Below are 144,179 nucleotides of genomic sequence, written 5' to 3'. Positions count from 1 at the left end.
AAGGTATTTGCTTATTAGCCTCCTCTAGTCATTGTTCCCCAAATATGTGTGTGGTAGAGCAGCTAGGCCTTTAGGGAAGGGCATGACAGAAAACTGATCTCCAAGCACATGGCAGCTGGTGAGCACTGCTCTGTGCAGCAGTGAGGGGCCCAGCTGGTGGGCAGATGCATGGATTTCAGCTCTAACTTTGGCTTCACTGTATGTGACCCTCAGCCTCCTAGGTTTCACGTCTACCCATAAAATAAGGGTAATACCACTTCCTTCTCAGGGCTGTTGTGAGAATAAAAAGAACTCAGTGTGACTATTATTATGTGAAATAATCACTATTTTAATCTGGAAACCATTGAGGAACTGGCCTAGATGAATCACATGCTTTAGCCCAGCATTTGGGTTCAGACAACTTAAGTTTACATTCTAAGCCAATTGCATAGCTGTGAGATTTTAAGGAAGTAATTTCAAATTTTATGATTTCTTTCTACAAATGAGTTCATAGGTGTTTTGTAAACAAGAACTGAAATTTGCATATAAAGTGCTTAATGCAGAACTTCCCACGTGCTACTGGCTGAGGGTAGGGGGAACTGTTCTTGTCATTCACACATGGTCATGACAACCCATGTAACAGTGCTCCTGACAATGTCCCTTAAAGGGCAGAAGTTATGTACAGCTTAAACCAAACACACTAAAATCTTAGGTTATTTTTCTGATCTTGAGAAATAAAAGAAAAACGCATAAGAATCCTAGTGACTATTTTTAACTTTATAATCTAAGATTTAGCTCTCATCAGGTTAAAAAAATCAGAGAGAGAGGGGTGTAAAATCATAGAGCTCAGTGCCATGGTGAATGCTGTGACAGTGAAAGATATTAGTTTGGGAAAGAAGCTCCAGCTAAGTCAGAGATCTACGTTCTGTTGGGGAAAATTACGTAGAGTCAGATTAATATATCTGTTGATACTATATTTAACTTCCTACTGAGTAAAAGTTTAATTTTATTTTACCTATAATTATAAGCTTCATGTAATTGTGTAGAAATTATAGTTTTTAATCTGTAGTAAGAAAATGAAGGTGGGCGCGTGGGGCCGGGCCCTTGGACGGTGTCCAGCTGTGCCCCAGTCTGGCCAGTGCCATCTGTCTCCACCATGCCCCCCAAGAAGAAGGCTCAGGCTTATGGGGGGTGGGGGGCAGCCAGAAAGCAGAGCAGAATAAGAAGGAGACGATTATCGAGGACAAAACTTTTGGTCTAAAGAACAAGAAAGGAGCAAAGCAGCAGAAGTTTATCAAGGCTGTCACTCATCAAGTTAAGTTTGGTCAGCGGAATCCACGGCAGGTAGAACAGAGTGAAGCTGAAAAGAAATTAAAGAAAGATGACAAGAAGAAAGAATTGCAGGAGCTAAATGAGCTGTTCAAGCCTGTAGTTGCTGCTCAAAAAATAAGTAAAGGTGCCGACCCCAAGTCTGTGGTGTGCGCCTTCTTCAAGCAAGGGCAGTGCAGGAAGGGGGACAAGTGCAAGTTCTCCCATGACCTCAGGCTGGAGAGGAAGGGCGAGAAGGCAAGTGTTTACATTGATGCAAGAAATGAAGAACTTGAAAAAGATACTATGGAAAACTGGGATGAGAAGAAACTGAAAGAAGCAGTGAACAAGAAGCACGGTGAGGCGGAAAAGAAAAAGCCAAAAATGCAAATAGTGTGCAAGCATGTCCTTGAAGCTGTTGAAAACAACAAATACGGCTGTTTTGGGGTATGCCCGGGAGGGGGCGATATTTGTATGTATTCTCATGCACTTCTTCCTGGATTTGTATTGAAAAAAGATAAAAAGAAAGAAGAGAAAGAAGATGAAATTTCATCAGAAGATCTCATTGGAAGAGAGCGCTCTGCCCTTGGTCCAAAGGTTACTAAAATCACTCTAGGATCTTTCCTCGCCTGGAAGAAAAGGAAAAGACAAGAAAAGATCGATAAACTGGAGCAAGATACGGAGAGAAGGAAAGCAGACTTCAAGGCGGGGAAAGCATTGGTGGTGATCAGTGGTTGTGAGGTGTTTGAATTCCGTCCTGAATTGGTGGACAATGACGATGAGGAAGCAGACCACACCCGCTACACCCAGGAGCAGGCGGTGATGAGCCTGATGACCCAGCGAGCATAAATGACATAGATTTAAACATGTACATCCCAAGAGATGTGGAGGAGACAGGCAGCGCTGTGGCCAGTCTTGAACGATTCAGCACATACCCTTCAGAAAAAGGTGAAAACAAATTGAGCGAAGAAGCTTCGGGAGGCTGGGCTGAGAACGATGAGAGGAGGGCCTGGGAGGAGGGCCGCGGCGGGGACGCTCCCTGTGGACCGGAACCTCTTCACCGGGAGGATCTGGACGGACTGGGAGAGGAGCGGAACACACTCGACTTAGAGGAATGACACCAAGTCCATGGAGACATTCAGCCCGCTCAGCATGCATCGAAATGGACTGCGTTAATTTCTTCCACCAGGATGCCAATTCCCATGCTGCTTTTGGAGGGCTCGCTGTCCGAAAAGGACTCTTCTCCCTCCGTCTTGTCCTCCGACTTCGGCTCCGTCTCATAGAAAATGCAGGCAGTAAATGAAATACCTCATTGCAGAGACCTCCTCGTAACTGCCCGCTCCGTGCGAGGTGTCCTGCTTCCCCAGCTTCCGGTGCCCCTGGGCATGTGCCACTGCAAGGACATCCATTTATATATAGTGAAGGACCCTTTATGTAATGCCGTTTTAATGGGTGGTTTTATTTCTTTTGTGTTTATATGTTAAAAGACTGCCTAAAACTTGAGCGCTGTACTTCCGAAAGGCAACTGCAATGCAGATTCAGTGTTGTATGGTTTTGGAGACGTAGGTGGGCCTTTAAAACGAAGCTTCTTCAGTCTGACAGATCAACTGCAGTGCCCTGTGGTGAACTGTTTTAATCGTATCCCTCTTCTTTTTTTCCAATAAAGTTGTAAATAAAGATCATCATACATTAAAATTCAAAAAAAAAGGGTGAAGAATACATAAGATGCTTGCTTAGCAACTGTGTTTCAAGAAAAATGAAAAGCAACATTTACATTGTATATGACATATGAATGATGAAAGATATATACAAATCTCAGTTTGTGGGAAAAAATGCTTCTTATTCCTTCTGAATAGGATATCCCACACATTTTCTAAGAAATACCATTTCTTTGAAAATGTAATATTTGTATCATATTTTCCCCAGCTTAGTTCACCTCAAAAAGCCTGAAAATATAAAATTTCAATCCAGTAAAGAATATGTTTATTTTTTATCTTAAGTTATTATGAAAAAGTTATCTTTTTTCATAAATTTAAAAACCAATTATTATCACATAATAACATATCTTATCCTTCAAGAAAGAAAACTCACTGAACAACTGGAATTTCTTCATTTGAAAAAATTAATATTGCACTGTCTTTATTTTGATTAATAATCAGCAATGATTACAAATACCTTAAACTTCAGTATAGCTCAGTGAAAGGGAAATAAAAATGGTTTATTTCTCCTAAGAACTAGATTTAAATATTGCTTTTATTAAAGTGAAATAGCAACATCCTTTAAAATCATATGCATTTGTGAACATATTTGTAAAATGTAGGAATTGACCTTGTTGTTCTGTGAAATATCTTACAATAATTAGTCTAATAGGAAATAGAAATAAATATTAGCCACTTATTATAAGGCCAGTAATTCAAGCTTCCTCTTCTTCATATTCATTTGGTCAAGTAATCAATAGCATTTAAGCAATCATTCACATGTACCAAGCAATCTTATATATTAAAGGGACCTCTCTTTTAATAAGGAAAATAATTTATAACGAAAATATTTTTTAATAATTAAAGTAATTATCTATACGAAATCCGCTTAGTAAAATTCAGTTTTCTAAATTCTTTTTGTCGTGATATGTACAATTTCAATAAAAATATAATTGTTCTCATTAATTTGATTTCCTAGAAAAATTTATTTTTCTCATATTTTATTGCATAATATCTAATTTGCATCATATAATGGTCTATAAAAGGTTGTCACACCAGCATATATGATTCAGGAAGCCATCATTTTTTTTCTAAGAAGATCATAAATAATATGCAAGTTATGTTACAATGATGGCTATATTCGACTCATCATGACACCAAAAAGAACATAGTGAGGAAACTGCTAAGAAGAAATTAACTAAGGCCAAGATCAGATGCTTTAAGTGGATCACATATTATTTAAATACATGTGAGATACTTTATTTTGAGGGTCTCCTACCTGTAGGTAGAACTGAGGCATGTGTTCTTAGGACAGAGTTCTTACAAAAGAGGACATTTTTCAATCATGCCATTCCAAAACTCATCAATGTGCTGGCTTGGGGACTACTGGCTGGGGAAGACAAATAAGAGATTGCATCCTAAGGAAAATTATCTTTAAGACAGAATATTGATGAAGGGTAACAGAGGTAAAAGTGGCTGCACCCAGGTGAAGTTGTATCAGAAGTTTCATAATAGCATTAATCATAATAATAGCTCACACTTATGCACCACCTGTAATATATACTAGACATTTTGTAAGTTCTTTCCTTAAATGAACTCATATAGTATTCATATATAAAACCTTATGAAATAGGTACTATTATTATTTTCATAATGTAGGTAAGGAAGCTAAAGCACAGAGATGTTTCTTAACTTGCCCCAAATCACACAGCTAGCAATTGGTGGAGCCAGGTAATCTGTCTCCTGAGTTTTACTATGGCCATTGTCCCAAGAAGGAAACTTCTCTGGAGTTCCAGGAGAAAAAAGTTTAATTTAGATATGTACATTTCTCCTATCTCATTAAAAGGTGTATTTCAAATATAATTTTGTTTTATGGTATTTATCAAATACTTCATATATTTATATTATTTTGATTATCTCTGTACCATTAATAATTATATAGGATTACACCATTTTAAATTTTATCATATAACATATATTATCTACTAGTATACATAAATATTTACACTTGTGGACAAGTACTAAGGATGTTCAGTTAAATGCTTTCAAAAATAAAAGCAGCCCTAGCCGGGCTCAGTGGATAGAGCGTCTGTCTATGGTCTGAAGGGTCCTAGTTTCGATTCTAGTCAAGGGCACATGCCTGGATTGTGGGCTCAGTCCCCAGTAGGGGATGTGCAGGAGGCAGCCAATCAATGATTCTCTCTCATCAATGATGTTTCTATCTCTCTCTCCCTCTCCCTTCCTCTCTGAAATCAATAAAAATATATTTAAAAAATTTTTTTAAATTAAAAGCATATTGTAAGAGGCTGTGATACTTTGGGAAGATCAAATGCAATTAGGAATTCAAAGACCAAAACACAATGATGTAAAATTTATGACTGTTAAAGAAGAGTTTTTTTGTACATTTTAAATCAGCTCTGGCAGATAATGAATGACATTGGTGTTTGTAATCTATGGCATATATTTAAGTGAGATTCAATAGTTTTAGTGCATAATATCAATATTTACAATATTGCAAATTACATCCTTGTACTTTAACTTATGATGAAAAGCCTAATGTGTCCATTTAAATGTGAAAAGAAATATGTATTTTTCCAAAGAAATTAGGAAATATATTTGGAAATAACTATTCTAGAGAATGGAGAAGTTAGGAGCTTTCTCCATCACTTAGGAACCTGTGCCAAACCTCAGGCAAATGCCAAAATTAGTGAAAGGGGCCTGTTTTCCCTCTAAAACCTGGAATATATTCTTCCTACCTCCTTCCCACCATACCAAAGAAAATGAGATTGCCTCCAGTTTGGCCCCATCCAATACAAGGTCACAAATAACACCCAGAGGGCTTTAGGAAAAATAAAATTTTTGTCAGTTATTAATTATGTTGTTAAGCTACAAGATATCATGAATTAACTCATAATGAGTAAGTCACAACATGTGGATGTCTGTATCTTTGCAGGACATACCAGATGCCTCGTAGATTCTTAGGAACGATGCATGTCTGCTGATGAGACATTTCAGCAAATAATGTTTTAGACAAAAAAGACTCAAGAGACTTGTTCTTTTCATTTTCACTTAAGTTCAACAGTTGTAAGTCACTCATAAAAAGTGTTTGGCACTGTGTCTTCTGAGATAGTTAAGAGCTTTATAATCCCTGTGGCCTGGCAAGCTGCCAGAGCAGTATTTCAAAGTCAGATTAAAATAGGTTATGTGGAAAGAGCTAATCAAGAGTGACTCCATATGCTAATCATTTGAAACCATTTGCTGATGAGTTAAGTGCACTCTACAAGCTACTGTCCATGTCACAGAGCTGTTTAGTTCCCTTTGTAACACAATTCTAGAAAAAAATAATTGTTGCTTTCTGACCTTTGTCTCTGATTCAACCCCACCTCGTGGCAGATAGAGGAGCAAATCTCCAGAAAATGAAAATGGTCCCCAAGCCCACTGCCCTTTTTTCTTTTTCACACATACTAGGTAACCCTAGGTAAAAATAAAAACAAGGATGAAAATTTCCAAGTTCACATTTAAAACTTTTTTTACAGTGTGATTTTATTTTTTTTAAATAAATCTTTATTGTTGAAAGTATTACATATGTCCTCCTTTTTCCCCCATTAACCCCCTCCAGCCTACCCCCACCCCTCACCCCAGGTCTTCAGCACCCTATTATCTGTGACCATGGATTATGCATATATTCATACAAGGTCTTTGGTTGATTACCTCTCACCCACCCACCCTCTCTACCTTCCCTCCAAAATTCCGTATTCTGTTCCATGCTTCCATTCTAAAAGCAGATGTAAGACTCTGGGCCAATATGAAGCCAAAGGGTGCTCTCAAACTGAGGTCCCCACACCAGCGGCATCAGCCTCATATAAAATACATGAATTCTTGGGCCTCAACCCAAACTTACTGAATCAGAATCTGGGGTGTAAAAGCCATCCGCCCCTCCCCCCACAGCGATTGCCATACACATTAAATTTTGGGAACCACTGGCCTGGAGGCATGTTCCTGTTCTTGGGAATGATAGATCCCGAACTCTGACACTCACTGTGTATACGACACATGCTCATTTGCTTATCTTCTCTCAGTTTTAGTTTGTCATTGATGAATCCATGAGTTAAAGACAGTGTTGGCTGAGAGGATGTCCTCATATAGAAAGTGGGAGTAAAACACCTCTCGGAATGAACAGATTGCTTCTAAATCAGCGAAACTGGAAGTACCATGGAATGGGATGATGATAAGAAAATATTTCAAGCCTTAGGACAGAAGACACTCTGTTAGCCAAGCCTGCTGTGTGAGCACCCACATGTTCTGAGACAGACAGCTACTCCTGGTGACTGCTTTTTACAGAATGCCACCAACCCACCTCCCAAGCTGAGGGGTGATATGTTTCCTAAAATTGATTGTGATGAGTCTTTCCCAACCTGTCAGGTACATCCTCTGAAAATAGCTGGAGTGACATGTTCAAGACCCCAAGAGAAAGAGTGTCTATCCAATTTGGGGGCAGGAGAAGGGCCATTCAATTTCATTGTTGTCTTCATCTGATGGGGAGTATGACTTCTGTGTGTGTCTCAGTGAGAAAGGGTTGCTGAGTTCACTTGGACTGGGCTGCTCTTCTCAGATGATGGGTGTCTACAGTGTTGTGAGTGTTTAGCATTCACAACTCTTCACATCCAATAACTGTAAAGAGCACTAATTCAGTGAAATTAATGATGATTTATGATCTGTGAGTTAGTTTGGGAGCTTAACAGATATTTGTACTGTCAATTTTAAGTAAAAGCACATCCCATGTTTGGAACAAGCAGATGATCTTTTCAGAGACAAGACATTCAGGATTAGTGGTCTCTCTTATCCTGATGGGAGCTCATCCCTCATCAGCCTGACATCCTTCAGGAATCTGAACAGTGTCTCATTGGAATAGCTTCCCTGCTAACTCTGGCTAATGTTTAACTTGCCTTCCCTTTCTATTCCTTTCTCCTTCATTTTCTTTATAGTACTGATCAATAGCTGACCTTGTAAACATGTGCAGTTAGACATCTAACCTCCCCAGGGCAAGGATCCTTCCTGTTTGCTCACTGCTATAACCCCAGCACTTAGAAGCATGCCTGAATGTGGCAGTTACTCAATATTTGTTGAATGCATAACTTCTTCTCTTTGTTGTTTTCATCAGTATATATCCACCAATACATATTTTCAATGTACAATTTTCATTAAAAACTAAAAGTCATGCTGCTTAAATTTTATTTTGAACAGCATTAATTCGAAAAAGTTCCCACTATCAGAAAGTTATTCTTCTCAGAGGTGGAAGGATGAGTCCCTTCTTAATTACAATCCAGCCCTGTAGTGTAGCAGATTTTTCTTTTTACTTGGGGCACTGTGAAATGGAACCTAAACATAGAGCTTTGTTTCTAAAGCATCCTTTTATTTTAATATTCAACATTTTATTTATCTATTTGAGGCCCAGTGCACGGATAAGGTCCCTAGGCCTGGCCAGCAATCAGGGCCAATTGGGGTCTCCCGGCTGCAGGCAGGGGCCTCCACTGGTGGTCAGCACATGTCATAGTGAATGATCTAACTCCCCGTCTCCCAGTCAAACTCCAGAGGGGACACATATTAGCCTTTTATATATATAGATTTATTTTTATTTTTCAATTACAGTTGTCACTCATTATTTTATATTTTGCTTTCGGTGTAAAATTTTAAAACAGAAAATAAAAGTACATGACACCACATGAAAATATAGGGCGAGGCAATTGTTTAGCTTTTCACAGTAAATCTCCATTTGGGATTTTTTTAAATGTCAGCAATCCGCAGATCTTGTGGAGGAGAAAAATGACTAGGAGAGAGCGCACAGAAAAGTGTGAGACATCAATATGCTTTTACAGCCGTTGTGACAGGACAGTCAGGAACCCCTACACCGGGAAAGGAAGAACAGGAGAGTGTGGTGGGCAATGCCCAGGAATGAGAAGCCTCCAACAAGGACTGGGAGGGAACCTGTCTTACAGAGACACTGGGGTAAACAGAAATCATTGCCTAATTCAAAAACTTATTCATGATACTTTCCGAAAAAAATAACCAAAGCCTGTCATTGAGTTAAATAATTTTAGAAAGATAAAAGATATCTAAAGAATTAGATTTGTGGCTCCGCAGGTTAAGTAACAGTTACACTATTTTAAAGGAAAGAATTAGAAGAAAATAAAGGCGTGAACTTCCTGAGTTTAGGTCAAGAAAGGACCTAAAGAAACCTAATTCTCATTTCTTCTTCACATGGGTAATGTAGTATGTGACACTTAAGTTTTCTTATTCCTGGCTTTTATTATTTTTCAAAAATGTCATTAGTGTCCATATCTTTAAAATGACCAAAATGGGGGTGGGCAAGGGGTGAGGGACTTCTCTGGGGCCATTGCTCCCAGATCCCTGTATCACCAGGAATCCTACTGTGGAATTTGGAGGACAGGTCAGGCCATCATAGCCAGGGGAGGGGAGGGGCCTCCTGAAATGGAAAGCCAGCCCACTACCTGAGACAGTAGTTTCATAGGCAAGACTATATATCTATATATTATATTTTATTATCTAAGTGTCTTAATTAGGGAGCTCGTCCACTTTGGTTGAACAAAATCTCATGTTTGGTTATGATGTGGCTATATTCCCTATATTGTTCCCTTACATAGGAAACCAATCTAGTTCCCACAGTGTGACTTCTGACCTTCAGGAATGATTCCTTATGTGTATTTTCTTACAGAAACTTTTGTACACCCTACTCATTGATGGGTGTCACAATTAAATTTAAACAGTATTTTGATTTGCAGATGCCTCTAATGTAGCAAGCTTAATTTTCAATATTATTTATTCTCAGTTTCATCTGGTTTGAGAATCCTTATTTGACAGAAAAGTATAATATGAATGTGATATCACATCCTTTCATTCCTAAGCAAATGGCAATCACACTTCATTGAAGGTGCTGAATAAAGTATATTCATACAACATACTTTCCCCAAACTTGTGAAGGTCCTTCAGGCAAGTTATCAGGAGTGAGTGAGCCACTCAATTATAAAGCCAACTTCTGGGGAAAATCAATATAAATAAACATGTAAACACTTGTAAATCTTAATTTATTTCCATTTACATTTTTGAAATTTGTATGAAAGTAGGAAAATCAATTTTTTTCAAAATAGATTTTAAATTAAAACTAGTGTTGCATGTATTACAGGTAGATAATTTACAATGAATTCACACTTGAATTGATACTCAAGAAACAATAATTTAGGCCTTTATTAGTAAAATGGAAATTCAAAGAAACTTTTAGATATTTTGGAAATTTTTACTAAAAGTGAGAATAAAACAAGTAAGACATCAATTTGCTTTTAATAAGACTAGTGTGAGATTTCCTAATGTTTTCTTTCCCCTTTATTTTTATTGTTGACACTATTGCAGATGTCCCTGTCTCCCCTCTACCCAGCCCTGGCCCCTCTTCCCTCTGTCCATCACCACACTGTTCTCTATGTCCTTGGGTTATGCATATATGTTCTTTGGCTAAATACTCAAGAAACATAAGCAAAGGAGGAAAAGATCTGAAGCCATCATCACGTCTCCAGGATCTTTTTCACCACCTTGACATCCTTGGGTCTAGAAGGATTTGAGAGGTCCCTCAGCAAGTTGCACAGTTCACGTTACCTTCATGGAAGAGAGTGATTTAGTCATGAAACATTTTATACTTTGTCGCATAACTGCTGTGAGCTTATGTAACATTTTCAAAGGAACCTCATCATCCCTAAGACTGCAGCTTTTTTATTGTAAGGAATCCTATACAACCAGACATATCCTGCTTAAAGCACATCATCTATGAGAACCCTTGCTAACAAAACCTGGTCTCTTCTTCCCAGACTATCTGGTAATGGGATGTTTACAAGAAAGTAGCTTACAGGCCTTCTCTGTTTCCTGCAGGTCTTCTATTGGAGGAAGAGAATAAATCAGAGAATTTCTTCTTGATCTTCTCTATTCCTGTGGTTCCTGTTTCAATGTACCCAATTGTCTAAAAAATATCCTCCACCATATTCTTTAACTCATGTTTCAGATGTGACATTTGGCTTTCATGTCTCTTTATTTTACCCAACTCACAAGAAGTCCCCTAGGTTTTGCTGTCTTCTATGAGAATAACATTTTTTTGAAGTCCAGATGGCTTATCTTACAGAATCCCCTACGTTCTAGATTTCTCTGCTTTGTTTTTCCCCTCATTTTTAGAGTACAGGTAAAATACAGTTGGCAAGACAACAACATAATACTACATATATTGTTATATACATATTTATTTTTATTCACAAATTATTTATTATTAATATAATGCATGGCAGATGCTATTGACTGACTGACTAATGAGTTCAATTATCAAGTCCATGAAAAAATCAAGGAACATGGCTTTCGCCTGCATCTAAATGCCTTACCAAAAGCACCATTACTTAGATATGCAGCTTTACTCACAACTAAGAATTCTTCTTGCTTCTGGGACTCTAAGCAGATTTTAGATTGATTAACCAATGGGAAAATGACCTACTTATGTGAGTATTGACTGTAGCAGGTGTCATTCAGAGTTTTGACTAGCACCTCTTAACTGTTTCCAAGAAGATAAACAAATGATTGTTTACTTATTTCTTTATCTATTCTATATAGTTCTTTGACTCTAAAGTCTATGTCATGATTTGTATAACCTCTGGCCGAATGTTTTACTGATTCTCTAAGCATGTTAGGGGCTTAGACAGTGTAATGAATTGCCATTTCACCATTTTCTCAGGTTACCAAACAGATAATTTTTTTCATATCTATATCTTCGTTATTCCTCTAGATGTAAAAGTCATTTCTTTGCCTTTTTACTGAGATTCCATTGTACATTCCTAAAGTGATTCCACTGATTTCTGCACTTTTTATTTTTTAGGGAAGTCTGCAGTGTAGAGAGCTGTAATGTCCTCCTATGACTATAATTCTTGTTCACTCTGTTGTCTTTGTACATAATTCCAGTTGGCATGAATTTAATATTGAATGGTTGTTCCCATTTGTAAATGTAACAATATGTTTCTACTAAAAATTGTCAGCATCTTATACATACTTTAGGAGGTTCTTATTCTGAAAATCATCAACCTTTCTAACTTCACAGAAGCATGCATAACATAGTCTTATAGCACTTCATGCTTTCCTGATATGAACCCAATGTTGCAAAGTACTTGATGATACCCACATCAAATCATTTTGGAGTATTAACAATGTGTAACAATAGTATCCTATGTAATAAAAGGCTAATATACAAATCGACCAAATGGCAGAACAACCAGTTGCTATGACATGCATTGACCACCATGGGGCAGATGCTCAATGCAGGAGCTGTCCCCTGGTGGTCAGTGCACTCCCACAGGGGGAGCACCACTCAGCCAGAAGCCAGGCTCATGGCTGGCGAGCGCAGCAGTGATGGCAGGAGCCTCTCCCACCTTTGCAGCAGCGCTAAGCCTAAGCCATCAGTTGGACATCCCCCAAGGTCTTCTAGACTGTGAGTGGGTGCAGGCCGAGCTGAGGGATCCCTTCCCCCCCACCCCGAGTGTACAAATTTTGTGCACCAGGCCTCTAGTATACTATAATGATATTGCTTCTATTTCACATATATAAGTGATATAAGATATTAGATAATAATTAATTCCAGCAATAACATTTACTTGTAACCATGAGAGACTTTGTATAGTTGGAATACCTATTTGGTATCTTTTGATGAAATGCCATCTTTGGGAGGCATATGCATTTTTTAAGTTATAGAAAATGAAATGCTAAAATATCATATTCCAATAGTTTTAGGAGAATGATCCTTATTAGTACAGGTCACTGTCTTAGAATACGTTTTCTTATTGTTTTAAAAGAAATTAGAAAGTGATATGCAATAAAAACATATTTAGACACTAGAGGTCCGATGTACAAAATTCATGCAAGAGTAAGCCTTCCTTTCCCCAGCTGCCAGTACCAGCTTCCCTCTGGCACCTGGGACCTGGGCTTCCCTCGCAGCCCTGGCTTCGTTCAGAAGGTCATCCAGAAGGATGTCCAGTCTAATTAGAATATTACACTTTTATTATTATAGATAAGGGACATCTTGGTTATTTTCACTTAAGTATCCATCGGAGAGGACTTGTAATATAGGCATCTTCCAAGAAAGGAAGAGTCTACCAAAAGGGTATGGTTTTGAGATGGTGGGGATAGGGAAGCATTAGAAACATATGAGTATAATTCATATTTTTGGGATAATACACAGAATGACAAATGATTCTGGGTTAAAGAGTGGAGTACTTTTGGACCTGAAACCAAAGAGAAAGTATTCACTTGAATCTCACTGTCCATGACATTATTACAGGTAATTGTCATAATAAAATATGTGAAGCCAACCCACTCAGGATTATGTGTAGTCACATATACTCTTTAGGGACCAAGTGAATAAAATTATATTAGATTATTTTGTTATTGGAATAACTATCTACATTTATTCTAGTCCATTTCTATGTTTCTAAGACTTATCAATCAATACACATTTTAGCATTTAAAATCCAGGCACTAACATGAAACTTTATTAAAAATAAGAGAGGATATCATAGAAATCACATTTTTAGTTTGATTAATATTCAATTCTGTCTCATATGCTCTTCTGTTTGAATGCAGTTGTCACAGATCAAGCCCATTGCAATAGGTTAAAACTCATTTTTGCTTTATTTTCCCAATATTACTTAAATTGAGTTTGATTTAATTTCTGCTTTTTGAGATCAAATAGCTTATCAGAAAGTATCATGAATCCAAATTTTATTTCAGACCTAAAACCATGTGATTGGTGACAAATGCACTAATTCATCATATTAATAGCCTCTTACATGACACAAGGTTATAATAGCTGATAGAGTGTAGTTAAGTGGCAAATTTCAACATAGCATAAAATGATGACATCAAAAGATGGATGATGGTTAGCATATTTTAGCAGGTTCAATGAATTTCACTGATAGCTTTCTTTGGGAGATTAATGTGTAAAATAAACAAGAGAAGTCAGTTTCTGACATTACAGTTAAAGTATATCAAGAATTTGTACCATGTCATCACTGTCTGACTAAAATAAAGCAACATGTTAAAGCCAGGAGAGAAAATTTTCCCCTAAATAACCTGTTATAATTTTTTTTATTATAACTGAATCACAAAGTACCTTTTTTTTTTTTTACCCTCGTTGCCAGAAAACCTAAATCCACAATAGGTTCACAGGTATTTGCTAATGTAGTCTATGCATTGTATAACTTTTTAAAAGATTTATTTACTTACATATTTGTCATCCAAGTTGTTTCTTTGTGTTTACATTTAATTGATTTATGTTATACTAGAGGCCTGGTACACAAATTTGTGCACGGGTGAGGTCCCTAGGCCTGGCCGGAGATCAGGACCGATCAAGGCCGGGCTGATCAGGGTTGGGCCAATCGGGACCTACTGGCTGGGGGGAGTGACCACGGGAGGTTGGCCGGCCAGCCTGGGGGAGGTGACCAGCCCTGATCGGGGCCAATCAGGGCCAGCTGGATGGAGGGAGGGACTGGCCAAGGGGAGGGACTGTGGGAGGTTGGCCGGCCAGCCAGGGTGGGGGAGACTGGGAGGTTGGCTGCCAGCTGGGCGGAGGGACCATAGGAGGTTGGCCGGCTGGGGGACCACAGGAGGGTGCTGGCCGCGGGGAGTCACCAGGGGAGGTTGGCTGTGGGACTGCACTGATCACCAGGGGGCAGCTCCTGCATTGAGCGTCTGCTCCCTGGTGGTCAGTGCGCATCATAGCGACTGGTCAACCAGTCATTCTGGTCATTGCAGTCATTCAGTTGGAATGGTTGCTTAGGCTTTTATATAGATAGATACTACTTTTTGTCACTTGTGTTCACTATAAATTAATTAAAATCTATTTCTTTCCTAGGACTAAAAGAATGTTTATTGTAAAATAAATCTTGTAATTGGAAACTTATCTTCCTGTTCCCTGGTGGGGCTCCTAAATGAGAGTGCCACTGGCCATCAGAGCCCGGTGATCCTGGGACTTGTCCCTCCAACATCCCTGCAAATACGGGGATGCCCAGGTATGTGCTAGCTCCTTCTTGAAAGATACTGACCATGTGGATGTGGCTCAAGGGAGATGTATAGGGAGGCATCTGCTAGGTCTCCATAAGGGTGGAAGCCAGCCCCTAGAGTTGTGCTAAATTAGAAGCCTGACCCTCACTCCGGCAGCAGCTTTCAAAGAATATGGATGGAACCCTTCTGGGGAGAGACTGGGAGAGGGTGTCTTAACCAGTGGGCATCTTAGCCTTTGTACTGAGGCCTGGGGGCATAGCCATGGTGCATGCTCAAGCTTCCATTCACAACTTTTTCTTGGTTTGCTTTAGTCTTATGGGTCTCTGGCATGCAAGCTCCATTGGCTTTGAGAGCTAGATGTTTGGGGGACCTGTACCTTGGGTGGAAGTTGTAAAAATTATGGTTGTAAAAATTGTGGCCCAGATTCTTCACCCCTCAGGGAGAAAGAGGAGTTGGGAGTTCCCTCCTGATGGCGTGTCACTGTGCTGGGGGTGGGGTGGATGGTAAGAATGTGTCTAGTTCTTCCTATTATTACTGAACCAAAGTCTCCGTGCCGGATGCCTCAGAAGGCCAAAAGTCAAAACGTCAGGGTTAGGAGTAAGGAAAGGTTTATTGATGGAGAACTTGCCCATTGAGAAGATGGAAAAACCTAATGGTCTTATTGGATGGGCCAGGTTAAGGGGCTGGGGGAACAGGCATGCAGAAGTGCTGGTAAGGAGAGTTTTCTCTGGAGAACCGTGGAACATTTATGGTTAAAGGGTAACACCACCCAATCTTCCTGGACAGTGGATTCTTGGCTTCTGAAAGGGTTTCTGTGTTCAAGTTTCAGTTATGCGCCAGTCCTTTGGTTCTATGTGTGTATGGAGTGGGGAAGAGGGGGAGGTTAGGTCAAGACTTTGGTTCTGGGTGAAGCTAGAGGTCACCATTCTCTCCTCTGTGCATGCCCAGGCTACGGGACTTGGGATTTTGGTCTGTTGTCTCTGAAAAGCAGCTCAATGTCTCATGAAACAGGAGATAATTTTGAGCTGGTCCTTCAGTTACTCCATCTGTTTTGATGTGGGTTTTCTCTCATTCTCCTGATGTGTACCAGTCTCCTGGCTAGCTTCCAGAAGCTCTAGATGTAGCTGTACAGTGTGCACACAGTGGGAGGAAGTTCAGGACACACCTTGTCACCATCTGAATAGAACTCTCTGAGTTATTCTCTAAGTCAGAGACCCTGGCTCAGTCTTGTTCTCAATCACGTCTGCATAGCTTGTTTTTTTATTACTGAAGTTTTGTCCTATGGTGGACATATCCTTTTCTCCAACTGACTAAGTTTTTCATTAGAGGATAGGCTACTACTCACTAAAATCCCCTCCACATCAAAGAAGATGCTCTGTGACCCTTATGAAAAACCATGCACCATCAATTTCTGCTTCAGCCTTCGATCAGGAATTTCTCCCAATCACACTGATCGTCTCTCTATGACTGCCTGAGACCCTCTTTCAATTACTGCCACCCTCACTTGCAGTCCATTCCCAGCTCCCCTAAAACCTCTTGCAAAATCCAAATTCTCTCCATTTTCCTGCCTCTTCCCTGCAACAGATCTCAAAGCCTTAGGATCTCTATGTCCTCAATTTGAAATATAATAAATACAGGAACTCAATCATAGTGGAGAGAAGAGTTTGCTAGACAAGCAGGCCTTTTATAAGATTGCTGCTTAATATGTGTGGGCACCAGCCAGATGCCTTCTGTCCTTAACTATTTATTGTGAGATCGTATTATTTACTTGCTAGGATGTAAAATGCCAGTTAAACGGATGTATCAATAGTGTGAAGCTAGGAGGCTGTCATGGAGAATCATGAGAAGGATATTTACAATGGACTTTGAAAATTTACCACGAAAGACCAAAAGAGGAAATAAAAATGTCATAGGAAGAAAATGATCAATCTTGTACACAGGGTGTGTGTTTAAAGGAGGAAATGTTCGAAGATTTAAGAAAGCAGACTTTGAAGTTAGATAGAACTTGGAATCAAATCAACTAAACCTGACTATTTCTTCTTTGACTTTGGTCAAAAGTCATTTGACTTATTTCTTAAGACTCAGTTTTTTCTTTCTTAAATGGGAATGTGGAGGGTTACATGAGATATTAGGCACAGAGCTTAGCATGATCCATAATGCTAGGTAAATATTCCAGAAGTGTTAGTAACTATGAACATCATCATCATTATCATTATATGCGAGAGAGTGAGATTAAAAGCAGTTTCTTTGGAAAAAAAGAAGTTTGGGATGATTGATAGGTCATCATAAGCACCATATAAGTTATCCTATGACTCAGCTGTTCAAAAAGGTATGTCAGTTTTACACAATTATCAGAAAATCATAGCCTCCTCAAAGTTAGTGAGCAACCTCTGTGAGCTAATGGCCCAGTGCTTCTCACATCTAAAGACTCACCTGAGTCACTGGGACTCAATATCAGGTGACTCAAAGGTCAAGACAGCCTGAGAATCTGCATCTCAAGCTCCTAGTTGGCACTGATGCTGTTGGCAGGGACCTTAGCAGGGTCTGGAACAAATCTGGAGTATATGTTTCATACGAGGTGCCATGTTAGAGGACTAATGACCAATTAGACATTATTTTTTTAATTTATTTTTTATTGTCTAAAATTTTACATATGTCTCCTTTTCCCCCAATTGACCCCCCCCCAGTAGATATTATTTTAGAGAAAGCAATAAAGATGTTGAAAGATCAGAACTTGTTCATGTGACAGGAAAAATAATAGAAAGCACTGAGAATAATAGCATAGTTAATTTTTCTTATTTAAGTTACAGGAAAAAAACATTAAAATAATTTATTAAACCTTAAGAAAAATAGTACTTTTTTCTTGTCTTTCAGTTTTTATAAACAGACAACTTATACTTAAAAATACTAACTTGGGCTATTTGCCAAATGTCAGGTATGAAAGTGCCCAAATGATTATTATAAGCTTAGTTTTGCTAATACCATCTTGTTAAAGGTAAAAAATTAATTTAAAAATATTTATTAAAACAACATATGACATATAAGTCATTGTACTTGGACCTGGTTATTGAGTAATATAGTCAGCATTCAAAAAGTCACTCAGAAAGAAGTAGGTGAGACCAATACATAAATATCTACTTACCACATAATAAATAAAACATAAGCAAATGCAAACCATTTTTCAAAAAAGCTTCCATAATAATAAATGGAATGTTCTAGAAAACCAAAGCTATAAAACATATTAAACCTTGTATGAGACAAGGAAACTGACCAAAAGGTCCTTACTATTCTAAGAGTCAGATCAATAGCCAAATACAATGTCATATTTAATTCATTGTTTACTATAATATGTCATGCTTCATTCCTAAAATAATCCTAGATATTTTATCATTATAACTTATTATGATTATCCATCTACAGAATGTGTAACAGGAAGTCATGGTTTATGAGAAAATTACCATCTTATGACCCCGAGTTCTTTTAAATTATTCCAAATGAAACAACATCAAACTTCAAGAGAGTTGGCGTATTCTGATGTTGCCTCATTTTCACATTGGTTTCTGCTTTGCTGCCAGAGTCACTATTAAATAGATTACAAGGAGCATTAATAATTGTATTTTCCTTTAGAGGTTGCTTTCTCAAAGGTACACAATGTATGTATTAATATTAAAATTGGGGACTCAATAATGTACATATTTGTGTGAGAGAGAGGAGCCAGACAGGGTCAGAGACAGAGAGGTTGATTTTCTCAAAATGTTTCCATATCACCAGCATTATTTAGATTTCAAATGTGAGCAGGTAGCATCTTTTTCCACAGTCAGCATTCTCTGTTTTCAAAAACTGTGACCAAAATGAAACCGCTGGAAGAATGCTAAAGGATAAACATTTGAAGAGCTTGAAATATATAGGCATCCTGCAATGAACAATACATTAGAAAAAAATATTTAGATCATTTATGTTAACATTTCAATTTTTCATTAGTTATCACATTAAATACTGGTGAGATAATTACCTAAGAAGACAATTCTAAAATAGCCCCCAAAGACCAAGAGCTCTGATGTTTATCAGGCGTACAAATCTACGTAGTATCATAAGAGCAATGTCTGCATCCTAGACGTTGTTACTGGCTGAGATCAGGTGGTAGCTCTGTGAAAATGGTAGGAATTAGGAAAGTGAGACATGTCCTGTTTAAAATGGAATCTTTCAATTCTGGATTATGCTGAGCCTCTGGGAAAATGTGGCATTTAAGAGAGAATACACATGAAATATGACATCATAACTTCCCACTGACCAAAGGATCCTGTTTTATTGTATCTGTTTTGTTTTCTCTTTTGCCACAAGCTGTAGACAAATGTGTGCTCTTTTCTTGGCCTTTGGAGCTCATTATTCTTGAGTAGGGTGAATCACTGCAATTTGTCTCAGCTTTATTTGGTGGCTTGAAGCCTGAAATGGTAGTTGTGTCAAAGAAAGACTTGTGAGTGCACAGGAAGACCAGAGGCTGAAGAACTAGGCTTATTATGGAATGTTCCTGGTACACTGTGAAGACAGGGATGCACACTTTGAGATAGGTCTGTGCTCCCCGAATCCATACAGTGGTGGCATTAATACAGAGTGGCTCAGGCAGCAGACTTCTACTAACTAGTTTAAAAGAAGCACATTAAAAAAAATAGTGGAGGCCTCCAGGATCTGTGAGAGGTAAAAATAGAAAGTCTCTTGAGTTCCCTGTCCTTTGAAGTAAAACACAACTTAGGTAAGCCTTCCTTTCAAATAATGTCCCTCTTAGGCAAATCTGGAGGTACCAGATAAATGAGGCAAGAGAGCTGAGCACTGGAAATAATTTTAACTCTTTCAGTTTTCCAAAGGAGCAAATGAATAGCAGTGATGATTTGATTGAAATGTATTGTGTGTTATTTGAAGGAAGTAAGTGCAATCCCTTTAAGATCAATATAGCTCACCCTTAAATATGCTATTTTATGCAGAACAAAGGTTCACTAAGTAGATCTTAAAAAGCATCTATATATACATCTGCCTTTCTGATTCTGTTACAACTTAAAGCTGTCCCACTTCCCAATGATATTCGTTCTATTCTAAGACCTTAATTTGTATTTGGCTTTTGCTCAGTGAATTTTAGATGTAGATTTGCTCCATGAAAGGTGAATTCAATGCCTACAAATGCTGAAGTGTTTGGTCCCCTGACTAAGGTCAAGTGCCTTTGCACTTACAAACAGATGTGTTTCTACCTCAGCACTTAACACTTATGTTTTCATCAGACCAAGTTGATCAACTTTTCACTTCTATCTTTAATGAGCAATTGATCCTTTCCATCACCACGAGCATCAGAAATCTCTTAATTCTAACTTGAGGTGGAATTCTGCAGTCAGATTGAATGATGAAGACCCCAATATCAACTTCTGTATAATATCTTAGCCAATTTTATAAAAATATAGACTCACACAAGCTTTTTAAAAGTAGAGAAAGAGCTTCTATTAATATTTTTCAAAAAAGGAAAGCTTAGCTTCAAATATATATGATGTTTGGAATGTATAGCATGAATATGGGGACTTGGGATTAACTGTTGCTCTTTTTGCATATTATAGCTGTGATTATTACTTTTCTGCAGTAGGAAATGCTTTGTATTAAATTGTTGTTTTCAAATATAGTTGTTATTTTGTAGGCTAGAAAACTGAATTTCCCACTGAATTTCTCAGATTTTCAAAAAATCACTTCTCGGAGCTTATATAAAATATATTTAAATACAATTAAGAAGAAAAAATTACTAAATGGGAAATGTCAGGCACATAAGGGCAATGATGAAAATAAAGCTGCTTGAAAGAGGTTTTCAAAATTATGAGAAATTATTTGAAGAATCTTATTCTTTAACGTTTTAATTCATACAGTCTAATACTTCCCTATTTTGTTTTATCTAAAATTCAATATGTTATAATGTTTTTAGGCAATTTTATGAAAAAACAGGCTTTAAACTTGCTTATGGGAATGTATTTACCAAACATCATGATGTTCTAAATGTTATGTGTTGTCCTGAATGTAATCATGGAAGGAAAGATTAAGGGCTTTGAAGGGGGTGGTGGCTGAATTGTAAGTAAAGTGTGGATTTGAGCTAGTAGTGCAGAAGCAATGTCGTTTTCTTAGCTGTGACAAATGCAGCATGGTAATGTAAGATGTTAGGCATAGGGGACACTAGGTGTGAAGTATACAATGACTCTATGATCCTTGCAACTTTCCTGTAACTCTATAATTACTTCAAGGTGAACATTTTATTTTAAAGACCATAATATCTTCATCACATATTTCTATACCTCTATAATGGAAATTGTAGTTATCCATGATGATAACCTACCTATATATTTTTTATAATTTGTAAAAGATAAAATATTAATTGTAATTAAAATTAGTTTGTAATATTGCCCCCAAAAGTAAGTGTTAACAACTGGAGTTTTATGTGTGTTTTTGTTGTTGTTGTTCTGGTCAATTATGCCATTCTGGTGATGGAAATAAGATGAGTTAATAATAATTATTTCTTCCTCTATCTCTTTTTTCAGCATCCTATAATTTTCTGAATACAGGTCCTTTACCTCCTTGGTTTAATTTATTCCTAGGTAGCTTAATTTTTTGTTGCAATGGTAAATGGAATTATTTTCTTAGTATCCCTTTCTGTGAGTTCATTATCCTATATAATAAAAGCCTAATATGTTAAGTGCTTGGTGGACTGGTCGGCCATTCAACCAATCAAAGCATGATATACTTAAATGCTAAGACTGCTCAACCGCTCACTGTGACATGCACTGACCACCAGGGGGCAGACGTTCTGACCAGTAGGTTAGCTTGCTTCTGGGGTCTGGCCAATCGGGACTGAGCGAGCAGAGCTAGACATGCCCTGGAGCCCTCCCCCGGTCCCTTCCCAGCTGGCCAAACTTCTGCGTCCCTCCCTGGTCCTGATCATGCACTGGCCTGGCCTGTGCCCTGTCACAATCCAAGACCCCTCAGGGGATGTCCAAGAACTGGTTTCAGCCTGATCCCACAGGCCAAGCTGAGGGGCCTCTAGTTGGTATATAAAAAGCCATAGATTTCTGGGTGTTAATTTTGTACCCTACTACATTGCCAAATTCATTTATTAGTTATAGTAGTTTTTTGATGGCATCTTTAGGGTTTTCTATGTACAATATCATGTCATCTGCAAATAATGACAGTTTTACTTCTTCTTTTTCCAATTTGGATGCCTTTTATTTCTTCTTCTTGTCTGATCACTATGGCTAGCATTTTCAGTACTATGTCAAACAGGAGTGGTGAAAGTGGGCATCCCTGTCTTGTTCCTGTTCTTAGGGGAAATGGTTTTAGTTTTTGCCCATTGAGTATGATGTTGGCTGTAGGTTTGTCATATAAGGCTTTTATTATGTTGAGGTATGATTCCTCTATTCCCACTTTGCTGAAAGTTTTGCTGTGATTTTTGTCTCTCAGTTTGTTTGTGTAATGTATCACATTTATTGATTTTTAGATATTGCACCAGCCTTGAATCCCTGGAATAAATTCCACTTAGTCATTGTATATGATCTTTCTAATGTAATGTTGGATCCAATTTGCTAGAATTTTGTTGAAAATTTTAGCATCCGTGTTCATCAGGGATATTGGCTTGTAATTCTCTTTCACTGTAGTGTCTTTATCTGGTTTTGGGTTAGGGTAATGCTGGCTTCATAGAAAGAGCTTGGAAATGTGCCTTCCTCTTGAATTTCTTGGAATAAAAGAGATAGAGGAAGACATAAACAAATGGAATAATATACCATGTTCATGGATTGGTGGAATCAATATCATTAAAATGTCCATACTACGCAAAGCAATCTATAGACTCAATGCAATCCCCATTAAAATACCAAAGGTATACTTCAAAGACCTAGAACAAACTCTCCAAAAATTTATCTGGAATAAAAAAAGACCCAAATAGCTGCAGCAATCTTGAGAAAGAAGAACAAAGTTGGAGGGGTCACAATACCAGATATCAAGCTGTACTACAAAGCCACTGTTCTCAAAATTGTCTGGTATTGGCAGAAGAACAGACATATAGACCGGTGGAACGGAACAGACCAGAGAACCCAGAGTTCAACCCAAGCCATTATGCCCAATTAATATTTAACAAAGGAGGAAAGATAACATAATGGAGTCAAGACAGTCTCTTCAATAAATGGTATTGGAAAAATTGGGCAGATACATGGAAAAAAATGAAGCTAGACCCCCAACTTACACCATACACAAAAAATAAAATCAAAATGGATAAAGGACTTAAATGTAAGATGGGAAACCATAAAAATACTAGAAGAAGCCATAGTTAGCAAAATAGCAGACATTTGTCATAGCAATATCTTTACCAATATAGCTCCTAAGGATAGTGTAAACTAAGGAGAAAATAAACAAATGGGACTACATCAAAATATGAAGCTTCTGCACAGCGAAAGAAACCAACAAAACAAGAAAGCCCACTGCACGGGAGAACATATTTGCCAATATTATCTCCAATAAGGGTTTAACCTCCAAAATTTATATGGAACTCATATAACTTAACAAAAGGAAGATAAACAATCCAATCAAAAAATGAGTAAAGGACCTAAATAGACACTTTTAGAAAGAAGACATACATAAGGCTGAAAGACATATGAAAACGTGCTCAGTCACTAATCATCCAAGAGTGCAAATCAAAACAACAATGAGGTACCATCTCACACCTGTCAGAATGGCTGTCATCAACAAGTCAACAAACGACAAGTGCTGGAGAGGATGCAGAGAAAAAGAACCCTCTTGCACTGTTGGTGGGAATGCAGACTGGTGCAGCCACTGTGGAAAACAGTATAGTGATTCCTCAAAAAGTTAAAAATGGACCTTCTATTGGACCCAATAATCCCACTTCTAGGCATATACCCCAAGAAAACAGAAACACCACCAGAAAGGATATATGCACCCCTATGTTCATAGCAACACAATTTGCCATAGCTAAGATCTGGAAACAGCCTAAGTGCCCATCAGCAGATGAATGGATTAGAAAACTGTGGTACATCTACACAATGGAATACTATGCTGCTGTAAAAAAGAAGGAATTCTTACCATTTGCAACAGCATGGATGGAACTGGAGAGCATTATGCTAAGCTAAGTAAGCCAATGAGAGAAAGACAAATATCACATGATTTCACTCATTTGTAGAATAGAATGAACAACATAAACTGAGGAACCAAAATAGAACCAGAGTCATAGAAGCTTCAAACAGACTGTCCAACATATGAGGGAAGGTGGGGAGTGAGGGGGTAAGAGATCAATCAAAGGACTTGTATGCATGCATATGAGCAAATCTAATGGACACAGATGGGGTTGGGAAGAGGTGAGGGTATATGCTGGGGGGTAAGGATGGCTGGGCAGAGGTCAATAGGGGAAAAAAGGAGACTTATGTAATACTTTAAACAATAAAGAATTTAAATTAAAAAATAACAAAATTATCATTATTTTTTAAAATTTATCTCTATTTTTTAAAATTTATCTTTATTACAGATGTCCCCTTTTTTCCTCCATTGAGCCTCTCCACCTTGCACCCCCACCATTGACCCTTCACTATACTATTGTCTGTGTCCATGGGTTATGAATATGAGTTAATACTTATTTTGAGTCATTTCCATTTGTTTAGCAAATTGCATTTTCTATTTAATGCACTTTAGAATATTTTTGGACCCTTAGGACAGTGATGCATTACAAGTCAATAATGGAAAATTATTATTCTAGATAAAAATAGGCTCTCTCAGACCTCAGATTCTGGGATTAGGACCATCAATTTGGATACTGCATCACTCTATGATGTGTCACCAAAACTGTTTCCTTAGATCAAATATTCTTACCACAGGATGAGGTATGTCTACTTCCATATACCAGGCAAATAAAAGATTAGCAATATTTGTTACAAGTAATGCATTCTCTCTACAAGATGTTAAAGAGATACACCCTCTCTGTAGATTCTGAATTGATTATAGTCATCATGCATCAAACTCACTGTCTTACTGGAAAGAGGTAAAGATTTAAAGTCCAGTAACTCTCAGCCAAAACACATATGGGACACATACACTTTCACTGACCTTATTATCCGAATTCCAAGGGTAACTGCCAGGTATCCACTTAAGACAAGGACTTTGGAGTAATCAGATATGAGCTGGACACTTGAGGGACCTTATTATGAATATTTAAACCTGTCCTGAGCCAAAGAATAGTGATGTCACTAGCAAAAAGAGAAACATGTTTGGGATGGGGAGAAAGATGTAGTTTAGTTAACTCGAGATTTGTCAAACACAGTAAAAGCAGAGGAAATAAGATTATATATTTCCTGTCCCATTGTTTAATGGAAACCAGGGTTATTATAATTACACATAAATTATTATAATACAGTGTAGCTGAGAAATGGATGAAGATGTATACATGCATCATAGGAGCCAAGTGAAGGCAAGCTTAAGAGAGGAGTCTATGATCATAAAGACTCTATTACTCACAATAGCCAAGGTATGGAAGCAACCTATAGGGCCATGGACAGATGGATGGATAATGTGGTATATACATACAATGAAATATTACTCAGCTTTTAAATAAGGACATCTGCCATTTGTGACAACATGGATGCTAGGTGAAGTAAGCCAGACACAAAGAGGCAAATACTGTCTGATCTCCTTATATGTGGAATAAAAAGTCTAACTCATAGAAACAGAGAGTAGTATGGTAGGGCTAGGGAAAGTGGGGAGATGTTGGTCAAAGGGTACAAACTTTTAATTATAAGGTGAATAAGTCCTAAGGATCTAAAATCCAGGTTAATGACTGTAGTTTATAATACTGTATGGTATACTTAAAATTTTCTATGAGTGTGGATCTTAAAGTGTTCTCACAACTGAAAGACACACACAAAGGTAACTGTGTGGTGACAGACATATTAATTAGCTTGATTGTGATCAATCATCACAATACATATTTTGCTCAATATGCATTTCTTATTGAGAGATAGATCTTGGTAGTTTCTTTAATAATTTTCTATACTTCTTTTATAATTCCCCAAGACTAATATCATTTATCCTCTGGGCTTATTAGGTCAATTAATTTAAAACAATAACATGCTTTTTAAAATGACTTTCTCCTGACCAGGAGTACTCTTACTTAGTAGGTGCATGGTAGAGAATAGCAATCTTTTAATATTTATAATTTTTTAAATTAAAATAGCACTTTATTCTGAATCTCAGAAGTAATTATTTGTTGTACTGCCCCTCCATTTTATTAGCATAATGTTTGGTGCACAGGGGAAGAATAGACAAAACTTAATGTTATATATTTTAGGTAACTTTAGAATATATTGCATAAATTGAATACTAATTATTATGTACAAGAGCATATTGTGCACTTAAACATAAAAGTCTGAACTAGAAAAAATTGTATACTTGTGTCTAGAATAAACGTGGTATAGAAAGAATGGATAGAAAAATATCTGACCTCACTTAACATTAGCAGTTTATTGATGCTAAATTTTATTCTGACCAGGACTAAAATATCATTGGTTCTCTATTGCAAGTTTGCTTCTGTGGCACTAAGAGCATTCCATCTTCAAACAACTGTCCTTCATGTTATGAAGAATTTACAGTTCAGAGGCAAATGGATGTTTTCTATTCTATCTTAAGAAAAATGTCATTTACTCATCTTTGGCAAATCAATGTCAGAAAAATTCTATAAATACTCTTTGTTACATTTAACTGAATTGCCTGAAAAATAATCTATGGTAATAAACATTCTCAGTGTTTTCACTGATACACTATTCTTTTAAATGTTCAAATCCATTCATAACAATGTAGGCATAAGTAACCTAATTAAAGTTTGCCCTACAGGCTACTAGAAGTCTTATCAATAGACAGAGTAAATGTATTTAGCACTAAATTTAAGGGAAATGCTATTATATATTCTTGATACATTTTAAAATATTTAAGATAGCTCTATCAATTTCAATAATCTTGGTTCTTGTCAAAGTTTTCTTCATGAGTGCATGTCACTGTCTCATGTGCCATGTGTTATAATTTCATAACCAAAGAGATGACTGGATTTAGTTATCAATATTTACATAGTAGCATTTTGACAAATGTGCAGAGTTGTAAAGTGGGTAATGTATTTAAAGATTTAGTATAATATAGATTCACTTTAGTCCTGGCCAGTTTTGCCCAATCGTTAGAGTGTCAGTCGCAGACAAGACTGAAAGGTCATGGATTCAATTTCCAACCAAGGGCATGTACCTTGGTTGCAGGTTCGATCTCTGGCCCCAGTCGGGCACGTGCCTGAGGCAACCAGTCAGTGTCTTTCTCACATGGATGTCTTTCTCATTCTCAACCCTCTCACCTTCTCCCTCCTTTCACTGTCTCTAAACAAACAAACAAAAAAATCAATGGAAAAAGTATCCTCAGTGGGAATGAAAAAAAATAGGTTCACTTCATATTCTGATAATGTTAGCTATTGTTTTTAAAACTATACTGTTTCTATAGTTACAGCATGAAGCTCAAAAATCTTCTCTTCTCTTTGTAACCTGCAAAAGAATAATTTATAGTACTGTAATATGTAAATTGTTCATTGAATCATGTAAATATATAGTATCCCCCCAAAATGTATATACACTCATTTCTGTAGATGCTTTTAAATTTTGAAAATGAACTGTATATTAATAAACACTGACTTTATAATCATTCAAAGTGTATAAATTTTTTGGGAAACCCTATATAGTTTGTGTTTTACTCTCAGACCCACTCTAGCAAATATGCAATTATGAGCAGGAATGTTTGGTATTGGATATGAATAATAATGCTTACCTTTTTAAAGTTCTTATCAAAACAAACTAGAGAAAGAGGAGAGAAATAAAATTATTTTAGCTTAATTGATTTGGTCATATTATTCTAATTATGCAACTTCATTTTCATTCATGGTACTCTAAGACACCATGTGGGTTTTTTTTTCTTTTTCTTTTTCTACATTTTTATTAACTTCAGAGAGGAATGGAGAGAGAGAAAGAGAAACGTCCTCTATAATAAAGAGGTAATATGCAAATTGACTGTCATGCCCTCACACAGCATGGCCACCCCCATGTGGTCACAAGATGGCCACCACAAGATGGCCAGCAGGGGAGGGCAGTTAGGGGCAATCAGGCTGGCAGGGGAGCAGTTAGGTGTTGATCAGGCTGGCAGGGGAGTGGTTAGGGGGTGATCAGGCTGGCAGGCAGAAGCCGTTAGGGGCAGTCAGGCAGGCAGGTGAGCGGTTGGGAGCCTGCAGTCTTGGATTGTGAGAGGGATGTCTGACTAAACCAGCAGTTGGTCCCAGATTGGAGAGGGTGCAGGCTGAGCTGAGGGACAACCCTGCCCCCCGTGCACGAATTTCATGCACTGGGCCTCTACTCTACACTAATAAAAGAGAAACATGGTAATTGGCGTATGACCGCTACCCTTTTCATTGGCTAATCAGCGAGATATACAAATTAACTGTCAGCCATGATGGCGGCCGGCAGCCAGGCAGCTTGAAAATAACATGAGGCTTGCTTGCCTCAGTGACGGAGGATCGTTGGAGGAAACCAACGTTGCCAGCCTGCGGCTGCAGGCCTCTGAGTGGGCAGTTTAAGAAACATTGTAACAAATACTGCCAGACTTCAGCCAGCAGATTTGCAACATTGTAAGCAAAGGCCAGAAACCTACTTTCAGCCGCGGAGGCCTAAGAGCTGGAGCCAACCCTCAAGGTAAAGCTGGCCCAGAATAAAAAAAAAAGAAAAAAAGGAGCGGTTGGGAACTTCAGTCACTCCCAGCCTGAAAACAGCCCTCAGCCCCTCACCCAGACTGGCCAGGCACCCCAGTGGGGACCCCCACCCTGATCCAGGACACCCTTCAGGGCAAACCAGCTGGCCCCACCCATGCACCAGGCCTCTACCCTATATAGTAAAAGGGTAATATGCCTCCCGGCACCAGGATCAGCGTGACAGGGGGCAGCGCCCTAACCCCCTGATTGCCCTGTGGCTCTGTGTGTGACAGGGGGTGGGGCCCCAACCCCCTGAGCAGCCCTGCTCTGTGCCTGATAGGGGGGAGCTCCCCAACCCCCCCCCCCCCACGGGCCCTGCTCTGTGTGTGATAGGGTAGAGCCATAACCTCCCCATTGGCCCTGCCCTGAGTGTGAGAGTGGCGGCGCCCCAACCCCCTGATCAGCACTGCTCTGTGGTGATAGAGGGCGGTGCCCCAAACCCCTAATGGGCCCTGCTCTGTGCGTGACGGGGTGGTGCTGCAACCTCCCCATCGACCCTGCCTTGAGTGTGACAGGGGACGGTGCCCCAACCCCCCAATTGGCCCTACCCTGAGCGTGACTGAGGGTGGCATCACAACCTCCCAATCTGCCCTGCTCTGTGCATGATGGGGCGGCGCCCCAACTCCCCAATCGGCCCTGCTCTGAGCCCGACCAGGGGCTGCACCTAGGGATTGGGCCTGCCCTCTGCCACCCAGGAGCAGGCCTAAGCCAGCAGGTCGTTATCTCCCGAGGGGTCCCAGACTGCGAGAGGGCACAGGCCGGGCTGAGGGACCCCCCCGTCCCCCCCGAGTGCACAAATTTTTGTGCACCGGGCCTCTAGTCAATAATAAGAGAGAATCGTTGATCGGCTGCCTCCTGCACGCCCCACACTGGAGATAGAGCCTGCAAGTGTGGCATGTGCCCTGACTGGGAATTAAACTATGACCTCCTGGTTCATAGGTCAAAACTCAACCTCTGAGCCATCTCTTCAATTAGAGAAGTAAGTATAAAAAAATAGCAAACATATAAAAAAACCTCAGCTCAAACACCAATGGCTGAGGATGTTACTTAAACGTTTTTTATTTCCATTTGGCACGAGCAGCTTCAGAATAAGATGAATGCATCTGTAGTAGTGAAGGGTTTTGTTGAACAACTGAATCAGCCAAGTTCTATAAACCCCCTACTGCCTGTGCCTGCCTGACTCTTCTCCCTGCTCCAGGGGCTGATTGCTGAAACCCACTCTCCTCTGTGGCACTGCAAATCCTCAGGCAGTTTTAACATGATTGTTCTTTAATGAAAAGCAAATTCTGTTTCTATTTACTCCTTTTCCTCTCTTGAGGTAACATCATTTTGTTCTCAACTTAATACCAAATACTATTATCAATATCTCTTGGAAATTCTACTTAATGAAAATGCTCTAGTCATAAAACTGCCACATAAAAACTTGGTTTGGTTTTTCAATTAACTGCACTTAATTAGAATTATATAATATGGAGTAGGTATGCTTGTATAGCTTAGCCTAATCAAAGAGGTTCTGGTTTGGTCAAAGTAAAGAGAACATTAAAAAGTAATGGGTATCAGAGAAGCATCGACAGAGAAGCATCAATCAGACCGTCAAACATCAGAGGGAAGGTAGGGGAGGGAAGGCTTAGGGAGAGAGATCAACCAAAGGACTTGTATGCATGCATATAAGCATAACCAATGGAAACAGATACCAGGAGGGTGAGAGCATGAGTGTGGAGGGGGGGAGCAAAAAGGGGGATAAGGACAGATATGTAATACCTTAAGCAATAAAGAGAGAGAAAAAAGTAATGGATATCAATAGTATTACAGGCTCTTCTTCCCAAATGAATCATCATCTGGCTGACACAGCAAAGCCTCACATTCTGCTTTAGCTTGTAGTCAAGAGCACGTGCCTAGGGCTCCAGGTGAGTTTCCTGTGTACCTGCAGCCGTGTGGCTGTGGCTCTGACCCTGGGCAACTTTGTGTCTATACCCAGCGTAAACCCACGTTCCAGGGCCTTTCTCATGTCCCTGACATACAAAGGAAAAGAAAAAACAACAACACAAAAAACTGGCATATAAGTCACATGACTTCTGAGTTTTATTTTCTTCAGTTCAAAAATGTTCTCTACTAGTGTTGAATTATAATTTCACAAGACCCTACCACAGTCTTTTAAAGGAAATAAAAAAAGAGGTGCCATCAGGAAAATTCTATGAGCAAACTGTATTGTTTGTTCTTCTCCTTGAGTTAATGTCATCATTCCTGACAGTGTTTACCACAGTGAAATATGCACATCATCCCACGTTGACAGCATGGGATCATTATAAATGTGGTGTCCATGCTTTCCATGTAAACTGCATTCATGATGAAACACATGGAAATGAAATGTCCTGAACTCAGCTTGGACACCACACTTGGAACCATAGATTAATATTGATAAATTTGCAATAGGAATCTTCATAAAATTCTGGTTTTCAGGGTAAAGAGCTGTGTTGTTTAACCTAAAGTGGTAGAGTAGGAGTATATATTTTAGATTTGGAGGGTTTGAATCCATGCTTGATCTTACTTCAAGCAACCTGGTGAATCAGGACATTTCCGGGAAAAAGGAAACGCAGTTCAACCAAGCTCATGGCTTTACCCACATCAAAGAGGATGGGAATGTAAACCCTGAGCCAAAAGCAGTGCTTACCACTGTGATTTCACTGCCGCTTGCTTTTGATTTATTGCTGTCACTTCTTCAATAGAAGGAATATATTTTAAGCCATTCCAATAAGGTAATGCTAACTGCTATCTCACAACAATCAGAGCAGAGTTTCAATTATTGCTCCTGTCAAGTCTAATTGGTGACTGTCATCAGTTGTCTTTTCTTCAAGCAGAAGCTGAGACACTGCATGGCATGAGGATCAACAACTGTAGGTACCAGAGAGGAAATAGTAAGACTGGTCAGAGGAAAAAGGCAAGTTGCTGTGAAGGTCCAAGAAGTCTCAGCCAACCCCGTGGGGGTACCTGGAGCACAATCAGCCAGCCAGACCTTTCTGGCTAAGGGCTGAGATGATCCTACCTTTCTCACCTGGCTGTTTTCACTGGATGCAGGCTCACCAGGTGAGGCAGCCAGTGAGGTGCTGAGGTAAACCCTGGAGAAGCTGACATCTGGATATTGTCTACTAACAGCATCCTCTTTCCTGATAACACAGAAAATAATGGATTTGACAAATTACTGGTTGTATAGCTGAGGCTGTATTTATCTGCCATAGCAGCATGGGCCATATTTATCTGCCATAGTGCAAGGCCACCCTCCAGGACCTGTCCTCTTTCTACATGGTCAGAATGGTCCATGGTCATTAAAGAGACATATTTGGGGGCCTTGAGTCGTTAGATCAGGGGGCCAGTTTTTCTGTAAAGGGTTAGATACTATATACTGTAGGCTTGTGAACCACCTGTGATCTCTGTCATGTGTCCTTTGCTTTCAGGATCCTTTTAAAACATAAAAACCATTCTTTAGTTCTGGTCACAATCTGGATTTGGCTCATAGGCTGTGGTTTGCTTATCCCTGAGTTAGATTCCTAAAGGTGGCTCTGATTTCTGTCATTGCTATGACCCTAGTGCAGTGGTCGGCAAACTCATTAGTCAACAGAGCCAAATATCAACAGTACAACGACTGAAATTTCTTTTGAGAGCCAAATTTTTTAAACTTAAACTATATAGGTAGGTATATTGTTATTAACTTGATTAGGGTACTCCTAAGGCTTAGGAAGAGCCACACTCAAAGGGCCAAAGAGCCGCATGTGGCTCGCGAGCCACAGTTTGCCGACCACGGCATAGTGTTGTTTTGATTTGCCATCTTGACCAAGAGATTTTTGTTACCTGGCTCATACATGCCCTTATCCTAATGGGGCTATGCTTCTGCTTGGGATCTTCAGATAATAATGGCAATGTGAAGCTGTATCCAATGGTCCTCCAAATGTTGTGATTTCACCCTTCAGTGTATAGATTAAGTTGTGACCTTTCAGAATTGATATGATGAAATTCTAACCCTCAGAATCTCAAATATAACCTTACTTGTAAATAAAGTTATTGCAGATTAGTTTGAATAAGGTCATATTTATATGAGAGATTAATGGAGAGATTTGGATAGACAGACACACATAATAGACATCATGTGAAGATAAAGGCAGAGAGTGGGGGTTGAGATTGGTCTCTGTTGGTTTAGGGTCCTGTTGTCCCCATTGTCATGACTATGCCTAATTCTACAATAATCTCTCTTACCATAAACTATGGAATAAAGTGGGTCACCAGTAAATATTTAGAGATGCTGGTGCTCCTGTCACTAGTATTTCCTTATTATGATAATTAATATTATATTCTTTGGGCTTCCTTGTGGAGCATACTATCTGCAGGTCTTTGAGTCTCACATATATGCCCACCCCAGCATGCTTATTCACCCAGCCTCTCCATATCTTCTTCCAGATATGCTATGCAATTCTGGCATTTCAACCTCACTTAGTACTAGAGATGCAGGTACAAAGGAGGGTGGACATTTACCAGGGCTGAAAAGAGGAGAATTAACTGAGAATCTGTATATATATATAATTATACACTCTCCAACCCTTCTTCATGCATAGAATTTGCATGCTTGGTACCTGTCCTGCCTCTGATTCCCCAAGTGGTAGATCTAATTTTTCATCTTTTGGAAATTAAAATTTCTTCATAGAAGAACAACCCATGCTTTTGAATTTGGTTATCTCTAAGCATAATTATATCTGGCTTACTTTTAATAATTCTTAACTAAATCTGACAAAGGATAAATCTTATAAATATACACAATTGGCCATTATTTTTTATAACATCATTCTTAAAAATGTAAAACAACGTATGAAGAAATATATGAAGAAACATCTAACTTGAAGTACACACTAAGATTTCTAGTGAGATGAATAAAAACAAAACCAACTAAATTCACCAAGGTGAAAGCTTGAAAAATTTCAGAAAATCAGGAATAATGAGAATGTTATGACTGCTTCCAGAAATAAAAATGCAGTTAAATGGCACAGGAATGGATCTCATAATTTCTTTTTTACTTCTTATTCTCAGTACCAGACTTTATTCTTTTTCTCTTTTATTTTATTGTTTAAAGTATTACAAAGAGTAGTACATATGTCTCCTCCCTCCCCGCCCAGACTTTAAATGCTTTCAAAATATGGAGGTAAAACAATAGACATTTTTATACCTCACAAAACTATCAATTAAATGAAAGTTAAGTAGAATTAAACAAAAATGGTTATCTCTGATATAACAATTAGATCACTTTTAACTCTAAATAACTAAAAACCAATAAAAACTATAATAATAATAATAATCTTACCTAATAATAGACAAACATATAAATTGACCATCCCTCCCTAGGCTCACCAGCCAATCAGAAGAGTATGCAAATTAACCCAACAAAGATGGTGGTTAATTGGCATTCATAGGCGCTAAATGGCAGAGTGAAAACTGAAGGCTCCGGCTGGAGCAGCGAAGACCTGGGTCCCTGGTGCCGGAGGAAAACCTGTGCTGGCAGCCAGGGGAAGGGAAGGCCTATTGCATGAATCTCTTCGTGCAACGGGCCTCTAGTAATTAATAATAGGGTAATAATAGGGTGGTATTCTTTACTCATCTGTGTGATAGTTTAGGGGTATAATTGGTTGTAGTCTCAATGCCATCTATAGTTTATTCTTTTCATCTTTTAGTCCACACTTCCACATATTGACTTAAGTCTATCTTTCTTCTTTTGACTGCAGTGAATGCAACAGATCCAAATACATATTCTTAGCCTTATGTTCATGGGAGAAAAGAAAGATTCTTTCTCACACAAAATAATAAACAATAGTATCGGGCCTGACAACTCTTTTTGGCCAAAACTTGTTACTCACACAAAACTGGAATGTGAGGAATTAGCTGGAGTGAATGGCTTAAAATATACAGAATCCAACTCTTGTTATGAAGGTCAATCCTAATGAAATCACATTATCTGAGAGAGGGATAAGCTGATTCTCCCCAAATATATCTGGTGTAGAGCAAGGGAGGAGAATGGACATTGAGAGAACAACAAATGCCAATGTCCACTACATGTAAGGAATCAGAAAGAGTTGATCTTTTTGAAAAACAAATGGCTGAATGAAAATCTCAGGATTTACAATCTGGAGGGCAACTGGATCAGTCTGGAGCTGAGAGAGAGAACATTCAGATTAGAAATCATCAGGAAAAAAGGATAGTTCCATTAAAACACCAGCTAGGCCAAAAAAATTTTTTTAAACATTTTATCATAGAGAGGAACATAAGAATAAAAAGTCCAAAGCTCCACTGAAAAATCAAAACTGATAATTGAAAGAAATATAATCAGGATACACTCTGACTTTGCAGTGTACACTATTTACGTGATCATATTTTGTAAACACTAAATATTCATTTTTTACTTAAGTACATATACTACATATCTCATTAAAGGATGAAGCAAGGAGGAAGTGTGGGATAAAAGATAGTTAGACCTAACAAGAAGTAAATGACTGTCTAAATTTGAGAACTCCAGATATAGTAGTCTAAGTAACTTTAGCTTTTTATTTAGGTAGTAACAATCATATCTCTAAAGTACGAAAAAATCTATAGCCTTGGAGGGAAAGAGGCAAAGAAAAAAATGAAGATGAAGTGGTTGTTTTCCATTAAAACTCTGTCAGGATCATTTCACTTTTATCTATGTTTATGTATTATTTGGGCAAAATTAACTTTATTTTTAAAAAGTAAGCCCAAGGCCCCTCTGTTGGCCCAATGTCAATTTCAGAACCACACAGTCTTTCAAGGTAAGAATTACCAAGTTTATAGTAATGAGTAAGTTTTTGTTTTGCCTCATCTTTGCTTTTCTAAACAAATTATGGCCAAGAAATAATTTGGAAAGAAAATAGCCCTTTTTCTTCTTGCATCCCATTTATGCTGAGTTCTTACCATGGGTTGGTATTTTCACTGGTCCAAAGTTTGTACAGTTCAAGTTTTGATGTAATTAATAGATCAACAACTGAATATAGAAAATGGAATGGATGGATGAGGATCTGAGCCATTATATCTCTGCAGTCCATGCTAGGCTTTCTCTATTGTCTATGAAATAAAACATTGTCTTAGGATTCACCTTACCAGAAGATATTGTAAATTGCCTTTAGGTAATAGTGGCAGAGAAAATAAAACAAAATCAATCAAAATTAATTTATCTGCTCCTCTTCATTTCTCTACAGTCGAAATACATCTTAAATGAACAAATCCAACAACTTGGAATGAGAAAATAGAGTCATATTATGTTAAAAAAAAAAAGGAGCATACAGCTTGAGAGTGAATATAAAGTAAGGGGAAAGGGAGGGAGAGTCTTACAGCTTGCTTCCATCCCACCTGTGCTTCTCATGCACATACCTATGTGAATACCACAAGCCTGTTTTAGTCCTGACATGTGGGCTCCATCTCCTTCTGCTCCACCTGCTCTGTTTCCCCAGGCACCTGGTTCCTCTCCCAGGAAGTCTTGTAGCACACAAGCTGTGGAAATAACCATTCAAGACAATATTTTGCTATTTGAGAATTCTTGAAACTGATTTAGGAAAATGGGGATGGGATGAAGGATACTCTAAGGTTACTATCTGCAAATTATGCATTTGATGTTTTGGTTTTTTGTTTTTTTTTCTAATACGTAATCCTTTTCTCTGTGCATGTCATGGGATCCTTCTTCAAGGCACCCATAGTCCAAAAATATTTTTTCATCATGAATGTTGAATTTCAATACAGACCAATCTAAACACAACTTTAAAAGCTGTATAATCAGAATCTAAATTTTAGTATGTGTTGTGGAAAATTGTTGTGTGTTTTATTGAACAATAGGACAACTAAATAAAGGTGGTACAGATTACTGAAAATTCTGGAGGTCACATCAACAGTCCAATTATTTCACCAACCAGTTTCTTTCAGTCTTTCTATCCTGCCACCTTCAGTATGTTGATGTTAGCTTAGCTTGTCCCCTTGTGGCCATGGATCCATCTCTTTACACATCCCCAGGAAATAAATCTTCATAAAGAGTTCTATGAGAGCATTTATAATTGCTGCGGGTTTGTCCTTAGCCTTATGTAATTTTTTAAAAAAGGATTATATATCTTATTGCTCAATATTGAGTTTTCCTAAAAAAAAGTACATAATTATCAATAGCCAAATAAGACATAGAGAAGATGCTTTATCGCTTATAATAGGCAAATAATACAAATTCTTTCCTACTTATCTAAGGAATATTTTGGTTAATTCAATTTTCCAAAGTTATGTTTTCCTCCTAGAATAATTCTAAATGGCAATTCTAGTAATTGATTGTCTTAAAAGATGAATGTCATCTCTAAGTCTTACATTTTATTACCATGTCAATACTGTTTATTTATTTAACCAGTAATTCATTCACACAGTAATGCAGTGATTTATTTACTCAATTAAACAAGCAATAACATAGTGGAGAAGCAACAGGGTCTAATGTTTAAATTCATGAATTGTGCTGCAAAACTGCCTGTGTTTGAATCCACTCCTTGGTATATCATTCATTCAATCTCATTGGGCTCAAGTTTTCTATCTGGAAAAAGGGATTAAATGCAAATGCCTCATAGAGTTATCATTTTTATATGAGTTCACATACCCAAAATTTTTAGAAGAGTCTATGGCTCCTAATAATCACTAAATAATTATTCAATGAAAATAAGCAAATAAATATATACTACTGAAGGCAAAGATGTACTATTGAACTGTTTTTATATGATTAAAAAGCACAGGCATCACAAGCAAAAATAGATAAGTGGGGCTACATCGAACTAAAAAGCTTCTGCACAGCAAAGAAAACAATCAACAGAGCAAAAAGGTAAACTTATGGAACGGGAGGAAATATTTGCAAGCCATATATCCAAAATATATATGGAACTCATACAACTCAATAGCAAAGATAAATAATCATCTGATTAAAAATGGGCAAAACACTTGAATAATATTTTTTTCAAAGCAGTCATAAAAATGACCACAGATATTTGAAAAAATGTTCAACATCACTGATTATCAGGATAATGTAAGCCAAAATGAGATATTACCTCATACCTGGTAGGATGGCCATTATGAAAAAGCAAACCAACCAGCAAATAACAAATGTTGATGAGGGGTGTGGAGAAATTAAAATTTGTATATATTATTATTGGGAATGTATAATAGTTCAACCTTTATGGAAAAGAGTGTGGAGTTTCCTCCAAAAAATTTAAAAAGGAACTATCATATGATCCAACAATCCCACTTTTGGGTATAAATCCCTAAAAAAATGAAATCAAGATCTCAAAGAGATACCTGTACCACCATGTTCATTGCAGCATCATTCACAATAACTAATGTCCATCAGTGGATGAATGGATAAAGAAAATGTAGTTTAGACATTCAATGGAATATTAATCCACCTTTAAAAAACATAAATCCTGCCATATGTGACAACATATGTGGATCTTGAGTTTCCTAAAGGATTTCGTTATGCTACTGAAATAAACCAGTCAGAGAAAAACTAACACTACATAAATCAATTTACATGAGGAATCTAAAGTAGTTAACCTTATAAAAACAGATGGAATTCTGGTTGCCAGGGGCTAGGGAGGGAGGAGATGGAAATGGGGAGATGTTGGTCATTGGTATATAGGGTATACAGTTTCCTTTTTATTTGTCTTTGAAAAAATTATTTATTAAATTTATTGGGATGACATTGTTCAATATGAACATAAAGTTTCCAGATGAGGGTTTCTATGTTACAAGATCTGTATATTGTACCCTGTGCCCACCACCCAAAGATATACAGTTTTGATCATGCAAGATGAAAAAGTCCTAGAGACCTACTCTACAGCCATGTGCATATAATGACAATATAGGACTATACACTTAAAACTCAACGAGGGTGGATTTCATGTTATGAAAAAAATAATCAGCTCAATCAATTAAAACCCAGAGAAATTGGGTTTGTTTGAGGTGCTTATATCCTACAATGCAACTATTGTCTGATGACCTGCATTTTCCATTTTCAACTTCTATTCCTAATAGGACAAATCCTAAAGTTTTGGCTATGTGCTGCCCTGCCTGCTCTCCAATCTGACTGGAACAATATTTCATCGGACAAAATTACTTTAAATTGTATTACTATATCAATTAGGACCCCTTTTCTGTGCAAATGACAACAAAGTGATGCAAACTGACTTTTGCAAAACTGGGCTTTATTGACTCATAAAATGGAAAGACCCAGAAGTAGTATTTTAGGCACAGTTTCATCCAGAAGCTTAAATTATTTGGAATCATTCGTTTTGGTTCTGCTTTTCTCTCCATTGGCTGTTTTCTGAGGCTCCTGGCCATCCCCCACTCACACCTTTCTCTCTGGCAGCTCTCCTATTCTGAAAGCACGCATGCTTCTTTCCTAGCTCATCTGTATTGTCTAAAATATAGATATATAGCATATTAGCATAAAATGTCATTGCTGAATAGTCCATTGGGTTCAATAAAACTCAACAGACCATTTAGCCCTATCCGTAGAGCCCTCAAGTAAACATTGACTTGGTTCCTCTTATACGCAGATCCCTGGCTCAATGGACTCTATCTGAATATTTGACAGAAACAGTATCATTATATTTAGTTGCTAGATTTGGTCACATATTCATTCCTGACCAGCCACTTTGGCCGTAGAATTTGATGTATTACTTGGCTGACCATAAATCACTCTGAACCTTTGGAGGCCGGAGTGGAACAATATATTTTTATACTTTATATTGTTTAAGCAAAGTGAAGACTTGTTAGATTTTAATAATCCTTTTAAAATCTTTCATTTCCTGTCTCCCAATTCTGCTTGCAGTGATGGGCTTTCATTTCACTCTCAGCATTCCAGAGGAGTAGACTTTCTGTTCAGGCTCCTCTATCCATATGTATGCAGTTATGAATCCTGAGTTGTGTGCCAAAAATAAAAGAATATGAGTCAAAGGTATATACCAAGAATAAATTATAAAAATTCTTATTACTAAGGGTAACAAGAATAATGTGTTCTATCTTTAGAATAATATGTTTTCTAAGGAAAGACAAACCCTCCACTTCAAAAAGATGGATACATGAAAGTAAATGCTAGATAGTTAAAAATAAGGCACTGAATTTCAACATATGAATATTCATTTTTCCTTGTGTATCTGTCATCTACCTATAAGGTCTATTTTAATTTATCGAATGTGTTTTCTTTATTTGGGGGATCATCATTTAACTTTCATTTTTTTAAAAGAATCTATATATATTAGTAGTATTGCTGCCTAATTAAGTTGGCCTTAGTTGTGCAAAGCATATCCTATGGCTGTGTGAGAAGCGTGATTTTAGTTCAGCACACAGGAACTTCATGAATCAATCTGACCTTCTTCTTGCACCCCCTGCAAATCTACTCTCTGTTTATTCAATACAGAGTCTTCTTGAAAAGGAAAACAAAAATTCAAAGAGAAGAGGCATTATGTAAGAGCTCCGTTCTTCCCTGGAGGGCTTTGTCATTTAAAAAGTAATTTGGGAGAAACTCCATAATTAAGCAAACAAAAGAAGATAAATGTTTCCTCACTAAGATAATTGTCATGACCACAAATTTGCACGAATAATATATTTGGCATTAATTTGACTGTCCCCCAGAGAATTCAGTCAAATAAATATTTCTCATTTTTAGAGTAGCCATATGAATGTCATGACAAATGCCTCATTCAAATTTAGAAATAAACGTGTGGAGTAAATGGAGCCAACTGGGTATAAATCTAATAGGCTATGTCCTTAGTGCACACAGACATGTCTAGCTCTGTGTTCTTATCTATGAACTCAGTCTAACCCTCAAGTTCTAATATTTGCTCAAATACAAGAAAACAATCACTTTCTGAATTAAAGATGATATAATCACTTATGATTTAGAACTCAGTTCTCCACCTTCCTCTGCTGATTCTAGACCAATACCTACGTTCAAGGATCAGCATGGCCCCATTGGGGAAATCCAATTACATACTATTTTGGAAGGAAGAGAATTATTAGCAGTCCTGGGGAATCCATGAGCAGTGGCCAGGCTGGAGATAAAATATAAACATGAGTAAGACAATTTTGACATGGGGGATCTTTCCTGTGACTCTGGATTGAATGATTTGACAAAGACACTTGAAGCAAACCAAAGGAAACCACTCATAATAAACCACTAATAAACTGAATGTCTCCGGGAAGTCTCAAGAAAATAATGGCTTACAGTGAATCATATGGATACTGCTATTAAGGGCAAGTGACACCCTCTGGATCAGGGGTGGGCAAACTTTTTGACTCGAGGGCCACAATGGGTTCTTAAACTGGACCGGAGGGCCGGAACAAAAGCATGGATGGAGTGTTTGTGTGAACTAATATAAATTCAAAGTAAACATCATTACATAAAAGGGTACGGTCTTTTTTTTCAATAGTTTTATTCATTTCAAACGGGCCTGATCCAGCCCACGGCCCGTAGTTTGCCCACGGCTGCTCTGGATCCATCCTCAGATTCTGCTAATCATCTCTTTGACTCAGAACAGCGACAGGACTTTCCAGTTAAGCCAAATGGAGACTTGAACCTAGTAATTTGTCTAGAATTAATGAAGAGAGAGGAGGTCAGAACTTGACAAATGTCTTCCTGTATGGTATTTGCCGTGAAGTAGGGAATTCCAGTGTTGAGGCAAGGAGGCTGCTCTTCTCTAGCAAGTGCATCCGAGACCCTCATGATAGTCCAGAGGGACAAGGGCAACATGAGTGTCCAACCTTCTCAAGCACAGTCACCACAGGTCTCTCTGTCACAGGTCTCAGGGTTCCACTTCCCTACGCAGCTGGACTCCAGTAGAGACAGAAGGGCACAGTCACCACAGGTCTCTCTGTCACAGGTCTCAGGGTTCCACTTCCCTATGCAGCTGGACTCCAATAGAGACAGAAGGGAGACAGTATATTCCAGGGCACCTTGTTCCAACTATTTTCTATCCCAATCTTTTACAGGCAAAAGCCTTAGCAGTTAGGATTTTAAACAATCTGGGTATACCACCGTTCCATTCTCCCTATCCATGGAGTTCTTGTTATCATAGGGCAATTGATTGATGCAAACCCAGAATCCCATCATCCTAAGGATCTGCATCCCAGGAACACTTTGGGATCAACCCATGGGTTTTCTTTGCCTTTCCTCAGAAAGCAAAACAAAACAACCCCTCAGAGAAGAGTCGGAATATGTTGTTATTTCATTTTTCCCCCCAGGAAATACTGAAAGCTGTGACTAGACAGACAACCAGGCAAATGTGCTACCAATAAGCCACCTCTGGGGGCAACTAGTTCTTGATCCTTCTGGGAGGCCTGGGAGCCTGGGTAAAGCATCCACTTGGGATTGTACTACAGGCTAGATGAGGGGCCAACTTCCAGTGGCCACTGTTTGAAGATTATTTGCACTTTTCCTGGTATGAGCCTACTCAGAGCTGCACCCCAACCAGAGAAAGGACAGAGAGAAACATTTGCAGGTGCTGGCAGTGGAGATAAGGCCAGTGTTCACGGACAGGGTAAGGCCCGAGAGGGTGATGCCAGGATACTCCACCAGAGTTCAGCATTCGGGTTTTCTGGTTTTGATGCCAAACTTCTAGTAGTTTCATGACATGAGATTCACAGCTTTTCCTATCTCTCTCTGTTATTTTTTAATTTTCTGAAACACCTTGTATAAAACATGGATTCTCAAGTTTTTAGAAGATCTAGGATTCTGTCAGTTATTATGTTACAAAGAAAGGGAGGGACCTTGTAGATGTCCTTGCACTTCTTTTGACCTGAATTTCTTTGTTTTTGAAATGAGAAGGTGGGATCTGATAAAGAATTGCTAACTCAAATGCATATAGAGGTGAGACAAAGAAGCCCCAGTAATGCTCTAAATAGTCAAAACCAGAGTTATACAAGCGTGGACTGAGATGTGAAACTGTTAGTGTAAAGTGTGTGGACTCGTCCTACCAAGCTTCTGGGAGTAGCTGAGGTGGGTGGAGACTATAGTGAATTGTCAGTTGTTTAAGGGGTTAAAAAAGGTGGCTGACATTTGGGAATGTTGGTTAACTGTGGTTTTTAAGTGAAGCAAGCATTATCCAGAATTGGACTTAAGAAAATGCATTATCCCAAAGCATCAGCTTATCACCTTTGGATTAAAAGAACTCTGTTGTGCTTTTCAATCATGAATTAAAATGATTTTAACTTTGTCATCTTTGATTTTACCTTAAATATCACTCAGTTCTCAAACCCTGACCTGGTGAGAATGTCTAGTTCCTGTGATACAAAAGCATGTCTTCTATACTATAATCTTCAAACAAAACCTAAAAACAAACAAACAAAAACCCACCTTTTAAATAAAATCTTCCAATTTGTATACTGTGCATATAAAATAATTTCCCCCTCATTACTTACCTGTCCGCTTTCTGAACAATGCCAACTCTGCTCAAAGGATTGTTTTAGGACAGCTTTCAGAATGGCCCTTGGAATGCTATTGCTTTATGTCATCCCAACCATCTTTTTTAAAATCCTTTTCACTCCATTAGAAAGCATCAATTTTGAAAGGATGCAATTGTGACAGGAGTCATGTATTATGCATAACCCACTAATAACTATAATAAATCCTTTTATTTCCCAGAGAAATGTATTGAAAAATTAACTGTGTATGTCAATTTGAAAACTATTTTGAAGACTATTTATGTTAAATGATACATTTACTAAAAAAGCATTGATGACATTTCCCCCTTGATTTTTAAAATATCACAACCATAACTGCTTGGCAAAAGTTTTGCCACAGTGTCACTTCTCTCTGAAATAGTAAATTTTTTTATAACTTGGTTTGCCCTAAAACTGAAGGAAATGGCAAAAGGAAATAAAAACATTTGGGACATTTCCTTATACATGATGAGTATAAGGAAGAATGGACAAAGGAAGGAGATTGATAAATAGCTTTGCTATTCTTTAAAAAAGCAGTATTTTCATTCAACATTTATTTTTATGAGCCAAAGTGAGTTTCTCTCTTCAGAATTATTTCACGAGTCAGATATAAGTCCCACCTACCTTAGCATTCAGGGTTAGTTACAACTAGCAAATCTTGAATTTTATTACTTTATAAACCATCCACATAACACCCAATAAATCATTTGCTATTTGATGAAAGCGTAATATGCAAATTGATTGAACGGCAGAACGACTGGCTGCTATGATGTGCACTGACCACCAGGGGGAAGACGCTCAATGCAGGAGCTGCTCCCTGGTGATCAGTGTGTTCCCACAGGTGGAGCACCACTCAGCCAGAAGCCAGGCTCAAGGCTGGCAAGCACAGCAGAGGTGGCAGGAGCCTCTCCCACCTCTGCTACAGGCAGGTGGTAAGGAGTGAGGGGTCTCAGACTGCAAGAGCCCTAGACTGTGAGAGCCCTGGATTGTGAGAGGGATGTCTGACTGCCAGCTGAGGCCTGATTCCCCCCTAAGCCAGCAGGTAGACATCCCCCAATGGGTCCCAGGTGCAAGAGGGCTCAGGCCGGGCTGAGGGCCTCTAGTAATCTTATAATATGCCCGAAAGATAGAAAGTAAGTAAATTTAAGGAATGCTTTGTATTTATGTAATTTAGGATAAAATTTTAAATCTAACCGATTGGTAACATTCATATATTGGATTTAGCAATTTTAAGTAAAGTTTTTGTTTGAGTCAATTAATGGATGTTTTGAAATAGAATATATAGATTCATTCTTCAGCTTCACTTATATTTTTCAAATATGGTTAAATCCATTTTTAAACTAGGGATGGAAACTTGTTTTCTCCCCAGGTAGTCAGTCCAAAGGCAGCCCCTTCACAGAGCAATCCCCTTTCTGTCTCAGGGTATATCTTTATAAATGTTCCTTCATGCCTATTTACCGAGTGCTAGCTATTACTTAAGCTGGTGGTTATAAAAACATATTGATGTTATTTTTATAAACCACTGTCAGTTAAATATTAGTCAGAAGGAAAATAAAGTCTTTCTAAAATTTTAGCAGAGATCAGTGGATAAGAAAATTAGTTGCATTCCCCTGGCATTTCTCCAAACAGAGAAAAGAATTCGTAGTTCCTGGAGCACAAATGTCATTTAATATGAAGCAGCACAGACAGTAACTATGGCTCTGCATGTCCTGGTGGAAAATGGTAGAAGAGACTAGTGCTATGATAGTTCTTGCCCACAAGAGGCTAATATTCTCAAGGCTATCTAACAATACAAGAGCATGTTCATACTTCTCAGAAAACCGGGTGTTATTTCTGCAGTCATGGTCATAAGCAATCCTGTCTGGTTTGAATGAAAGGTTTCAAAGATTTTAACTCTTCTATTTGATGAAGACTTTCTACTCTGTTGTGATGCATTCACAGACTGTGGACTGGAAATAAATGGCCACCCAAATGTTACTTAAAACCGGTGGCCTACTACAGAATTGCAGATCATTTTTAAAATCATTCCAGTGTTTGCCAACAAATGATATATTGGATGAACTGTTATGACTTGTATATTGTTGAGTTCATAAAATACAAAACAAAACTTTACATCTCAAAATTAGGTAAATAAATGAAAACATATTTAGAATTTTTCAAGGAACTAATGTGATATAGAATGTGTCAGAAGCATTATTTTCCTTCAGATGTGTGTGTGTGTGTGTGTGTGTGTGTGTGTGTGTAACATTACCTCGTATAGCCACACAGAAGTAACCTGGGAGAAGAGGCCAATGCTGCAGACCAATTAATAAGAGTCTCAGGAGACCGGGAACTGGATTATTTTCTTGAGGAAACTATGAGTGTGTAGACAAATACTACCTGCCCTTGCATCAGAAGAGCAGTTTCCTGCACCAATTCTTTTTAAGGTTTTGGAAATCCTTCTTACCATTCATCCTTATGAGGTGCAAGCTTAAGGGAAACCAATGGCCCTTTCACTGTGTTTAAGAAGTGTCAGTTCTACTGTAACTTGTGTAAGTAGTGTCTGTTTCGGTGCTGGCCTTGGAGAACCCTGATAAAGCACTTTCTTCTAGATGGTCTATTGGGCTTATTAAGGCCATCAGTTTATATGCTCTCCCATGCAAAATATCACATCCTGATATTTGACCATATGTGTGCTTAACCTTCCTTTGCAGAAGCTGAACTTTCCCATATGTTGATTTTTTCTCAGAAAGAAAGAAAAAAAACACACGTGTGGGCCCCCATTGGGGAGGTAGCATTACTCAGCAAGCGGTGCTTCAGAGCCTCAAAGTGTGAAGAAGGCAGTTTGCCAAGCTAGTAGGATGTGGTGGATGGTTGAAAGTATGTGTGTGTGTGTGTCTGTGTAGGGAAAACAAATGGATTTTTTGAGGAAAATCTACAACCATAGCCTGGTAGGATTAGGGAAGCTGTGTAGAGTCTCAGTAGCTACCTGTCTTGGTCCCTTGGTGAGGGGACACAGTACCTGAGCGTTCCTCTGCCACAGACCACGGGATCCAGGACTGCACAGTCATAACCTCAGCCCTGAGCTTTGAGCAAATGTTCAATCCCATAGCCCCAGGCACCGCACAGGAAACCACTGGGTTCAAAAATCAAAGACACAGTATGTATGAGAGTTTAATTTCAGTCACAGACATACTGGCCACTGGATTATGGGAGGAATGAGGACATGAACAAAAGGTGTGAACCCCATGCCCCTTCATCTTCTCCCTGGGATTTCCTTCCTGAGTTTCCCGGACCCATCTCCATCCCCATTCAAGGACCACTTGTCTAGCAAAATTTCAGAAGCCTGCCACGTACAAGGCCAGGTAACAAAATATGTGTCATGGGAAACTGACCTGGACAAAGAGGAGGAAGAGGTTAGACATACTTGAGTGGATGGATTTAGCAAAGACCCAATTGCCATCCTATCTTCAAACTGCACTTGAGGAATGCAGTAATTTTCCTGAAGATAATTTTCAACTTCATCACTGTTTCATTGAAAGATGTTATCGGTTTTTTTTATAAAGATGTATTTCAGGATGTGAAAAAGGAAATTACCAACCAATCCTAAAGATTTCAACATTACACCATCATTTCCCATCGTTGGCCATTTTTTTTTTTCCAGACTCTCCTCCCTCCCCCATTGGTGACCAGCATCCTTTGCCATCTCCCCAGCAGTACCACCACTCTTTGGCATTTCTGCTTCTGTGCAGTTGGAGCATTTATTCCTCAACTCCTCTGCCCCCGGCCTCTCAATCCCTGAACTGGCAGGACAGTCACACGTGGGTCACAGGAATCCGAGGGGCCTTCTGCCCTGGGTCCTCTTACAAGTACTCCCGTGGGCAGACACACTCGCGCGGGTTCTGAGACGCTCCTCCGGGTCGCGCCCCATCCATCAGCGCAGGAAGCTCTTTTCTGGAGCCTGGAGCTCCTCTCGCCGGCGCAGGCTTCTGGGGGAGTCGGCTCTGCGGGTGCGCAGTCTCTCTGCCCCTCTGTTCTCTCGCTCTAGCTCTCCACTGCATCCTGCCTGCCTGCCTACCCACCTGTCATTAAAAGGAAGGGCACACACACACACACACACACACACACACACACACACACACACACACACACCACTTGCTGACTTTTCTGCGCCTTCAAGGACTTGCAGAAGATGCCTGGAATCAAGGAATCGAAATCTTGGTAGAAGGAGCCTGGGAGGTTGCTTCTGGGGAGCGTGGATCCCCTTAGACTTGGGGTTCACCTCATTATCCTTCGACACCCTCTCCAAAAGCGTCGCTGAGGGGAAGTGAGGGCTGCGCAGCGGCGAGCACCCAGCACATCTGCGCGCGTTTTTGTGGGTGGCCCACCACCTCCGCAGCAGCAGCAGCAGGTGCTGAGCCGCGGGCCTGGCTCTGAGAGGCCTCCGGGCCCCTCTAGCGGCCCCTTCCTCTCTCCTGTGGCTTTGGAGGTGACCCCATCTCTCCACTTCCCACCTTGGTTCTTTCTATGCCATCCCCTCATCGCCACCATCCCCATCCTGGCTTGATCCGGCGGCTGAGCCGGAGGCGCGTGGTCTGGGGCTGAGCACCCCTGGGTGCCGGGTTCGTGGGCCTGTGCGTGGCCCGGTCCGGCAGCCAGCGGGTGTGCGCTGCTCAGCCCGCAGCTGCAGGGAGGCGAGCGGGAGCCCGGTGGGGGAGCCGGGCGGCTGAGCCGGGAGGGACCCCCTCCCCCCCGCCCCCGCACGTCCGAACACTCCCGCGACTCCGTCCTCTGTGGCCACCCTGTTTACAGCTCTTTCCTATTCATTTGTTTGCATTTTAGGAGCCAGGGCTTTTCCGGGCTGTCTCCCAGGCAACCCCCCCCCCCCCGCCGCCCCCCAACCCGAGTTTAACTCCCTGCGCGAGAGCGAGTCCCTGTTGGGTGGGTAGGAGGTAATCTGTGTGTGCCTTGGGGGTGTTCAATTCCTGGGGACGGTGGAGGCAGATAGAGAGAAGCCCGAGTCTTCGCATGAACAGTTTGGTGCGGGCGACCTCCGCACCCAGCCAGGAGATAAACCGGGAAACTTTTCCGGCCAACGTGGCGGCCGAGCGCCCCGCCAGCTTTCCCAGCCCAAGACCCGAGTCCGGGTCAAAGCCGTCACCCCCGAGGAATGTAAGGGGCGGGAGAGAGAGCGACTGCAACTTCCGACCCTTAAAAAGTGAAAAATGAACCCCCAAAGGGGATTTTCACCTGGCGGCCCCTCCCCCTCGCTCGCCTTTTATCCGGCGCTAGGATGCAGCTGGGATTTGCTGGCTGCCTGCTGGCCCCCTTGGCCCGGGTGGCGAGTGACGGATCCCAGTCTGGTCCTCCTCCCCGCCCCCCTCTTCCCTCCCCCAAGGATCCCTGAGGGTGTGCTGTCCTTGCCGCCGCCCCATTCCGCCATGCACCAGCCCGGGGGGCGCCAGCCGAGCTGCTCCGTTTCACCCCGGCCCGGGGCTGCCTGGAGGGTCGCGCAGCCCACGGCGATGACTAACGCTCCCACTTGGTAACTCTGCCATCTTCCTGCTCCTTCCCCGCCCTCCCTTCCCCGCCCCCTGACACCCCCGGGCCCCTCCGCCACCCTCCAGCCCCCCTCCCTGACGCCCACCACTCTCTCCTCCCGCAAGATCACAGAGCTGGTGCGCAGCCGGCGAGCCGATGACAGACCCTTTCCTCCTGCCTCCAATGCCTCAGCGGAAGATCCCCAAGGGCTGGACAGAGGAGGGCTGCCGGTCGTCCTCCCGGCGGGCGAGGCTGCCCCAACCTGCTGCTCGTGGTGGATGAGTCGGGGGACTGAGCACCCCCTCCACCGCCGCCGCCGCCGCCGCCGCCGCCACCACCTTCGCTGCCGTCGGTCCCCGGCCCCCGGCTCCGGGCGCTTCGGGCTCTCCGCCTGCGCCCACCGCCCGTGCCCTCCAGACAGCTGCGGCGGTGGCGATGATGCAAAGGAGGAGGGCGCTGCCGCCGGCGGCGCGGATGGTGGCGAGTGGCGCCCGGGTGTGATGCCAGCGTCATGGTGGGGATGCTGGCTTCGCAGCGGTGACGGCGAGAGCGAGCCAGGGCGGAGGACGCACGGATCCGGATTTTCTGCTGTGTGGGCTCGGCTCTCGTCCTGCCCCTCTCTCGCCCCCCCTTCATTGGGTCCTGGCTTTGCATATTTCACATCTCTCGACTCTGTCCTCTCCCCACCACTGGACGTCTTCCCGTCTCTAAATGGAATTAGTGGAGCTCGGAGCCTCTGGTGTAACGAACAGACATGATCTATGGACGCAGTGTGCTTCACAGTGAGTACCGCTCCCGCCGCGCGGGTCCCTCCCCGGTGGCCGCTGCTCCCGAGAACCCGCAGTCCCCGCGCGTGTGGGGCAGGTGTAAACTTTCTGTATTGCAGCAGAATACCACGGGGCGTGGGGGCAGCGCAATCAGTGGTAGCCGGCTATCAGCGTCCGCCAGGGAAAGCAGCCTTTCTGTGCGCAGGATCATCCGGGGGTGCGGATGGCTAGTAGTTTGGGGATGCGCACGTGCGGCAGCGGCTGGGGAGTGGGCCCCAGGGAAGGCGCAGGAGCAGACAGTTTGCGGGATGGGAGGGAACATTCCTCCTTCTGGGGCTTCAGGAGCTCAGGGGGCCCACATTCCCCCAGTACATAGTTTAGGGCACATCTGAACGCAGCAGTGGAGCGGAGGGCAGAGGACCCTCAACTCTGGCCGGTGGACCGCTAGTGTGGTTTTAGGAGTGTGTGGTTTTAGGAGTGTGTGGTTTTAGGAGTGTGTGGTTTTAGGAGTGTGTGATCTGCACGCAATGATAGGAGAGAAATTGGAGGAAAACAGCAGCAGAAGTCATCAAGTGAGTAGCAAGATGAGAAACGTGTGCTGGAAATTTCACATTATGAAGCAAGGATTAGAGAGTTAATCCCAGGCCACGCAGTTGAAAGGCCGGTTTGGCTGCTATGTTACCAATAGTACCTGTTCCACAATGTGACTCCATCAAAACAGGAGAAACAGAGTAAACAGAACACCAAACATATGTCTTGATATTGATGGCTGTATACCCGTGTGCTTGTGTGTGTACAGAACCCTGGCAAGTTAAAATAAGGTTTGTTCTATTTAAACACACACGATAACAACAACTAATGTTTTAGAATTGATGAGCCGGGTACAGTACAGTCATATAATTGATGCAATTCTCAAATACTAAAATCAAGGCCCAGACACTTTTTTTCTTGGAGAAATCTTTAAGCATAAGATTTATAAGCTCCTGTAGTGAGTTAGGCGTAGGAAATCGTTGTGAATTCTATCCTCCCTTTCCCAAACTCATGTTAAGTGGAAACGTTAGGGAGCTGTACCCCTAATGGAACTTAGAGCTTTCAGTTAATTGAGCAGCAAAATGAAAATAAAGTAGGAGAGGAAAAAGCAGGAATGATGAAGACTAGATTAGTTTAACACATTTCTAGTTTTAGCTTTTGTTGAAATGGTGAGTGAATCAAGAATGATAGATGTGAACAGAAAGTTCAGGTTATAAGGGTCCTTAAGTGACAGATCAGAGTCTCTGAGACTGAAAAGCTGACTCAACAATATGCTTATAAATAATCACCTTTGTGAAATTAATAATCTATCTCTAGAAAATCTTGAATATTAAAGCAAAATTATGTTAGAAGAGATGAATTTTATAGCTTAGAGAATGCTGAGGATGGGCTTACTTGGTAGTACAGCACCTTTTTTATAAGGAACGTTTTTATAGTCCTGCTTAATGCTTCCAATCCACCTTAATTTATTTTTCTCTGTTCCCCTCCCCCTTCCACCATAGGAAGGTGTTTATTTCTAAAACACAATAGCATTGGCAGTGTTAGCATCAGTCCTGGGGTCCCATTGCTTCTCACCCTTTCACCTGCTGCCAAGCTCTCTCCCTGTAGAAGAGGCCCTACCACAGCCCCTTATGAAGCACAGCTTTGAAGCAGGGTGGGTCTGATATCCTTCTGGAATGGGACATTAGTAGGTTATTAATAATACTGCCTCTGAGTGTTGGAGCAGGCATTTGCCTGAGGAGCTTGGGTCGCATCCATTCTTAACTGGCATTTACTTCCTGAAGGGATTCCTAACTTTTCCTGATTTGTGCAATTTGAGTCAGTGTGTGCAAGTTCTGAGTCAACTTGGAATAGTTAACAACAATAAAGTTAATCTGATTTGATATTTTATTGTTAAATGATGTTGTGTTGGTACAGATCTCAATCATTTGGGTGTATATTAATATGATCTCTTTCTAATTTTCCTTTTCTGTTTCAGTTGTAGCAAGTTTAATCATCCTCCATTTGTCTGCGGCAACCAAAAAAGGAACAGGTACGTTTCTTTGGAAAACTGGGTGAGAGGCCTCTACTTATTTACATTTCCCCATCTCCCCCATATTCTTAATATTCCAGGATATATGACCATTTGTTAGTGTTTATAATGGATTGGTTTTCACTAAGACCACATTTAGAAATTAATTTGCTAATGGATATTATAAGAATGTGTTTTCTATTTTTAGCTCTATAGAAATTTGGATGACGGCTCTTTTAAAAAATTTTTTTTTACAGAGAAGCAAGCCACCTCAGAAGCACAGAAGTCAGTGCAGTGTGGAACTTGGACAAAACATGCGGAGGGAGGTGTCTTTACCTCTCCCAACTACCCCAGCAAGTACCCCCCTGACCGAGAATGCATCTACATCATAGAAGGTGAGGAGCATATGGACAGTGTGCATGGACACATTACAGAAATTGGCTTTGGAGCCCCTGCGCATGAACATCTCTCAGTTGATCAAATCACTAAAATCTGGAATTAAGCTAATTATTAAAATTGGTAGTAATAGGTTAAGAACAAGTAAATTCTGAGAATCACAAACACATCAACAACTTAATTGTCATTTGATTTAATTGATTTGGAATTCTAAATTAATAGAATGGATGCAAAGTTGGCCTAATATTACCTAATGTATCACAATTTGGGAAACTAGTATTTTATTAGTTTAACAAGTATGACAAAAACCTGTACATGTGTTATTTTCCTCTTATCTAATATGAAACACACACAAAAAACATGAATGTCAGAAATAAATCTCTAATCACATTTTCCAAACATTAGTCTGAACAGCAGTTGCCTTAGTTTGTACTAACAGGCAACATTATCATACTTTAACACCAAAGTCAAGACTCCACGTTGTGATGCCTCCTTTCATCATTTTTTTCCCCAGCTGGAAACATAAATAGTTCTGAAAAAGATATTTAATTCTCTTTGAACATTTTATTACCATTACCCGAGTAGAGATCTTCATATTCAGTATAATTTTTAGAAATATAGATGAACATTTTGTCTAGTGATTGGTTTTAATATGTGTCAGTAAGTAATAACCCAAAACTTGCAACCTCTTTCCCAACCCGACACAGACAGAGAGACAACAGAGCTTAATGAAAATATATGTATGCTCAGTATTTACTTATACCAGTAAACAAGGGACACATTTATTTGACTTATCTTTTAAAGAAAAAGCCTTTATATTTAACTGATTTCACTTTAGAAATGAGCCTTTTTCTTTCTGTAATTTTGGGGCCGCGTCTTTCCTCTCTTCTGGTTGTACTTGAGGCTGAACTTTCAGCAGAGATGCGCCTCTCTCAGAGGGAGGAAGAATGAGCTGGGCACACTGAGTTCTGGCATGGTTTCTTCCTCTTGTGGCTAATAGGAAAGGGGGTTGAAATATGGAAATTCTGGGTTAAAACTCGTTCTTTTTGTTAAGTTAACGTCACATATCTGTTATGTAGATATATGTTAGGAACTTTAAAATCACATAATAGATTAAAGCATTTAGTTCTAGGAAGTAGGTACGTTGGTTGTGCCTATTTTACAGATAAGTAAACTGAGGTTTAAATTCATGTAATTTGTGTTTTGAAGCAACAATATTTTAACTTTCAAATCATTAAAAATAATAAAATTAACTAGTTTTCTCATTTAAATAATTAATTCAGAAGCAAATCCTTGCATGTTAATGGGCTTTTATGTTTATCATTATTTAGAATTAAAAAGCATTTGATTTTTAACATTTGATTTTAATATCATGCGCATATTTGCATTCATTCCTAGTGACAGGAAGGACAAATCTTAAAGTTGGTCACAAGGATCTCCTGTTACTATTAGTCATATTTCTATAGCCTTTTTGAAATACTTCATACTAGTCATTTTTATTCATACATTTATTTAACAAATCTTTCCTGCAACAACTACCAAGAAACAGCCGTTCTTCTAGGTACAGTTTAGAGGGTGCCAAACAACACAGGCATGACCCTTGACTTGTGGAAGTTATTATATGGTCTAGGGCTATGCTACTTTCAGGAAAGTTCCCAACTAGCACAGCGTGTGGAATAGGGAAGGAAGAGAAGGCTACAGGGAGGAGGAGATCTTCAGGCTCCTTTTTGAAGAACACGTAGGAGACGATCATTCTCTCTATGGAATGAAGTTGAGGTAAGGTGTGCTCAGGACCCACATGTAGTGTCATCGGCTTCTGCAGTGGGTGAGGACAGGAAGCAGCAAGGAAGCTGTCTCAGATACAGGAGAACTTGGGATTCCCCAAGTTTCCCAAAGTTTGAATTATAGACAATGGAGGTACTGCTGAAATAATTTAGAGAATTAAAAAGATGAGATTTTGATGAGATGACTAAAGGAAAAAAAATGTTAACTTGAAACTTATTGTGAAAGAACAAGTAAACATGAATCATAGTAAAAGCCTCAACTACAGAAGTGATGTTGGTGATGGATCAAAGGAAGGAATGAGCTGTATTTAGGAAACTGAACCATGAATGACTGGCAATGGGAATGAGAGAATAGGGGACCCCAGGACCATCCTCAAGTTTTTGACTTGGTGACTTCTTAGATGTAATTGTTGTACCAGACAAGGACTATAGGTAGAGTGTGTGTGTGTGTGTGTGTGTGTGTGTTTAAATATATTTTATTGATTTTTTACAGAGAGGAAAGGAGAGAGATAGAGAGTTAGAAACATCGATGAGAGAGAAACATCGATCAGCTGCCTCCTGCACATCTCCCACTGGGGATGTGCCCGCAACCCAGGTACATACATGCCCTTGACCAGAATCAAACCTGGGACCTTTCAGTTCGCAGGCCGATGCTCTATCCACTGAGCCAAACTGGTTTCAGCGAGAGAGTGCGTTTAAAGGAAAAATAATGTGGTCAATTTTGGTGTTTATGAAGATATCTCATAAGAGATTGGATATATGGATCTTTGAGTGGAGGGTTCTGAGCTGAAAATATATATTTATAGGTCATGAATGTAGAAATTGTTGTTGAGGATATAGAGATTGCTGCTGAAGATACTGAATAAAAGCATCAAGAGAGTACTTGGAACACTGTTTTTCAATTCTTTAAAAAAATATAGATGCCTAGGTCTGTCCCCAGAAGTTTTGATTTAATTGGTTTTAGATAAAGCTGCAGGCATCATTATATTACAATAGCTCTCTGTTGGGACGACAGTGGCACCTAGAGCACTGGTCTCCAGGGAGAGGAAAGAAGACATAGAATTTCATAGAACAATGCGTAAGAGATGGGCAGAGTAAAGAAAAAGAGAAGTCAGAGGGATGGGCTGGAATTCAGGTATAAGATCAAAGCAGCTGAGTGGACTAAGTTTTAAGAAACAGGGAACAGCCAAAAAACCAGTTGCTATATCACAGAGGGGAAAAAAATCAGTTCAAAGCAAATGCTCCTACTGTGTGAGGTAGTTTAGAATCTGTTAGTCATTGAAGGGTGTGTATTCTCATGGACACAGTGGGGGGTGGAGCCAGCTCCCAGTGAATGGAGCCTTGAGGGTACTGATGTCCCCACCATGGAAATTAAGTTTCTTTTTTCCTTTGTCTTCTCTTCTTTTAATGGGGGAAATTGTCATCTTTACTGGTAATTCTGTAAAGGATTTCTGTTCTGTAGGAAGAGGTAAATTAAAAATACAAGACAAAGAGGGATAAAGAATTGGTCAAGTTTCTTTATTTTATTTTATTTTTCTTTATTGATTAAGGTATTACATATGTGTCCTTATCCCCCCATTGCTTCCCCCACCCATCTCCCCACTCATGCCCTTACCCCCCTGGTGTCTGTGTCCATTGGTTAGGCTTATATGCATGCATACAAGTCCTTTGGCTGATCTCTCCTCCTTCCCCCCACACTCCCCTACCTTCTCTCTGAGGTTTAATGGTCTGATAGATGCTTCTCTGTCTCTGGATCTGTTTTTATTCATCAGTTTACGTTGTTCATTATATTCCACAAATGAGTGAGATCATGTGATATTTATCTTTCTCTGACTGGCTTATTTCACTTAGCATAATGCTCTCCAGTTCTATCCATGCTGTTGCAAATGGTAGAAGATAAGTTGTGCCCAGCCAGCTTGGCTCAGTGATTGAATGTTGACCTATGAACCAGGAGGTCATGGTTTGATTCCAGATCTGAGCACCAGCCTGGGTTGCAGGCTTGATCCCCAGTGTGGGGTGTTCGCAAGGCAGCAGATCAATGATTCCCTCTCATCATTGATGTCTCTATTTCTATCTCCCTCTCCCTCTCCCGTCCTCTCTGAAATCAATAAAATATATTTTTTAAAAAGATAAGTTGTAATCAATGCAGGTGGAGTCTCAATCACGGAAGGAAAGGTCTTTTTTATGGATTTCAGGATGTCCTAAAACTCCCTCAAATTGGAGGCAATAGTCTATATAAATGTGTAGTATTTATCATAGTTCTCAACATGTCCAAAGAGGTTAAGACCTCTTGAAAAGGAAGCTATTTCAGATCAAAAATGGCTTATAGGGAGTTTGACTATGAAAGACAGCTGTGACTTGAGAGATTTGAAAGAAAAGAAAATGGAAATGGAAGTTTTTGGAGTTGGATCTAGAGAGTTCCACATGCTTTACATGCACTATAATTGTTAAAATTTTCATCTGCCACAAAACTATATGACACACTTATTTTTTTAAAGTTATGCTACTACTTTCTAAAATTCAATTAGTGGAATTTCAGATGTGTGTGTGTGTGTGTGTGTGTGTGTGTGTGTGTGTGTGTGTAGTTAACTTCAACATTCTGGACCAAAGAAAATGAGTTGTTCATATATGATGTGGTCTACCCAATACTGCATGATAGCATGTTTCCTGAAGGAACATTGAGAGGTTGATTCATCCATGTTGGACAGAAATTAAGCAACAATGAAAATGAAGGTACAAATAAATGCATTCATGTTAGATGACCATGTATTTCCTAATAGGGACAATACGTGGATTTATGTTGATTGGTAAGAGTTTTAGCTAAATTAGCTTCCCCTTTCTCTAAACATATTATTTATTTCTAAAAGAAATATCCTTTATTCTGACAGTTTGTTTCCTCATAAAACTGATACTGGATTATCAAGGAAGAGATAAACAGATACGTTCTATTGGCACTTTGATGCTACTACATGAATAGGCCGTTTCTTAAGCATTTGCTTTTTTGTTATTAGACTTCAGGGGCGAAAACGTGGTTTTCCAGGTAATTCCTTATAATATTTTCCAATTTGCAGATTTAAAAAAAGCATTGATATTTCCTCAAATCTGTTTTGGTAGATACTATATTTGTTGACCTATGTAATACACATTAGTAGTAGAGAGAACTCTTTTTTATTTTACTTGTAAATGTCCAAAGACTCAGAAACAATTTTAGAGGTTAAAAATCATCCACAAAACAGTCTTTTAACATGCATTGACCTTTCTCCAATTAAGCTTGAATTTTATCTTTGGAAAGCATCAAGATCACGTTTTTATTTTATAAGTCTCTAATTTCCAATTCATCATGTATCTCAAGTCTACATAAATTTTTTACATCCATGCATGCAAAGCTTTAATTTTTAAGCCATCAAGGGTGATATTCAATACATATCTAAGAACCAGTGTCGTGTGAACAGCAGTCATTCAGAATGATTTCTGGTCACGTGAGGAGCAGGCCTGGCTGAGCCAGGAGTTAACTTTCGAGTGTCTGGAGGGGCTTGGTCCCTGAAGAGGGCCAAGTGGCTGAGAAGCACTCAGAGGACTCACGTCAACAGCTGTTTACAAACTAAGAAAGATGTGTGTGGCTATTTCAACAACTGTTCTGGCTGTTCTGGGGTATCTTGGCTGAGTATCAGTCGAGAATGCCTGCATTTGGAATTGTGTGGATGTCACAAGGGAAGAATAAAAGGGAACTAGTAAATGCCCCCACTCGGAGGTTTCTAGAGCTGCCCTAGAAGCCTGTTCACTATGCCTTAGAGAGCTGTAAACACATTTATGAAGATTAGAAGCTCATGTACAAATCACCAACAAAGATTTTTTTTGAGAAGTCCTCACTGACAAGCACTGTGTGGAGTGCTGGGAAAAGGTCAATAGATATGGTCTTGTCTTTAGTGAGTAGGTTTAGAGAGATTTCCTTTAAACGAGATTTGCCTGTATAAACGGGAGTTAACAAATTGGAGGTATTTAAATACTCAAGAAAGTGGGAAAATACATTAAAGCCCACAGAGTGTGTTCTCTCAAAAAAAAAAAAAAAAAAAAAAAGGCTTGGCTGAAGAGAACTGAGCTCGGGTTGCACACAAAGTAAGGAGACATAGAAGTGAGGGCTGGAGAGTAACCTTAAGGATCCTATGTCTTGTTTTGATCAGTTTACTGGGAATGTTAAGAAGGTTACTGAGTAAGTTGGAACCTGAGTGATAAGGTAAGATTTGTATTCAAAGAAAGATTGTTCTTCATTGCCTTGTACACTCATGTGGATATTATCAGGGCCATCTGATTGGAACTATTTGAATTGTTGTATAACTCTGTGCCACACCGCCTCAAGTGGCACCTGACCTTAAAACTGGGTAGTGCAGAAAATATGGAAAACGTGACAGAAATCATTCTTTCTAAATCTGAGTTAGCAGCCTTTCACAAAAATACTATGATATTTTTTACTTCTGTGTTGGACATCAAAATGGTCATTTGATATCAGTATAATATTTTGTGTGATGTCTAAGGATAATCTCTTAGACTTCTTTATGGAACTATTACTTTCAAAGCTAAGGATAGCATGCTGGCTTTGTCTTTCCAAGTGTCTCATGCTCAAAGTTTGATAGATGTGCAGACAAAATCTGAAGTAGAATCAGAAAAATCAAATTAAAGGTTTCAGAGGGCCTTCTAGATATAATTTTTCTATTTTTCAGCGGCCCCAAGACAGTGCATTGAACTTTATTTTGATGAAAAGTACTCTATTGAACCATCTTGGGAGTGCAAATTTGATCATATTGAAGTTCGAGATGGACCTTTTGGGTTTTCTCCAATAATTGGACGTTTTTGTGGAAAACAAAATCCACCTACAATAAAATCCAGTGGAAGATTTCTGTGGATTAAATTTTTTACTGATGGCGAGCTGGAATCTATGGGATTTTCAGCTCGATACAATTTCACACCTGGTAAGTAAAATCTTTTTTCCTTATATCTTTTTCTTTCTTAGTTAAATATCTTCCTAGTACAAGAACTTTTGTAAGATAACTTTATAATTTTTCAAGGAATTTTGCAGTTCTACTTAAAATCAAACCTATAATGTTCTCTCTTTTCATTTTATAAATTCTGAAAGGAAAATAAGTGTTCCTTAAGCCTACATCAGAAAGAGTGCAGTGTGATTCAGGGGTCTGGATGGACATCAGCAACATTTTATTAAATGGACTTCCATTATGCTGAAATGTGTAATTTCAGAGACAATCTGTAATAAGGAAACTAACTACACATTAAATCCCAATAAACTCGAAAAGGCAATTGTAGTATTGTAAAATGTATCCATCAAAACGATCACTGGAGAATTTGAATAAAAATTCATTTGTTCTGAAAACTATAATTTTTAAAGCAAATGGATCTTAGTATAAAGCAGTCTAATCTCTTCATAGAAATGCAAATCCCTAAGTGTTGGGATGAAAGGAAAACTGAGACCCAGGGCAGCCAAACGTTCATTTACAAGGCCTGGCAGTCATTATCTGTAATTACGTAATTGTGAATTTTATGTCAATTCTCCTTTTAACCTGCTAATGTTAAAAAGGCTCTGTGATGTTGACTGGCTCACTTTATGATGAGTTATCATTTAGTACAAGAAAAAGCTGGTAATCACATTTTTAAACTTCAAGAACATCAGGCTAAAGCAACTTGAGATTTGATGAACCGAAGGTATTTCTTTTAATAGAAAAATAGATCAAATTACATGAAGCACATTATTTATATATAATTGCATTATTTTTTCAGTTAATACATATTATTTTACCTAGGTTATAACAGACAATAGATGAAATTAGAATATATGTAAACTTTGTTGCAGATTCTGTTCTATGTTATATCAGAATGGGGCTTGGATGCTCAGTTCAAGCACTAAAATTTTAAAAATAATATAAAATTAATGATGACTTTCACTATGATAGTATAATTTATGTTAAATAAGTCAGATATTACCTGTACCATGTATATTTACCTTAAACATTAGGAGTATTTTCATAAGATCACTAGGAGATTGTGGCTTTAATTATGTTTTGCTAATATTATATCATTTACAGAAATCATGGCTATTTTATATGTGGCACTCAAATTATTTTGATGTATTCCAAAGAGGTCCAGAGATTCAGATGATTTTATTCATGCTAGAGTTGTAAATGGAATTATGCATTTCCTTAACTGGTCATTTTGAGTGTAACCAGGGCCTAAAGATAGCTGTGTATGGTATGGTGGCTTTTACCAGTTATACTTTAACCCTGGAATCGGTGGTCCTGGGAATAATGTCAAGGATTTAAAATTGTGGTTTCACAAAGAAGGGAGGCTCAATTCACATAGTCTATCAACATAAGCAACGCAGCCTACCTTTCTGGCTCTCCTGGAGACGCCCATGAAGGGCGCAGCTCAGCCACCTCCCTAGGTTGAGAGCAGCCACGTGGATCCCAGGGTATTGTTCTTCACTCCTTGTTACTTTAGAGGTGCTTCATTTCATCTAGAGAAGGAAATTTCATTACCAGGAACAACTGAATCAGGAGGGAACATGACGAATGGGTTCGTGAAATTAAGGATGCATTAAGGACTGGCCTAGGCTTGATTTTCACTCTCATATACGGAAGCAGACACTGGGCCTATGAGACAAGAGGGGGACTGTCAGGAGGAGGTTTGTAAAACCTCCATGGCAGTGGAAGTTGATGGTCTACAGGCCCAGGCCATTGCCTCATGGCACAATAATCCGCAGTGCATTCCATAAAGAGGCACTATTGAGGAAGCCAATTAGTTAATGAAACAGGGAGGGGCCAGGGATGGATGATAATTGAGACAGCATTTAGGGAATAGGGAGTCAGGCAGGTTCGGTTTAATCTGGCTTAATTTTCTCTTGGTGGTAGGTAGGCTTGAAGTAGGGATTGGGGAAACTGACAGGGAAGATCCTAAAGTCAACTTCATGAATTTATAAGGCATGGATGACATCACTGGGGCACCTGAGTGGCCCCACACACTGGAGGGGAGGGGCTGTGTGTTGGTCACCTGGAGACCTGACACCAGCCTGGCTGTGAGGCTTGGAACCAGTTCTGGCTTCCTGTCCTGCCTCTTTTGTTTCTTGCTTGCTATAAAATTTGCACCTAATCCTTAACATTCTATGCCTCAGTGTTTTTATTTTTAAAGTCAGGGTAATATCAACCACTTCATAGGATTAGTTTGAAGACAAATTGTCAACCAATATGTATTGATGAATTTATTCACTTCCTATAAGATCTCAACCATTGTAGTTATTCATTTCATTAATTTGATCACATGTTCTTTAAAAGCAAAGGAGTTTTGGTAGAGATTATTAAGAGAGCAAGTGTCCCCTGATATGCAAAACTAATTATCTATATGATGTCACTCTTTCTTAAGTTTATTTAATTGGGTCTAGGCCTCCCGTGGGGGTTATAGTTATTTCTGATGGCAGTCATAAAATATGTCAAAGCAGAAATAGCTGTGGGAATGCCAGGTGGTTTTATTAATTTTATTAATTTACTAGAGTCTCAATCTGGACCCTCCTAGCCTTATAGTCTCATGATGTCAGCACACTGAGAATACTCCCACCACAGGGATGAATCACATTAACCAAGCTAATGACACTGACGATATGCTTATACATATATTCACATATACACATACACATCCGTGTACACACCTATAAACATTAAGAATTCTCAGAGTCACAGGGCTCAGTTTTCCTTATGAGCAAACACACATTATAATCAGAAGGTTGATGGTGCATGTGGAATCCAATTGAGGCGTAGATGACACGCTTATTTAGTAGCATCCAGCCACAATGCTTGATTCGTCTCCATAACGTGTGTCATTTTTGTCAATGGTGCTTTGTGTCTCACTCTGCATGGGTTGGTTCCCCTGTCCAGTCTTCAGTGTTTATCTTGCCTATCCAGGACACTAATTTGTATCAGCCATCATCGCAAAAGTTGTTTCTGATTCTTAATATCTTAATAAAGTCAAAGAAAGTCTCTTTGACTTTCCTCTCTACTCAACTTAAAAAACACACAATATCCTTCCATCTCTGGCTCCTGGATTGCTTCCATGGGAAGTAGCCAACTGGGTGTGGAGGGTAGGAGGGCAGAGCCAGCGAGGATGCCATGGAAACACTCTTCCAGGGGCTCTTCCTGTATCTCCTGACTCATTCCAATGATTCCCCATTTATTTCAGGAATTGTGGTGATTTTTGGATAGAGTCATTACCGGGGTCCACAGTGCAGTGATGAATCATCTAGGATTACTGAAGGATAGTGAGATTGCGCGATGGTCAGAAGTCAGCTGGTAGATCCTGGGGTGTGCAGAACTAAAGGACTGGGGTGAGCTTTAAGGAAGGGTCCAGAGGCCCAGAGCCTTGGCAGGAGGCTCCAGGGTGAACGTGTAGGAAAAAGCTTTCTTCTTCCTGTGTAGACAGAGTTGTGTTGAGATGTCTCCTCAACAGTACACTCTCCCACTCCTGAAAACAGACATGAATTCAGGATTACTGAAAATGTTAGAAGTTACATCCTGGAAAATTTGATAACCCACTGGTAACTAAATAAGAAAACATGTAAAAGTGCTCACAGTAATAGAATACAGTTGTTTTCTCATCTTTTTGTTGAAAGTATTGCAGATGTCCCTCCCCTCCCACCCCTTTTACCCACAGCCACCCCTTCCACACCTTCCTCACACCATTGTTTGTGTCCATGGGCTATGCATATATGCATATAAGTTCCCGCTTAATCACTCTCCACCCCCGCCCCCCCTTCCTTCTGAGATTCATCAGTCTTTACCATACTTCTATGTCTCTGGATCTATTTTGTTCATCAGTTTATTTTGTTCATTAGATTCCACATATGAGTGAATCATGTAATACTTATCTTTGACTGACTTATTTCACTTAGCATAATACTCTCCAGATCCCTCCATGCTGTCTCAAAGAGTAAGAGATCCTTCTTTTTTACTGCTGCATAGTATTCCATGGTGTAAATGTACCACAGCTTTTTCATCCACTAATCTACTGATGGGCACTTGGGTTGTTTCCAGAATTTAGCTGTTGTAAATTGCATTGCTATGAACATAGGGGTGCATATATCCTTTCTGATTGGTGTTTCTGGTTTCTTAGGTTATATTCCTAGAAGTGGGATCATTGGGTCAAATGGAAGTTCCATTGTTAATTTTTTGAGGATACCCCATACTGTTTTCCACAGTGGCTGTACCAGTCTGCATTCTTACCAGCAGTGTACAAGGTTTCCCTCTTCTCCACATCCTTGCCAGCACTTGTCATTTGTTGATTTGTTGATGGTAGCCATTCTGACAGATGTGAGGTGGTACCTCATTGTCATTTGAATTTGCATCTCTCTGATGATTAGTGAATGACCTTGAACATTTTTGCACATGTCTCTTAGCCATCTGTATGTCTACTTAGGAGAAGTGTCTATTTAGGTCCTTTGCCCTTTTTTATTGGATTGTTTGTCTTCCTGTTGTTAACTTGTTTGAAGGGACTAAGATAGAGGTAGATTGAAAATTTATCTGCATGATCAATAATGCTTTAATTTTTGAAAAAAAGAGACCATAAATTTGGTATTACTTGTGTAAATAAAATTATTTAGGATAAAAAATAATATAGTAGATAATTTTATTTTTTAATATAGATTTTTTTTAAATATATTTTTATTGATTTTTTACAGAGAGGAAGGGAGAGAGACAGAGAGTCAGAAACATCGATGAGAGAGAAACATTGACCAGCCGCCTCCCGCACATCTCCCACTGAGGATGTGCCCGCAACCCAGGCACACGCCCCTGACCGGAACCGAACCCGGGACCCCCCAGTCCGCAGGCCGACGCTCCATCCACTGAGCCAAACCGGTTCTGGCAATATAGATTTTTATTAATTTCAGAGAGGAAGGGAGAGGGAGAGAGAGATAAAAATATCAACGATGAGAGATAATCATTGATCAGCTGCCTCCTGCATACCCCCTACTGGGGATTGAGCCAATAGGGCAAGTGGGCAAGTGCCCTGACTGGGAATTGAACCCTGACCTCCTAGTTCTTAGGTTGATGCTCAACCACTGAGCCACGCTTGTCAGTGTATGTAATTTTAAGTGAATTTTTAGATGGTGAATACCATTTCTCCATAGTCCACAGTTCTTTTTTTTTTTTTTTTTTACCCAAAGAACAACTTTGAGTTTCCCCTCTAGCCAGCTGCTTCCAAACCTCATTTTTTTTCCAATAGAAAATATAAACTACTGAGAAAACATGAAGCAGTAGCTTCCTCCCCACCCTCAGTCCAGTGGCTATTACCAGGGACTCTGTTCAATATTAAAGAAAAACATCTGGGATGCTGTCCACTCAGGGGGAGAGGAACCCTTTCAATCACTTTAGAAACACATATCATTTGTTCAACTTGTTTTCTACTCCCTAATAGAGAGATTTTTTTTTTTCTTTTTTTTTGCCATGTACAGATATAGCATTGATGTTTATGGAGTCTTCCTTTTTGGATGATATGTCTTCTGAACTAGTTTTAGGAAACACAGTTATAACACCCTTATTGGAGAAACTTAATCTAAGGATTATGCCTCAAAGCACCCAATAGGTGAGGTTGAGTTAGGTCTTGGCATGGAAATGAGTGGGTTGTTAAATTAGTTTAATTTCTGATGCTACTTTGTACTTAAATAGCACCTTTCATCTGAGGAGCTCAAAGTGTTTTAGGAACATTTTGCCCAGTTCCTAGCCTCCTCACAAACTCCGACTGACAGACTTCAAAGCAATGGAGAGAGAACACTGCCGTGCAATGTTTTAAACTGAGAGTTTAAAAAAGATTTCTATGCATATGAAATAAAATCTATTATTTAGGTAAAATAGTGTCATGGATTTGATGCAACTGTAATTATTCAATGCAATACTTTTCCTTTTGACCTAAAATGTAAATGCATGTGTGTTAACCATGCTGAAAGTTCCTAAAAGTTCTTGTCTAGATAATCAGAGTTTTGATATATGCTCTCGTAAATAAGAAAGAATATGCATACGTCTGTATTTCAACAAATGAAGTTTCATTTGGATTTTGCTCTAAAGATGAAAGAATAAAAGGTTTGAGAGGCTAAGGTTAAAAAGACTTTATTTGCTTTTCATATAGAAATATAATATTGAAGAAATTTGGATCAGATAGTTTGTTGTCCTTCTATTATATTTACACTACAGACCCAAAATATTTTAATTTCAGCTCCAGCATCGGCTGACAAAAGGAAAATGTATGAGGCAAAGTCACATGTCTTCTTGAGGAAATTTTCCAAGAAATAAAGTTAAAACATTGAGTCATGGAGGGACAAATTTATCAATGTCTAATAGGAACCACGTGAGGGCAGTTTCATCGATCCCTTACTCTCATTCCGCCAGCCCTTGACTTGGCTGATCTAATGTATCCAATAGAGAGTTCAGGAAGAAAAAAGAGGGAGCAAGGGGGAGAGAGAGAAGAGGAGAGAGAGAGAGAGAGAGAGAGAGAGAGAGAGAGAGAGAGAGAGAGAGAGAGAGAGAAAGAGAATGCTGTTGGTCTAGGTGGGTGTTCAGGAGAGATGAGATGCTGAGAGTGGGAGAGAAAATTTCCAGGATTAGCTCCCATCTGTGCAGAGAATATTGAAAGCAGTAGCAAAGGGGAAGGAAGATTTTTAAGAAGTTCCCTGCACAGAAAGAATGCCTTCCTCATCCGTGTCCTGCAGAGGTGGAGACATGTTTTGATGTGTTTCTATTTATTTAGTGGTTAATTGCTGGACTGCACGTTTTTTAATATGGTGTATCTGGGGCTAGATCACAGAGAGTCTCGGGTGTATTTCCACTGTAGGTGCATATCTTCTTTAGAGCGGAAAGAGACCTTGGAGTTCATCTCCTTCAACCTGTTCACTTTAAAGATAAAAAAATCACAGGTCTAGAGAAGACGAGTAGCCTGGATTCGTGAACGCTGTGTAGAAGTTAAGCTACTCCCTGTGCATCAGTTATGTAACCACTGTGCTGATTTGCCTTCTAGAAAGGGTAGAAATCACGACTTTAATTACATCACATATTGCAAGTACTGTTGGTATAGTTACATCAAGAAGTTTAATTAAGGGATAATACTATATCACCTACATTTTACCATTCACTGGTGTATGAATTTAAAATGTCACCTATTCCATATTGTCTGAAATGTCTCTCAATTCACATAGACCAATCTCCCCTCTCTCCACCTCTAATGTAAAATTCTGCCTTTGCAGTCCCTCTGAGCCTTCATGAACTGTGACTCATTTCCTGTACTTCTCAAATTTCTGCTGTTACTGACATGGTCAGTTGTGCATCATGGTCGCATGACTTGAAACCATGCTAAACACTTAAAGGGAAACAATCATTTCTTCCTCCTAGACCCCTCACAATTTCACACAACTCTCTGACTCTTTTCTGTGATGTTAGTTGCTTCCAGTCACCAACACCATCCCTCTCTCTGGCTCTGCTGTACAGTTGTGTGCATTAAGGACTCTCAGTGGAAGGGGAGAGAAGGGCTGATCCCACTCTCATTCAGAAACCTTGGAACAAATCATATTTGTATCTACAGCCGGAACTGAGTCCTGTTTACTAAATTGCATGGTGTCTTATGAACTAGCCCAGGTCATGCTTCAGTCAATCATAGCATCACCTCTGCACCCAATTACACAGTAGTCCCCATATCAAAGGACCAGAATCCACTCTTCACATAAATTGTTCAAAAGAGAAATAATGCCTATGCTCTACCTTCATTTTTCATTCACTTTTTTATTTCTGTCATTATTCGTTGTCTTGGTAAATCTTTTAGAAAACTCTGAGGTTTAACTTATTGTATATTCAAGAAGTATGCTTTTCAAACTATGCTTTTTGAACTGTAAATATCCTATATATTTTGCCTAAGAAAATATTATCTGGCCTTTTCATTTTTTAGAACATTTTTCTTTCATAGAAATTTACAGATAGCTTGAGGCTTATTATTATTTTATTTATGTGCAAAATAAATCAAGGAATTATTAGGAAAACTACCCACATGGTTATTTCCTTGACTGAAAATGTTTTCCTGTTTTAGAATTTGTATGCCATTATAGCTATGTAACTATTCTTATAAGAATGCACAGAATAACTTAATTTCCACAAGGGTGTATTTGCTGCTTACATTTATTCAACAAATGTTTATTGATATACTAGGCTAACACTGCAGAAATACAGTATGTAAAAGACCCCACCTTCCCTACAATGACTTCATAGACTATAAGAAGAGAGAAACTAGGTATAGTAGACACCAACAACAAAAATATGTCTATGACCTGGAATTTGAATATTTTAGGTTACATGGCAATGGGAAATTAAGACAGTAGTTGGGTTAAGGATGCCAAACAGCTGACTTTAGCATAGGGAGATCAATTTGGATTATCTGGGAGGGCCCAATGTAACCACAAAAGTCCTTCAGTGTGCAAAGGAGGGACAGAAAGTCAGAGTCAGAGTATGTGATCTAAGAAAGATTCCAATGACTATTTCTAGCTCTGAAGGTGGAGGAAGAGTCCAAAAGCCAAGGAATGTGGGGAGCCGGTAGACACTTGAAAAGGCAAGGAATAGGTTTTCATCTAGAGCCTACAGAGGGGAACACAGCCTTACCAACATATTGATTTTAACCCAGTGGGACCCATTTTAGATATCTGACATCAGAACTATAAGATTAAAAAAAAACCAGCATTGTTTAAATCCACTAAGTTCATAGTAATTTGTTACAGCAGCAATAGGAGACAAATACAGATTTTGGTACCTGGAAGTGGAATTTTCCATCTGAATTTCAAAATTTCTTGGGACCTGTAGGTTTATTTTTTCTTTTACTTTCTCTTTTTTTTTTGTACAGAAATATCTGTAAATGTTAGTATTCTATGCCTTCCCATCATCTTGTTTTGGGAACAGCTAAGATATTTCTTGAATTAGCTTCATAGGTAGAGAGAACTTGGCCTTCAGAATGTATTATACCCAATGCCTCATCAGTACCTGATTTAGATACTGTAGACATTGAGATATGGGACTGGTGAGCTGATGGCATTTGGACTTTGAGTTGATGCTGAAATAGGTTGAGGCTTTTGGGAACCTGGAATGGAGTGACTGTATTTTGCTTGTTGGAGGGACTTGAATCTCTATGGGCCCCAGGTTGAACTGTGGTGGGAAGAAAAGTGATCCATGCAGATGTCTCCATCTGAAAGTCTGGAACCTGTGCATATGTTGTGTTATATGGCAAAGGAAAAGGAAGACTGTGGGTTGAATTAAGATTGCTGATCAGCTGACCCTAAGCTACAGAGTTTATTCTGGATGATCAAGGTGTGCTCAATGGTATTACGAGGCTCTTTTAATGTGAAAGATGCAGACAGAAGAGTCAGTGTCAGAATGGTGCACCAAGAGAAAGACTCAAATGGTCACTGTTGCCTTTGAAGATGGAAGGGACCCAGGAGTCAAGGAATGTGGACAGCCTCTAAGTTAGAAAAACCAAGAGATGGATTCTCACCTAGAGCCTCCAAAAAAGAAATAAAATCCTAACAAACCTTGATTTTAACTCAGACCCAAATGCAGGATACCCAGTACACTTAGCTGGACTTTCCTAAACGTAAATTAATACTCTATCTCTATCATATCTCTCTCTCTCTCTCTCTCTCTCTCTCTCTCTCTCTCTCTCTCTCTCCCTCATATACTAGAGGTGTGGTGCATGAAATTTGTGCACTCAGGGGGGTCCCTCAGCCCAGCTTATGCCCTCTCACAGTCTGGGAGCCCTCAGGGGATGTCTGAATGACAGCTTAGGCCCACTCCCCACGGGCCTAAGCCAGCAGTTGGACATCCTTAGTGCTGCTGAGGAGGGGCAAGAGGCTCCAACCACCGTCGCTGCACTTGCCAGCTGTGAACCTGGCTTCTGGCTGAGTGGCGCTCCCCCTGTGGGAGCACACTGACCACCAGGGGACAACTCCTGTGTTGAGTGTCTGCCCGCTGGTGGTCAGTGCATGTCGTAGTGACCAGTTGTTCCACCGTTCGATCTATTTGCATATTAGCCTTTTATTATATAGGATGTGTGTGTGTGTGTGTGTGTGTGTGTGTGTGTGTAAAATTTGGTTTTATTTGAACATTATCTTTATGCATAAATATGTCCACAACCACAACAAAATAACAACATGCTATTCTTTCCAAAGATGTGCATGGGGTGGTGGTATTTTTGTTTGTGGCAACAATAGCTATTTGTAGAACCTGGCATTTTTTAAGCCTCTCCCTCTTCATGGCATATTTGCCTGATGCCTTTGTTTCCAAAGAGCTCTGCTGTGGGTTCTTGCTTGCTCAGTTGGCTAGCTTCCCACCATTCCATAGCTATGCTGACTTGCTTGAAATTCTGCTTCAGTACATCCTTATGGCATTTTCCCTCTCCGAATACTTTCAGACACTTCACTTTGACTAGACAACCACGAGAATCACTGAGTGATTATAATGTAACAGGACTCTCCACAATCAGCAGGGCAGTTACCCACAAAAGACTTAAACTTGACTTGTTTCAGCAGGAGAATATATTAGTCATAAATATGTCACTTCTATTTTGTTCCCTATCGATCATAGCCCGAATCAGAAGACTTCTAATCCCTGGAAACTTTTCTTCTGAAATTTTCACTTCAAAGCCCCAAGGAGTTTCGCTGAGTGATTCAGAGAGAAATCAATGCTACCTTAAAACATCCCCAGACTCTATTATGCTTGCTGGTGCCCTCGGAAAGGAAAGTGTATTTCCTTTAGGAGATCTGGTGGCAGACAGAGGAGAATTTGTAGAATGGTCAGTGCTGTGCTGATGAACTAGCAAAGGGTTGTCATGGCAATGATAAGTGAAGTCTGAAATAGAGGGTTTCCAAGGACTTGAAATGAATCATACTGGTAGAGAGACCTGCTGGTGTAGATAATTAGTTAACTGGTAACATTACGTCTAGCTTTTTTGCACATGTATATTACTTTCTCTTAATAATCATTTTTGTTGAATTTATTGGCGTGACATTGGTTAATAAAATTACATAGGCTTCAGGGGTACAATTCTATAGTACATCATCTGTATATTGTATTATGTGTTCACTACCCCAAATCAAGTCTCCTTCCAGCCCCATTTATCCCCCCTTTTCCTCCTACTACCTCATTTTGAAATAATATTTGTATCCAATTCCAAAGAAAGATCATTTAAAATATATACAACCATACTTACTTTTCTTTTAACTACTTTTCCTTTTATATACTAGTAATTTCCATTTTTGTCCATTCTGTTCATTATCCTCTTGGATTCTTGCTGTTTTCTGCCTGCCACCCTTCCCTTCCTAGCTCCTTTCACTCACTGAAGCAAGGGTTGTGTATCTCATTCCTTGATTACTCTCAGGCTGTGTGCCTCTACTACCTGCCACTCACTACTTCTCCAGGCTGCTGAATCTCCAGGCTCTACATTGCACCTGTTGACTCTGACAGCCTCTGTTTTTGTTTCTTACATTCTTCCATTTTCCAGAAAAAAAATCCAGATAGTTTTTTCATCTGAACTATTTGTGAGCCCTTAATCTAGGAGACATGTAGCAATTATATGAAAAACAGGGTATTTAGTGTCCTGCATAAAATGTCCAAAGTTGACATTTAGTTCATTGTGCTGATCTTTTCACTATCTAGCTTGAATAGGATACAATTTTTTTCTCCTAACAACAATTTATATGTTCTGTTCTAGATTATAAAGCAGTCCACAATTAAGCTCAACTTTCTGTTAACCTAAGCTAAGGTAAAATTATTCTAAGAATGTGATTCTGTGTGGCCTTCTCATTATCTGTGGCTGAAATATTCTTTTATGCCTATGACGTACCCATGTTCTAGAAAAGTTTTTCAGTGGTTTCAAATTATGTTAAGTGTAACCTGTATTTCTTCATCAGAAAAAAAAAAATCACTAACCATTTGAGGCCATAATTTATAATGCACATTTGATTAAAAGAGTGTAATTTAGGCCTTTCCTTTAAAATATACTGGCAGACACTCAGTTCCCTTCAGGGAATATTGGCAATCAATATGCCTGATCATTGCTTTGGTCTATTTGGATAGGTCTTCAGTTTTTTGTTTTTGTCTCTGCATAAACCTATTTTTTTCATACTTTTATAGTTTCATGTAAGGTGTGTGTGTGTGTGTGTGTGTGTGTGTGTGTGTGTGTGTGAAAATGCATAGTTTCATGAAACATGATGAAGCATTGGCCATAGTGCCAGATTGTCTAAATACAAATTCTGACTTTGAAACATTCTTATTGTATGACTTTTGGCAACAGATATTTACTTACTCTCTTCGAGTTTTCAGAATCCTCTTGCGATCAGCACTTCACAAATATCAATATGAATTTTTCTACATGAAGATACAGTCAAAATACTGGTATTACTTCACACATGAGATTATATTCCCTGATATCAGTCTAAATCTTTGATTCATTATTTCATAGGTTTACTCAATACCCATAAATGATTTTTGACCTGCAATTATTTCAGATTCTACCTTGCATGCTGAAATATGAAAATAATTGAGATGCAGAATCTGTTCTGGCAGAGCTTCCTGTATATTTGATTCCTGCTTTCTACAATCTCATAATAAGATAGTCATCTCATTAAAAACAATGAATTATTGAGTTCTTATTACATGCCAGACATTGTTCAGAGCACTTAGCAAGCATTATCTAATTTGATGTTACAGCTCACCCATGAGCTATATCATTGCCAATCTTATTTTGGGTTTTCAAAAAATAGACAAACTGTTTAAATGCTGTGCTCAACATCATCTCCGTAGCAAAGCTGAGATTTGAACACAGGAAGTATATATATTTAGCATTATGCTACACTGTCAACAAGTCATTACCTATTTTATTGAGGGCTTTATTCTGCCCTTTGTGATTTTATTGTTGAGCTTTGAGATATTTTCAGTAATCCTAGAATTTAATGCTATAACATTTTATGTCATCATTAAGCCAAAAAAAATTCCTCTGGATTTTTAAGATCTTAATTACAATATTTTACTTTCATCATTAGCATCATCACCATCATCTTAGTCATCAATATTAGTAATCAATAATAATGATGATAATATCATTGCTTATAACTTACATCTTATGAATCAACTTTAAACCTATAAAATAATATTCATATTTAAAGTACATAATATGCATTTGCCATAGAAAATGATTAATTCATATAATCTGTATGTTATCAACCAGTTAAAAAAATGAATGACAATTTCAAATGCTCAAGTAATAGTGGGCCCTCAGCATCTTCATTTTGAATATATCCACCTATAGATATTACTTTATGTTTCTGTGGACTTTTTAAAAATTAATTTCAGAAATAATTTCAAACTTAGAGCAAATTTGCAAGTGCAATAAAAATACCTTCCTTCCCACCTTGGAAAGTTTGCTATATATGTTTTAATCATTTCACTAAGCAGAAAAAATAGCATCAATCGAGCTTTACCTTCTCCTTAAATTTTAAAAGAGCTCAAGGTCTTTTCTCTTAACCACATGTTCTTGACCTTGAATGTCAAAGTGCTTTGGCCCCTCGTTTTAGCTGGTGTTACAGGTGAGAGGGCCATGAGACAGCGTGAAATGAACACAGCGTTAGAGCAGCCAGCTGAAGCTAAGCCTTTAGGTTTGGGAAGCATGGAAGCCCCTTTGCTGAAAGAACACAGATTTGGGAAGTAAAGTGAGCCTATCTTTTAGCTGTATTTTTAGGACACTGTCCAGCTATTAATTAAAACAAAACCTTTTACCATTCTGAGTTCTAGACTTCTGGTTTGCCAAGTGCTTGCTGTATTAACTGTTCAGTCCAGTTTTGCAAGGATGAAGGAAGATAATGTGTGTAACCTGTTTTCTTAGGATCCTTTGCAGCATCTTTTTTTCAGTTTGGGCCCATGTATAGACTGATCTCAGAAACCATTGCATCCCACCACACCAACACACAAATATAGCAGCAACATCATTGATACAAATGTAGATTTGCTGAAGGATTCTCCAGGAGCTGGATTAGGTAATTATTTCAAAAAGCAAACTTCCAAGATGTTTTTTTTTAAATATTTTCTATCCCTCCAGATATTGTGTTCCTCTCCATTACCTCAAACTCTTCTAAGCCCTTCTGTAAACAAACCCAGCTTTAGCCCTCACCTCCCACACCCTCCACTCCATCCCCTGGATGACCAGCTAGAAGAGCTGTCACCAAAATACAAGCTTGCCGATAGTTACATATCAAACAGCAGTGGTCCCCCAAATTTATGTTGTGAGGAAGGGGCTCCATCCTTCGGAAAATAGTTGATACAGAACCTGGAACTATGTGGCTAGTGGGCATTCCAGGAGAGGTAGCCAACAGCCTGATACCCACCTGTTTGGGTACTCACCATGCATCTGCTCTACCTGGTGCCCACAGAGCTTGTCAGTACTATGTTTGTGATTCTATCTAGTGTCAGTCATTCAACTTTGAATTCCCAAAGCAAACACTGACCTCACTAGGAAGATTACCTTCCTTAATTTAAATTAGCCACAATCTTCTATCTATATTATTGGTTTAATGCCAGAGTAGAATTTTTAAGAAACTTTCTTTTTTCTTCCTCCCTCCCCCCTTTACTTCTGAATTTGCTGTTGGAACAAACTCAAACTTCTTTTGGGGTTATATAATGCATATTTGTGGAAAATTTCTCTAGGTTACTATCAGACTTTCTGATATCTTTCTTAATTTTTCTCAATAATCCTACTCCTAATGCTCAGATTATTGGAAGGCTGATTCTTGAAATGTGAAATGTTTGACTGACACTCAAAGATTTGTTTCTTGGGGTGTTTGTGTATCTTTAATTAGCACGCTGATCATATGTGTGATGGTTTCTGAGTTTTGGTCCAATAACTGCCTACATGTAGCAATTGAATATTGCTATACCAAGAATGCATACATGAAAATAAGAGGCAAACTAGTGTAGGCAGACATGGAGGGAGCTATATGTATTGCCTACTAATATCTTCCATGCTTGCACCTTCCCACTCCCATCCACCATGTTTCTCTCCCTCCTCCATCTTCAGCACTCACCTTAGAGTCCTTTCATGCAGATGTTTATTCTGAGCCAGTGTCTTGGCTGGAGAATGATCCTATAATCCAATCTCTACTGAGGAGGAATTTTAGCTGATGAGGAATGTTGTTCCCCTCAGCTAAGGCAATCTGCATTTTTAATGATGAATCTTAAGAACTGAAAAGCCTGCTCATCTTAAAAGAATAAGATATCGAGGTTAAACTTCTAGGCAATGGGATAAATGATGGAGAGATAGAGACTTCTGAATACAAGAACTTTGCAAAATCCTTCACTCATAGGCTCCATGCCTTCATTAACTGGATGCTCATTGTGCACCTGCTATATGTTAGGCACTGGAGCTAACAGAACAGAGACTGTCTATCCTGCAGGAGTAGGAGACAAATAGACACATATAATCACCATGGTGAATTCAAAGAGCTGTGGTTGAATGAAAAACAATAATACTTTTCTTAATTGTGCTGGAATGTTGGAGTCTCAGAAAAATTAGCCTTTTCCCCTTTTCTATTTCTTTGATGTGAATATCTTTGCAGTTCCATTCTCTCTGTATACCTTAGGGAGAATCTATCCTTTTTTATGACAAGAAATAAAAGTAGGCATTTTAAAGACATTTGAGGTGTTCTGCTGCAATGAAAGTTATCTCACCTTCAAGGCACTTACAGAACAGTGTGGTGCGATGGGCCCTGAATTAAGAACTGGCCATGTGACCTTGGGCAAGTCCTTCACCCATTTAGGCCTCCACTTGGACTAAGCAGAGCTTGATGTCACCCAAGGCTAAAATTGTAGAATCACTCACTATTCCATTAAAACAAAAAAATCTATAAAAACATGGATCACTTGATTTTTCAACACAAAATTGAATTGTTTTCCCTGTTGCCTGGTTTTATAGGAGTGATTTGAACTTTGGAGCATGTCTTAGTTTGTTTGGGCTACTATAACAAAATAACATAGGCTAAGTGGCTTACTGACAACAGGAATCTATGTCTCACAGTTCTGGAGGAGGGGTGGCCCAAGGTCAAGGCACTGGAAGGCTCAGTGTCAGGTGAGGGTCATCTTCCTGGATCACAGATGATGTCTCCTCCCTCTGACTTCACATAGTGGGAGAGGAAGGCAGCGCCCTGGGGCTTCTTTTATAAGGACACTAGTCTCTTTTATGAGGGCTCTGCCTTCATGATCTAATCACCTCCTAAATACTGCACCTCCAAATACCAGTACCTAGGGGATTAGGTTGTCAACTTACGAATTTGGGGAGACACATGCACTCAGTCTAGAGCAGAGCAAAGTGCTTTATACACGTTGATGTGACTAATACCTGAAGCAGCTAATAACTACACCTACTCTTTCTCTAAATTCTACATGGCTGCTTCTTATTCAAATTGGGGGAGGACAGATTCAGAATCTTAACCTTTGTACACTCAGCAGACCTTTCCCTTAATTTTCAGTTCTTTACATAGCTCTGCAATAAAAATGATCATTTCTTGTATTTACTTTCTTTTGACATATTATAATAATGGAAGTTTAAATTTGTTAAAGGTCATGTGGTCATCAGTGCTTTGTGGAACTGTAGAAAAATAACAATAAGCAACATCAATTTAGGTCCTTCATGCACTATTGCCTTTAACCTCTACAACATCCCTAAAATCTTAAGCATTTCTATGAATATAATAGGATGTAATTTTGCCTACCAACTGGAAATCTAGTAGAATAAGCTACAATTGAGACAAATAGGTAAAAGTAATCCTAAAGTATAAAGACAGCAGTTAGGTATAGTCATATTGAACTTCAGGGATTAAGCTTGTACTTCAAATTTCACCGTCAGCTTCCCAACAGCCTTTATTAAATAAAAACTGAAAATTCACAAAGTCTTCAGGTAGGAGCATTTTTCTCCTGGCTAGGGATTCTCCAGAAAACCAGTCTTGAAAAAATGTGGGTTTCTGCTGACAGTGGAGCCAGACCATCTCCTACCCAGAAGCCCCGGAGCAGTGCAACCAGACGATTCTTGGCTCATCTATGCCCTGGGGTTCAGAAGCATAAGCAAGCAAGAGGAATGCTGAATGCTTCTTACTTAAAGAATTTCGTGGCCTAGAGTCTAGATGGGGTGGCCTGTGAGGGCAGTGGAGTATGTGGGAAGAGCCCGGCAAGCCTGCACTCCTATATTTTGGGGCAGCAAGAATGAATATGTTTTCTGTGGGTCTAGTGATCACTGCACAGCCAGGTGGACTACCAAGGAGCTAAAACCTAGTGGTCCCAGGAATTGTCTCAAGATGTCAGTCAAAGAGAATGGGTCAGGGAAGAAGAGTCCGAACTGCTCATAGAACTTTGTGTGAGAACCATTATTTAAATGCCTGCCACTCAGGTGGTGATTCAGCAATAGTCAAGCGGTAAATACAAATATCATCCGCTAAACATACAACAGTTTGTTTCTTTCCCTTTAATCTGTTCTTCAAACAGGTGGTTACAAAAGATGAGACAGATAAGGGGACTAGGAAGAAAGATCGGCTTGTCTCCCTTGTCCCTCCACAGGGTCCCATAGAGACACTGACAGGGATGGAGATGAGGGAGGGAGATGTTTGGTGATGTGAAACTATCAGATTTCAAACAGCAGAAATATCTGACAGTAAGTCTTAATGGTCATAATAAGAAATTGAAACGCTACTGGATCCTCCGAAGCTCTCATCCAAGGACAGAGAAAGGAGATTCTCCATCAGTCAAACCTGCAGTTGGGAGTAAAGTAAGATTATTTCTGTTTGAAACCCATAGAGATAAGCCTAGTGAACCATTTAGGTGTAAAACTGTTTTCTATATTAGAAAGAAAAAATAGGAGCTTAGAAAAGTTAAAAACTTACCTAAGGTCACCCAGTTTGCAAATTACGGCAGAAAAATTTAAATCCTATGCAGTCTGACCCTAAACTCTTGCTCTTACCTCCTCTGCAGTATTTTCTATGAAAATTAAAATGATAAATTTAGTCACAGCTATATTCATAAGGAAGAACAATACTTTGACTCAGTTTTTACTTTGCTGACTACTGCAATGAGCATTTATTAACCACTTGGTGTTTTCTCCTTCATCTTACTCTATCTCCACTGGAAATCTAGTTCTGTATTCAGAGCTACTTACTAGGAATCTCCAAGATGCACTCTAGACATGTTTATGATGCCCGACCTTGAACTCATGGGCTCCATATCCCCAGGTGAACACCACATACTGAAATGTTTCCCAAGCCCAAGTCTTTTCCTATGTTCTATTTGTTATTGATGGATAGCACCATTGTTCACCCAGAAATTCAAGTCCACATCTTATATATGATTTTCTCTTTCTTATTCACTGTGTCTTCATCACTCACTAAATCATCATGAACCAACATCCTTAAAACTTCTCCTATTCTTCTCCTTTTCTCCATTCTTATTCACATTATGCTCCTTCCGATCCTCAATATGTCTCATCCAGTCAAGTGTAATAGCCTGTCTCCTCTCAGGCAGACACCTGTTGCCCATTTATCTAACCCATTGTAGCCGGTTATATGGAACAAAAGTCAAATTGTATGCATTCCCCAAAGAAAGCATTCAGTAGCTCAGTATACCATTAGTTATCATGGCAATTAGGGCCTTACCGATCTGATTCCTGTCTGTGTTTTCAGCCGTCCTCCACCACTCTCCTTTTGACACAAGTCTTCCATTCATATAAAACTATCTGCAATTATAATATTCTGTGTTTTTTCATATGTTTCTCCTGCCTGGAATGTCTTTCTCAACACACACATTGATTTGTGCCTTCATTAATCAAGCAAGTGTTGCACTCTTGCTCTGAGCTTCCACTGTGCTAGGCACTGGGGGTCCAGTGGTAACTCAGACAAATATGAACTTTAGTGTTAAAGACCTTAACTGTCTAGTTCCAGGTCTGAAATAACACATCGTAAATGTTAATGAGTGGCAACAAGTAAGTAGGATAAAGGAGAGGAATATGATGTTATCAAAAGTATATGACAAGTGGACCTGACCTCATTTATGAAATGACTTTCCTGAAAAAGAAGCTTTGAGTTGAGGTTGACAGCTCAACTATGCAAAAAGGAAGGTGAATCATGGGCTGGCCACGAAAAAGGAGCATTCTAGCCAGTGATGAAGCCTGTGCAAGTCTCAGAGGTGAAGAAGCAGCATGACACATTTGAGATCCAGGGATGGCTGAGGATGAGGAAATGAGGGAGCAGAACCAAACCGTGCATGACATTGTATGATGTAAGCAATATTAATTTCAATCTTCACAAAATAGTAAGGTTTTGTTGAAAGGTTAGAAATGTGAGAGGGCCATAATGCTATCTGATATTTATGAAGATCATTCTGGCTCCCTGGTCAATTTGATAAACATTTGTGTACTTATTTATTTACTTCTTATTTTTATTGAGATATGTAACATTGTGTAAGTTTAAGGTGTGCCACATATTAACTTAATATACATATGTTGAGAAGCAATTACTTCGGTAATGTTACCTAACACCTTCATCCTCACATCCTTACTATTTCTGCATTTCTAAATACTGCCCCCTAGGTTATTTCTCTCCTTTTATATGTTCCCTCTTCTTCTCTCCAGGCCAAGAAGAACCTTTTCCTCTAAGTGTTATCCCTGTTTGTGTGTGTGTGACCTGTTGCCCTTTCTCATTGTATCATAATTATCTGTTTACATAACTTTTTCTCCCACTAAACTGTGAGATTCAAAAGGAAGTAACTGTGAGTCATATTTGTGTCCCAAACATGAGCCACAGTGTCAACATAAGGATGCAAATACTTCAAGGATTACCTCCTTCTCACCCATTTATTTCTCAACCTACTGCTGTTTTCACTTGCATGTCTCATTTCCCCTTCAAGTTCAAGAATATCAGTATTTCCTTCCTATGAAATGATGTTTTCCTTCTGTATTTCATTGTTCACTCTCAACCCATACATCCTTCAGAAGTGCCTTCAATTATTTCTTGAATCTCTGCCTTATTTTTTTCTACCTCAGCACTAACTTCAGCCCCTCCTAATGTCTTACCTGAGTTAGTAAACAGATTTTTAACTTGTGTTCTTACTTTAGAATTGCCCCTCCCATAATAGCCAAACATCTACTAGAGTGGGCTTCCTAAAATCCACACCTGATCATGATGCTAGCATAATCAAACTAATCTACTGGTGGCTCTTTGCTTCCAGCATAGAAATCTAAGATCTTTAGCAGGATGTGCTGAGCATTTCGGAATCTCCCTCATTCAGCCTCATTTCTGGATGCTCCAGTGCCCAGCACTTTGATCTCAAGTACCTTGACATGTACTAACAACACCTAATCCACCATTTGTGCCACTGAAAATGCTGTATGCTCCACCAAGAAAGTTCTTCCAGTTAGCAAGTTCCAACTCCTGACTTAAAACTCAGGTGCAGACAACCCTCCTCTGTGAGGCAGTTCTTGAGATTATTCCTACTCCAGCCTTCATGATCTTTCTATTATAATGTTAGTGGTAACTTCACCCCATCCCCACCCAGCATACTGTAGTTTCTTTAGCCCAGAAATTATGCCCAATTTTTTCCTTATCACCATGCCTAGCAATTACCATATGTGGGTCATATTTTTGCCCAAATAATATGCCAGTAAAAATGCAAGATAGTATTTTATTTCTCTAATCAATGAGAAATTTGGAGATGATTTCAGGACCAAACATAAATACATAATGAGTTACAACACAACAGTTTCCTCTAGCTCCAACTTCATGATGATCTGAACAACAGTGTTATGGGTTTGAAACTAAATTATTTTCACTACGTCTATATTAATCCCAAATAAATGAATGTTAGGAATAGTTGATCAGCTTTTTAATATAACATGTAACTTAAAAATGAAGTTGGAGCTTGGGCTCAAATATATTTTTCTGTGTTATATTGTGTAGCATAGACTGTACTTATGTGGACACAGTTAGTATTAAATGCTAAAAATCTGGTATAAAGTTAACAACATATTCAGATCCTTTAGGCTGGTTTTCTGAAGACTTTGCTGCAGCAAAATATACCCTGTAGTTCAGGGAAATGTATCTGACCTCAGAGGGTTTGGTCATAATCCTGCTCCATCCCTGTGTCCACATGTGGCCTTTGGTGACCTTCAGATCTCTCACCTATAAAGTGGGGATGACAGTATCAAACATATTGGGTTACTGTGACAATTTAAAATGTAAGACATAGAAAATTTTGGTACATTGTTTATTGTAACCATTATTCTTCTCTAGATTCAATGTAAATACTTGAGTCTTTAGTGGACATTTTAGCATCAAGCATAGCGAGATCTGTCTCCTGGGCAGAAAAATATTTCTAGTAGGCATTTTCATCATGAACTAAATACAATCTGCAAATTCCCTGTTTTGATTGAACCAATTATTCAATTAAATGATTATTTTTGCCTTATTTTTCCCTCTCTTGATTTTATATATCAAAACTTACTTGGTGGTTTCCATAGCCATCAGAGGGGCAAAATTAGGGGAGGAAAGTGATAAAATAATAAAATTTTTTTCTCTGCAAAAATTGTTACCACCATTTACCATATTTTTGTCAGATTCATTACCACTAATCATCAAAAGTACAGTTCTCCCTGCATTTTACCTTATTGAGAGAAAATGTTCCTCATGTCTTCCCACCTTGGGATTTTGCTTGAAATTCCTATAGCCTTCCCCCTAGATCTGGCAGTAGTTATTAGCATTATACTTCATTTTGTACAGTTTCCTGTGGATGTGCTAAATATTCGTAGGCTTTACTTCCTTGATCTGAGGCTGTATCTTACATAGCATCTACCATGGGTCTTTTAGAATCAATATGATTATAAGTCAGTGGTTCTCAACCTTCCTAATGCCACGACCCTTTAATACAGCTCCTCATATTGTGGTGACCCCCAATTTCATTGTTACAAATTGAACATAATTAAAGCATAGTGATTAATCACAAAAACAATATGTAATTATATGTGTTTTCTGATGGTCTTAGGCGACCCCTGTGAAAGGGTCATTCAACCTCTAAAGGGGTCGCGACCCACAGGTTGAGAACCGCTGTTGATGATCAGAGAAAATAAAGCAGAATCAATATTTTTAAAATCTTTAAATTAGTAACAATTATTTCCATTAAATGATATTCTAAGTATCCAAGAGCATTTGTAACTTTTGTTCATTTTATTTAAGTTTCAAGTAACCAGGATTATAAATTACACATAACAAATAGAATGAGCCCTAGCTGGTTTGGCTGAGTGGATAGAACGTTAGCCTGTGGACTGAAGGGTCCTGAGTTCAATTCTGGCCAAGGGCATGTACCTCCGTTGCAGGCTCCCGGACCTGGTCTGGGGAATGCTAGAGGCAACCTATCGATCTGTCTCTCTCATATCGGTGTTTCTCTCTGTCTCTCCCTCTCCCTTCCACTCTCTTTAAAAATCAATGGGAAAAATATCCTCAGGTGAAGATTTAAAAAAAAAAAGAATGAAATGATATCACTTGTTAGTAAAAATACAGCACTAATAAAACAGGTTTTTATTACTCTGCTATATAAGAGCAAAATATGTATGCAAACACCAAAACTATAAATTTTTAAATAAAAAACTGAATTATAATAAACAGTATGTTAGCTGTGAAGCACTAACAGCCTGTATAAGTGTGTGCAGCCAGCAGAATACATAAGGCTCGTCTGGTCACATTTCAATTCCTTACATGATGCTAAGAAGCCAGAAGATGTTGTATAACAAGACTTAGACACATCAGCTGCCAGATGTTTCCAGAAGCTCAAGAGACAGTTATAAGACCTGCTTATTGTAGTGTATGGGTTAATAAAAGCCCCCCAAAAACTATTTGACTATTTCCTAATTCCTTTGCAATATAATTAATGGGCACTTGTATAATAATAGAAGTGGCTCTTCCTGAATAGTAAATGTAAATGAATAAAATACGAGGTATTTATATTGTCCTGAAAGAAATTTGATCTTTATGGCAGTGATACAAATTACTCTAATTTCAAACCTGACAGGTCTTAATAATTGCAAACAATAATGTTCTTTCTAGAAATATTTTGAGTCACACTGAGATTTCTAGGATATTGCAAAATAATTTTAAAAATAAAGTTTAGGGATTACATTTTAACTTAATTTTCTAAAAATGACAACATACTAGTATTTGACAGTGCATCAAAATTTAACAATAAGCACATGGGGCAGCCAGCAGGAATTTTAAAGCTGTTACCTAGCTCATCAGTCATGTATTTATTTATTTATGTGCTAGGCACTGAAGATAAATAAAAGTCAGACCCGCTCGCAGCCTACCTGCAGAGAACAAAGTAGTGAATCAACTTGAGCAGCTGGAGCCCATACGTGCCGAATAATCATTCAGGAACCTTGTCTGTAAAATGAATAATGTGACTGAGGATAAAGAGGATAGGTGCTGGAATGTGAGGGGCAGAGCCGAGTCCTGGTGGGTCGGGGTTAACATTGGTATTGTGTCACTTCTTCATGTAAGATTTGGCTCCACGAGGCATCAGACTTAAGACTGGTTTTCTTATGCCTTGTTTCTACCTGGAGAAATCCACCTCCTCCCCACCCATCCTGAAGTCTGTCACGGAAAGCAATGTTCTATCTGCTTGTGGAGAGCTGCAAGCATTTTTGTCATTGTTTTTGTCATTTTTCTAATTCTGGCTTTGGATCCTGGTTTAGAGGTCCCCAGTCCCCTCCTGTGCCTAATCATGGTGAGAGGACAGTGGTTTCTGAAGACACAGGTAGAGCTGCTGATGTTGCTGAAGTTCACACCTGGCTGCCAATCTAGTTCCGGGTGTGTGAATACTGTCCAGGATGCTGAGCATGTGGAAATGTACCAAACCAGCAGCCCTGTTTCCCTTCTCACCCCCTCCCATACAGCACTGCTGATCCTGTCTCCTGGGGGGCTGCTTCCTCACCCATGTGGTAGCTGCTTCAATTCTGTGCATGAGTTCATCCACCATAGGAGGAAATGACAAAGCTATACTACATCTTTCATTACTTTCTCCTTAACTTCTATCGAGTATGAAGAACCAGGGGCTGGACTGATCTCTGAAACTTGCACTCTGATCTCTTACAAATCACCCATCTTTCTTTGTACCGCAAGTCTCACTTTCCTTGGAGTGAGGCTTATTTTATTCCCTCGTGGATACACTCCAAATATATTCAGAAGCATCTTAACCTGCCTGAGTCAATCCTAGGTAATGCAATTTAGTGTCAAGAATAAGAGGATGGTCACTATTGCACAGGGCCATGCTGCCTTCAGAGCTGCTGGGATGGCATAGAACCCAACAGAAGAGCAGGGCTACCTTACACTCCTGACTACCCGACACCTGGACAGGGGCTGGCCCAACACTGTTCTCTTCCCTAGGACTCCTATTCTGTCCTCATTATTCCATTTACTTTTCAATCTATTCTTTGGCAAAGGAGAAAATTACTTGCTTGTATTCCCAAAAGTAAGTATGTTAGGTTAAAACAAACATAGATCTATTTGAACAGCCGAAGTAGAAGCTGGATGTTAAAATACACATTTAAATTTTACATCAGGTATGTTGAGAATGTGCTATGAATAATGATGATAACAAATGGTATTGTAATAAGATTTAATGACTGGTTGGAGTATCTTTGATATTTTTGACCCTTTATTCTTCCACAGAGTCAGCCTGTCATATTCCTTAAAGGAAAGCACTCTTGGGATGGTGGTTGATAGGTTGGTTAGATTGATGAGGAGAGCGACTATTTCCAATAAGTTGAGTTTATACTTCATGAACATTGTGTGGCTCCCCTCCTCTTTAGGTCTTATCTAATGTCTTTCATTTCCATTTTGTTCTAAATCTTTTAAAATTTCTTTTTTGTCCCATTTTTTAAAAGTGCAGTTTTCAATTTCTCAATAAAATTTATATGCTTTTATGAGCTTCTAATGGAAGTTGTATTTGATTGGAAATGTGGACCATTTTTTGTCACTTTTTTGTGTTTTTTACTGATTTTTCTTGCATTCGAGAATGTTCTCAGATAATTTTTCTTTTGAAACTGCACCCTCAAATTTTCTTTTAGAACAGATCTCATGCAGATAAAATTTCTCAGTGTTTACTTATTCTCTAACTGTTTTCATTTCCCCTTCAACCTTGAGAGATCCTTTTGCTGGGTTGAGGTGTTTGGGTTGACAGGTGTTTTCTCCCAGGTCTGAGTAGATATTATTGGACTGTTGGCTTGTGTTCTTGCCATTGAACTGTCTGCAATCATTCTGTCATTTTCTTTAATTGACATGGCCTTCTTTTGCTGGCCTTTCAAGGTTTTATCTTCACCTTCTGTGTTTACCAATTCCATTACCATGTACCTTGGCTGGAATTTTCTGTAGAAGATGCTATACTTTCTAGATTAGTGGCTTCATATTTTCATCAATCCTGAAAAAATTGTGGTTATATTTCTTTAAATATTGTTAACTTTCAATTCTGTCCTTTACCAAATTTAGATATAGAAATTCATTTTCAACCTCTTTGTTTCTTTTTTTTAATTTTTAATTTTTTTATTGATTAAGTTATTACATATGTGTCCTTATCCCCCCATTGTCCCCCCACCACCCCCACTCATGCCCTCACCCCCCTGTTGTCTGTATCCATTGATTAGGCCTATATGCTTGCATATAAGTCCTTTGGTTGATCTCTCCCCCTTACCCCCACCCTCCTCTACCTTCCCTCTGAGGTTTGACGGTCTGATAGATGGTTCTCTGTCTCTGATCTGTTTTTGTTCATCAGTTTATGTTGTTCATTATGTTCCACAAATGAGTGAGATCATGTGATATTTATCTTTCTCTGACTGGCTTATTTCACTTAGCATAATGCTCTCCAGTTCCATCCATGCTGTTGCAAATGATAAGAATTAACCTCTTTGTTTCTTATAATTTCTTACTGAGTAATTATTTTTGTAAATGCCTCTTTTCAAAACATTGCACGTATAACTACAGAATGTAGATTCCTTGGTTGACAATTCCAAACTCTAGGATCTGTGGTGTGTTGTTTCTGCTGGTTTTTATAGAGGGTAACTCACCTTCTCTTTTCTGCCAGCTCTTTATTTTTATTTTTTATTGTTGACAATATGATAGATGTCCCACATTCCTACCCTCTTAGCCCCACTATTCCCAGCCCCTGACCCACCCCAGGCCTTCACACATTATCATCTGTGTTCATGTGCTAATATGCACATATGTTCTTTGATTAATGTCAGCTTCTGACTTGCCCTTTTAATCTATTGATATCTGCTCACTTTGGGAAGCATTCCTCCAAAGACGACTTGTCATCCGACTGCTTTGTTGCTGCCACCTGAGTGACACCACCTGAGTGACACCACCGCAGCACCCTCCCAAGTGTGGCTGCCCAAAAGGTCCCTGGCCCAGCTTCCCTATGTGTCTTCCCAGAGTTCAGAATCCCCACAGAAGTTTTGCTGCAGGAATCACGCATGTGGGTACCCTCCCTTGCAGGCTGCCAGACAATTAGACATGCAGACTAATTTTCAGCACTCTGAATACCCAATTCCCTCCTCCCCTGGGCCTGTCCACTTGCTCTGGATTCCAGCTGTTTCTGACCCAGCTATAGTAGGTCACTCCAGCCCAAGACCCATCTGCACAGCAGGGGTTCAACCTAGGGTCATGGAATTGTCTGAGCTTGAGAATCATCCTGTGGTGTAGAGACCAGTGAGGCCTCCATGAATGTGATTGTCAAGGGACTGTTATTGGGGAATTACGGATATACTAGAGGCCTGGTGCATGAAATTCATGCACGGGGGTGGCAGCAGCTGTCCCTCAGCCCAAACTGCACCCTCTCCAATCTGGGACCCCTTGGGGGATGTCCAACTGCCAGTTTAGGCCCAATCCCTCTCACAATCTGGAACTGCTGGCTCCCAACTGCTCGCCTGCCTGCCTGATTGCCCCTAACCACTTCTGCCTGCCAGCCTGATCACCCCCTAACCACTCCCCTGCCAGGCTGGTCGACACCTAACTGCTACCCTGCCGGTGATTGCCCATAACTGCCCTCCCCTGCCAGCCTGGTTACCCCCAACTGCCCTCCCCTGCATGTTCCTTCTTCATTAGATAGGGTTTTTTCTTTAACATATTGGACACTATACCTGCCACGGTCTTGAAAAAAAAAGTAAAAATGTAAACCCAAACTAAAAGTGTTATAATATAAACTCCTTAAACAGGAATCTCATGAGACCTTGGAAAGGTGATATCATGTGGTTGTTTCCTCCTTTTTTCCTTCTCTTTCTTTTTCTTGATATTTCATCTTTTGTCCTTCCTTTCTTTTCTCCTTTTATCCCTTTTCTGTCCTCTCTTTCTCTTAACTTTTCCATTGTAGAATAGTCAGTACTTGAATCTGTCTCACTTTCAGAAGACAAAGAAGAGGGAAACACACCGTCATCTGAAGAAAAAGATGATCTATGGATCGGTGGTGTTTCTGGATTTGCTCTTTTCCTCATTTGTCATTTCTGCCGGCTCCGGCATCTTCAGGACTTGTGCGTGGGCACTTCTTATTCACGACTACAAAACCTGCCTGCCTTGGTGAAAACTGTAGGGGAAAAGGCCTTCCTGGGTGGGCTCACACCCGGCCCAAGGGGCTGAGGAACCAGGGTGGGGAGTGCCAGCCACCACCGCTGCAGAGCCCGACCTCCGGACCATGGGGTACTCTCTAGTAATATAACTGCAATGTAGCAATTTGCCTTCAGAAATTAGTTGTAAGTTACTTCCAATGTGAAACCTGTTCTCAGACATTTCCTTTGCGGTGTGTAAAGATTTTAAAGAAAACCCATTTACCTCCCTAACCTGGTCACAAGTTTCTGCCCAATGGGAGAGGTTTTCTGGTAGCGTCGCCCAGATACCCCCACTCTCCCCCCCCCCCCCGTTACTTGGCTGGGGGCGAGGGAAGTTCCGAGGCTGACTCTTTAGGCTGCAGGTGGGGCAGGATCACTTGCCGGGGGCATGACGCTTCCGAGGCTTCAGACCTTGAGGCTGCAGGTGTGTGTGCGTGGGATCACTCGCTGGGGATGCACAAGGTTCCGAGGATGAGACCCGGAGGCTGCTGCTGGGAGGGGATAGTTCTGTGGGGGCATGGGCACTTCCGAGGCTGAGGCCCTAAGGCTGCAGGTGTGTGTTGGGGGGATCACTCCGTGGGGAGTGAATTTGTTTTTTTTTTTTGTAAAGGGTCAGGAGGGCCTCTGGGCAGCATTCCACCAGGGCATTCAAGCTGCCTACTCTCAGCGGCCGCCCCCCCCCCCCCCCCGGGACTGGGGGAGTCTGGCAGGGCTGAGAGGACTCAGCGCCGCCATCTTGTGGCTATGAATGCCGTCATCTTTGTTGCGGAGTGATGGTTAATTTGCATATTACTCTTTTATTAGATAGGATTGTGTGCCTGAATATGTGCGTGCAAGTGTGTGTGGGTGCTGCACAGGTGCATGCATGTTTGCACATCGTTGTGCATATGTATGTGTGTGCATGTGTTTGTGTCAGTGTGCATGTGTCTGTGCATGTTTGTGTGTATGTGTGGTGGCTCTCAGAACTTCTAGTCATTCATATGACAAGAAACAGAAGTCTTCAAGAGTTATTTTCTTTTTTAAAAAAAATATATTTTATTGATTTTTTACAGAGAGGAAGGGAGAGAGATAGAGAGTTAGAAACATCGATGGGAGAGAAACATCAATCAGCTGCCTCCTGCACACCTCCCACTGGGGATGTGCCCGCAACCAAGGCACACGCCCCTGACCAGAATCAAACCCGGGACCTTTCAGTCCACAGGCCGACGCTCTATCCAGTAAGCCAAACTGGTTAGGGCTTCAAGAGTTATTTTCAAATAGTTATTTTACAAAGAATATGTTAAACATCAAATAAACATATAAGGAATCTAAAGTTCTGCAAATCTACTGCTGAGCTTTTACAAATATTGGAAGGTTACCACTAAATAGGTAACTTACAAACTTGAGAATAGCACTAGATATATAGGAATACAGTCAATAGTTTCCAAGCCATTGAAGAATTAATAGGGAATACAGAAATTTTATAAATCAAATGGGAGGCAGGAACATAGGGAATAGAACATGTGAACAAAAAGGGACATCAAGGAAACACAAAATATGATGGTAAAAAAAACCCAGATATGTTACTAATAAATATAAAATAAAAATAGAGAACTTCACTAATTAAAGAACTGTCAGCAGAGAATCAAACTAAGGGGAAAAATCCAGCAACATGACACGTATAGGATACACAGCTGAAATTAAACTATGCACATGCAGGATGATTGACTATTAAGGAATATAGAAAGACAGTGAGGCATTAAGCACATGAAAGCCACTCATTTCTGATCTCTCCCTATGTCTGTTATGGTTGGCTAATGAGTCCACAGCTGGAGGTGTCTCACTTTATTAGAACTACCACGAGAACATTTGACAACTGTTCTTGCCTTATTATTCTAAAATGAAAATGTTAATTGTATATTTAATCCCACACCTCTTTTAGGGTAAATGAAGCAGCTTCTTTAGTCTCAAGTAATCAAATAAATATTTGGGAACTATTCTTTTAGGGGGATGTCCTCAGTCGTTAATGAGCGTTTCCCAGGATATTTCTTAGTGTTCAGAAGGGACATCGAATCCCTCTGTACCAAGCATGCAGAGCCAAGTGATCGTAAATTCAATCTGAGACCATAATTCTAAGATTGCGACTTACAAATATTTTATGAGAAGAAAAACATAGTTGTAGTTGAATGCCATGGAAATATAATTTGAACTAACTTGATCGCCTGCCAAGGCCCAGCATGTGAGTTGAGTGTATTCTTTCTTTAACAATTATTTCATGAGTTCCTACTGAATGTTAGGAATTTTGAGAACTCCCATTTACTGAGATGAGAACCACAAAACTCTACCTGCATTCAAAGTGCCTATCGAATCCGTTAGGTGTTTCGGAGGAGTAAACATTATTACTGAAGCACGAAATGCTACACATAATATTGTGTAGTAAAGTCAAGCCCTTGTTCCCAACAAATATTTTCCACAAAGCAGCCAGAAGATATAGTCTAAAGGTATAGTCAAAGCCAGTCCCTCCACAGAGCCACCCACTTGTTCTTTTTGATCAGTCCTTCCATTGCCTAGCTTCTCTTGGGTAAAGGGCTAGAGAGTAGATATTGGGACCATATCATCTCTGTGGCATTAGCTCAGCTCTGCTTTTTGATGGGAAAGAAGCCTCTGGCCACACACAAATGAGCTGGCTTGGATGGGTGTGCTTTGGAATATTTTTTTTTTTCCTGAGGAAGGGATAAAGGGAGGTTGGGGAATTTATTGCTACTGCTGCTTTCATTGCCCATCTTTTTCCAGAAATCATATTGTATATGCAACTTTAATAATTCAGAAAAATCTTACAGTGTCTGCCAGGAGTTGAGTTTTCAACTTTTATTCCTATGACAATCTATGTTGTTCTGATAATAGCAGCACAATTATTATTTATTTCACAGCTACAAGATGCACAAAATGCAGGCATAGAAAAATGTCACTCCCAAAACTAAAATAATTTTCTTGAGTCTCAGCTCATAGTTTTGCTTGGCAATAGACAACTTCATTTGATCCAGTGAATTTCTTTTTTTTTTTTAAGTCATATTCTCGATTAAACTCAGTTCCACTTGATGCCCTTTCTATAAATGATTCCTGCTCCCTGCTCCCTGCTCCCTGCTCCCTGCTCCCTGCTCACTGCTCACTGCTCACTGCTCACTGCCCCAAGACCTGCAAGGGGGAAGGAGGACAGTAGTGCCCTGACCCCATTTTCTTTCTTTTTTTTAAAAAAAAAATATTTTTATTGATTTCAGAGAGGAAGGAAGAGGGAGAGAGAGATAGAAATATCAATGAGAGAGAATCATTGATTGGCTGCCTCCTGCATGCCCCCCACTGGGGATTCAGCCCACAACCCGGGCATGTGCTCTTGATCGGAATCGAACCTGGGACCATTCAGTCTACAGGTCAACACTCTATTCACTGAGCCAAACCAGCTAGGACCCCATTTTTTTTGTTATCTGTGCCACCTTTGCAGTCTTGTCGGTGGCATGGGTTGTGTCCTGTGCTCCCCCCCCCCCCTACATGGCAAATTGGATAGTTTGTAGCTTTCTGGCATTGTGAGCCCATGGGAGTCAGCAGTCCCACCCAGCCCACCTCAAGACCAGCATCTCTCTGGCGATCACCTCTCCCTGCCCCTCTAGCTTGGAGCCCCAGTTACTTCCTGGATACCTAGGTTATTAGGTCAATGTGTTGGTATCACCATGCTGTGTTCGAGTAACACTTATTTTATTGTTAGAACTGTTCTATTTTATCATTGGTTACTAGAGGCCCCGTGCATGAGATTTGTGCACTCAGAGGTGGTCCCTCAGCCCGGCCTGCACCCTCTCACAGTCTGGGAGCCCTGTGGGGATGTCAAATTGATGGCTTAGGCCCATTCTTAGTGCTCCTGTGGAGGCGGGAGAGGCTCCCGCCACCTCCACTGTGCTTGCCAGTCTTGAGCCCAGCTTCTGGCTGAGCAGCGCTCCCCGTGTGGGAGCACACTGACCACCAGGGGACAGCTCCTGCATTGAGCATCTGCCCCCTGGTGGTCAGTGCACATCATAGCAACTGGCCATTTCGCCTTTCGGTCTATTTGCATATTAGCCTTTTATTATATAGGATAGTTGTTAACTTGGTATTATGCCTGATTTTTAAATTAAACTTTATCATAGGTATATATGTCTAGGAAAAAAACATAGTTTGTATAGGATTTACTACCATCCTTGGTTTCAGGCATCCACAGTGGGTCTTGGAACGTATGGCCTACAGATAAGGGGGGCGGGAACTCTACCTATTATTAGAATTCCAGCTTTGCCCAATGTGTGCTGTATGATCATTATCAATTTTCTTACTCCAGTCTTGCTTTAAAATGTAGGATCATAACCACCTTAATGAATTAAGTATTACTTTGAGGATTAATGAAACCATCAATGGTAAAGTTTCTACACAGGGTCTGACACCTTGTAAAGGCTGGCTGCACACTATATTGATTCTTCTGAGGTTGATTCCCACACTTGTATTTACTTATATAAAGAGAAGGACATAAAGAGCACAGAAGGCTCAGCTTCAGGAGACAACAAACTGAGAGGTAAGGGATTGAGAAGATATAGGGTGTCAAGCAGGGCTGCTGTTTCCAGGGGATTTAGGTCTATTTCCTGGGCAGGCAATGGGCAAGAGAGATAGACAGGGAGAGGTCATGAAGGGCCTTGTGTCATCCCTATTGGTAATGGTTCTTCAGAGAAACAGAATCATCTATATATGCATATATGTAAGACTTGTGATCAGAAATTGGATCACATGATCTGGAGGCTGAGAAGTCCATGTATCCACAGTTGAAGACCCAGGAGAGCTGATGGTGTAGTTTCAGCCCAAATTCAAAGGCCTGAGGACCAAGAGAGCCAGTCAGAAGCAGGCAGGCTCTAGACTCAACAAGAGCCCATTTTTTAGTCAAAGTCCAAAGGCAGGAAAAGGCTGATGTCTCGGGTCAATATTAGGGCAGGAGGACTTCCCTCTTATTTTGTTTCCTTTGGTTCTCTTCAAGTTCTCTACTAACCCATTGATGAGGCTTACCCACACCTGGGAGGGCAATCTTCTTTACTCTATGATTCAAAATCAATGTCATTCGGAAACACCCTCATGGACACACCTAGAATAATGTTGGGCCAAATGTCTGGGCACCCAATGCCCAGCCAGATTGACCCATGAACCATCACACAATCCTTGAAGTTCTCAAAGCTGCAGCAAGGAGAGAAAAAGTCTGTTGGGCAAACAGAACTAGCAGTAGGACAGTCAATGAGCTGGCGGAGAGGAACAGGGTTCTATTGTGTAGTTAGGTAAAGATAGCAAAGGAGAATGCAGGCTGCCCACTCTGTAATTGATATCCCTTTCCAAGTATATGGTTTCCAACATGTCAATCTCTTTGTTTAATTCCACATTGAGGTCCATTGCAATGAGTTTAAATTTTAGAAACAAGCTTGTAAAATTTGATCCTAGCACATTTACTGCTGGGCTTTCCTGAAACATGAAAAGTACAAATCATTTATTCTCCTCTTAGTTTCTGTATGTAAATTAAATGAACATTAATGAAGTATCCATATGTCAAAAGGCCTCTCTAAGGTACCTTATAGATTTTATATTTTTCACTTATTTAGCTTTAATGGAAAACATATTCTTTACTTCCTAGTAGTGCAAAAGCAAAACCAGAAACCTTTTCACCTTTCTGGTGCCAGAATCACAACAGCTACATGTTTAAGTTTTTATTGTGTGCATCTCTCGCCAAGAAAATAAGTTTTAAAATGGAGACCAGAATGGTTTCTTTAACTAAAATAAGCTAAGAAAAAATAGGTCTTGAAATATTTAAATTTAGCATCAAGAAATCATGATCTTTTTCACATAAAATATAATTCAAATTTAATGTTATGTACTTAAAGAAAAAGTATACATTTTTGCTTTCATTGTATTTTATTTAGTAGTTTCTCTACCTTTAACATTGCCTTTTATGCTTAATATTATTTTATTTTTATTGCATCTTTCATGTGGAAATTTTCATGGTAGTTGACAATAAGCAATTTTAATGTTTAAGGAAAGGAGTTTTAACATGAAAATTAACAAAGTAAATTACAATGATATTATGCCTCAATGTTTTTAAATATTTTAAGTCAGTTTCCTCAATTCCAGGTTTCATTATGTATTTTGGTGTTGGCATCCTTAAGTTTAATTAAAGGCTTTATTATGAGGGAAACATAAATCCAGCATTGATATAAAATATTTTTGAAATCATAACATTGCTTAATCAGTTCTCAACATCTCAGCATTTATATAGCTTTTTATAAGCTCTTCATTTTCTGTAAAGCCAATAATATCAAATAAATAAGTAAACTAAGGTTTGTTGTCATTGTATGCACATCTTTGGAATGAAATGTGGCACAGTTTTTCTGTGGCATGATTTTTTTTACATGGCAGACCTCTGTTATTCTTGCTGAGCAGGACATGATTGCCACATGATTGCTGGGGCCTTGCATCTGAGTTCTCCAGAGTAATTCTCACCAGAAATTGGGAAGAAAGTATAGAAACACAGCAAAAAAGAGAAAGTAAGCAGAAAAAAAGATGAGAGAGAGGAGGGAGAAAATGGAGAAGTAATTTAGATTCATCAGGGCTTAAGTCAATGGCAGATAAAAAATAAAAAGAAGAAAGGACATTTCTATATAAATCAGTGGAAAATAGAATTTATTATAGAGATATGTCTGTGTGTTTTAGGAATAGAATATCCTATCTAATAATAAACAAACATGGTAATTGACCATACCTTCGCTATGCCTCCCATTGGCTAATCAGCACTATATGCAAATTAACTGGCAACAAAGATGGTGGCTAATTTGCATATTGCAGGCAGGGTGGAACAGAGCCATCCTGCCTGCCTTGCCACCATCCTGGCCTGCTATCTGCAACCTGGGGCAGAGGGCATCCGTGTGCGACCCGACCCAGGGCAGCCGGGCGGGGCAGCAGCAATCGGCTGGCCTGCCCAGGCGTCCTGTGTGCGACCCGCCCAGTGTGTCCCATGTGTGACCCGACCTGGGGCGGTGCCCCAACCCCTGGATCGGCCCTGCCATGTGCACGACCTGGGGCAGCGCCCCAACCCCTGTATCGGCCCTGCCATATGCGCCACCCAGGGAGGAGGGGCAGGCACCAAGGGATTGGGCCTGCCATCTGCCACCTGGGGAGCGGGCCTAAGCCAGCAGGTGGTTATCTCCCGAGGGGTCCCAGACTGTGAGAGGGCACAAGTGGGGCTGAAGGACACCTTCCCCACCTCCCCTCCCCTGCCAGTGCACAAATTTTTGTGCACCGGGCCTCTAGTATATGTATACATGCACACTCATATATAGGTATGTGATATATTTGTTCTCCTGTTTTTTCTTTTAGCTACTTTTTAGAGATTTTTTTGTGCTGTTAATATTGGAAAATTGAACATGTAATAAATTTTCAATGACTATCAGAAATTTCAAAAGAATGCATTGCTTGTTTGCTCTATTTGACTAATAGATAAAGAAGAAATTTTTATAAATTATAATATTTTATACTATACTTTTTCCTAAGGAACTATCATAATATTAATAATAATACTATAATGTAAACATTGTAATCATTAAGTTGAACATAATATCTCAATCAGTGATGGATCCTCTGGACTAAAAATTGCCTCATGTTTAACTTGAAATGAAATTGCATTTTCAGAATAGAATATTCATTTGAGGAAGAAGTACATGCATGTGATGAGATGATGAGCATGGGGATGGTCCAATACCCCCATTCCCATACTTGGCAGTTGGTGTTGGCCACAGTCTTATAGGTCAGCTTAGGTCAAACATTATCTGCAAAGTTCTGGAGGAAGGAAGGACTAAGGTGAAGAGGCTGGTCAGGATTCAGATGCTCTAAGGCAGTGGTTCTCAACCTTCCTAATGCCGCGACCCTTTAATACAGTTCCTCATGTTGTGGTGACCCCCAACCATAAAATTATTTTTGTTGCTACTTCATTACTGTAATTTTGCTACTGTTATGAATGGTAATGTAAATATCTGATATGCAGGATGTATTTTCATTGTTACAAATTGAACATAATTAAAGCATAGTGATTAATCACAAAAACAATATGTAATTATATATGTGTTTTCCGATGGTCTTAGGCGACCCCTGTGAAAGTGTCATTCGACCCCCAAAGGGGTCGCAACCCACAGGTTGAGAACCGCTGCTCTAAGGTGATGAGGCTGGTACTAAGATGACCATAGTAGATGGAAAAGGAGGTTTGTAGTGAGCAATTTTACAAAGAATAATTGAAAACTCTTGGTGTCTTTTTGATTGAAAGAAAGTGTAAAGTCAAGTTAATTTTATTTTTGAACTTTCAGCTCAGGTAATCAGGAGAAGGCTAACGACTGATAAAAATGAAAAGTCTAAGGGAATATAACTGATGCGAGCTCATCAATCATACTCTGACTAAACAGGAGAGACCTAATTCTCCCGTCCAAACTAAAAATTACGATATTGATTTATACTATTTTAGACCATTACTTTGGGGAAGACTTGGATTATTTTCAGACTTCTTAATGAAATAACTTTAGGTGCTCTTATATTTGAGTGATAGAAAATTGAGCAAAGGGAGTCCAGATTTAGCCAATGTCTTAATAAACAGCTTGGTATTCAACTGCAGCTCAAGGGCACCTGAATCACTCAAGGTTTTCATAATGCAACATGATTTTTATAATTATACAAATTTTTGTAAAAGCCAATGGAAAGAAATGTTAGTATAGCACCACTAAAAATTCTAAGATACATTTCAGAGAACTGTCTGAGTTGTATGTATGTGATAGGGGCTGGAAATGTGCTTAATTTTTACAATCCTCAGATGGTAAATTTGGGGTCCAAGTGAACCCCAGCAGTCTAGCTCTGTCTAAAGCTCTAGCATCTACACTTCTATCCAGTTCACCAAGAGGGGGGTTACATTTCTAAAAAGGAATTCTTTCTGAGAGGCAGAAGAGTTTGAGGAGCTTTGGTCTTTCTTAACATATGGTTCAACACTGGAGACCTGACCCTGATCACTTGTATTCTCAAGTGGCATACTCATTATTCAGAGACCCACTGATACTTCCTGAGTCACTGTAATATTAGGGAAATGAGTACCAGGGGGTCCAAAGAGATGCAACAAATAGAGATGAAAGGATTTTGAAAAATTTTTAAAATATTAATTCCCCTATACTTAAAACGGGCCAAGGTTACTTGCTAGAGGAGAATAAAAGTAAGTGATGATTCTTTCAGATAGTTGCCTGCATCTAAGGACCTGGAATTTCCAGCTGTGACATTATACACAATGCTTTTGTAGTAGTGCCTTCATACCCATTTAGATTAGCTCAATTTTAACATTATCTAAAATGTAGGTGTAATTTCTAAGCTAAAATGTCTTTTTGGACCTAGTACATGTTGTTATGTATTAAGGAAAAAGTAGATATTTGGGCACTTATGAGTATCTGGCATTATTTGGCTATTTGTAAACATGCAGTAGAAACTATATCAGACTTTTCGGCAGGAATTCTTCAGCTGATCATTTGGGGAAGTGAGGTGAACTCCTTATTAACCCCAAAGTTAAATGCTGTCTAGTGGAAATAAGTGCAGTGTGCAGAGTAAACAGTGAGGCTACAATGGTATTTGATTTTGCAAATAATCACTTTGGAGCAGCAGTAATATTTTAAATATATTTTAAAAATAATATGTTAGGTATTTTTTACCCATTTATCACCCCGGACCTAAAATTCCGAATTGTATTTGCATGGGATAACTCATATTTCTAGAGCACTGCATACTTGAAGAAATCTATATTATTATCTGTTATCTAGTCAATATTCCCAAGTTCCCCCCCCCCCTTTCCACATCAAGCCCAGTTGATATTTTTATCTAATATTTTAGAAAGAAGGAAATTGATGCCCGAGAAGGTAGGATTCTGTCAATAATTGTTGTTACATAATATAGGCTCAACATCATTAAATCTTTCTGCTGAATTCTTTTCAAAATAAATATCCAACCTACTTTTTGGTTGTATGTTTTGGTTTTGCTTTTAAGCTCATTCTGTTTACCATAAAATTCTTATATAAGCTTCTTTAAACTACTTGCTGGGTATATCATTTTGTATCCTTTAAGTCTCAGTTTTTCTATATCATTACTCATTGCACGTGGCTTTTATAAAAAAAAGTGTGTCGCAGCATTTTGTTGATTAAGAGCAGACGGATGGTTAGAACTCAAAGACTCCAACCTTGGCGAAAAGAGATGAGCCTTGTGACTTAGAAATGAGGACACACTTACGTTTAATAACAGAATATGGTAACTCCTGCCCTTTCTCCAGACAAGCAGAAAGTGTCCTCTTCCATTCACTCCATGGCGTTCTCCAGGATTTGTCAAGAGGGGCTCCTGTGTGCTTTCACTCCAATCTATGGGAGGGCAGCACTTGGCTTTTCACATTTGCTTCCCCCCAGTCCTGCCCTGGCTCCCTTGGCCCTTCTGTACTGCTGGTGCCTGGCACATCCATTCTGGTGTCCTTGCCAAGGCCACCAGCAGAGAATGCCCCCAATGCTGCCAATTAAAGGTCTTTCCAGCTGTATGTAGAAGGGGTGAGGCTCACCAAATTCAGGAAGCACAATAGATCTTGACTTGAGGCTCCATTTGCACGGCTTATACAGGTTTATTGTGTCCACACTATATTTATTTAGCTGTAACTTTAAGGCTTTCCTGTGATACTTGCGTTTGTATTTTTTTAAATGAAATGGAGAAAATCTTCCTTTTCTTATCAAATGTTTTACTGTTTTTATTTTTATGTGACATTGTTTATTGGCACACAGTGACAGAGTGGGATGAAAGGGGCTGATGTGAAGATAAGCCACCCCCACACCACACACGTGTACACACACACACCACTTGTGCTGTCACGCCACGTTCAGGTTTTGGCCGCTGCATGCTATCCCGCTGCAGCCTTGTGCACGCTCGCTAGCCCTGTCCCCAAGCAATGGAGTTATTTGCTCCCAAACTCTCACATGGCATCATGAAAAGTCATTTCTGCTCTCACTCTTCTGGGCATAAAAGTTCAGACCCCACTCCTTACTACCGCTGTGTATTAGCTCTCACCTCTTCTGTGGTCAACATCTTCTCCCTGATTTCAAATCAACACAGTTGTGCATATCAATAAACATGAATGAATAATGGGAAAGGAGTGAATGGGAAGTAGTAGAAAGAGGAGGGCTTCAGAAGTGTTTTATAACTAAGTGTTAGCACCACCATTGTGCAAAGTGCTCTACTAACCCAGCTCTAGTGAAAAGGGTGGTTCAAAGGGCGGGGGGGGGGGTGTTCATTTTGGGTTTCATGTGATTTAGGATGGACTAACTTGGGTGAGTGAATGACAGTGTTCTGAGAGAATTGGGGGAGTGAAGTTTGCTAATTATCCATCAAGAACTTCCCTGGTTTATCTTGGATAGGAAAAAAAAATTGTTCTATGATAGCTAATTCAAATATGCAAACACCAAACACCAGTTTTGAACAATCTGTTTTTCTTTAAATCTTATTTATTTCTTGTCATTCCAATGAGTTCTTCCCTCCTTCCATTAAGCTGTTTTTTATTCTATAAAGTAAATTCATATTTCCCCCACAAAACAATATTATTGCCTTGTGACTATCAAAAAAATAAATAAAATAAAAACAAACAAACATAGTAAAAACCTACTTAATGTGAACATAAGCAAAATCCAGCGTCTGTGCACTCATTTGTAAGAGTTGTTCTCCCAATTTATTTAATAATATAAATACAAGCATCATGAGGCACCTTCATATTTTACTGCTAAATAAATAAAATAAGGAAGCAAGAAAGCCATGAAAATATTAACTAACATTTTAAAGGACTTGAAAATTTCCTTCCTGAAATTCTTGTAAAGTTTGATTTCCTAAAATTCATATATGAGTAAATTAGATGTTACACTATGAAAAAAGAAGGCAAGGTGTGTGAACTCGATCTCTGTGCTGCCATTAAGACTGAAAGGCAAACTCCATGTGAAGCTATAATTGCCAAGCCAATATTTCGAGGTAACAGTAGACCTTTAAAAAAGGTTTAAAATGTTCTGCTATGATTTTATACTGGAGTGATGTTGCTTCTAGACAAGATAGAAATAAATCAGATTCTTAAGATTTGATGGAGCAAACTATTTTAATACTGTGCTGTCAAGATTCTTTTGCAAATAATTTTAAAACAGCATCTTAAATTCAGTTAACTGATTTCAAGATTTCAAAAACTATAAACACAGTGCTTTTCTATGTTGAGTAGGAAGCAAGGGATTAACAGTGGGGTGGGTTGCAGAAAAGCGAAGAAGGATGGAAATGGGAAAGTGGCCATTGACATGGACAGTTATCGATGCCATGTCTGGTTTAATACAGATATGCCCACAGACATCACAGGGCTTTCAAAAGTCAGTAAAGATGAGAAGTGGAGACATTATGGAGCTAATGACATAATTCGAGATGTATGAGGTTGTGAAAGATTGAGAAGAATATTGATTAACTTTCTCTAAGACAGCTGTCAGGTAGTTGAGTTATGCAAAGCAAACATATCAAAGGATCAAAGTTGATTTCTATAATCAGAAGGTTTTGTAAATATAATTACATGGACAAGTCAGGCAATTACTTTTCCTCATAATTGCTGTTCTGGGAATGTCACTGTGTCCTGTGGTAATGAAATACTTGAACTGTATACAAACAACATCCTCATTATAGCTAAAAAACAAAATTTAGAAATATTTTGGGATTTGAGATATACAGATAGCTACTAAGTTATTTAGGTTATAAGTTAAAACAAGTTGCATATTTCTAAAGTTGTTGAACTCCCATTTTATTCATTTGTAAAATGAAGATGCTTCTGATTTGATTCAGTCATATTCTCATCAGATAAACAATGATTCACTGAAAATCCATCTATAGCATGGCTGGTATTGTGGAAATTCCTTTGGGATATGAAATAAAGGCATTGTACAAGCCTGAGTTAAATTGTAACTTAGAGTTTTGTTGGGAGAAGGCATTTATCTCTGATGCCAAGATGGGTTATGTTAGAGCAGAAATTCTGAAATATTGGAGTTTCAAAAGCCTTATGCTCTTTTAAAAAATACTGAAGACCTCAAAGTGCTTTCGTTTATGTAGCTATATCATTCAATATTTATCATATTATACACTTAGGATAAAATTTTAATTAGCTATTTATTAATATATAGAAAAATTACATTAATAAACCAATGATGTGTTAACATAAAAACATTTTAAACATTTTGCTAATATTGAAATATTAATTAATAAATATTAAAATAAAAACTAGATAATTACATTGTTTCACATTTTTGTAAATCTACTTAATATCTTGCTTATTAGAAGGCAACTAGATTCTCACATCTGCTTCAGCATTAAATCTGTTGCAATGTGTCTTCATGGGTAAAATATATGAGGAAACTTTAGCCTCACAGAGATATATAATTAGAAAAAAAATATTTTTGTAGTCTTTTCAGATGGATACTACTTCAAACCTCAAAAAGCAATAGTTTCTTAAAGGTTAGTTGCAATGAAGAATGTGAAACTCTATCAATGAATTTTTATATTCTGTTACATTAAAATCTATCAATGTATTTTGTTCTTTGAATGCCTCTTTAACCCCCGTGTGGTTAACATCATGCCTTACTAGTTGACAGTTATTGGATCACAGTTATACATATCTTTCAAATGTTGACACATTTTATTATTTAAGGCAAAAAATAATATTTGTTCAGATCAACAGTCACACTTAAAAATTCTTAAGGTTTGAGAAACTGTCAAATATACATTGATTGCTTGAAGCTTGAATTTTATCATTTGCAGCCAACATTGTCAATTGTTCCCCTTAAAATCAACAAATTTACTATGTTCAGCCTGAAGCAAAGATGTGCACTCAAAATTTTAAATTAAGAAAAGTAATTTTTAGTGCTTCATCAAGGATACTTTTTTTAATGATTTGAGAGAGAAAGAGATAGATAGATGATAGATAGATAGATAGATAGATAGATAGATAGATAGATAGATATTGATTTGTTATTCCACTTATTTATGCATTCATTGGTTGCTTCCTGTATGTGCACTCACCAGGGATTGAACCTGCAACCTTGGATGAAGGTCTAACAAACTGAATTACCCGGCCAGGCCTCATTAAGGAGACTTTCAAGTAAAATAGTTCTTTGCCCACAAATACATAGGGATAAGTTATACAGGCAATGCTAACCATGAAGATTGGTGCTGTTGTCTCATGTTAGGGCATCAGCAGTTTCATTCACCATTGACATTGCTCCATCAACACAGATGTTCTCCTACAAGTCATAAGATTCCAGTTATCCAATGTTTTGAATACTTCATCACTCCATTTTGCTGCCAAGCAGCCACATGAAAGCAGCCTTCGATGATTACCCCATGCTGAAACTGGACAAATTCAAGCAAAATAAGCCAGCTCAACCATGTCTGCACATTTGTCTATTTGTTACACAAACAAGATATTAACTCTGTCTTCTTGCTTCACCTAAAATTGAAAATCAGAGTGCTACTGTATGGTTAGAAAGCAGCTGTGTCCTAGGATTTTTTTCCCACTGACTTTTTTCCAGTAGCCATTCAGCAGTGGCAGCTGTTTGATTAGTTTCCTGAGAATCTGTGTGGGCTTCTCCAGTCAATGCAACACAGTAACCTATTTTGTAAGCTATTCCAGCAACTTTGTCATTTTTAGTTTCAGAGTGGTGACAAACAAGTTTAAGCTTTTATTCTTTTTGTTTTGAAATACTACTTTTTCAAAAAACTTCCTCCATACAAAAAATAATATAGAATAACTATCCTATATAATGAAACTCTAATATGTAAATTGAGCAAACGGCAGAACGACTGGTTGCTATAATGTGCACTGACCACCAGGGAGCAGATGGTCAACACAGGAGCTGCCCCTGGTGGTCAGGGCACTCCCGCAGGGAGAGCGTCGCTCAGCCAGAAGCTGGGCTCATGGCTGACGAGTGGAGCAGTGGTGGCAGGAGCCTCTCCCACTTCCGGGGCAGCACTAAGGACCCCTCAGGGGATGTCCAACTGCCAGCTTAGGCCTGCTCCCCTAAGCTGGCAGTCAGACATCTCCTGAGGGGTCCCGGACTGTGAGAGGGTGCAGGCGGGGCTGAGGAATGCCCCCACCCCCAGTGCATGAATGTTGTGCACCAGGCCTCTAGTTTTCTTTAATATGAAACATGTTATTATATATTTATACAATTATTATATTAACATTTATTATTTAATTATAAAACAAATGAAAAATTATGTGGTTTCTTTAATGTGAAAAGATGCATTGCAGACTTTTGAAGGGAAAAGTAGATTATTTTCTTTCTTGACTCAATGCTACCATGTCACATCTAAAAATGCTGAAAAGAAATTTGCAAAACAGAGTTCTTTGACTCAAGGATGTGAAGAATCTACACCAAAGCAAATGCCAAAATTCTAAATAAGAAACTAAAGTATAAGACAATCTTTTCTTCTCCAGGCTTTCTGGATATTAAAATTTAACTTATTGTGTGTGATGCAACACAACATTTTTGAATCAACTGATTGCAAGAACTAGCTCCATTGTAGCCTCAATTTGAGATCAATCATTTAAGAAAAAGAACCAAATTTTTCAAACATAAATATGATGAGCTCTTTGAAATTCAACAAATATTTGTTATAGCTTCAAACTGGCAGTGAACAACACTGCCAACGCATCTTCATGGATGAGTTATCATATCAGTTGGAGAAGTACGCACAGTAGCTGAGATATTCCGCTTTTCAAGAGCTAATTATGTCTACATTTGAAATACTCAATACTTTTCAAGCAATTCTTTGTTTCCAAATAATGTTGCAATCAAACTGTCACAATAAAATTACTAGAAAATATTTTTTCTGCCGGAATCACAATAAGGCAAATTACTGACATTTATAAAGCTGAAGGACTGATAGCTTTTGTCATTTGTTTGTTCCTCATGCAGAGCTTTCCCATTTCGTTTGGAGTAGATTTCTCCTTTCCATAGGTAGGAGGCCTCTTTGAAATGCTCTGTGTGATCCTTCTCACCACCTTTAGACATGGACAGTGCAATGGTGGTGGAGAAAGTGTCTGTCAGTCCAGTGGGAGAATATGGTCAACAATACAAGTAGCAAAATAACAGTCAACTATAGTAACAAAAGAAACAATACCACTGTAAACAGGGTCGCCCCAGGAAGACCTTTCTAAGAATATCATATTTGATTTAAGAACTGAAAAATGAGAAAGATCCAGCTCTGCAAGGACCTGAGAGAAAACCATTGCAGATGGGAAAGGGTTTAAGTTCAAAGTCCTGAGAATAAGAACAGCCTGGGGTCCTGGGAAGCTGCAGAAAAGAGAAAGGGTCAATGTTCTTGAGAGGAGAGAGCAGAGGTGAGCAGTGGGGGTTATTTGGGGTCAGGTGGTCAGGGGCAAGAACACAGGGCTTTATAGTCCATGAAAAAGAGTTCTGGTTTTATTCCAACAGCAATGGAAAGCCAGAGTGTATCATGGTTAGATTTAAATTTATATTTTAAAAAATGTATTCCAGTTGCATAGTGGAAAGTAGATTCGGGGGTGGGGGGGGGGTCTAGAATGGGAGATAACTTAGTCAACTTCATTGCACTTCTGCATAACAATTTGTCATTATCCTTGAACAACCTGAGCAATTAGTCCGTCTTAGTATTCTTAAATTCAGTGTCCATTGTTTTTAAAAATCATTGTATTGTTTATATTTGTTTGTTTTCACAGATTTTATGGGCCATTAGTTATGGTGATGATGATATGACTGGTGGCTAATTCAAATGGAATTGCAGAGACAATTTTTCCTAACTTTTTTTAAAACTATCAGTGCATTATACAAAGACAAAAATAAATTTTCAATTGCAAGAACTGGCATTTCTCTCAACATTGCCTGGCATGAGTTATAAAAATGACAAATGTTAGCCTTCAACTAGAAAATAGTATACCAGCCACATTTCCACATGATCATAGGAACAGCCGTGCAAGGCTGAAATATACTAATCCAAAAGGAGGTAGTGACTAATAATGACTATTAAGCATTATTCAAAATAGTGAAAAGGTTATAATGAATAATAAAAAATCTAAATAACTGAGGTGAGCAAACTGGATGTCAAAACAAGAGAAAATGTGGATGGTCTCTTCAATATCAACAAAACTGCCTTGTGGTGACAACACATCTGAGTAACTGTACACAAAGCATGGCTCTGCTCTTATATACAGTAGGTATTAAATATACATCATTTGAAAGAATAACCAAATGCCTATTGAGTTAGATGAAGGGAAAAGCTTGCTAGGGGTGTCCTAATCCTGGGTAACTATGTTGCTGTCATGTCTACTTTCATGGAAATTGCACTCAGGTACTTCTTTCTTTTTTTTCCAGGAAGGTAAAAGAATAAAGGAATTTGTATCTTGATGCAAAATGTATGACCACTTCTAATAATGTCCCATAGTAAACTGAGTCTAAATAGCAGGTGATATGACTAAATTGTAGCATGGCTGACCCACGCCTTCCATTTCAACAGATCAGTGAATGCTATGGTTTAACAGGCGTACAAACAACAACCTATGACGAGTACTGTGGGTCTGCAGTTGTGGGTTTAACCCATCCACAGAGACACACGGATGTACATACACACACAGTCTTAACATCCAGAACTAACTCCCTCCAGAAAGAGCACTCCCCTTTCATATTTCAATCCTAGACTATTGCTGAGCAGTACCTTGAAAAATACTGTGTGGGGCAAAAGTAGGTTTACAGTTGTTTATATAGAAATAATGCAATCATGAATAAATAACAATACAAGCATAAGCTCTGTATTTCGAATACTCACAACTAAACCAACTTTTGCCCCACCCTGTATATTTAACTTTACAAGATTTTAAATTTATAACAAATATCCTAGTAGTAAAATAAAATTAAATTTCAGAGTCATCTTTTAAATTGGACATGATGTGTCTCCAAGATAAATTATAGGCTTTGAAGCCTTTGCCCATAAATAAAAGAAAATCCAATTCGAAGGAACTGAGAGTAGAAGGACTCATATTGTTTTTAAAGCAAAGACCCTCAGGGGGTGACTGCAGGTTACTACCAAGCCCAGTGAACAGATAAGGACTCACTTCTCCAGCTCTCCATTCTGCTCATCATGAGCTCACTGTCAATATACCTGCCTTGTCATTATTATTATTATTGAGGAAAACTTTCTCAGCAGCCCTCCCGTGGGCTGACCTTTATATCATAATACCTTTAAATTATATCATGGACTAATTGGGAGATTCCCCTGGTCAGTGTAACTTTCATCATCATAAGCCTATCTCAAAATCAATTCCCAGGCATAGAAGGGAGACCATCATTTTGGGTTTTTATCATCTACGGACTTTTCGGAGACTCATGAGAAAGTAAGCTTCTCTGGCATTTATGTGAAGACTATGAGCAGATACCTGGACCTGCTGTAGGTTGAGAGGAAGCTGAGGAGAATGGGTGATGAGTAGATACAACATGGAATGAAAACTCAGTGAAAAGAATAGAGGAAAAAGAGATTGTGCAGTCCACCACGTGTGCAGAGCCTTGGGTTTTACATCTTAACTCTGTGCTTCCAATATTTCAGTTGAAATATTGTGTTTCAACAATTTACAGAATCTTTCAAATCAGACAAAATAGTTGTATCTAGAATAAATGGCAGTTTACCCAGACTTTGAATTATTTAAGCATATATTTTACCAATATATCAATTGTCCAATTATGGAGTTAGAGATAATGAGTAAGATTCATATCTGATGATCTGAGGACAGAATGGCATTGGAAGGCGTTTTTGTGTGTGTGTGTTTTTTTTAAACAACAACAACACACAACTTATTTTATATTGATAAAAACTCTATAGTAATAACAATACGTTACATAAATTAACATTTCAGTCAATATTATCATGCAGTTCTGATTTAAGCATTAAATTACCCCTAATGTGGATTTTTAGGCAGATTTCTGAATCATTTAATGGTATGTTACACAACACCATGTAACGGTATGTTACTCAACATTTATTATTCTGTAATAAAGGCAGAATAACATTAATTGTCTTTTTCTCAATTTTTAAGATCCTGACTTTAAGGACCTTGGAGTTTTGAAACCATTACCAGGTTGGTAAAATAGATATTTAATAATGTTCAGAGGACTTTGTTTTCTGCTATGAAATATACTTTTGGTTTATTATTCAAGCTCCATTTTTGTGTTTGTTTGGCATTTTGTTATTTAGTGTGTGAGTTTGAAATGGGCGGTCCAGAAGGAATTGTGGAATCTATACAGATTATGAAGGAAGGCAAAGCTTCTGCTAGCGAGGCCGTTGATTGCAAGTGGTACATCCGAGCTCCTCCACGATCCAAGGTCAGTCTCAAGGTCAAACCCAGACTGCACAGTTGACTTGGGGAGTGTCTACAGCCTGAACAACCTTCCAGCAAATGAGATGTGCTCAGTGCATTTCAGAACACCACAATTATTTGGGTTTTGAAATGCAACTTGTCTTCCCCTGTTCAGTGTAACTTTCACATCATAAGAAATATGCAGATGGTGCCAAAGATCATTTTATAATCTGAACAATAGACACTACCATAGCTCCACTCCTGTGAAAAATGGATTGAAATGTTATCCCTAAGCAATGGTTCTAAGTATAATTAAACTTATGCTTTTTAACCTAAAATCACATTGAGGAAAGAAATAATCCAGGGTTTACAAATCCACAGATCTCTGGCAGATAAAATAGACCTGTAAAAAGGTCCATGGCAAACAGGACCTAGGAGAGTGTTAGTGATACCTGGAAATGTGAGGGGCAGGAGAATGATGTGATCAGATCGATATTAGGGAAAACAGTTTCCCCTGTGACAGAGGGGTTAACAGTAAGTAGTAATCCCCATCATGGAGACCAGCTTATGATGGTAGACAGATGAAGGGAACTGTACCTGTAGATACCACAGAATTTGGTGGCTGGATATTAAGACAAGGGGAAGAAGAGTCATCTTTGAGGGAGTCCATATTGCAGGATATATTTTTGTCTTTCTTCACTTGGTTTCTCCTGCTAGGACTCTGGGATCTGCATATAATTTGGAAGTGTGACACCCTTTCCCCACTTTCAGTATGGAGATTTAGAGACCATGGTCCACCTCCCAGCTTTGTCACTTGCAGGTCACTTTGCATCTAAACAAATCTTTGAAAAAATTAATTGCATAGCAAAGAAAGGCAGTGGTTCCTCCTTAAAAAAATATAAAAGGCTATTGGTGCCATAAAACTCAACTCACTTCATCTATTTACAAAAGAGCTGGGTTGCTCTTTTATGTTCTTTGACATAATCTGTGGTTTCATGTGCACGTGCTACATTTTTCTTAAACTCTATGAATGAAAGATTTTTTTAAAGTATTTTTTTCCAGCTGGACACATATGAGTACCACCTTATTGTCACAGCCAGCATCTTTGTCACTGTCACTGTTACAGAGAGGGTTTTAATGGAAGTATAAACACACACCTTTTCCCAGCTGGTAAATAGGCTGTCTTTTGTACAATCTCAGAACAATACCCAATGAACCTGTCTGTTACAGAATTTGACATTCTACTACCCAAATGGGAAGCCACCTGCAGAGCAGGACAAAGATGGCTCAATTGTGACAGACTTTCTCTGTTAAATTAAAGGTTACAGTATAGGAAATGGCTTTGAATAACTGGATACAAGCAAGAACTGGTGGTGACTGCCTATGTGGGTTTTCTATTTTTATGGAGTTCCGAGCAGCTTATGAGAAAAGACGATCAAAGTAAAAATTAAACTCGAACTGGCTCTGGGTGAATATTTGAATGATAACTGGTGATTGAAACATCTTGCTTTTTTGGGTTCTATTAAAATGTATGTGAAGTATATAAATTAAGAATACAATAGATGATATCTGCTTTGTTTGAGAATAGTAACACAGATGGTCACCTTTAATGAGAATGTGATTAATTCAGTTTCTTAGAATTTGGAATACCAGTCAGGGAGAACTTTGGGAATCTATTACTCATTAGCTCATTTGACAGGTGGATAAGCTGAGTCAGGGGGATGAAGTTTTATAAGGGTTAACAATGGGATGAGAGAAAATGCCTTTGTAAGCAAGTCTTTGGTATTCATATAGCTTCTAGGGCAAGGATGGTGGAAGGGGGTCATGCTGTCTTGTTCTGGGTCTGGTACAGAAACAAATGTTGGTTGAAATCAAGTCATGTTAACTACTTGAATGTTAATTTCATGAAATTTGGCTTACTTATTAGTGCCAAGCAAAATGTCTGTCATCCAGTTAAAACTCATGGAAAAAATAAACTGATATCTATCTAGAGAAATGGATGTGGTAGCAATCTTCCAAATTTTGAAGGCTGTCATCTGACAGGAATCATAGGATTAGGCTAGTCTGCTGGGGTTTCGTACTGCAATGTATTTGAATGTTTGAAACTGGAGAAATATAGCTTCTGATTCAACATAGATACGGTTTTTGCTTTTGTTTGAATAATGGAGCTTCCCAAAGATCAAATGAGATTCTATAGGAGGAATCCAAGTAGAGTTTGGCAGGAATTTTGTATAATAATTTAAAATATCAAGTAAATTTTGGGCGCAGATAATATTAAACTCCTTTCAAGGCCAAAACTTGATGAGTCTGTAATGGATGACTGCCCAAATATTTGGCTAGTTAGTAACAGTGCTGAAAGAGATTTTCATCTCCTAATTCCCAGTACAGTCCACAAAAGCACACTATGCGGGGACATGGTCAAATTTGTAAGTCAGGAAAAGAAATTGGTCAAAGGCATATAAAAATGTGTAAATGGAGATAATTTAATGACTTTAGGTATTGGGAGAATAAAACTCTAGCTTTTAGTAATTACCCAACATTTAAAACTTCAAATTAATTTTGAGTACATTGCTCCTTATTTCAAAAATATTTTGAATAAAATTAGGATAAAGTAATCAGAAACCTTGACAAATATAATAAGTCAATTTCATAGTGATGTTGTGTTAATTATATAATGAGCTTAATTGCTGTAGGCAGAATCTTAAAGATGACCCCTGAGATTTCCAGCCTAGTCCCTAGGACAGTGAGTGAGATAAAATATCACACACTTGATTATGTTAAATTCCTGGCAAAAGGGATTTTGCTGATGCAATTAAGGTTCCCAATCGGTTCACTCTGAGTTAATTAAAAGAGAGTTTATCCAGGTGAGCCTAATGTAATCACGGGAGCTTTTTAAACATCAGAGTTTTCTCTTGCTGTGGACAAAGGGCAAGTCAGAGTGAAGAGCTAAGACTGACTTCTAGGAGCTAAAACAGACCCCTGGCAAATGGTTAAGAAAACGAGCTATAAAGACTTGGGGTTTCTGCCTCATATACTAGTATATGCTCTTAACAGAGACCGCAGTTCAGCTTCCTAGTATTTCTAACCTACAGAGATGATAAATGGGCATTGTGTCAAGCTGCTCAATTTGCGGTAATTTGTTACAGAGCAAGGAGAAAACTAATCCAATAGACAAAGAATAGTAACTCTAATGGATCACAATGATACCTTTTAGAGTTCTAAAGATTGAGTTTGCCCTCATTATCTCAAAAAAGGGAAATGAGAATTCGGTAAACAAAGTGAAAAATTTAACTGGCTAGGTAACTACCAACGAAAATGTCACAGTTCAATTCTGTTTTTCAATGATATCTCAGTTTTGCACTACTGGAATTTGGAGGGCTACTCAGATGGACTTTTTAAATGTTTGATATTTATTTATTGTGATCTGAAAATAATGTTTATAATGTTATATTGAGATTTGTTGTAGGGTGTGTGTTTTACCAACATTCCAGAAAAGAGGTTGACATTCTGGCTTTCTTCTGGATGCTGCTGCCTCCCAAACTCATGGGGTGTCCTGCTGGACATAGCCCAGCATATCCAGTCACAATCAAACAGCAACTGCACAAGTCCTGGCTATATATACACTATATATATATATTTGAATAATGGAGCTTCCCAAAGATCAAGTGAGATTCTATAGGAGGAATCCAAATATATATATATATATATATATATATATATATATATATATATATATATATGAGAGTTTATTTATTTATTTATTTTTTAGAGAGAGATAGAAAGGAAGGAAGGGAGAGGGAGAGGGAGAGAGAAGGTTCAATGTGAAAAGCATAGACCTGCTCTCTCCTGCACGTGCCCTGACTGGAAATTGAACCGGCAATATTTCAGTGTCAGGGACTGCATACACAAGTTTTTGAATGTGGCTTTATCAAAGTGCAAAGTTTTGAAACCATGGACAGTGTTTCTCAGACTGTGTGTATTTAATTTGTATTTTATTGGAGAAAAGTGTTCTGGCATGTCTTAAATAACTGCCCCAAACAATGCGTGTTTTCTATACATCACTGTGATGTGAAGGGAGGCACCAGGTTGAAAGGTCAGGATTAAATGTTTGTAAATATATTACTTAGCAAATTGTTGGCTAGATTTACCTGCTGTAAGTATACAAAAGGGACCCTGCTCTCCTTATTAATGTGATGGGAAGACAGATATTGCTAGAAATTGCTTACGCGTTCCGAAGCTTCCCAAGTCGTGTTTAATAAATCATTTTGTCAGCTGGAACTTCATGATTGATTTGAAAGAAGAATGCATCCAAATGATTTGCCGAGAGATTATAATTGGGCTATTTTACTGGAGTTATAAATGTTTCTGTTGGTCATTTTCTCTTTTTTTCAGCAGAGAGACTGGGGGCTTTCTGTCATTTACTCCCTTGAGTAAAAACACTGTCATATGGCACCCTTTCCCTCAGTGATGCTATGGCACTAGCTTTAATTGCTGGAATATTGTTTAAATTGTAATGCAGGGAGGGCTTTTACTTGAGGCCTGGTAGAGTGAGTGTGGGAAACCTGGGTCACTTTTCTGGCTAATGATATTTGTAGTAACAGCCCTGCACCCAGCAAAGCTACATACCCACTGGCTTGTTTTATTTCTTTTCTTGATTGATAAGGAAAAAGTTAAAAAATAATTGAATACTTCAGAAGTGAAGAATAAAATTGTTCACTTCCTCTGTAAATTAATATTCTGTCTAACAAGAATGACCCTTAACTATAGAAGGCACATAGACATACGTCATTGCAGTTCGCAAATCAATCACCTTCTAGGGAAAATACAGCTTCTCTCCAGAACTGTCACATGAGCAAACGTGGGCGGGATATACACACTGCCTCTCTAACGGTAGCAATATTCTTCTTTCAAATCACTGTATCTCTGGGGAAAACTGAAGACAGCCATTGACTTCAGAGGGACACATTTATTTTCACTGAACCTCGCTTATATCTTAGTGGTCAATTTAGGAAAAGGGAGATGGTTTTGCCCCTTTAGGAAAAGGGAGATGGTTTTGCTTATTTACTAATTTTGTTGTAGCTTGTTTACTTTAAGATTTTAACTTGCTTTATAAAATATAAGCCTGTGAGAATTTTAAAAATACATATGTGAGGCTGTGTAGTGTGATACTGAGGGGCATATTGTCAGGACAAGCTGAATTCATTACCACTCTTAGGGGCCTGTGTCACTTTGAGAATGTTACTTAGGTTTTTCTAAACCTTATTTGTTTCATTTTAAGAGAGTTATGGCAAGTGTTCCTTATAATTCTGCAACACACTGTGTCTTTTAGTTTTATGTTATAGTTTAGAGTTTTATAAATATGTTATTTTGAGAATTATAATGTTAAAATAATGGAAATGTCCTTTGTTCTATATCATTATTATGTGTAGCACTTAAAACACTAGCATTTAAATAATATGTGATGGATGTTGAACAAATGAAGTCATAAAGAAAACAGAATTTCCAATCAGCCATTGAACTAGATCTTGAAAATTCAGAAAGAAGTTGGTAGACAGAGAATGGAAAATGCTTACTTCTTGTAGAAGTTCTGTTATGTACATAAAAATAACTATGTGATGTTCAAAGATAAGAAGGAAGATTTGCCAGTTTATGGATTTTAATTTTTTTCATTATAACCATTTGGAAGCCAGGGAAAGATTTTAGTATGAGTATTAGATTTGCTTTTTTAGAAGCATAACTTTTACTGGGGCAGGCATTGGAGGTGAACTGGAAAAACACCCAGGACAGTTGGGAAACTTGAAATATCACAGAAGTATCAGTGGAGGTTAAAAAACACTTTTCTGAGGGTTAAGTTAATAAGCATTAGTGCCCTTCTCAATGAGAATATCAAGGACAGAAGAGAAATTTATTTTATCTGAAATAATAAAAAAAAAATTTTAAATATGTTTTTACTGATTTCAGAGAGGAAGGCAGAGGGAAAAAGAGATAGAAACATCAGTGATCAAAGAAAATCATCTATCGGCTGCCTCCTGAACACCCCCTACTGGCAATTGAGCCTGCAACACAGGCATGTGCCCTGACCAGGAATCGAATGATGACCTCCTGGTTCATCGGTCGATGCTCAACCACTGAGCTACACCAGCTGGGCTAATAAAATTTATTAATGTGGGGGCGGGGAAAGGAGATCTGGAGAAAATTGTCTTATAAGATTCATAGATTGTGAAAAAATAAGAAAAAAAAGAATATTGAGTGATGAAAGAGTTGAATTTTTAATTGAATGCATTGTCTTTAGTTTATAAGTGATACATTAATAAGAGGGCATTTAAGAGGAAATAGCCTGTAGGCATTCATGTTTTTAAAAATGTAAAACACTTCAGAAACATCTGTATGGAAGATGCCTTTTTGATTCCAGAACCCGCCCAGATAGCCTTCTTAGGGTGCCTGAGTTTTCACTTCTCACAGTTTGGCTTTCATCTTTCTGCCGTGATTTAATGGACACACATTTTCATCCCTGGCCCTCATCCTCGTGTTCCCCATCCCATACTCAGTGCCTTGAGTAGTGTCCAAGACAAAGTAAGAGGCCAGGGGGTAGATGTTGCTGAATTAGTGGATAAATGGACAAATGACTTATTTTAAAATTTTTAAAATCTATCATTGGTTGAATTAATTGCTTGTAGTTTTTAATGCACATTGGAACAGAGTCAAATCTTAACTGTTGATCATAAAAGTATGTGTGAAGCCGTGTGATTGTGTGGGAGGATTATAGACCAAGGAGTTAGCAGCGGTTCTCAACCTGTGGGTCACGACCCCTTTGGCGGTCGAACGACCCTTTCACAGGGTCGCCTAAGACCATCCTGCATATTAGATATTTACATTACGATTCATCACAGTAGCAACATTACAGTTATGAAGTTGCAACGAAAATAATTTTATGATTGGGTCACAACATGAGGAACTGTATTTAAAGGGCCAGAAGGTTGAGAACCACTGAGTTAGAGGGACCTCATGTCTAATTTCCAATTTATATCATCTGGGGTTTTTTTTCATTTGAATGTGTCAATAAAACTTTATAGAGTTGTTGGGAGTCTTTGAAAATAACCTATAAAGTAGATTGCACAATAGCTTATACTCATTAAATGTTAATTAATTTGTATTTATGTGGCCTTAACTAAATGACTATTCTCTATAATATGTTGAAAATAATCGTAGGTTAGCTATATATATAATCTAGCTCAAAAGTGAAGCAATGTAGTTATGTGAAATAATTTCAACATAGTGAAGACAGACACTACCTTTTAATAACCTTCTCTTTTCCTTTGGTATTAATACAAATTATCTATATCCATAGATTTTTGCAAGAAAGTGGGAGCCATGGAACTTTAACAGGAATGCATCATATTTGTACAGTTATAAGGAGAAATAGGACCATTTGGGGTAAAAATCCTCAGCCTGGGAAAATGGGACATTTACATAAAGAAAGGATAATAACATTTGAAAAAATATGAAACACAATTTGAACTTATACATCCTTCGTTCTTGCTATCCACGGGGGAAAATAATACCATTGATTGCAATCAAGACTGTCTTGTGAGTCTGAGGAAGAGAAAGGGAGTTCTGGTACTCTACTTCTTTCATATTTTGATTCGGGGAAATTATTGTGTCCTTTTTGTGTTACAGATCTACTTGCGATTCTTGGACTATGAGATGCAGAACTCAAATGAATGCAAGAGGAATTTTGTGGCCGTGTATGACGGCAGCAGTTCTGTGGAGGATCTGAAAGCCAAGTTCTGCAGCACTGTGGCCAATGACGTCATGCTGCGCACAGGCCTGGGGGTGATCCGCATGTGGGCGGATGAGGGCAGTCGGAACAGCAGATTTCAGATGCTCTTCACATCCTTTCAAGAACGTAAGCTTCTGGGCTGGCTGTCCTTCCCCTGTGTGCAGTGATGCAAGTCTCATAGCTCTTAGTGGTGTTTTCTCGGTGCAGTCTGAGCTCAGCAGGGTGTGGTTGGGCAAATGATAGAATCACGGAAAGTCCTTTTCCTTCTTTGGAATCCAGTGACAGGAGAGAGTTTTACCCATGACATTCTGTCTACTTATGTATCAAAACCTTGCTAAAGACGATTCTCACTATTTGGCTAGGAAATGAGTTCTCTGTATTTGGTTGAGCTTCTACAAAGCTTACAGAACTGATACAGCAGTGTCTGATGAAGTTTGAGTATAAATCTTAAAAAACATATGTAGAAATATTTGGTAGGTTCTCTTCAGTAAGCTTTTCTTGAAGTCCCATTTATTTCATATAGGTCTGCACCTACAGAGTTTCTATTAAAGTAGGCAAAGAGAGAGAAATGCTTGGGAAGGGAGTAAATATAAAAAGTTTCAGAAAATATATAAAATGGCACAATGTGTGATACCCAGACTTAGGTACAAAGCATAGCAATTTCAGAAAATTGTGTTCTAACAAATAATGAGTCATAATAATAGATATATATTTGGGATATTCTTTAGAAACCTTGAATAATTCATGCTTAATAAATGAATGCAAATAGAAAATAATCCTGAGAAATTGGCTACCTTTAACAAATTGGCACCTTGGAATTTGAAGCTATACATTTTCAAATATATCTGAAATGTCAAGGATTTCTCAATGATAGGCACAGTAGCCAATCTTTTTCAATTCATAAATGCTAAATCTATCAGACAGTTATTTTGTATAGTGAATAAATAGTTCAGGTCTTAAATTCCTCTCTAATTATCCAATTGGAGAATTCTAGGACCCCAGAAGTATTGAATGTCACTCAGTCTTTCTAAATCTTGATACCATCATAGAGTGTGTTAAATAACTTACCCAGCATTTTTGCAGATTTAAAAAGCAGGCTGCTATCTATGTCTTCATTTCAGTAGTTGATCAAAATGTTAGAAATAGTCTGTCTTTATTTCAGCAAGGTATTTTTTGGGGAAAAAGAATACCCAAAATTCTTGTCATGTTTTTTTTGAAGAAATTCAGGCAATATTGGTCCCTTCCAACTCAGATTGATGAAGATCTATGAGTATTTAAATTTTTTTCTTATGTAAGAAATGATGAATGATATCATACTCTGCATATATTATTAGAAATATTCCTACTTGAGTAAAAGGTAAAAGTTTCCATGCATATATAATTAAATTATTTCCAGAAGTCATTCAAGTGGGTGGACTTTTCAATGACTAATCCAGAAGACACAGAGTCCTCTTTCTCCATAGGAAGAAAGCACTCTACATTTTATGTTCCTACACAGTAACAGATGATTACTCTCATTTGAATGATGAGTATTACAATGGCATTCTTTGTGATTATCTCATAAATTTACAATAATCTTCAATTGAAACTAATTTAGTCATTGCCTTTGTAGTTTTGCTTTAATATCTATCTAATGGAGATGGGCACATTTAGAGGTACTGCAAAAGAGATCATAACATTTTTAAGTATTAAGTGTGACTTGTATTCTTTAAGAAAGATAACTTATTTAACATTTAAATATATTCTGAAATGAACTGTAAAACTGATTAAACATTGTAACCACACAACCTTTGTTTAATCATGAGAAATATCAAAAGATCACAGTGTCAGTCACTAAGAGGTCATTTTGAGAGGTTAATGGTATGCCTAACAGAAGGCCTCCTGGAGAATTAAAGGTAATGACCTTCAGCAATCTCAGTAGGAGCCAAGGAGAGAAAAGGGATGATCACAAACAGATTTATGGGTGTGACTTTAGTGTAAGAGAGCAAAACCTAGTGAATTTTAAGAAGGTCCACAGGGTTCTTGAGAAAATTATTTCAGCATAAACACTGTCAACTTGGACTGAAAGGGACAGCAAGTACAAAATACAGAAAGGTTGTCAGAAAACCAAAATCCTAATGGTGTGAAGCAAGTGATAAAACTACTCAGCTGAAAACGTATGTTGCCTTTCATGAGAAAGAAAGGATGACTCAGACAACAGAAGCAAGAGCTTGGAAAGAGAAGTCCACAGCTACAGAGGATTAAGTCCTAGAACCAGAAACATAATCAAGAAAAATCAGACATTTCCCCCTGCTGGATTTTAAAATTGTTATGGACCAGTGGCTTCTGTTCACTTTCTATTCTCTTTCTGGTGAACCAGAATCTTTATACATGCTATCTTATGGCTGTCCCACCATTGTGTGTTGGGAGTCTTGGGGCAAGTAGCTTGTCTCTTTGGTTTCATGAGTACATACATAGAGGGGAACTATACCTTTGGGACTGAAGGTCAGGCTTCTTCAAGGTCTGCTCTCAGGAGCCTCATTTGTACCATTTTAGATGACTGAGATGGTGAAAGTTTTGACTTTGAGCTGGTGAAATTAAGATGATATTTTGGACTTTGAATTGGTGTTGTAATGGAGTGATAATCTTGTGAGCCTTGGGAAAGAGTGAATGTATTTTGTACCTGAGAGGGAAGTGAAGCATTGGGGCCAGCGGGTGTCCTATGATAAGCAGAACTTTGTGATGACACCAATATTTTCACTCTGGGTATACAAGCCTTATATATATCTCTCCCCTTGAGTGCAAGAAAAATCTGAATATCATGGGGTGTTACTCCATGAGCATGTTACATTATGTGGCCAGAAGGTTATTACATAAGTAGGTAAGACCCTTAATCACTTGACTTTGAATTAATTATAAAGGAAACTTTCCTGATTGGTCTAATTATATACAAAATATATTAGTAAGAATTTTTATGCCTCTTTAAAAGGTCTAAATGTCAGGATGGAAGAAGTCAGAACTCTAAGCTGTAGCAAATACTCCTAGCCTTAAGGGATTCACACTGCCGTGTTATAGATAGAACCATTTGGCAGAGAATGGTGGGGGACCTCCAGGAGCTGAGAATGTCCCCCAGTTGGCAGCCAGTAAGAAAGCAGGAACCTCAGTCCTACAACCCCAAGGGACTGAATTCTTTCAATAACCTGAATGAGGTTGGAAGGTAAGAACCCAATCCACGATTCTCATGCTCCAGATAAGAACCCAATCCACAATTCTTTACCTCTAACGCATCCTTAATTTTAACATTCTGAGACCCTGAGGAGAGAACTCACTCAAACCAGACTTCTGACCTACATAACTGAGATAATAAATGGGTGTGTTGGTTTTTTTTTAATATATTTTATTGATTTTTTTTACAGAGAGGAAGGGAGAGGGATAGAGAGTTAGAAACATTGATGAGAGAGAAACATTGATCAGCTGCCTCCTGCACGCCCCCTACTGGGGATGTGCCAGCAACCATGGCACATGGGATTCTTCAGTCCACAGGCCGATGCTCTATCCAGTGAGCCAAACTGGTTAGGGCAAATGGGTGTTGTTTTAAGCCAGTAAGTTTGTAATGTCAATCTATGTTACTTAGTATATTACTTAAATATATTAAATACTATATTATTATTTTTAATGTATTTTTATTCCTAAATTTGATAGTTTAGGAGATATAGAAAGATATAACTGTAGGCAGTATAAGAAAAATATTCACCCCAACATCATCTTAACCTTAAAGTTGGGTATCTACTATAGTTTTATTAACCTAATAATCAGTAAGTTTTCATTTTTGCACTATTCATATTCCTCAATCCATTCATTTGTTCCTTCAGTAAGCACACAAGCACCCAGGCACTGATGGCAACCAGATGGATAAGATGTTTGTTCCCTTTAAGGTGCTAGCACACTTATTCAAATTAAATTCAAGGGTGTGACTTACTTTAGAAAATGTTCAACTATATCTGGTACTCTGCTCCACACTCCCACCACACACTTCCTCATTTACTTTAGTAAGTTATCTACTCTAAAGCATATTCTAAAAAGCCTAATTCTCTCCTTGTAGAGATTTTTCTCCATCATTTTTTTTTAAGTTGGATCTCTACTCTTCTGTGAGGTAATAGATTATTATTTCACAGCTCAGTGTTATTATCTTTTCTTGTCTTGACCATTGTTAAACCTGCCATCTGCCTCTTATGCACATAATTTGCATTCTACACTGGATAGAGCAAATTCCTAATTTTTGGTATACAAATAAAATTCTCATATCACCTCAATTAACTAATTTGATGGATCCTAAATGGAAAAAAGGTGTAGAAATTATAATTCAATAATTAATGTAAAAGTACACAGAGTTCAGTAACACTGTGAATATACATCAAAAATATTAATTATATTCAACTTGCAACCATAATATTTAATTGTCCCACTAGAAAAAGCAAGACCAAATATGCTTACATATTTGGGGTGAATTCTAAGATCAAAAGTCATTATGCTCACTATGTACTTGACCAAGGAAAGAAAATATTACCCATAGAGGAAGCAATGTTACCAATTATAACATAGACTAAAATGTAAATTGATGTTTTATTGGTATAGATCTCCAGCCTCAACATTATGAGTTTGTGTATTTTAAAAGTACTAAGACCACTGTATTAATACAAAAATATTTACTTATATATGTCATACAGCCATATAAGTAACAGATGGTATAGATTTCAGTATCAACAATATACAAAATATGCTGGAAAAATTGTGGGATGTGCCATATTTTGGTACATCTTTCTAAAATAGATACAGAATAGTGTGGATAAAGGAACATATCACTATGCACAAACCTACAAAATTTAAAATATGCATTTGTATATAAACATAGATCAAATAAAAAGGCAAACACTGAACTGGAGACCAAATGGCAGCATAAAGGAGAGACAATGAGTAAATATTGTTATGATTTAAAGAATAAAGTTTATATAAGACAATAGGGAAAAGTTCTATAGGCATACCAATAGAAAATGGGGCAAATGAAGTGAAAAAAATTATAGAGAAGCATAAATGGCTCTTGGTAAAGGAAACAAACAACTTTGCATATTGGTAAATAAGGATATGTAAACCAAACAGGAATGAGACATCATTTTCTTCCATAAAAATGTTTCAAAAATAGCAATAATGAAATACCTGCTTTTGAAGATGATGTGATGAAATAAAGAAATATGTAGGCTAGTAGGAAAGTAAAAGTTTTCAAAAGGGCAATTTAGCCCTATATATCAAAATTCTAAACTAGGTACAAAATTATAGATACAGATAGAGACATAGATGTAGACGTAGACGTAGGCATAGACATAGACATCAGTGTAGACATAGATATAGATGGCCCCATCTGTTGATCTAAAAAATAACCTAAGAATATACACTAGTGGTGAGTGTTTAAAATCATTTAAAAGTGGAAATTGTTTGAATGGCTTGATTAAATCGTTCTTGAAACATGTTTATACAGATTAACTATTAAGATAATGGGGTAGATTGATACTTTATGACCTTGAACTGTTTTTTTTTTTTATTGAATTCCTTAGAAATTGCAGAATTGTCATTGAACTTTTGAGATCAACATTGTCTTAAGCAGAGCAGGGATCTGCCAGGGATCCTGTGGACATGAATGAAGGCAGCTCAGTCCTTGTAATTTTGGGTGGGATTTTAGGATATAATATACATTGATCTCTTTGGTTTTTGGCTTTATAGCCACTGTTCTTTATGTCTATTTCTGAAAATAGGCAGTATGCATTTGTCGTATGGCAATGGGAACAATTATTCTAAATAGTCAGCCTGTGAACTTGCAGACACAACCCTGAGAGTAGTCCATTTATGCTTGGCTCTAATAGTTATTTCTTACTAGAGGCTCGGTGCACAAATTTCATGCACTTGTGGGGAGGTCCTCAGCCTGGCCTGTGCCCTCTCACAGTCCAGGAGCCCTTTGTGAATGTCCAACTGATGGCTTAGGCCCACTCCCAATGGGAGAGACTCCTGCCACCACCGCTGCACTTGCCAGCAGTGAGCCTGGTTCAGGGCTTCTGGCTGAGCGGCTTTCCCCCTGTGGGAGTGCATTGAGCATCTGCCCCCCGGGTGGTCAGTGCACGTCACAGCGATTGGTCGTTCTGCTGCTTGGTCAATTTGCATATTAGCCTTTTATTATATAGGATAAGCCCTCCTTTTGGGAGTTGGCACATTCAATGATGAAATGAAATATAGCACCTTTAACAGAACTGTGTGTCTAAACTAAAGGCTGTTTTAGATATGTGTTCATCAGTCGTGGAAACAAAGCCTGGGCCACATGTCCAAGTTCCAATAATAATCAAAGTCTAGACCCCAAAGAGATATAGCATCCTCCTTATTGAGAGTCAAGTCACGTTTCATTGCACATGATGAATAAATTGTGTAGCTGACCCAAGTTAGACATAATCATAGTATAAAGTGTGTAATAATTCCTTGCACTCCAAGTAGTAATGGTTAAATCATGATGTGGTTCATACCCTCTGTCAGGAAGGGAATGTTCTCTGTCCATGGAACATAATTTTCACATGAAGGTGTTTCTCTTTTCTTAATATGGTATTTTTTTGCCATAGTAAGAATATACAATTTTAGCAGAAATATTTGGAGAGATCTAATGTGATTGTTATTAATTTGAAATTTGTGAATAGAATTTATTCTATTAAAAAAGGGGATTGAAATATATCTTCCTCAATAATATTGGATATTTTGACCGATAACCAAGTCACATCGGAACATAGAGTTTTAGAGGCAGGTATTGATTTTTTTTTTTTTTTTAAATATGAAGATGATAAAGGAGATGAAGTGAAGATGCACAAATCTATTTCTGGCCTCAAATCTGGTCATCATTTCTCAAGTAAAATGTCATTTCTTTTGATTGAATAGCCTGGGGGCCATTTTAACTTTAAAGTAGATGGCAGTGAAATTTTTTCCATTTATTTTGGGAAGAACAAGGAAAAACTTTTATTTTGCGGTTATTTCTGATGGCCAAATATGTATTCTCTACATTTTCTTTTTTCTAGAATTAGAATACTACTATTGAAAATGATACATTGCAGTAAGCTATGCAAACTTATAATAATGTTAAGCTTTGTTCTCATCTCTGAAGCAACAAAGAGAACCTAGAGTATCAGAAAGTTTTAATAAATCAAAGTCTTCAAAGCTGATCAGAGTTGAATTCAAGAAATGAAGCAAGGGCACGTGCCTGTTCTCCTGGGCTGCCTTTCCATGCAGTGTTGTGACCATTTCATTCCAATTTCAGATCAGGGAAGTAAGGAATAAAAAGAGCATCTGCAGAAGATCACATATATGTGTGAGTGTGTGTGTGCATGTGTGAGTGTGTGAGGCTGTGTGCGTGTGTGAGCCTGTGTGTGTTTATACATGCACACATGTAGGTGAGTGTGCATGATGGTGTGTGTGTGTGTGTGTGTGTGTGTGTGTGTGTGGCTGTACACACACAGGCCAGGACAGAGGGGGGTTGTGAACATTTGACAAACCTCAAAGAAGCTGAAAGAGAAGGTTTTGAGGAAAGCAAGAAACAGGGAGAATATGTATGGATAGGAGATTTGGGACCGTGGCTGGGGTACTTTAGGGAAGCACCTGGCCTTAAGTCCTAAGGTGTTTTTTTTTTTTAAATAATGTCATGATTTTTAAAGAAAAATAGAATCAAGCATCACTTCTATTTCCAGATTTCCCTGATGAAATCTGATGTTCTTTGGCTTTGAACTAATCTACCAATGAAGTTTTATTAACCATAAATCAATAAGTATCCCAAGCATCAATATTTCAGAGAGATATCTGCCACTTTTATTTCCATTTTGTTTTACTATTTCCTGAATAGTATTTAATGGATTTCTGAATTTAAAATGCAATGGAGAGAGAAAAAAACAAAAACTCTAATAGTTAGAATGAGCATTAATGCCTTTAGCATTATAAATTAAAAGCCTTTTAATTACACAATTGGAACAACATTTATAACCATTTGACACAATACTGAAAACTGATGACACATCATGATTAAACCTCTAACATAATAGCATGTTGTGTGATTCGTTATTAAATTTTTAAATAAAACTTCCTTTTTGTTGTGTTGTGGCTGCCTTTTTTTATCTTGTGCTCCTTTACCTAACTCAGGTATGCTCAGAATTTTTTTGTTTAATTCCTTCTAAAGTTTTTACTTTTTAAGAATCAGGAATAAATAGATATAAATATTGTTTACTCCAGATGCATTAGATTCATGGTTTAAGCATCATGATGGATTGAAACGCTATTTTACCAAAATGTGGTGCATACTGCCACCTCGTGGTGAGAGTGGGAACATGTGAGGATTAAAAAAAAATCATGGAATCTGAGTTACTCTGAATTTTGAGTATTGCTTCCTTAGCTGCCATTTTATTACAAATAAACTTAAACTTCAAGTTTCTTCCATGTAAACTTAGGAAATAAAGTTGCTGTTTTTTAAGAGGCAATAGATATTGATATATGCATACTGAATTTCTAAGTAGAATTCATCCTCTGCAAAATGGTAGAATGAATGCCTTCTCTGCAATAGTAAGAGAGCAAAGAAATGATACTGAGGTTCATTTTCTGAGAATATCATAATTTGTGTTGTATTTGAAAACCGTGGCACTAAAGGTTAATTTTCCACCTGCAAACACACCTATCAGAGTAATCAGCTCTCTGGGATACTCAGGTGTGCAGCCTAGCCAGTGTTAAACTCGTCTCAGTAATATTTATCAATTAATATCTGTTGAGTAGTTACTACACACCTAAAAATGGTAAGCAATATAATAGATTTTTTAAATATAAATTTATTTATTTATTTATTTATTTTTAATTTAAATTCCTTATTGTTTAAAGTATTACGTGAGTTTCCTTTTTCTCCCATTGAACTATCCCCAGCCGCTCCCCCCCCCCAGCATATGCCCTCGCCCCCCTACTGTCTGTCCATTGGTTATACCCATATGCACGCATACAAGTCCTTTGGTTGATCTGTAACCCCCTCACTCCCCGCCTTCCCTCATAGGTTGAACAGTCTGTTCAATGCTTCTATGTCTCTAGTTCTATTTTTGTTCATCAGTTTAGGTTGTTCATTATATTCCACATATGAGTGAGATCATGTGATATTTATCTTTCTCTCACTGGCTTATTTCTCTTAGCATAATGCTCTCCAGTTCCATCCATGCTGTTGCAAATGGTAAGAATTCCTTTTTTTTTTTTTTTTACAACAGCATAGTATTCCATTGTGTACCACAGTTTTCTAATCTACTCATCTGCTGATGGGCACTTAGGTTGTTTCCAAATCTTAGCTATTGTAAATTGTGCTGCTATGAACATTGGGGTACATATATCCTTTCTGATTGGCATTTCTGTTTTCTTGGGATATATTCCTAGAAGTGGGATTACTGGGTCAAATAGGAGTTCCATTTTTAGTTTTTTGAGAAAACTCCATACTGTTTTCCACAGACTGTACCAGTTTGCATTCCCACCAGCAGTGCAAGAGGGTTCCTTCCCCCCCCTCCTTGCCAGCATTTGTCCTTTGTTGAACTGTTGCCATTCTGACAGGTGTGAGAATGTTGCTTTGATTTGCATCTCTCAGATGATTAGTGACTTTGAGCATGTTTTCATATGTCTTTTGGCTTTCTGTATGTCCTATTTTGAAAAGTGTCTATTTAGATCCTTTGTCCATTTTTTGATTGGATTGTTTATCTTCCTTTTAAGTCATGCCCTTAGCCAAAGAGAACTTGTGGGAAAGATGATAAGTATATACTAAGTGTTGAACTTTTTACAAACTCTAACAAGATTAAAGAAAAAGGTAATTTTCTCTTAGACTGGAATATTTCAAAGCTGTATTGATAGTGCAGTTCTGATATGGTTTGGAGAGCTGAGTGGGGATAGGGATTCCAGGGCAGACAGAGGAAGAGAAGGGCATGCAACCACTGCTCTAGAGATACCGAGAGTGTGCTGGTGGCCGTGGGAAGTGATGGGAGTGATAGAGTGTATCTGACATCCTCAAAAGACCAATGATTTGGGAGGCAGGAAGATGCCATTTTATTTTTTTTTTAGCAAGAGATAGAAATGACTCTTTCAGAATCCACTGCATATCTGGATTTACATGAGAGAAATATTCAGAAATGCAATATGGAGAAAATTTAGATTCCAATTGATTTTATTTTTGGTGTCTATGAAACAAAACTGGTTTTTGTTTGAGGAGTGTAAGTTGTTATACATTTGTTTCTTAGCCTTTACAGGATTGCTTGTTGTATTGTTTGCATAGCAATTCTATGTATAATAGCAAAGGTAGGGGAAAAGGTTGGATAATACCTGGAATGATATTAATTTTTAAGAGCAAGAATGATTCAAGTTCACTGGCACATTTGTATAATTATTTGATGTAAAGAAGTGGGTCCTGATGTGATTTATTGAGAGTCCTGGCTTACCCGTTACATTCCAGTTTAACCCCCAACATCTAACAACTGATACTGGGACACTGATTGGGAGTTTATACGACATTTTCATTGCTTTAAAACCACAGAATATAGAACAAGAATACACTTGGAATGCAAATCTCAGTGCTCTTACCAACACACTATTGTATTTCATTCAATTATAGAATGCAAAGTCATTTTTATATATTAAATTTTATAAACCCATCCTATTTAATGGTAATTATAATTTTTCCAACTTATTCTAGAAGGTCAATAAATATTTATGCTCCTCTAAAGGTATTCTTTACTTGGTGGATAACTCTACTTTCAAAACTACTGCAATTGATGTTTTGCACATTTTTACTAAATCATTTTGCAGCCACCCCAATCAATTCACAGAAAACTCCTTTTTTTTCTTGTACACATTTTGAAAACACTCATTATCTGCTAAACAGACCATATCAGTTCTGCAACAGCCATTATTGTGGACTACAGACATTCAAATTGAGCTTCTTATGAAAAGGCAGATTTTTGCAATAACATACGGGGTCATTAAATTTTGTTATACGATGCTTAACAAACCATTGGCCCAATAAAATTTTAAGCAGAATACTTTTCTAAATGACTACTGAACATTCTCTACACTTTAATCCTTTTTTCTTTTTTAAAATGATTGTTACATAGTTTTACTCTTTAACCAGGGACCTAAAGTCAAGTCAAACAAGGCAGAAGGAAGAAGGAACTCTGTTTTGAGAAGCGGCTGAGGGTTGGGGGAGAGTGAGGTGGGAGGAAGGGGTGGCTGGCCAGGATTCACTTTGCTGGAGTTGGCCAGATCTTTGCTCTATTGATTTGATTTTCAAGACTTGACTATATTTTTTTAAGAATTCCTCTAGTATATTAAAATACACTATTTTGCCTATGCAAAGTATTTTCTGGACCATTTTGACTAATATAGCAAATACAGTTGACTCTTGAACAATGTGGGGTTATTACTAGTCCCCCCCACTCCCCCACGTTTGACTCCCCCAAAACTTAATTGCTGTTGACTAGGAGCCTTACCAACAACAAAAACAGTGATTAACACATATTTTGTATATGTGCTATACACTGAATTCTTACAATAAAGTAAGCTAGAGAAGATAAAACATTATTAAGAAAATCATAAGGAAGAGAAAATACATTTACAGTGTTTATTGAAAAAAGATTCATGTATACATGGACTTGTGCCTTTCAAACCCATGTGTTTAAAGGTCAATGTTCATTGAAAGATGGTAACTTTCTAAAATATCTGCAATATATAGTTTGAAGGTGAAAAATTCATTATAATGTGACTGCAGTGTTTAGATAATATTGATCATTAATAAACCTTTGCTGATTGATTTCCACTGTAAATTACATGTAGTACTGAATATGTGTTGTATCTAGTATTTCTAGAATGTCTGTTCTTACAAGGGTCACAGAAACTATTACTGGAAAAGGTACACACTGAAATTATGTTATATGAGGTAGGTGGAATAATTGTGAAGGTAAAAACAAGAGTTAGCATAAAGCACTGACTGTATACCATGATTCCTAATGCAGTATTACCCTAGAAACTCATTCTTCTAAATATTCTATTACTATGATAATGAAAGAAATGCATTTTCCTAATATTTAAGTCATATCTAACATTTTTCTTTGCTATATTAAAATCTTCATTGTTTATCATATTTATGTCACTGAATTTCCCATATTTATGTAGATCTTCTTAGAGCTACCTCCAGCACCTGACTGTGCATTGTAATCTGGGAATCATGGACCATGATACCTAACGTTACCAGAATGTGTGAAATTCATGCAAAGTAGGCTAATTTCACCACCATATACCTGTTAAAAGTCAATGAGAATAATATATTTTTTCCTTATGTTGTTTGGGATTAATTTTCTCCAGTTCTGAATTTCCAAGACACTCTCTTTTTCATATACTTAAATAGCATCATAGGGTTTTGTCTAATATGTAACTTTTTCGTTAGTACTTTGCAAACATGTACTTTTCAAACTCAGTATTTCAATTGAGTCTTTTTGCTCAGTATAGCTAAGTTTACACAGATATAATGTAAGGCATAACTTAGCCACTTTGTTAAAAAAACAACAACACTGTATGGATAATGGACTTCATTTTTATGATGGAAAATCTCCATGCCTGTTTTATAAGCTGGACACCTCTAGAGGGACACCATGTCTGTTAGTAACTCAAGAAATAATTACCACTTTGGCAACACTTCTGAGAATGAAAGGTCAGATCCTTTATCTCAAGTTGAGGGTGAATCATCACTGTTATCTTTTTGCTTTTAGATTTGCAATGTGAATGATTTACTACTAAGCGTCAGTTATATTTCTTCATCTTTCTCTTCTTGCTTTCAGCTCCCTGTGAAGGCAACATGTTCTTCTGCCACAGTAACATGTGTATCAACAGCACCCTGGTGTGCAATGGGCTCCAGAACTGTGTGTATCCTTGGGATGAAAACCACTGCAAAGGTAATGATTTGCTGACTCCCCCCGTCTGGAGTGGGAAGGATACAAATGCCAATGTTCTATGTATCAGACCATCGTAAAGACAGAGTGTAGAGAGGCTTTTATGAACTTTGGGTTTCTTCTAATCCATTGGGAAGCCTTGTTCTTTGCCATTTCAGGTGCTGTCACCAGAAGTTTCATGAACACACAGTGGACTCTCCAGAGCCCTTGAACGCTCATGGAGGTGTCTTCATAGGAGAGCCTGCAAGGACATGGAAAGACACTTGGAGCTTAGATGCAGTGTGGGGTTTCCTATCAGACCCAGGGCCCTTCGTCTGGGTGACACCTGTCATTATTCCAGTTTGTCTTCATTGAGTACAGTGCACATACTCCAGAGATAAAGCTTATTGAAGGCGTGCTTGAGCATTCAGTTACTTCCAGCCACTTAAACTCAACTCAACTCAACTACCTAATGCTTTTCTTCCATTGCAATGGAAGTAGCTCCCATCCCCTGCTCCCCACTCTGGCTGATGCACAAAGGCCTGTTTCTGTCGACAGCATTTCCAATCCTTGGCTTGGTTATAAATGTTGCATGTTTCAGCGAAGTTGAAAGTGCCAGACATCTTTTATTCAGATTCAGTAAGAACCAATTTGCAAAGGACAAGCAGGCAGACAACTCTTTCTTACTCCAAGTCCAGTAACGTCCAGTAAAACGCCTTCTCTGGGTAGAAGCAGGGAGGTGACCACAGCAGCTGTGGTTCCTGCGGTCAATAAGGAAGGCAGACCTGGCATCAAATATCTGAAAGTAGATGTGGCGATGGTCAGTTTTGTGTCCCAGGAACCATTTTGGAATCAATGGGAAAGTAAATATTTTGTCAAGACTCTTAATACCGTCCTGGTCATTTCCATTGTTTTTGAGATTTCCATTGGTTTGGGCACCTCTACACTCTGACCCAATAGAGTAAGTCTTCAGGGAAGCTGTGGTCTGTCTGTTCTTGTGGTCTGACTCTCTCATGGGCAAAACTTCTGCACCGTGGCTCAGGATGAAGAGGCAGGGACAGTGGCCAGCTGTTTTAGAGTAACACCGCTTTATGAACAGGGCCCTGGTCTTCTCCACTGGCCTCTCCAGATGGTTCCCTCTGTGAGTGAGTGGGGGCCCGGCCTCCTCACCCTTTGCACCTGGGTCTGAGCCTCGGTGCTAGCAGGGGGCCTGAGAGGAGGAAAGGAGCCCCAGACACTAGGGCCACCCCTGCCTGAGGTGGAGCATCTGCAACAGCGATGGGGGTGAGAAATGCTGGTGTCTTGCCCTCCTGGGGAGGTGCTGTGGCTCTATTCTGGGAGCTGCCAGGAGAGGAAGCCTGTGTTGTCTGAAATTTTCCAAGCAGAGTTTTGCTCAGGATGACCTGGGGATTGCGGGAGCTTCCATGCCATAGACCATCACTGACCTTAAGGAAATTGAGGAGATTTTAAAAAATAAATCTACCGCCATTCACCATTAGGACAAGTTCCCAGACAATAACTTGTTTGGGTTTTAAACATAATTTTTATCAATGATGGTTGTTTCATTGGGGAAATGGCTGACAGATGCCTCCATGCCGCCATCCCAGAAACATCTGTCCTGAAGTTTAATTACTTTTCGGGTTCAGAATATTGTTATTGCTTTGACTTCAGTTATCCAATCAGGAATTAGCTCGCATGAATATAGATGTAGTCACGTGCTCAGTGGTTGACTTTGGGGGCTTTTGAGGGCAAAAAAATGTACTGCTTTTAAAATTAAGATCTCATTCCCAAAGGTCACTCAAATGGTCTCCTAAGACCTTCTCCAAACATAAATTTACATTAAGGCAGGGGTGTTGGCCGTGGCTGAGGCTAGAAGATAAGGTCCTTGCAAAAAGTGAACATTTTGGTTTATTTTTAAATATCGCTTTGTGTTACTTTACTAGTAAACATTTTTAATTTTTAAAAACTCCAGGCTCACCCCAGTTCATCTTAAAGTTATCCGTAGATGCTGTGGCTGCCATGTTTGTACCTGGTGGGCTGTGTCTGGCTTTATTTGTTTTCACTCTTTTCAACCCACAGAAAAGAGGAAAGCGGGCCTGCTGGAGCAGCTGACCAACACCAGTGGGACCGTCATCGGGGTGACTTCCTGCATTGTCATCATCCTCATTATCATTTCCGTCATCGTGCAGATCAAACAGCCTCGTAAAAAATATGTCCAGAGGAAGTCAGACTTTGACCAGACCGTTTTCCAGGAGGTGTTTGAGCCCCCTCACTACGAGTTATGCACTCTCAGAGGGGCGGGGGCCACGGCCGACTTTGCCGACGTGGGCGATGACTTTGACAACTACCATAAACTGCGGAGGTCCTCTTCCAAGTGCATCCATGACCATCACTGTGGATCCCAGCTGTCCAGCGCGAAAGGCAGCCGCAGCAACCTCAGCACAAGAGACGCGTCTGTTCTGACGGAGATGCCGCCCCAGCCCGTCAAACCCCCCGTCCCGCCCACAAACAGGAGGAACATCCTGGTCATGAAACACAACTACTCACAAGATGCTGCAGACGCCTGCGACATCGACGAGATCGAGGAGGTGCCAACCACGAGCCACAGGCTGTCCCGACACGAGAAAGCCGTCCAGCGGTCAGTATCAGTAGATATTTTATGACAACTCTAACCTGAGGACTGCAATGCTTCCAGAATATTGAGTTCTGTTTTGTCTTCATGTTTCTTTTTCTTTTTAAACTTTTTTATACTATATTTTTATTGATTTCAGAGAGGAAGGGAGAGGGAGAGAGAAACATCAGTGATGAGAGAGAATCCCTGATGGACTGTCTCCTGCACACTCCTATTGGAGTGGAGCCCGCAACCCAGGCATGGGCCCTAACCAAGAATCAAACTGTAACCTCCTGGCTCATTGGTACATGCTCAACCACTGAGCCGCACCAGCGGGGCTGTCTTCATTCTTCAGTTTTCCTTTTTATCAATGATTTAAGCCAATGTCTCCATGTTTTCCTCTTCTTCCTTTTCAGTGCCATCCAGACTCTTCCAAAAACTCCATATGTGTACCTGTGCTTGTGAGCACATACTGAACAAAGATATTTCACTTATTTCTACACATATATAGCATTTATTTCTACAAAAATTAGGCTTTAATTTATATAACAAATTTACATTGCTAATTTGCTTCCACGTTGTCCCAATCAATATTTATATTTTTAATATATGAAATGATATTTGGAAATAATTTCCTTACCAAGATGATTAACCCATCTTGCTGAATAATTTTAATATAGAAATAGCATTTTTTCAATATAATGTATTATTTTTTTTTTGGTTTGAAAATGGAAATACTTTTTTCCACATATTACATAATATTAATATTACAAATTGCATAGAATAGCATGGTATGCTAAAATACTAATCTTTATATTTAAATGTAGCAAAGATTAGTAGAAACATTTGATTCATTTTTATTTTAATGTAAAGGCAATGTGATCTGTATTGTATCATTAGCCCTTAGATTTATAAAAATTTGAGGCAAAGAAAATTTAAATTTAGGGAAAAATATTTTAAATCCCCAACTCCCACCTACTTATGTTTGATTTGTTCTTTTGCATGTTCACCAGCATTTGGTTTGTTTTATAAATGTATGTTCTTTCTCAACTCACCATACATTTTCAAAACCTGAAATATTTTAGTTGATTTAATATTTTTGCATGCTGATAGCAAAAAAATCTATTTTCATAGTTATGTGAATTTTTAGGAATGGTTTTAAGTAAATATTTGTGTGTGCATTTATTTTTTGTGCAAATATTACTTTGTTGAATGAAACAGCCGTAACATTCCAGGTTCTGCCTCATTGGGTCTCTAAGCAAACACGAATCTGAATACAACACCACTAGGGTCTAAAAAGAAAATTCAAGGTAAGCAAATGCCCTTGGTTCCTTCTCCTTCTTCGTTGTATTCCGTTTTTGTTTTGTTTTGTTGCAACTGTCTTGCAGTTCTTTAGGGAACGGGCTACTTATTGATTATTTCTTTAAATATGTGTTTCATAACATTTCATAGAGTGGATTCAATGCTGATGGAAGGATGGTTCTTAGTACCTGTATCTTTAAAATAAATATTCATATTCTTACCATCAAGCATTCTATTGCAATGTTATTGAAAAGTATATTCAATTCAGATAAATTTTACATGATTTAAGTTAAAGATACAAAATTAGTGACCTCTTTAAAGAAATACCAGAAGAAACCCAAGATTTTCATAATTGAAAATTGAGTATTGTCTCAATATATTAATATTGAGACAATAATTTGGCAATATGTTACTCCAAATTCATACACTAAGAATTTTGTGGTTCTCATACAATTTGTGCACTCTTATTTTTGCATGAATGTGTAGCTTATGTCATGAAAATTAAATGCAAGTTATGTTGAATGCTTGACATGTAAAATGTTTCATAAATACCAGCTGTCTTTGTGTGCCTCTTATTTGTCATTGAGTATCAGAATGGCTTTACTTGTATCACTTGATAGTCTATATCTATATTAGACTAATTTGTTTCCAATAAAATTTGTTTGACAGCTAATCTCTTAAAAATTCTTCAGACCTACCAACTATTCCTAAAATAGGTAAATGCAGTTCCATGCTCTAGAATCTAGATGACCTTGAGTCTAGATGACCTTGATAAATTGGTGTATTTGTATGTATTTTTCACTGGCAGAAATTGTTTTAACTGTGTTTCATTTTCAGAGAAGAACTATTTATACAAACATGGGCACTGTGCAAAGAAAATTCTATAGTGAATTGTGAAAAGTGGACATATTTCTAAATCCATTCCACTGCCTTTACCCAAACTTAAGAATTACAGACATTTGTTATTTCTTCGGCAAGACATCCCCGCTGCACAATGATGTGTTCATTTCGTAATTTGGTTGCTGGCCACCAAGTGCTCCTTAGTATTTAAATACATTTCGAGATTTACTGGAAACTTGAAGAAGAAATTAGTTCCTGATTCAGACTATTCATTTTTACTTTCACTTCCACTTTGTTTCTATGTTGTTTCACGTCTCTTATATAATTGTATATTGTGTGATATGTGAAAAAAACACGATTTGGGATGAACTTGGTGTCACATGTACGTTGTTTTTATTACATAGACTGATTGAGAATAGTCGTCCTGAGTGAGTCTGAACATGCAACAGTGAAAATGTGGACCATGGGAACAGCAGCCAGAGGTTTTCTGGACTGAGAATACACGTCTGTTGTATTAGGAATAAATGCAGCCAGAAGTAATGAGTAAAATGACCAGAGGGCAATAAGAAAAGTCTCATTCTTTGGTATTTCTTCTGTACCCCTGATTTCCTTATTTTGTTTATTTTATATCAAAGGAAAATACCCAGTTTCAGGAATAGTTTTTGAAATCAGCATTTTACCATTTATTATACCCTTCAATAGCAATGTTTTTGCTTCAGCACTTAGCAATTTGACTGAATTGACAGACAGTTTGAGAAAACCCCTGCATGTCAGTTCTGGATATTTCGGTTGGAACACTACCCTCTCTCTGAGACACATTGTAAAAAGCATGCGTTCACCAACCCTGCTGTCTCTCCTCCATGTCTTTGTATCATCTGCTTGCTCCTTGTAACTTTTTATATAAAGATATATAAAAATGTACAATAATTTCCTAACTTGAGTTAAGAGAAATGTTTTCTTCTGTTAGAGTGAAAAAAAACTGACTTACACACTTTGTATCAACTCTTTCCTCACTGTAGGCGTCAGGATGCCCTTTAGCATTGAGGCTTATCTCCAAAATTTTATGGATTGCATTCTGGTTTTAGAATAGGAAAGTCTTTTATAAATGCCTTTAAACCACCAGCCATTTTAGGACCCAAATTACACCATTCTTATACTGAGGCACACATATGATACGTGAAGTCTTAACTAATTAAGATGTGTTTAAATATAAGTAAAGTCAAATCATGTAATATATTTAAGTGCTGTTCAATGATATACACACTCTATTAAATTTGATTCAATGATTGGGTACTTTTTAAATATTGAATATGTATTCCTAGAAAATAAATTTTTAAAAAAGATTTATTATAAATTGGCTTGCAAACATGTTTAAAATTACAGAATTCTATAGAATTCTGTCCTTTAAATAGCAAAGGTGTCTGGTGTATCACAATTTAAACCTTATAAATCAAGTTGACTTCACAAACCTAATAGATTAATTACTCACATACACCCCCATCAGGAATTCAATTTTATATATGTCACACACACACAAATAAATGGGGGGAAAAAAGAAAAATTTAGTGACAGAAAAAATAAACAAATATCATAACTCTGAATAGTCTATATTTTTTAAAATGTCAATTTCCAGAAATAGTCACTCCCATGAATGTGATTAGCTGGTGAATAGAAAAAAAATCTATTGAGCACAATAAAGATATGTTTTTATTTTGCTACATATTTTTATATACATTGCTTATGTTAAAATTTAGCCTTTTTTGTTTGACTTGACTGGTTTATTTATTAGCATGGCTATATTTATGCCCTTTAATTCAAGTTTAATGCATCCAGATATTATTTTTTGGAAGCGATTAGCTACATTTTACTCATATTACTTTATTTAGACATCATCACGGGGCCCTTTACACTTTGAATGAATCAGAAAAGTATAATCTACATGCCAAGGCCCTTTAGAACAGCAAAAAGGCCGGAAAATAAATTAGGTGAACCCTCTACAATCATCTGTCCATAGCCATCCAAAGGCCTTGCTCTTCTACAGTTCCTTCTAAATATACAGAAGTCTTCTGATTTGCTAGTTCAATGCATAAAATATATATGCACCAGAAATCCACTAATAGAGACTTAAAACAAACAAATATCCAACTACACCAACTATAATAATAACACTGGATTGCATGTATTTATTTAATACACATCAGCTTCATGGGAAAACATGAAGAATAGGCCCCTTTAGGGGTAATATTAAAAGATTCTTATCAGTGAGCATTGACTAATCAGAAAGGATAGCAGTGGTAATGCTGAGGCAGAGTCTTGGAGGTGGCTGTTGTCTTTGGCCAGGGAGATGTTCTTTGGATGCCCCCAGAACAGACTCTTTAAAGACCAGTATTGAAATATATCCATATGTCAAAAACTCCAATTTACTGACGATATCAGGCCAGGTCTCCTGAATACCAGCCTTTGGTTTACACCTAATTGGGCAGACTCAGGTAGGTAAGGAAGGAGTGGTTTCAAGACTTTGGAGATGTTTTAATATGTTTCAAGTCATGTTATTTTAAGAAATAATTATATTTTTGATAAAGTGATTTCAAATAATCCTAATTCCATGTTTTCAGTAATGTAATTATACATGATGTTAGTTAATTGGGAAATAGCTGTTTTCATTTTATTTCTCTGTTTGAATTCACTTTCAAGATCTGGGAGGCATGTCATGATGTGAAATGCCTCTGAGGTCCTGAACTGAGCTCTTTCTTTCTGTCCAAGTGCTTTTCAAAGGCCTAATTCAGGTTGATGTGCTGACTAGGAAATACCTGTGTGATTTTTCTGTGACTGATTTTACGCACATGCCGTTTTATGCATCATATTGCATAATAGGCATGCAATGTTTGATTTGCCATAATTAACTTCCCTTTGATTAGAAAATCAAAATGTGGCTACAAATCTAATTGGAGATCATGTTGTTGGACTTTTCAAGGAGACCAATCCACATTGTGGAGATGCTTACTTTTCTGTTTCACGTTATTTTTTTTCTACTACAATTATTTCAATGGGTCCGACTCCATAAATTGTCTTTCTTGGTGTTTAATAAAGTTAGATCTTTGACATTATCTGAATAGTCACCTAAACTATTTTTTCCCTTAGGAATTTGGGTTTTCCTCAAATTAGATAAGCTTTTTAAAGAAGTCCGTGAAGGGATTTTTCCTTGACCTCAGAATATCATAATAAGTTGCAAAACATGATAGTGGATTCTGTTATCTTTAACCTATATATATAAAAGCTTAAGCGACCAAATGACTGAACAACCAAATGACTGGTCAACTGGTCACTATTACGTGCACTGACCACCAGGGTGTAGACGATCAACATGGGAGCTGCCCCCTGGTGGTCAGTGCGCTCCCACAGCCAACTTCCTGAGGCCCCTCCCTCCGGCCAGCTGGCCAACCTTCCACAGCCTCTCCCCTCACCCCTACCGGCCAGCCCCAATAGCCCCAACCTCCTGAGGCCCCTCCCCCTGCCAGCCAACTTCCTGCAGCTCCTCCCCTTGGCCAACCTCCCATGGGCCCAATTGTCAGCCAGGCTGAGGGACTCCACGCATGCAAGAATTCGAGCACTGGCCTCTAGTATAATAATAAATACTTTATTGGTGTTTTGATGATAAAATAAATAATAGTATTTTATCTTTTTATGAAGTTTGTATATTTCAGTGATGAAAATGAGTTCTGTCAGAATCTAACTCCAAAGGTGGGGGTAGGTTTAATAAACAAAATTTTTAAAATTATCTGAATCCTAAATGTGTATGATTTGAAGAGTAGGTTTCAGTTTTATACAACTTTACTGAAGCCAATTAGTGACTTTCTATCTCATGTTTACTGACACTTCTTTGCTTTGCTCATTTCTATCACTCATGACACAGAGATCCCAGCCAAGAAATTGTTAAGAAATTATATAGATTTGAATTAATTATTCTTAGTCATTTAATTACTATTTTCCATGCCCCTCTGAAAGGTTGAGTAAAATAGCAAAATAAATTATTTTGTTAAAATAGCCAGAAGTGTGTTTTATTATTACAAATCCTTTTCAATAAATCTGAGGCCCTTTGTTAATATAGAATTACCCTGATTAATTTTATTAATGAACTTAAGTTGTATTTTGGATTTCTTTCACTTAGTTTTATTATTCAAAAAAATCAAACAGGGTCATTATGTCAGACACCCCTAATTTCTCATTATTTCTTATCATGGCCTCTGGTTCTGTACTTCCTTGTGTGTTATTAAAGAAGTAAACACCCTCTGATTATGTCTTCAGTTCCTCAGAAGTGTGAATAATAGACTCAACCCACTTCAGACGCCTGTCATTTTCTAGGGGTGGTTTCCAGAAGGTTCTTATCCCTGCACCAGCATGATCATAAAGTTAAACCACTTCCTTACATCCATGACAATTCCAGTCAAGATGCTTTTTGGTTGTTGTTGTTAAGCCTCACCCAAGGATCGATGTGAGAGAAACACATCAACTGGTTGCCTCCTGTAGGAGCCCCGACCAGGGCCCGGGTGGGGGGGAACCTGCAACCAAAGCATGTGCCCTTGAGTGGAATCAAACCCGGGACCCTTTGGTCTGCAGGCTGACATTCTATCCACTGAGCCAAACTGGCTAGGGTCAGTCAAGATGCTCTTGTTTGTTTCCGACTCTTACCCCTCTCCCAGCCCTGAGGCATGCTGTTTTTATGTTGGTTCACTCTATGAAATACTTTTTTTTTCCTGTCCTCTTAATAGTCACAGATATCGACACAAAATGTAAAAGTGACCAGAAGGTATAATGTACAAAGTATTTAAAAGAAAACACTTCTATGGTATGACATTATAAAATTTGTGCTCTTTATTCGCTTTCTCATAACTTAAGTGCAATATTAACATAAGCAACCTTTTTTGAGCCTGCACAATCTATATCCCAGGCTTCTCCTTAAGTGCTTTGGGGATGAGAAAGAAAGGTGATGATCCAGAGGGAAACATAATTATGGAGCCTTATAGAAGGAAGTGTGCTCAGAAGATCTCGATAAGGCAAATGAAGCCCACAATTATCTAAGTTTTTCATCTTGAAAAGCTAATTGATTCCTGCCTTCTAATTTTGTATGGAAGATAACATATATTCAACTGATAAGAGAATGTAATGCAGATGATGCTTTCTAACGAAGAAGTAGCATAAATATGGGGATACAAATATGTTCTTAAGGAGATCAGGAGAGGTTTATTGTATTGTCCTTCTAAGCAGGTCTGAAAGGCTGGAGACCATTGTCAGATGTGGATCAGGGAGAGATTTTCACCTGGAGAGACTGGAGTGGAGGCAGCCTTGGAAGGCCATATGCTTGAGTTGGCAGGAGCATAGGAGTAGACAAAAGGAGAAATAGGGAATATAATTAGAAGAGTAGGTTGACATTATCTTTCATGATTTCTGAGTGTGTGTCATGCCATCCAGAGGAGTTTATATTTTATTCAAAGGAGAATATTTTCATGTATCTCAGCAAAAGATGGTTTTAAAATTGTACTTTTGGTGGAATCCTTGGACAGCAGTGTGTTTGCTAAATTGAATGAGATTGGAATAAATAAAGGAAAAATCAAAACAGTACAGAAAAAAAAGCACCAAAATATAACTGATAGAATTGTTTGATATCTAGAACTCTGTCTTGCTTTTCAAGTTACTTTCTGCCATATTTTATCATTTAAAGATTATGGCTTTAAATGCTACATGCTAAACAATGAGTGTTTTACATGTAAGTAGTGTCTTAGCAATCTTAGCAATTCTGTCACTAGTAATGATGACACTTTCTATGGTGGTGGTGGTTATTGTTATAATTCCATTGTACACGTGAGAAAACCAAAGAGAGTTTCAGTAACTTTTCTAAGATTGCACCATAGGGACTAAATCTAGCTCTAAATCCAAGCGGATTCACCCTAGAATCAACCAGCAGCCCTCACCATGTGTGATACAGCCCTTCAGTGCTCAACATGGTATGTTTCCCTGAAAGAAGTAGATACTTACTCATAGGAACCCCAAAAGGTTGTTTCCTCATCTATAAAACTATGTATTATCGCACCTTCTCTCTGCCCTACAGCATTTGAGATCATATGGCAAACATTGGAAGATCTTTTTTATACTCTAATCTCTCTATATAAAGAGGTAATATTCAAAGTTGCCAGGATGCTGTAACAGTCATGACCAGCTCAGGAGGAGGCTGCGTGTGTGGTGAGGCAAGCCACGGGTGGCACAGGCCCAGAGACAGGGGGCCTGCCCCGGAGTGGAGACACACACAGGGGGCCCACCCCAGTAGCCACACGTGCCAGCAGTCCCGCCTCTGTGCATGAGCTGCAGAGGAAACGGCTTTTCTGACCGCTCATTGGCTAAGCTTGTACACCACTCGCAGTGTTCTTGGTAACTTGGGTTATAAGAATCCAAGAAGGTGATCTAGGGTTTTTCCACCTCACTGCTGGAGGAATAAACGAAGGTCTGCTGCTGGAGGGGCTAAGAAATGTCATATCCTGCCCTAGCTGGTTTTGCTCAGTGGATAGCGCCTCAGCCTGCAGGGTCTGGGTTCGATTCTGATCAAAGGCATGTACCTAGGTTGCAGGCTCCTCCCTGGCTGGGGCCCAGGTCAGGGCTCATGCAGGAGGCAACCAATCGAAGTGTCCCTCTCCCATTGATGTTTTTCTCTGTCTTTCCCTCTCTCTTCCGTGCTCCCTAAAAATCAATGGAAACATATCCTCAGGTGAGGATAAAAAAAAAAGAAAGAAAGAAAGAAATGGCATATCCTATGAAAGAGACATCTTGAAAATGCCTAAAGAAAGTTGTCATTTTTTTGTGGTGAAGAGACTGGAGTCCGTATTGATGAAAACACCTTGGCCTCTGCAGTGGCCAGCAGTGGCAGCAGCAGCGGGGTGATGGGGTGGCACCTTCCCCTGATCAACCCGGTCACCTCCAGCAGAGGGAGGCCATGGGGAGTGGGCCTGAGCCGTCAGTAGGACAGACCCTGAGGGGCCCCAGACTGTGAGAGGGGGCGGGCTGGGATGAGGGACCACCCCCCCCCACATGAATTTTGTGTACTGGGCCTCTAGTACATTATAAATAAATATATTTTTTCTACGTTGTATGCAAAGTTAATGTAGCAAATGTACCATCTATAAAGAGCAATGATGAAGAGTGATTTCTGGAGTCCACAGATTTTTTTTCTTGTGTCACCCGTGTGACGTTTTGGACATTTTATTGTAACATCTTATTCAATAACATTGAACTCCAGAGCTCCAAAGTGACCCCAAAAGCCCTCATCATCAAGTATACACAGAAATAGCAACACTTGAAAGAAAGTCCTGTTTTCAATCCCGACAATTGCTTTGTGTAAATTCTCATGATAGCATGATCTTGGATAAGCACACCTATATACACATATACACAGTTATGTCGATAACTGGGGTTTTGTGACCATAACTATGACCTACAAATGTGGTATAAGGCAGTGAAAATAGCTTTCTATAGGACTAATTCAAATTTTAGTTTTACTTTGTACAATGTGTATGTTCTTAGAAATGTCTGAATCCTCTGAGCTTCATGTTCCTTTCTGTAAGACAGAGAAAACTATAGCTAGTGAAGATAGTTGCTAGAAGCACTGGAGATGGTGTCCATAAACAATGTGAAATCGGTGATGCCAGGGTGGAGGCTATCGTTTTCACCTTTGTGTCTTGCCAGTTGGTCCTTCAGAGTGGGACCAGTGTCTCCTCTATGCGGTGCTTTTGTAAGTCTGTGAACCAGGCATCACTGACACAGTGGAGCTTCCTATCTTGTCAGTGCCTTAGGTTTAGACATCTCAGGACAAGGCCTCACCTTTCAAAGGCACTCATCAGTTGGCGTCAGTTCATGAGGGGCTGTTACAGCAAGGTCGCTGGAAGGAATGTAGGGATAGTCAGATGGAAAAGAACAATGCCCACACGTGGCCTGTTAGCTCTCCTGTCATCATTTGGCATCAATGGGGATGATACTGGAGCAGATACCAACACAGGTCTACTATTAACATGCCATTGAGAATGGCTCCTTTGTAGAACAAGAGTATTTGAACACAGGCATCGGGACTGACCCATCTGGGTACCCTTCCAAATAGCTGCTCAGTGCATAGTCAATATGGGCCTGTTAATTGAGCAAATGAGTAGAGAAATAACTTTACATAAATAAATTCCTTTATTGGTCATAGAAGCACAGTCTGAACCTTATGCCTGGCTTGTATGGCTTAGCCCTTCTTTCTAGAAGTTGCAGAACTAAGCCAGACTCTAAAGAAAGCCAGAAGTACTATGTAATAACCATGGTTATGGGCATATACTCTTTTAAAAACACATGTAATTTATAGGTTGTTTTCAAAAACTCACATAAAATACAAAAAAATAGCAAGTTTTAAAACAACAAAACTTAGAATAATATTCAAGTAGAATTGCTCAATGTATATATCAATTCAGCTACTTAGAAACCATTGGTCAGTCGATATTTTTTGTTTCTCACATATGCTAGGTTATCAATAAATGTCTTTTTTTAAAAAATTACTCTTTAAAAGGTAGCTGTTCCAAATAGATTATTGTTGTAAATTATGTATTCTAGGAACACATTTGCATATAATAAACTTGCCCAACGTTCTGAAGGGATAGCCTTTATGTATTTAAACAGTTAATTAACTCTCATTACTCAATACTATTAAAATATTTTATAAAATGTTGATGCACTGAGGAGAAAATGCTTTCTCTCTCTATCCCTGTTCTAGAGCCAAGCTTTTTCTCCCACCTATCCTGAGACTTTAATAAACTATATAGGTATTTTCTGACCAGATGCTTTCCTATAGGCACTTGGAAATAGGCATCTATTTTTTTTTTTAAGAACAATACTAGTGGGTGAGATATGTCTCACCTTCAAATCCTAATTACTAGGCCTGGGACTCTGCAAACTAACCAATTCCTTTGCCAGCTGACCCCCATTCAGATCTCCTAACAGAGGATAGCAGAGGAAAATTGAAAGACTGAGTCAGGGCGGGGGACATTAAGGACTTGCTTTTCTGGTTTCTTCTTGTTACTGTGAGCATCATCTAAGACAGTGGTTCTCAACCTTCTGACCCTTTAAATACAGTTCCTCATGTTGTGACCCAACCATACAATTATTTTTGTTGCTACTTCATAACTGTAATGTTGCTACTTTTATGAATCGTAATGTAAATATCTGATATGCAGGATGGTCTTAGGCGACTCCTGTGAAAGGGTCCTTTGACCGCCAAAAGGGTCGCGACCCACAGGTTGAGAGCCACTGGTCTAAGAAATGGTACATGAATTTAACAGTCGTCTCTAGCTGCTGTTAATACTTGCACCAAGACCCCTGGTGTCCTCAGAGGCATCTGCACCAGGCCGGGTGCCCTCCTGGGAGCTCTGAGTGCTGTCTCTGCAGAAAGCCTTCTGGATTCCAGAGTCTGAAACCTCCCATTTGTTCCTATTGTTTCCTCTGTCGTAGGGCAGGTCAAGCTTCGTAGAGCTTATTATCCATGTGTTACCTCCTTACTCCCTTTTGTTTTCTGAGCCTTTCGAGTTGTGTAATATTCCTTTTACCTCTGATATATAGCTAGTGTGTTTTCTGTTTTACTAACCAGAGGACTAGGATGAATTTTAACTAGAATAGTTTCCATCACTAAGGACATTTTTAAATTCTCTCCTGAAATTCTTTTAACTTATGAAACTTTGCTGCTGGAAGCCAATTCTAGCATGTCATAATTTCAAGAGTTTCATCAAAAGGTTGATGGAACTTGAGGTCTCAACAAGGGCTGAGTCACATATGTTGTCACCTGTTGGGAATGGCTAAAAGCATTTCCCCAAACCTGAAAAGGGATGACTGCTTGGCTGCCAGACAGCTCAGAGCATCTTAATCTACATGTTATTGCCTCCTACTGGCCAAACACCTGAACAGCCATGGGCTAATTCCCCCATTCTGACAATGCCTTTGTATACAAAACCCTACCCCTTTGAAGTGTTGTATATCTCTGCCTCGCCTCAGGACAAATTGTGTTAATAAAGAGCATGGGGTCCTGAGAATAGGCGATCTTAGTTCCTTTTAGCTAAGCTTCTCTGACCCCCAATGCCTTTAATTGGGAAAAAAAAGATACGCACAGCCCCTTTTCCAGATTTCCTGAACCCTTCTAGATGCCGGAATAAGAACCCCGGTACTTTGCCTAATTAAATTTCACAGTATAAAAAAAATATTTGGCAAAATTATTTCCCAAATATTAGTTCTATAGCATGAGCTATTCTATTTGATATGGTCACAATACATAGGTTTATAATATTCTCTTCTGTGGAGTGGGTATTCCTCAGTTCTCATGGGGACTGAATAGGAGGGATATAATTTCTATTAAAATAAAAAAGCAACATGGGTACCAGTTCTCATTTATATTCCTGACCTGACCAACTCTTGGCAACTTCGTAATTTATTTATGGGCACCCTAATTAATTATTGCAGGTCTCAAAATTTTACTTTATTCTCTAGTAACAAAGTCCTTTTCAAAATGGCAGGGCAGTATATGCGTAGGTACTGGTGCCTTACAGATTCTGCCCTCGTCTACTAGCACTTCCAGAGCATTTCCTAGGAGGGTTCAAGCCTTACATTCCAACTAATTAGCCACAGGTCTTGAAAGGTTAAAATTTTAAAACTTCCATTTTTTTCACAGGGAATGACTCCAAGTCTAATCACCCAGTGACAAGGATTTTAATCTTTCTAAAGTAAGACACCATCAAACTTTATCTCAAGGGGACAGGGAGACAAGAAAACATGGCTGATAGATGAATTGAGTAATTTTGACCCAGCCAGTGGTCTGTTTAAATTGTGGTTCCCTGCACTTTCTGATTATATAGGGGGGAAAATTCATTTTTCTGGCTTAATAAGATCAAATTATAGCTTGACATGATAAACTCATTCCATACAAAAAAATAATCTTGACAGTACTTAAAGATGGAGTTTCACCAGAACACTCACATGCATATATTCTAAGTAACCATTGCTGAATGTTCAGTGTGTGGGAGACATTGTTCTAAGCTTTTTACAGGTATTTACCCAGTTAAGCCTCACAACAGCCTTATAAGGTATAATTATTAGCTTTGTTTTACAGATGAGGAGATGGGTCCAAAGGAGTTAAATAACATTCCCAAGATCACGTGACTAATTTTAGAAGCGTTCCTTTCCTCTCTGGCTCTGGGTGGAGTTTTTCAATGAGAGAAACTCGTGCAGGATTTGGAGGGACAATAGAGTTGAAATCATTCTTCTCAAGGTCATGGTAGGCAAAGGCAGCAGCTCCGTGGCCACATCTACAAGCTCTCCATTCTCCACTGTCATGATCACACATGGAGGCTCCAACATCCCACCCAGTAGCTCTGGCTTCTGTCCGGCCACTGAGCTTCTATAAAAGGTCCAATGGATGGCCTCTCCACTCCTTCAGCTGTGCCTTCTGGACTTGCACTCCCCATCTCCTATCATGTCTGTGCAATCCCGTTCCTCTAGTAAACCCCTTATTCTTATAACGCTATAGAAACTTTGTCTTCCTGACTGATAAGGATGGAAGAGTTGTCCTGTGGCCTAATCCAATTCTGCTATCACCCCGATAGGTGCAGAGATTCTTTTCTGAAGGAGAAAGAACGGTCTTTGGTGTATCACACTTAAATCTTTTTTTTAAATATATATTTTACTGATTTTATTTTTCCAGAGAGGAAGGGAGAGGGATAGAGAGTTAGAAACATCTATGAGAGAGAAACATCGATCAGTTGCCTCCTGCACACCCCTACTGGGGATGTGCCCGCAGCCAAAGTACATGCCCTTGACTGGAATCGAACCTGGGACCCTTCAGTCCACAGGCCGGCACTCTATCCACTGTGCCAAACCAGTTAGGGGGACACTTGAATCTTAAAATTTTTTTTTTAAATTGCAATAAGTTCACTTAATTCTACATAATTGAGTGTGGGAGAGAAAGGTAGAAGGTGCCAAATAAATGATTAACATGTGCAAAGAAGCCTGCAGAAATGAAGTGAATGCTTTACCCTAATTGCTTTTATGGGGCAATGAGCACTTTTAGGAGAAGAGGTAGATTGAACACACATGTGGGAATGGCTATGAACACCATAAAAACAGAAATAGTAACAATATTCTTATCAATATCTAGTAACGAGACTAAGGATTTAATATGTTGATCATGATTCTGGTATATATTGACTATATTTTTAAAACATTTTACTCTAAAGACTGTACTTTACTTTTTATTATTAATATGGCTGCCTTTTAATTGGTGTATTCAAATGTTGAGCCCATTGAGATTACCTGAAATTGTATATTTTTGTAATAGGTAATGTAGTACAAGAACATAAAAATAACACGTTCAGGTAAGCATATATTTTTAAAGTCTGGAATTTTTTATTGTAAATATAAGGTCTTACTCTGGACCAAGTGGTAGCCTATTAAACGCTAGTATGGTGGGAAAAAACAGCTTTTCTTTTGCAGA

At 38.7% G+C, this 144,179-nt stretch overlaps 1 protein-coding gene and 1 pseudogene across 3 annotated transcripts; both read left to right on the top strand.

Moving 5' to 3' along the window:
- Window positions 1-1,135: 1,135 nt before the first annotated feature.
- Window positions 1,136-2,405, top strand: LOC308523884 (zinc finger CCCH domain-containing protein 15-like; annotated as a pseudogene). The gene has a single exon. The product of its transcript is annotated as a zinc finger CCCH domain-containing protein 15-like (transcript).
- A 46,651-nt stretch (window positions 2,406-49,056) lies between these two features.
- NETO1 (neuropilin and tolloid like 1) lies at window positions 49,057-132,567 on the top strand. 2 transcript variants are annotated; one of them, XM_081097457.1, is made up of 11 exons: window positions 49,057-49,712; window positions 51,706-51,759; window positions 51,996-52,133; window positions 58,637-58,885; window positions 105,859-105,900; window positions 106,017-106,144; window positions 113,797-114,025; window positions 126,790-126,903; window positions 128,959-129,517; window positions 130,726-130,800; window positions 132,037-132,567. In XM_081097457.1, exons 1-10 carry the CDS (start codon window positions 49,685-49,687, stop codon window positions 130,784-130,786), a joined length of 1,602 nt encoding a protein of 533 aa, XP_080953583.1. In that variant the 5' UTR covers window positions 49,057-49,684; the 3' UTR covers window positions 130,787-130,800; window positions 132,037-132,567. The 2 variants fall into 2 exon arrangements, with proteins under 2 accessions (XP_080953583.1, XP_080953584.1); XM_081097458.1 differs by having other exon boundaries at window positions 131,630-132,567.
- The last annotated feature ends 11,612 nt before the right edge of the window (window positions 132,568-144,179 follow it).

Source organism: Myotis nattereri, assembly GCF_964212035.1.
Source record: "Myotis nattereri genome assembly, chromosome: 8".
Taxonomy (NCBI): Eukaryota; Metazoa; Chordata; class Mammalia; order Chiroptera; family Vespertilionidae; genus Myotis; species Myotis nattereri.
The sequence above is the reverse complement of the archived record's forward strand: the minus strand, read 5'-3'. Positions and strand labels throughout refer to the sequence as shown.

Bases quoted from the DNA above. Each gene is read 5' to 3' on its own strand.
- NETO1 (XM_081097457.1), top strand. From the start codon at position 49,685: ATGATCTATGGACGCAGTGTGCTTCACA. The intron at 52,134-58,636 runs GTGAGGAGCATA...TCTATTTTTCAG, and splicing joins ATGCATCTACATCATAGAAG to CGGCCCCAAGACAGTGCATT. The intron at 58,886-105,858 runs GTAAGTAAAATC...TCAATTTTTAAG, and splicing joins TCGATACAATTTCACACCTG to ATCCTGACTTTAAGGACCTT.